This window comes from Entelurus aequoreus, linkage group LG19 (assembly GCF_033978785.1).
Source record: "Entelurus aequoreus isolate RoL-2023_Sb linkage group LG19, RoL_Eaeq_v1.1, whole genome shotgun sequence".
NCBI classification, from domain to species: Eukaryota; Metazoa; Chordata; class Actinopteri; order Syngnathiformes; family Syngnathidae; genus Entelurus; species Entelurus aequoreus.
Genome location: NC_084749.1, coordinates 42,538,036 through 42,682,214, shown reverse-complemented (window position 1 = coordinate 42,682,214; position 144,179 = coordinate 42,538,036). Strand labels below are relative to the sequence as shown.

General features: G+C 39.8%; 1 protein-coding gene across 1 annotated transcript; it reads left to right on the top strand.

The window, feature by feature from the left end:
• Positions 1 to 68,944: 68,944 nt before the first annotated feature.
• On the top strand, positions 68,945 to 121,415 carry b3galt2 (UDP-Gal:betaGlcNAc beta 1,3-galactosyltransferase, polypeptide 2). Its single transcript, XM_062027593.1, has 2 exons — positions 68,945 to 69,505; positions 119,231 to 121,415. Exon 2 carries the CDS (start codon positions 119,494 to 119,496, stop codon positions 120,802 to 120,804), a length of 1,311 nt encoding a protein of 436 aa, XP_061883577.1. The 5' UTR covers positions 68,945 to 69,505; positions 119,231 to 119,493; the 3' UTR covers positions 120,805 to 121,415.
• The last annotated feature ends 22,764 nt before the right edge of the window (positions 121,416 to 144,179 follow it).

Sequence of the window (144,179 nt, the reverse complement as noted above, 5' to 3'; positions counted from 1 at the left end):
CCACGATAGTCAATGCAAGGTCTCAGACCACCATCCTTCTTGTCTACAAAGAAGAAGCCTGCCCCCAGAGGCGAGGACGACGGCCTGATGATGCCAGAGAGCAGGGACTCCGCAATGTAGTTGTGCATCGACTCCTTCTCTGGTAGGGAGATGTTGTAGAGATGCGACTTAGGATAGGGAGCCCCAGGCAGGAGATCAATGCCAATATCATAGGGCCGGTGCGGAGGAAGTGAGAGTGCTTTATCCTTACTGAATACCAAGGCAAGGTCATGATAAACAGGTGGAACACCAGTGATGTCGGGGGGAGAGGACATGGGTTTGGGTCTGCTTGAAGGGGACAGGGCGGAGCGCAGACAGGTTGCATGGCATGCGGTGCTCCAGCCCAAAATACGACCAGAGGCCCAGGAGATGTGAGGTTCATGCCTCTCCAACCAAGGTCTACCCAACACCAGGGGCGCTGTTGGGGCGTGTAGAACAAAAAAGCGGATGGTTTCAGAGTGATTTCCAGACAGAGTGAGTGTGAGGGGTTCTGTGGAAAAGGATATAGTTCCCATGGAGTGTCCGTCGATCGCTTGGGGAGACAGTGTGCGATCTAAAGGAACTAAAGGAATGCCCGCCTGGTGAGCCAAAGAGATGTCCATGAGGCACTCGTCTGCACCGGAGTCAATGAGGGCACTAACAGACAGTGTCTCTTCATTCCAGGTCAAGGTTGCAGGGAAAAGTCGGTTGGAATGATTCTTGGGCTGGGGAAGAGTTGTTTGGCTCACCAGTATAGCCCCTACCGGCGAGCTGGGTCTTTTGGGCGGATCGGGCAGACCTTGATGAAATGTCCTGGCTCACCACAGTAAAGACACAGCTGGTTGGTGAGCCTTTGTTCCCTCTCAGCTAGTGTCAGCCGGGACCGGCCGATCTCCATGGGCTCGGCAGGCCCGGGTGAAGAGGGAGCAGGGGGGAGCATAAGCTGTCGAGGTTGTGGAGTGGAGCGAGGAGATGGTGAAGTGCGGGTCACTGAAGCAGAGCGACTGGACCCAGGAGGAGGAGAGCTTCGTTGGGCTCGGTCCGCATGGCGCTCCTGAAGTCGTGTTCCCATCTTAAGGGCCAGGGATATGAGCTCATTAAGAGTCTGTGGGCTGTCACGGACCAAAAGATCTTTAATAGAATCACTCAGCCCCTTGCGGTAGACACTAAGAAGGGCGTGGTCGTTCCACTGGCTTTCAGCAGCAAGGATCCGGAACTCCAAAGTATACTGAGCCACAGAACGTGACCCTTGGCGAATAACTAGCAAACGGCTGGAAGCATCTTGTCCGTCAGTAGGGTGGTTAAACACAGCTTGAAACTCACTCTTAAACTGAGAGTAGTTAGTGGCAAAGACAGGGTTGTTCTCTACTGCTGCAATAGCCCAATTAAGAGCGTCGTCGACCAGGAGGGACATGATGAGAGCAATCTTCAAACCATCAGAAGTATATTTGGATGGCTGATGAGTAAAAAGTAACTCACACTGTGCCAGGAAGCCCCTGCAATGACCAAAATCACCATTAAATGGCCTAGGACTGACTAAGCCAGGCTCAGACTGAGGCTGCTGTGTGCTGGGGAGGACGGGGTTAACAGGCTGGTTTGAAGAACTTGAAGCAGAGTTAGATTCAGCTGAAACATGTGCTGTAAGGACCTCCAGGGTCTTCTGTATGCCGAGCAAGACTCCAGAAATGTCATTCACTTGGCCAGACAGAGCAGCCACATTACCAACAGTAGTTTGTGAAGTCTTCTCAAGCACAGCAATTTGGGATTGAACAGTGGGAAAAGCTTTGTTCAATTCTTCATGCAAAGTGGACAGTTGTGTGGCCTGGCCAAACACAAGCTCTCGTAATTCAGGGTTCTTCTGTCCCTCTGTCCCTGAGGACCCGGTTTGGTTCATTTTGGCTTGAACGTTCTGTTAGGCTCGACCAGAGCTGTTGAACCAAATGTACCAGGGACCCTCAAGGACAAAGACAACGGAGGCAGTAATTAAGTATAACAGAGTTTAATGAAACTTTACGGAGGAGCGGAGGGATCCCGGGGAGGCGGCGAGGCGTGGGAGACACTGGGTTTGTGGAGGAGGGAGCCTGGAATGAAGCAGAAAGCAGAATCAGCATGGAACAAACGAGCACCAAGTTCTCCTTTAACTAACTCACAGAATACTACTAGATAACTGTAATTCTAAATGCTGTCTATACTGACCACAGGAGTCAACGTTCAAGCGTCGGGCGCCGGCTCTCAGCGGTTTATGTAGGCTGCTCTCTGATGGCTGGGATGTGGAGCAGCTGGGCTGATTGGAACCAGCCACACCTGTGCTGGCTGCAGCAGGCTGAGAGAGACGCCCGGCCCTTGCCCTTAGATGGCGTGCAGGGGAGGGACCAGGAACGTGTGACACAACAGGTGTGTAGTGAAGCATGTTTAGCTATTCCTCGTCCTGCAGGGATGATACTTGTAATAAACTTACTTTATTTGTCGCCATGGAGACCAGGATTAGTGATTTAGAATTAGCTAAAACACTGCAGACTACGGCTGGACTTTAGCCGCTAGCTAGCTAGCCATGTCTTAAAGCACCTCTTCCTGAGGGCGTTTCAGAGTTATAACTTCACTGTGGAGGGGGGCGTGGCCTGCGGGCCTGCAGCGAAGCGGAGTGTGCCAGGACCGGCCTCGAAGTCAGCGACAGGTGCGTAGATGGCCCACCTGGGCCTTGTTATCTAATTGCTCTGTATAAGCAGCAAACCGGGAGGAGAGACGTTGTGGGAGCTGGAGCAAGAGCGCGAGCGAGAGAGACAAGAGACACCTTTTGCAAAATAAAACTGTGTTGTGAACCTGAACCGGGCTGTCATGTCGATGCTTGGTGGTCCAAAGAACCCCCTGGAGGGCAAACTCCACATTCACCTTTACCGTTAGTTTTCAAGCCAAAACGCGTCCGTTCTCCCTTTTCTGTCTACACACTGTGTCTGCTTGTAAGTACTCTGTGATTGTGCGCTGCCAAACATGCTCCTCTGCTCGTAAACCAGCAATGACACGGATGGGGCGCGGGGGGATGGTGGACCGGTATTTTTCAGAGGTGTCATAGTACCGAATATGATTCATTAGTATCACGGTACTATACTAATATATACCGTACAACAAGGCTATGTGTCAAGACGCCAGAAAAGTAGTTCCTCTGTGTTAGCTCCTACAATAACAATGTTGCTATAGCCTAGTTAACATGCAGGTAGTGCCGTGGAAATGGAGCCTTGTTGACAAGTTTTGATGGCGTTATAGGCGGAATAGATGATGTCCTTTTACTTGCCTTATTGGCCACCTCGTACTAGCAGTTGTTCACTAGTTAGAATTCACAGAAAAGGGAAAGACATGCATTCTCACACTAGAGATTGTGGACGATGTGTACAATTCCAAAATAAAAGTGCCGTTTTTCTTGAAAGAAATGTCCTTTATTTATCTGTATACCGTATTGTAGAGGTTGCCCTCTTGTGCAGGGGTGTCCAAACTTTTTCCACTGAGGGCCGCACACTGAAAAATCAAAGCAAGCGGGGGCCATTTTGATATTTTTTATTTCAAAAACCAATACAATATATGTATAAAAAATATACATTTAGGCATCCACTCAGATCCCGGGGACCCCAAAGGGATTTGGTCAAAAAAATATATAAAAAAATGTGTTATTATTTATTATTATTATTATTATTATTATTACTCAAGGTTTAAATCTCTAGATCAACATTAGGTCTATCTGTCAATATAACGTTGTTAAAGATTTAAGTTGTGTGCCCTTTTTGTCAAAGAAAATCCTGTTTTTTATGGGAAAAAACACAAAATATACAATATTTTCGCCCAATAAAGATTTTAAGTGGAATATTTGAGATTATATAATAATTGGAGCCTTAAAAAGGTCAATAAATCATAACAACATTGATTTTAACCTTTTTTTTTTTTTTTTTTGAGCAATGACACTTAAAAAAAAAATGTCCCACTAAAATGATTGGGGATCCAAAAGGGTCCTACTCATTAAAGTGTTCAAAAATATATTAGACTTTTTTATTTATTTTCAACACAAGAATCTCGAGATCAACTTCAGATCCATCAGTTAATTATAAGTTTTATTGTTGTTTATGTTTTTTGTTCGTTTTAGGCCCTTCTTTAAAATAAAAAAAAAAAAAAAAAGAAAAAAGCTTAGTTTTTTTTATATGACTAACACAAAATATGCAACATTTTCCCCAGAAATATCTCAAAGTGGAATATTTAATGTGACGTAATTGGAGCCTTAAATAGGTCAATATTTCATAATGACATTGATTTTGATTCATTATTATTTTTTAAAGAAAGCCTGCATGACAGCTTTGCGTTATTAGAGTCAACATTGCAACATGTTCTTGTTACATTTGCTCTTTTATAACACTTTTTGAGTATTCTATCATCTTTTTAGAATGTGTCGTGGGGCCGTTAAAAAATTACCTGCGGGCTGCAAATGGCCCCCGGGCCGCACTTTGGACACCCTGCTCTAGTGTGTTCTTCAGCCCACCACAGACTGCCAGGAATTCAGGATATAACACTGTTTTATTTGTATCCAATGGTGCAAAGAGTCTTTTGCTTTCAGCAGCACCTCCAACTACCATCCCTCGTTTCATCACGGCTGCTCCTAATAAAGGCGACAGGTGATTAGCTAACAAGGCCCACCTGTGCCATCTACGCACCTGTCGCTGACTTCGAGGCCGGTTCCTGACACACCCTGTTCCGCGGCAGGCCTGCAGGCCACGCCCCCCTCCACACGTACGTAGCATGGTTTGTGGATTTACTTTATGTCGAACATAAATACAACTACAACATGATACATCACAATTTCCAGTTTCTCTTTTTTTTTTATGAATGCATGAAAAAACGTAAGAGTAGGAGATTTGAAGGTTTTGTCCAAAGTAAATTGGTAACGATGAATCAGTTTCCATGTTTTCAACCGCCATTAACTTTACAGGCTAAGCCAGGGGTGTCCAAACTTTTTCCATTGAGGGCCGCACACGAAAAAAATTAAAGCATGCGGGGGCCATTTTGATATTTTTCATTTTCAAATCATAACAAAATATATAAATATAAAGGGTCTCAGTCATTAAAATGTTAAAAATAAGTCAAATTATTATTATTTTTATTTATTTAAACGCTTACAGTAAATCTCTATATCAACTTCAGGTTGATATAACGTTAAAAAAAAAAGGTTTTATGCCTTTTCTGTCAAAGACAACTTTGTTTTTTTAAAGTAAAACTGAATTATGCAGTATTTTCCCCACCGCCCAAAACATTCAGAAAGCAATGTTTGATGTGAAGTAATTGAAACCCTAAAAAGATCAATAATGCAGGACACCATTGATTTTAATTAATTATTATTTTTGATCAATCACGGTGAAAAAATAAATAAAATCTCATTAAATATATTTGGGATCCAAAAGGTCCCCTACTCATATGGTGATACATTGTTATCATATATTTGTTTTACTTTCAACACTTAAATTACGAGATCAACTTCAGATATATCCGTCCTGTTTGTTTTATGCTCTTATGTCAAAGAAAACATTGTTTTTATATGGCAACCACACAATATATGCAATATTTTCCACATAAAACATTTTAAAGCGAAATATTTGAGGTAATTGGAGTCTTGAATTGGTCAATAATTGATTATAACATTGAATTTAAATTTGTTTTGATTTTTTTTTGGAGCAAAAATAGTAAAAGAAAGAAAGACAAAAGAAAAACAAACAGCCTGCGTGGCAGCTTTGTGTCAACATTGCAACGTTTCCTCTTTAGATTTAACCTCATTCCACTTTTTTTAATGTTTATTTTTAATTTTTGCAATAGCATTTCCAGAATGTGTGGCGGGCCTGCTAAACAATTAGCTGCGGGTCGCAAATGGCCCCCGGGCCGCACTTTGGACACCCATGGACTAAGCAATTGGTAATTAATCCACACAGTTACGGATACAGTAAAAGTATTAAAGGCCTACTGAAAGCCACTACTACCGACCACGCAGTCTGATAGTTTATATATCAATGATGAAATCTTAACATTGCAACACATGCCAATACGGCCAGGTTAATTTATAAAGTGCAATTTTAAATTTCCCGCTAAACTTCCGGTTGAAAACGTCTTTGGATGATGACGTATGCGCGTGACGTAACCAGTGAAACAGAAGTATCGGTACCCCATTGAATACAATACAAAATAGCTCTGTTTTCATCGCAAAATTCCACAGTATTCTGGACATCTGTGTTGGTGAATCTTTTGCAATTTGTTTAATGAACAATGAAGACTGCAAAGAAGAAAGTTGTAGGTGGGATCGGTGTATTAGCTGCTGGCTGCAGCAACACAACCAGGAGGACTTTGACTCGGATAGCAGACGCACTATCCGACGCTAGCCACCGACTGCACAGATGATCGTGGTGAAGTCCATCGTCCTTCCGTCGATCGCTGGAACGCAGGTGAGCACGGGTGTTGATGAGCAGATGAGGGCTGGCTGGCGTAGGTGGAGAGCTAATGTTTTTAGCATAGCTCTGTGAGGTCCGGTTGCTAAGTTAGCTTCAATGGCGTCGTTAGCAACAGCATTTTTAAGCTTCGCCAAGCTGGAAAGCATTAACCGTGTATTTACATGTCTCTGGTTTAATAGTATTGTTGATCTTCTGTCTATCCTTCCAGTCAGGGATTTATTTATTTTGTTTCTATATGTAGTTAAGCACGATGCTATCACGTTAGCTCTGTAGCCAAGTTAGCTTCAATGGCGTCGTTAGCAACAGCATTTTTAAGCTTCGCCAGGCTGGAAAGCATTAACCGTGTATTTACATGTCCCTGGTTTAATAGTATTGTTGGTCTTCTGTTTATCCTTCCAGTCAGGGTTTTTTTTTTTTGTTTATATCTGCATTTGAGCACGATGCTATCACGTTAGCTCCGTAGCTAAAGTGTTTCGTCGATATATTGTCGTGGAGATAAAAGTCACTGTGAATGTCCATTTCGCGTTCTCGACTCTCATTTTCAAGAGGATATAGTATCCGAGGTGGTTTAAAATACAAATACGTGATCCACAATAGAAAAAGGAGAGAGTGTGGAATCCAATGAGCCAGCTTGTACCTAAGTTACGGTCAGAGCGAAAAAGATATGTCTTGCACTGCATTCCAGTCCTTTACTCTAACATTCCTCATCCACAAATCTTTCATCCTCGCTCAAATAAATGGGGTAATCGTCGCTTTCTCGGTCCGAATCGCTCTAGCTACATTGAAAACAATAGGAAAATATGAGGAGGCTATCAACTGACTACGTCATGCTACTTCCGGTAGGGGCAAGGCTTTTTTTGTATCAAATACCAAAAGTTGCGATCTTTATCGTCGATGTTCTCTACTAAATCCTTTCAGCAAAAATATGGCAATATCGCAAAATGATCAAGTATGACACATAGAATGGATCCGCTATCCCCGTTTGAATAAAACATTTTCATTTCAGTAGGCCTTTAAGAGGTGGATTGTGTACAGTGTATGGTGATTTGAAATGAAGACCAACCGACTTCCAATTGTTTCTAATATTAAAACTTGTACTTGGAATATAAACAAATAATTTGCATCTATAACAGCTTTATTGTTTGTCCAGTGAAGTAGCATTCTGTTGGGTATCATTTTGACCGAAAAGGTAGGTCTGATTTAAATTGAAAAACAGAAGTATCGGTGAAGCGACGACAAAAAGCACGGTGGAATATATAAAGTAAACAACAACAAAAAACTGCAGACGGCATGATGTGGCATACAGAGCAATAAGGCAGGAAGTAAAAAAAACCCGAAATGAAGCAAGCAAAGAATTACCAGCTGGCAAAGTAGAAGCAACGGAGAAAAAAAACCCAGCAGGACTGTGTAAACTGTGGCTGGCTGGCAATCATGTCGGGGAGAAGCCAAGCCAGGACTCGACGCAATTGCGCAGAGTGGAACAATCTGGCATTTTCTTGGCCAGAATGCAGAGCTGATATCAGTAATGAGTGGTTGTGGTTAATACAGAAAGAACTTACTATAAACAGATTGGGGTTAGTAGTAGTACTACTGTTGTATTTAATAATAATGTACTCTTAAAGGCCTACTGAAATGACATTTTTTTATTTAAACGGGGATAGCAGATCCATTCTATGTGTCATACTTGATCATTTCGCGATATTGCCATATTTTTGCTGAAAGGATTTAGTAGAGAACAACGACAATAAAGTTCGCAACTTTTGGTCACTGATAAAAAAAAAGCCTTGCCTATACCGGAAGTAGCGTGACGTCACAGGAGGTAGGATTCCTCACAATTCCCCGTTGTTTACAATGGAGCGAGAGAGATTCGGACCGAGAAAGCGACGATTACCCCAGTAATTTGAGCGAGAATGAAAGATTTGTGGATGAGGAACGTTAGAGTGAAGAACGAGAGGCAGTGCAGGGCGTATTTTTTTTCGCTCTCACCGTAACTTAGGTACAAGGTCTCTTTGGATTCCATACACTCTCCTTTTTCTATTCTGGATTACGGATTTGTATTTTAAACCACCTCGGATACTATATCCTCTTCAAAATGAGAGTCGAGAACGCGAAATGGACATTTACAGTGACTTTTATCTCCACGACAATACATCAGCAAAGCTCTTTAGCTACTGAGCTAACGTGATAGCATCTGTCTCCAATGCAGATAGAAACAAAATAAATAAACCCCTGACTGGAAGGATAGACAGAAGATCAACAATACTATTAAACCATGTACATGTAACTACACGGTTAATAATTCTCGAAGCAATTCTATTTGGTACATGGTGTCATGATAAGTGTGACCAGTAGATGGCAGTCAAACATAAGAGATAAGTGTAGGCAGCACCGTTTGATGTGCTTCAACATACGAGTGTGAGGTACATTTGAGGTTATTGCGTTGCCTCCCCTGACCGCACATTCTTGGTCAAAAACTATTCAAAATTAGCCGAGATACAGTTAATTACCGTATTTTATATATATATATATATATATATATATATATATATATATATATATATATATATATATATATATATATATATTTATATATATATATATATATATATATATATATATATATATATATATATATATATATATATATATATATATATAAATGAGGCGCACTTAAAATCATTTTTTTCCCCTCAAAACTTGACAGTGCGCCTAATGTAAGGAATAAGTTTGGTTGCGCTTAACCACCTCAAAGCTATTTTATTTGGTACATGTTGTAATGATAAGTGTGACCGGTAGATGGCAGTCACACATAAGAGATGTCATGACTGGGTTCTTGGGTCTTGTTTCTCCAGAAGGCAACGGAAAGTTGGCGCGAGCCAGACGTGAGTTTAAATACATTATTTATTTATTTTTTAACACTAATAAACTACAAACAAAAAGGAAGCAAACAAATGGCGCGCACAAAGGCGGAAATACAAACTTGACTAAGAAACAAAAGACATGCACGTGGGCACAAAAACTATGAACAATAAAACAGAAACACTAACTGTGGCATAAATGAACAAAACTTACTTGGTAAAGAACTGTGACACGACATGAAGCAGAGTGACGAAATAGTGTGAATGACGCCAGGACGAACAACAGAAACAGACAGATTTAAATAGTGACGTGATCAGTGAAAACAGGTGCGTGACAAGACAGGTGAACAGGTGCGTGACATGACAGGTGAAAACTAATGGGTGACCATGGAAACCAAACCAAACAAGGAAGTGCAACCAGGAACTAAAAAGAGTCCAAAAAACAAACACATGGCCAAAACAAAAACATGAACAGACATGACGCATGACCAAAACAAAAACATGAACAGACATGACAAGAGATAAATGTAGGCTGCACTGTGATGGCAATATGACTCAAGTAAACAACACCAACATGTTATATATTCCATTGAAAATATAGAACATTACACACGGCGCTCAAAAATCTATCAAAATGTTTTAGTACGACTATGGTAAGCTATGAAGCCGCACCGTTTGAAGGATTGTACTGTGCTTCAACATACGAGTATTATTATGGTGTGTGTATAAGGTAAGACATATTATCTGGCATTTTGTTTTGCAATAATATGCAAAAGCAACTTTGCTTACCTTCTGGTACCTGCTGATCTGTATTTGGGATCCGCATAAATCCTGAAAAATTGCGCGCTTCCGCCTTTGTAATTTTCTCTACCTTCTTGTTATGTGACATTCATCCTCCGCTGTTGCCATTTCGAATATAAAGTCGTGTAAAGTTCTTACATATATCAGTCTGTAAATTCGCCGTCGGGCCGCGAGGACCCGCCGTCGTTCACGGAGCCCGCTGTGCCACACGCGCCAAGGGGCGGGCCGAAACCCGCCCCAAAGCCCTGAGACTTCCATCTTCCCGGTAATGATCCTTCCGCAGGTTCACCTACGGAAACCTTGTTACAACTTTTACTTCCTCTAGATCAGTGGTCCCCAACCTTTTTGTAGCTGCGGACCGGTCAACGCTTGAAAATTTGTCCCACGGACCGGGGGTGTAGGGGGGGGGGGGTGTATATATATATATATATATATATATATATATATATATATATATATATATATATATATATATATATATATATATATATATATATATATATATATATATATATATATATATATATATTTTTTTTTTTTAATTTAATTTAATTTTTTTTAATTTTATAAAGCAATACAATTATGTGTGCTTACGGACTATATCCCTGCAGACTGTATTGATCTATATTGATATATAATGTATATATTATGTTTTTTATGTTGATTTAATTTTTTTTTTTTTTTTTTTTTTTTTTTTTTCTATTTCTTGTGTGGCCCGGTACCAATCGGTCCGCGGACCGGTACCGGGACCGGTTGGGGACCACTGCTCTAGATAGTCAAGTTTGACCGTCTTCTCAGCCTCCACCAGAGCCTGAGTAGACCCCCCGCGGGGCCGATCCAAGGACCTCACTGAACCACGTCATCAACAATAATATCATCTGAGAAACGGACATTGAAACAGTGTAGGTCTGACTTCGTAGGATATGTACAGCGAGCAGTGAACTGCAAAGATGACTGCAAAGGTTGTAAAATAGGGTGGAGCGGCTGGAACTACCATGTTTTGCAAGGTTGATCATTGCCAAATATGAGTCACAGAGCTGATCACCGCTTCTGTCTCAGCCCTCTGGCTGGACACATACTGTATACACACCCTGATGACAGTCTGTCAGAGACAAATAGGATGATGTCGGGAGGATGAGCAGTACGAGCTAAGGAGACTTCTGCCTGCAGCCTTTAAGTATGTGTCATCATTCTGACTGCGTAAGTCGGAGTGGGGAAAATGACCATTAACTATGCACTTGTCAGTCAAGATAGCTCACACAATATAGCACCGTAGTGTTGTACTGATACCAATATTTTAGTGCCGGTCCCAAAATGGATTTCAATAACTTTTCGGTACTTTTCTAAATAAGGGGGACCACAAAAAATGGCATTATTGGCTTTAGTTTAACAAAAAATTGTACGGTACATTAAACATATGTTTATTATTGCAATCGAATGACAATTTTGTCCTTAAATATGTCACGATTGGGTAGCATCTTACTGCTGGGTTTGTTCCCCCGGGATGCAGACGGACCACTCCGGACAGGACGTGCAGGTAGGAACATGATTTATTTGTCGAAATCAAACAAGTACCAAAAAAACGGAAAACAAGCCAGAGGAAAAACGTGCCGATCGCACTGGATGCTAAAGCTAACACTTGGCATCGACTAGAGATAAGGAATACTCGCGTAACTGTGGCAGGAAGCAAACAATGAAGCCAGACTGAGCGTGGCGAGCAAGGTGAATAAATAGCTCTCTGATTAGTGGTTGACAGCAGCTGAGCGTGCCGACCACTATCCAGAGGCAGGTGAACCCAATTAATCTCCATGGAAACTAAAAAAAAACCCAGAGGTGCACAAACAGGAACTCAAGGAGTCCAAAACTAACAGAACATAACAAAACATGCGGATCATGACCAAATAAAATAGTGAACAAACTAGACAACTTGTCTTTTAGTAGTAAGTAAACAAACAAAGGCTCCTAATTTTTCTACTGACATAAGCAGTAACATATTGTGTTATTTCTCATTCTATTTTGTCAAAATTATGAGGGACAAGCTGTAAAAATTGATTATTAATCCACTTTCATTTATTTTAATATCTGGCTCCTTTCTCTTTTAATATGTAACATTATACACTTCTGTTAAAATTTAATAATCACTTATTCTTTTGTTGTTTGGATGCTTTACATTAGTTTTGGATCTCTCTCAGTCGTTCTCAGACGAGCTTCCATCGGAGTCTCCAATCATTCCGGTTCTCCATATCTAACCAAAAAGTTGAGTTATGATAACTTAATGTTGGGTCATTCCCAACCAAACTATTGGGTTGAATTATTTAACCCAAAAGTTGAGTTATTCTAACTCAATGTTGGTTTATTCCAAATTCAACTATTGGGTTGAATTTATTTAACACAACAATGTTGGGTTATTCCCAACCCAACTATTATGTTGCGCAATGTAGCGCTCCTTGACCCAATAGTTGGTTAAAAATGTTACATTTTACTGCTGGTTTGTCCTACTCCTTCCCAACTACTGATCAAAATTATTTTTATTCCATTAAATGTACTCAAAAGCATTTTTATTTTTACAAGAATTGCCGTGTATGGTCATAGTAGTTCTATACAGCATGCTCAAATATTTTCGTGTCCATAAGATATGTGATTGTAAATAATTTTAATGAGATTAATCCTTGATAAAATTCCCTTCAAGTAAAAAGTACCTTTTTATAAAAAAAAGCCCTTTACCCAAAAATGCGTTACTCATTGAAAAACAACCCAAAAATGGTTCACAGTTATGAAAACTCAGAAATTGAGTTAAAATAATACCCTTACAACCCAAAAAAAAATGGATTGCTCTTCATAAAAATCCATGCATTTTCTACCGCTTAAAATAACTCACAAAATTGAACCCAACACTCGCAACTCATAATTTTGGTTATCAAAATAACCCAGCATTTTTTAGTGTGTACGATGAAAGTTTCATCTAAAATGTCCAATTAAGACACGGGTGTCAAAGTCCCAATTGGGCCGGACAAAAATCATGGCATGATAACTTAAAGATAAAGACAACTCCGGGTTGTGTTATTTGTTTTACTTAGGCCAAAAATAGAACAAGCACATTCTGAAAAGGTACAAACCACAAATAATCCTCTGGACAAAACACTTCAAGTTTGTTGAAAATTCTGAGGAAGTTGGTGCGGCTTCAAAAACACAATGGGCCCCATTCAGCAACTGTTCTCAAAAACAAATGTTGTTCTTAGGTACACTTACGAAGTTTTTAAGGTGATTTTTGTATTCTCCAATGTTTTCTTAGCTGGGATTTGTTCGTAGGTAAGAACAAAATCTACAAGTGCTCCAGAGCACTCTTAGGGTGGCCTATTTGTTCTTAAGTGTGACAAGTTCCCTTACTTCTATTGTCTAATGTTACATTGATATCATAGATAGATAGATAGATAGATAGATAGATAGATAGATAGATAGATAGATAGATAGATAGATAGATAGATAGATAGATAGATAGATAGATAGATAGATAGATAGATAGATAGATAGATATAGATAAGACAGACAGACATATAGCAAAATGATCAATATATATATCGTGCCCTGGGGAGGGAGCGCATATTTCACGACCATGTAGACCTATTTGCCCGAAGTGACGAATATTTATTTGAACGCTTTAGGCTACCTAAGCTGTCCCCCCTTTCTTAAACTTAAGTTTTGACATTATGTATTCCCCCCGCGGGATAATACGAATTTCTCTTCTGTAATCTGTTTGTGTTTTCTCCGTGTGTTTGATGTTCGGCCTTTTCGCCGGAATTGTGCCCTTATATGGGGAATAAAGGGCGTTTACCTATGCAAATTACGGAATTAAGGGTATTTACATATGCATATTGGGAAAATAAGGGCGTGTTTATATGCAAATTATGATAGACACGCACGTACTAACCATTTGGCATTCAGCAACTTAAGAACAGCAGGTGGGAACAGTTTGGCCGTTTAAAAACAAGGGAAGTTCTGTGGGGAGTGCTCAGAGAGTATGGGGTAACGGACTGTCTGATTGTGGCGGTCCGCTCCCTGTATGATCAGTGTCAGAGTTTGGTCCGCATAGCCGGCGGTAAGTCGGACCCGTTTCCAGTGAGGGTTGGACTCCGCCAAGGCTGCCCTTTGTCACCGGTTCTGTTCATAACTTTTATGGACAGAATTTCTAGGCGCAGTCAGGGCGTTGAGGGGATCCTGTTTGGTGGCTGCAGGATTAGGTCTCTGCTTTTTGCAGATGATGTGGTCCTGATGGCTTCATCTGGCCAGGATCTTCAGCTCTCACTGGATCGGTTCGCAGCCGAGTGTGAAGCGACTGGGATGGGAATCAGCACCTCCGAGTCCGAGTCCATGGTTCTCGCCCGGAAAAGGGTGGAGTGCCTTCTCCGGGTTGGGGAGGAGACCCTGCCCCAAGTGGAGGAGTTCAAGTACCTCGGAGTCTTCTTCACGAGTGAGGGAAGAGTGGATGGTGAGATCGACAGGTCGGTGCGGCGTCTTCAGTAATGCGGACGCTGTATCGAACCGTTGTGGTGAAGAAGGAGCTGAGCCGGAAGGCAAAGCTCTCAATTTACCGGTCGATCTACGTTCCTATCCTTACCTATGGTCATGAGCTTTGGGTTATGACTGAAAGGACAAGATCACGGGTACAAGCGGCCGAAATGAGCGGGGCTCTCCCTTAGCGATAGGGTGAGAAGCTCTGTCATCCGGGAGGAGCTCAAACTACAGCCACTGCTCCTCCACATGGAGAGGAGCCAGATGAGGTGGTTTGGGCATCTGGTCAGGATGCCACCCGAACGCCTCCCTAGGGAGGTGTTTAGGGCACATCTGACCGGTAGGAGGCCACGGGGAAGACCCAGGACACGTTGGGAAGAATATCTCTCCTGGTTGGCCTGGGATTGCCTCGGGATCCTCTGGGAAGAGCTGGACGAAGTGGCTGGGGAGAGGGAAGTATGGGCTTCCCTGCTTACGCTGCTGCCCCCGCAACCCGATATCGGATAAGTGGAAAAAGATGGATGGATGGATGGATGGATGGAAGAACACGTCATGAATTTGAATGGACTCTTCTTGGGAAATCACTTAGGAAGAAAGATAAGAGGAAAAGTTAGGAACTTTCTGCTGAATGGGGCCCAATGAGCTTAGACTTGGTCTCAGTATATCTACAAAGCCAGGATTAAACTTTAAGTCACAGTCATTGTGGGATTGCCTTGTCCACTTATCAATGCAGTGCTAACTCAACGAACCGTAAGAAACGGATTTAAAAAGTATTCAAAAGGGTTAAGTTCACTTTTCTGGTGTTTGACAGATACATTTTGGGGGAGTAAGGGTGCCAAATGTCGATGTGTTCGAAGCAGAAGACATAAAACTGCAGGTTTTAAGTTTCAGGGTCGAGGAGGAGGGGCCACAATCACCCTTTACCTCTTGCCTGGCCCTGGTATAAACCGTTTGCTTGCCTAACAGAATTGCTATTGTGACATCCAGTGGACACATTTAGAACAGCAGTTTCTTTCGTTAAAATAAAAAATTTTGGAAAATCAGCTCATTTTAATACTTGGCAAACTCGTACATTTGACACACCTGAATTAAGACATGTATCTCGTTCAAATTTGAACTTAATCGGTCTTGATTCATTACAAAGGCATATGTGCACTTGCAAAATGGTTCCCACTTTTTTTGATGTCTTTCCCACATTTTTATTAGTCAGTACATAAAAGAAAAAGAACATTCCCCCACGGGATAACAGCGTGAAGATGACTGAACCGATCTGCGGAGGAGCTCATTTTAAGAATAGATATCTGCCAGCGGTAGGGTTGAGTGACACTAAGATTTGAGTTTAAGGCTGTTCTTTGATTGCCTTGAAAATGCTCCAGTGACCCGATAAAGCGTGCTATATTTCCGTCTAAAGATTGGAAACATTTGAAGGCCGACCACTTTCCACACCAGCGTTCGTCGGCTGTGTTCAAATTTCAGAAGTCAGCGGTGCGAGAAAATATTCAATTGGCCTTGTATTTAATATCTCCTGCTAAGTCAGTAATACTCGCAGGAATTTGAGCTGAAAAGCCGCACTGCTTTTTAACAGTGAAACCGTTGAGGATGTACTCCATGATTCTGCACATTGTCGCCCGGTGATAAGAATGAGGCCAAGTACTCCTTCTTTTTTTAAGCATCATTTCCTTCCTGATGTGTTTTCCGGAATAAAAGACTATGCAAGCACTTCGATGTCATTGAGAGGAAATGTGAGCAGAAAACCTAATATGATTTTAAGCATGTGTGGCTAGATTCGCTCTTTAACTCTGTGATTTGTTTTTGAAAAGGAGCCACAACACTCTAGCAGTAAGTGTTATGAGTGAATTAAAGTTTTAGAGTTATATTTCATGCTGACTTTGAGGGATACATCAAAAGCCATTTAATATGCTGCATGTCAACAACATGACAACCATATGATGCCATAGATGTGGAGCTAAATAAGTGTCTCCATGGTGACAGATGGCTTACACCAGGGGTGTCCAAACTTTTTCCACTGAGGGCCGCACACGGAAAAATTAAAGCATGTGGGGGCCATTTTGATATTTGTCATTTTCAAACCATAACAAAATATATGGATTTTTTTATTTATTTTACCTTTAGGGGTGCCGGGGACCATAAAGGGTCTCAGTCATTAAAATGTTAAAAATAAGTCAGATTATTATTTTTTTTAAATTATTTAACGCTTACAGTAAATCTATATATCAACTTCAAGTTGATATAAAGTAATACAAATTAAAAAAAATGTTTTATGGCTTTTCTGTCAAAAACAACTTAGTTTTTTTATAGTAAAACTGAAATATGCAGTATTTAGTAATTAGAGCCCTAAAAGATCAATAATGCAGGACACCATTGATTTTAATTATTTCATATTTTTGAGTAATCACAGTGAAAAGAGAAATAAAAAATCACTAAATATATTTGGGATCCAAAAGGTGCCCCACTCATAAAGTGATACAGTTGTATTAGTTTTTTCTTTTACTTTCAACACTTAACACTGTCGATTTTATGCTGGAACAATTATTTTGTTTGTTTTATGCGCTTTTGTCAAAGAAAACTTTGATGTTTTGATATGGCACTACACAATATATGCAATATTTACCACATAAAACATTTTAAAGTGAAATATTTGAAGTAATTGGAGCCCTGAAAATAATTCATTATAACATGGATTTTTTGTCTTTTTTTTTTTTTTGAGCAATGGCAAAAAAAGAAAAAATAAAGAAACACAAAAGAAAACATGGCAGCTTTTGTGTCAACATTGCAACTTTTTCTCGTTAGATTTCACCTCATTCCACTTTTTTTAATGTTCTTTTTTATTTTTACGATAGTATTTCCAGAATGTGTGGCGGGCCGGTAAACAATTAGCTGCGGGCCGCAAATGGCCCCCGGGCCGCACTTTGGACACCCCTGGCTTACACAAAAACCTCATTTTAATAGGGCAGTCTGCACCACTTTTGCACTTGTTATTAATTGCACACGCAGTCTTAGTAGATCACCCGCAACACGCCCACTAATAGGATGCACAAAAACTTTATTTAAATGGTAAATAAAAACAGAATACAATGATTTGCAAATCCTTTTCAACTTATATTCAATTGAATAGACTGCAAAGACAAGATACTTAAAGTTCAAACTGCAAAACTTTGTTATTTTTTGCAAATATTAGCTCATTTGGAATTTCATGCCTGCGACATGTTTCAAAAAAGCTGGCACAAGTGACAAAAAAGACTGAGAACGTTGAGGAATGTTCATCAAACACTTACTTGGAACATCCCACAGGTGAACAGGCTAATTGGGAACAGGTGGGTGCCATGATTGGGTATAAAAGCAGCTTCCATGAAATGCTCAGTGATTCACAAACAAGGATGGGGCGAGGGTCACCACTTTGTCAACAAATGCGTGAGAAAATTGTCGGAACAGTTTAAGAACGACATTACTCAACAAGCTATTGCAAGAAATTTAGGGATTTCACCATCTTAGGTCTGTAATATCATCAAAAGGTTCAGAGAATCTGGAAAAATCACTGCACGTAAGCGATGATATTACGGACCTTCGATGCATCAGGCGGTACTGCGTCAAAAAGCGACATCAGTGTGTAAAGGATATCACCACATGGGCTCAGGAACACTTCAGAAAACCACTGTCAGTAACTACAGTTTGTTGCTACATCTGTAAGTGCAAGTTAAAACTCTACTATGCAAAGCGAAAGCCATTTATCAACAACACCCAGAAACGCCGTCGGCTTCGCTGGGCCCGAGCTCATCTAAGATGGACTGATGCAAAGTGGAAAAGTGTTCTGTGGTCTGACGAGTCCACATTTCAATTTTTTTTTGAAAACTGTGGATGTCGTGTCCTCCGGAACAAAGAGGAAAAGAACCATCCGGATTTTTAAAGGCGCAACGTTGAAAAGCCAGCATGTGTGATGGTATGGGGGTGTATTAGTGCCCAAGACATGGATAACTTACACATCTGTGAAGGCACCATTAATGCTGAAAGGTACATACAGGTTTTGGAGCAACATATGTCGCCATCCAAGCAACATTATCATGGACGCCCCTGCTTATTTCAGCAAGACGATGCCAAGCCACGTGTTACAACAGCGTGGCTTCGTAGTAAAAGAGTGCGGGTACTAGACTGGCCTGCCTGTAGTCCAGACCTGTCCCCCATTGAAAATGTGTGGTGCATTATGAAGCCTAAAATACCACAACGGAGACCCCCGGACTGCTGAACAACTTAAGCTGTACATCAAGCAAGAATGGGAAAGAATTCCACCTGAAAAGCTTCAAAAATGTGTCTCCTCAGTTCCCAAATGTTTACTGAGTGTTGTTAAAAGGAAAGGCCATGTAACACAGTGGTAAAAATGCCCCTGTGCCAACTTTTTTGCAATGTGTTGCTGCCATTAAATTCCAAGTTAATGATTATTTGCAAAACAAAATTAAGTTTCTCAGTTCGAACATTAAATATATTGTCTTTGCAGTCTATTCAATTGAATACAAGTTGAAAAGGATTTGCAAGTCATTGCATTCTGTTTTTATTTACGATTTACACAACGTGGCAACTTCACTGGTTTTGGGTTTTGTACGTGCAGGTGTGTGAGTCTTTGCAATGGGGGCTTGTTGAACGAGGTTATTAGGACATAATAACTTTAAACACACAATCCCTCAGGTGGATGGCGGCAGAAACTGGAAAAGTCAATAAAAAAGGCAGACAACAAACGCGAGGCTAAACTATCCTGGAGTGCCTTTAAAAACAACTCTTAAACATGTTCAACACCATGTTCGGTCTTCAAAAGAAATTCACAAAAAGCTTGCCAAGAGAAGACTTAGTACGATTAAAAGTTCTCCCCTAACAGCCTTGTTGGGAGCCCAGTGTTTTTGTGTGAGTCTAAGACGGGGGATCAGCCACCCGCGGCTCTAGAGCCACATGCGGCTCTTTGGTTGCTACATGGAGCTTTTTCAAAAATGTATGGAAATAGAAAATAAAATGGGGTGGAAAAATATGTTTGTTGTTGTACTATGTTTTCTGCAGAACCTTTCTAATTGTTAGAAAGCCCACTGTTGAATATGTTTATGCTTCTCTGATGAGAGTATTTGTCCTACTAATTTCAGCGGCCCTTGAACTCACCATTGTGTAGACTGTGACTTAGCCGTTTGTTTACATGTACAACTTTCTCCGACGCTGCCACAGAAAAGTGTGGTTTTTTGCCACTCCTTCTTTGTCTAATTTCAATCAATCAGTCAATGTTTATTTATATAGCCCTAAATCACAAGTGTCTCAAAGGGCTGCACAAGCCACAATGTCATCCTCGGTTCAGAGCCCACATAAGGGCAAGGAAAAACTCACAACCCAGTGGGATGTCAATATGAATGACAATGAGAAACCTTAGAGAGGACCGCAGATGTGGGTGACCCCCCTACCCCTCTAGGGAAGACCGGATGCAATGGACGTCGAGTGGGTTTAGTATAATATTGTGAAAGTCCAGTCCATAGTGGATCTAACATAATAGTGAGAGTCCAGTCCATAGAGGATCTAACATTATAGTGAGAGTCCAGTCCATAGTGGGGCCAGCATGAGACCATCTCGAGCGGAGATGGGTCAGCAGTGCAGAGATGTCCCCAACCGATGCACAGGTGAGCGGTCCACCCCGGGTCCCGACTCTGGACAGCCAGCACTTCATCCATGGCCACCGGACCTGTGCCCCCCCTCCCCCTTCTACAAGGGAGAGGGGGGCAGAAAAGAAAAGAAACGGCAGATCAACTACCGTAATTTCCGGACTATAAGTCGCTACTTTTCCCCTCATTCTGGTCCCTGCGGCTTATACAAGGGTGCGGCTTATTTACGGCCTGTTCTTCTCCGACACCGACGAAGAGGATTTCGGTGGTTTTAGTACGCAAGGAGGAAGAGGATGACACAATGATTAAAGCCTGGCTTTTCATATACTGGTAGGCTGGTTATTTTGATAACGTACAGGCGAGCACTTTGTATTACTTTGCACCGTTGTATTATTTGTACTCTGCACGAATGCTGTTCGCCATGTCAAAGATGTGAAAGTTTGATTGAATGATTGAAAGATGTATTGTTAATAAATGGGACACTTTGCGTTCCCTAACAGTCATCTGTGTCCCGACAATGGCCTCCGTGGTAGCAGGAACCCCTATATACTACGGTAATTACACATCAAAACCCTGCGGCTTATAGTCGGGTGCAGCTTATATATGGAGCAATCTGTATTTTCCCCTAAATTTAGCTGGTGCGGCTTATAGTCAGGTGCGGTTTACAGTCCGGAAATTACGGTAGTCTAAAAAGGGGGTCTATTTAAAGGCTAGAGTATACAAATGAGTTTTAAGATGGGACTTAAATGCTTCATTTTGTCCACCAAACATTGTATGCTGTGCGTGAATGCACAAAAGGTGAGCTTTGTTGATGTTATTGACTTGTTGGAGTGCTAATCAGGCATATGTTGGTCACTGCATGACTGCAAGCTCATCGATGCTAACATGCTATTTACATATTGCATCATTATGCCTCATTTGGAGGTATATTTGAGCTCATTTAATTTCCTTTACTTATGTCCTCTGTGTATTTAATTTGCATGTATCATGACACATGCATTGCTGTTTGTGTGCCATGTTGTTCCAGACCACAGCAAACGTTACCCAGCTTGCAAAGATTGCAATAAATCTATTAGAAGAAGACAGCCTGCGGTTTCCTTTAACTTGGACACACACATCTATACCTTTGGCCATTCTAAATCAGTCATTTCCAGGAGTTATCTCACTGATATGCACGCCAAAGTACACAAGCGTACAGATTTGACAACAGGTTTAATGTTTTTCAACACAACCATTAGATACTATGTTTTCTTCCAGGACTTTCCAGTCTCTCTCCAAACTTCCTCTCCCTCCTGCACCCGGCCGCTCACTCTTAAAGACAACAGATGATTAGATTAACACGTACCACCTGTGAAATCGAATCACCTGCCAGCTGTGTCTCGCCGTCAGCACATGCCCCGCCCCTGCCCGATGGCGCTCGTCCTCAGCACCACGGACAGCGGCGGTGACTTTTACTCCTACAGACAGCGCTGGCTACACCTCCCCCCACACTCACCCTCTGAGAAGTTTTACTAATGTTTTCCAATGTTGTAAAAATGTGTAGAATAAATATTACATTTCAACATTTCTGTCAACAAAGATTTGCGTCAGCCTGCGACACATAGTCGTTTTGATAGTAGGCTAATATAGCTAATATAGACACTTACGTCATGTGTTGTCTTCATTATAACACTTATATAAGACTTTTAACCCTGTAAGACCCCTTGTTGTAAAATTACAACGTTACCTTTAAAGGCCTACTGAAATGAATGGTTTTTATTTAAACAGGGACAGCAGATCCATTCTATGTGTCATACTTGATCATTTCGCGATATTGCCATATTTTTGATAAAAGGATTTAGTAGAGAACAACGACGATAAAGGTCGCAACTTTTGGTCGCTGATAAAAAAAAAGCCTTGCCTGTACCGGAAGTAGCGTGACGTCACCAGAGGAAGGACTCCTCATATTCTACCATTGTTTTCAATGGAGCGAGAAAGATTCGGACCGAGAAAGTGACGATTACCCCATTAATTTGAGCGAGGATGAAAGATTTGTGGATGAGGAAAGTGAGAGTGAAGGACTAGAGAGGCAGTGCACGACGTATCTTTTTTCGCTCTGACCGTAACTTAGGTACAAGGGTTCATTGGATTCCACACTTTCTCCTTTTTCTATTGTGGATCACGGATTTGTATTTTAAACCACCTCGGATACTATATCCTCTTGAAAATGAGAGTCGAGAACGCAAAATGGACATTCACAGTGACTTTTATCTCCACGAAAATACATCGGCGAAGCTCTTTAGCTACTGAGCTAACGTGATAGCATCTGGCTCAAATGCAGATAGAAACAAAATAAATAAATCCCTGACTGGAAGGATAGACAGAAGATCAACAATACTATTAAACCATGGACATGTAACTACACGGTTAATAATTCTCAGCCTGGTGAAGCTTAACAATGCTGTTGCTAACGACGCCATTGAAGCTAACTTAGCAACGGGACCTCACAGAGTTATGCTAAAAACATTAGCTATCCACCTACACCAGCCAGCCTTCATCTGCTCATCAACACCCGTGCTCACCTGCGTTCCAGCGATCGACGGAGCGACGAAGGACTTCACCCGATCATCCGTGCGGTTGGCGGCTAGCGTCGGCTAGCGTCAGCTAGCGTCGGCTTGCGCGTCTGCTATCCAAGTAAGTCCTCCTGGTTGTGTTGCTACAGCCAGCCGCTAATACACCGATCCCACCTACAACTTTCTTCTTTGCAGTCTCCATTGTTCATTAAACAAATTGCAAAAGATTCACCAACACAGATGTCCAGAATACTGTGGAATTTTGAAATGAAAACAGAGATTTTTTGTACTGGATTCAATGGGGTACCAATACTTCCGTTTATCTAGTGACGTCACGCGCATACGTCATCATATATAGACGTTTTCAACCGGAAGTTTCGCGGGAAATTTAAAATTGCACTTTATAAGTTAACCCGGCCGTATTGGCATGTGTTGCAATGTTAAGATTTCATCATTGATATGTAAACTATCAGACTGCGTGGTCGTAGTAGTGGGTTTCAGTAGGCCTTTAACCATCCTAAAAAACAATCTGTTATATGTATTTATTTATTTTACCACATTTATATAGTATTGGGTCCTATTGTTCAGTCTCACAAGGCTATTGGATTGTACATTTGTTTATAAGTCACGCCTTCTGGCCATGAACTCACACAACCTCTCAAGGTTTCCTTCGAACAACATCTATTTGTTTCATTGGACTGGATTCATCAGATTCAAGTAAGTAAAATGTCTTTTATTTTATTTTTTGGTTGTTATACAATGTCTAGAGCAGGGGTCACCAACGCGGTGCCCGCGGGCACCAGGTAGCCCGTAAGGACCAGATGAGTAGCCCGCTGGCCTGTTCTAAAAATAGCTCAAATAGCAGCACTTACCAGTGAGCTGCCTCTATTTTTTAAATTGTATTTATTTACTAGCAAGCTGGTCTCGCTTTGCCCGACATTTTTAATTCCAAGAGAGACAAAACTCAAATAGAATTGGAAAATCCAAGAAAATATTTTAAAGACTTGGTCTTCACTTGTTTAAATAGATTCATTATTTTTTTTACTTTGCTTCTTATAACTTTCAGAAAAACAATTTTAGAGAAAAAATACAACCTTAAAAATTATTTTAGGATTTTTAAACACATATACCTTTTAAATTCCTTCCTCTTCTTTCCTGACAATTTAAATCAATGTTCAAGTAAATTATTTTTTTTTATTGTAAAGAATAATAAATACATTTTAATTTAATTCTTCATTTAAGCTTCTGTTTTTTCGACGAAGAATATTTGTGAAATATTTCTTCAAACTTATCATGGTTAAAATTCAAAAAAATTATTCTGGCAAATCTAGAAAATCTGTAGAATCAAATTGAAATCTTATTTCAAAGTCTTTTGAATTTCTTTTAAAATTTTTGTTCTGGAAAATCTAGAAGAAATAATGATTTGTCTTTGTGGACGGTATAGCTCGGTTGGTAGAGCGGCCGTGCCATCAACTTGAGGGTTGCAGGTTCGATCCCCGCTTCCGCCATCCTAGTCACTGCCGTTGTGTCCTTGGGCAAGACACTTTACCCACCTGCTCCCAGTGCCACCCACACTGGTTTAAATGTAACTTAGATATTGGGTTTCACAATGTAAAGCGCTTTGAGTCACTTGAGAAAAAGCGCTATATAAATATAATTCACTTCACTTCACTTCACTTTGTTAGAAATATAGCTTGGTCCAATTTGTTATATATTCTAACAAAGTGCAGATTGGATTTTAACCTATTTAAAACATGTCATCAAAATTCTAAAATTAATCTTAATCAGGAAAAATTGCTAATGATGTTCCGCAAATTCTTTTTTTAATTTTTTCAAAAAGATTCAAATTAGCTAGTTTTGCTCTTCTTTTTTTCGGTTGAATTTTGAATTTTAAAGAGTCGAAATTGAAGATAAACTATGTTTCAAAATTTAATTGTCATTTTTTTTCGTGTTTTCTCCTATTTTAAACCGTTCAATTAAGTGTAAATATCATTAATTATTAATAATAACATAGAGTTAAAGATAACTTGAGCAAATTGGCTATTTCTGGCAATTTATTTAAGTGTGTATCAAACTGGTAGCCCTTCGCATTAATCAGTACCCTAGAAGTAGCTCTTGGTTTCAAAAAGGTTGGTGACCCCTGGTCTAGAGCATGTACATATGTACTTATTGTGGAACAGATGCATCAAATTTCATTTAGAGCTTGTTATATAATTGTTGCAATTATACAACACTGGGTGAATGTGGTAGTCAAAATAGCTGGCTTGATAAAGTGGACTCAAACAGGTTGTATTCCCTCCACTACATCACTGGCTGAAGTATTTTCTCTATACATGGATAGTATACATTCTACCCTTGTGTTGTGTTCTGGTGACTGATTTAAAAGTTGTATCTCTAAAAAATGTAGTTAATTGATCAGCCTGACCTAAACTTCCATGACTTTGTCCACGAAGAGGATGTCAACAGACAATTCAGTTCTGGGGAAAGGAATGTTCCTGAATGTGTGGATGTAATGGGGGTATGCATGTTTTCCTTTTAGTATGATAATTACAGCCATTAATCCATTTGGAATTTGGACACTTTTGTCCAAAGTGACTTACCAGGCAGACACTATTGTCTACCCTGAGCACTTGGTCCACCAACTGTTGCTGATGTGATGCCACGCAACAGATTCCAATCCCTGTTGACGTCATTACATTTTGTAAACAACATGACAGTATCTGAGAGGGAAAAGAAAGACAAACTATGGAAACTCAGACTCTGGCTTGATTCATTCAGAGAGAAATGCCTGCAGGTGTACCAGAAGAGCACAACTCTGTGGATGAGGTGATGATGCTGCAGACACTGCAATACAGGATACACCAACACACAATGCAGAAAGTGTGATGTTCAGGGACTGTTTTTAGGACTTTCACCACCAATGAAAGTCTTCATGACCAATGTCATGAAAAGAAAAAAAGAGGGTGGAAAAGCGTTTAAGAGTTTTATCTTGTTTCATATTTTTTATATTTGTAATAGATGACTTCATACAAATATAACTAATGTGTGATTATTATTAATGGTATATACCGTTATGGGGATAAGTAAGCAATCAACCCTGCAAATGAACCCTTAGTTGTTCAGACAACGTGAGTACAAATACAGAAATTCTGCTCCCATCAAAGCCTATTGTTGCAATATTACAACATTTGTCTAAAAACATACATACAACTCTTCAATTTCTGCATCAAATGCCTCCTACAACAACATCCGAATACATTCTAACAAAATGATTTTACAATAATAATAATATATGTGTGAATGTCTCTTGGTGTGGCCGACTGATCTTCGGGAGCCCGGGATACAGGTTTGAGCAAGACTTTTATTTTCATAAATACAAGGCGCAGGACTTGTCAGCCAGCCGTGTGCGTGCTTTCGTTCTCGGTCTCCTCGTGTGCTTCTGCTCCCAGCCGCCCTCCTCCTCATGGCCTCGGCCCCTGCTGATAAAGGCGACAGGTGATTAGATAACCAGCCCCAGCTGGGCAATCTACTCACCTGCCAGCTGGGCTTCGAAGCCGGGCCATACACACTCCCTTCCCGCAGGAGGCGCGCCGACCACGCCCCCCTCCACAATATGTTTCTGATATAAATTGTCAATAAAAGCAATTGCTCTTTTGGTGGCCCACTCGCGGCACAACAACGGGCACATGTTATGGTTCATACTCCTGCCATCTCTCATTCTGCTGTGCGCTCTGCCGAGCGTCCAAAGTCCAAAGAGGGAAAGGCAGGCTCGGAAGTCCAAAGGCAGTCTTTTAAGTCCAAAGACAGGCGGAAGGTCACGGGCTGGAGCAAGGCATCGTGGTCAGTGGGCAGGCGTGAGGTCGAAATCCAGAGAGGCAAGAGGAAGTCCAGAGGGGATCCGGGAAGACGAGACAAACAACTCGACAACGAGGAAGGACGATGGGAAGCTGGATAACGAAGCGACACGGGACACAATGAACGCGACGGGGAGGGAACACAGAGAGAGGATATGCACATGCGAGAAGGTTAGAGACGTAATGGGCTTACTGTACGTGTACGAGTAGCTACGTTCTGGCACTGGATCTTAGGACGCGCAGGCTTATGAAGCAGGTCGAGCGTACCGCGGGCCACGCCCACGGGCGTTCCCTCACGCAGTCAGTAATCAACACACCTGACCGTGATGAGTGACCTGCCTTCATAAGCCAATGCGTCCTGAGATCCAGTGCCAGAACGTAGCTACTCGTACAGGTACAGTGAGCCTGTATGTCTCCAGCCTTCTCACATGTGCATATCCTCTCTCTGTGTTCCCTCCCCGTCGTCTTCATTGTGTCCCGTGTTGTTTCGTTATCCAGCTTCCGGTCGTCCTTCCACATTGTCGAGCTGTGTGTCTCGTCTTCCCGGATCCCCTCTGGACTAGGGTTGTATGGTATACCGGTATTAGTATCATACCACGATACTAATGAACCATTTTTGGTACGACACCGTCTCTGAAAAGTACCCAAATTCGTGGTATCATCCAAAACTAATGTAAAGTATCAAACAACAGAAGAATAAGTGATTATTACATTTTAACAGAAGTGTAGATAGAACATGTTAAAAGAGAAAGTAAGCAGATATTAACAGTAAATGAACAAGTAGATTAATAATTAATTTTCTACCACTTGTCCTTAATAATGTTGACAAAATAATAGAAATATAAATGACACAATATGTTACTGCATATGTCAGCAGACTAATTAGGAGTCTTTGTTTGTTTACTTACTACTAAAAGACAAGTTGTCTTGTATGTTCACTATTTTATTTAAGGACTTAACGGCAATAATAAACATATGTTTAATGTACCCTAAGATTTGTTGTTAAAATAAAGCCAATAATACCATTTTTTTGTGGTGCCCTTTATTTAGAAAAGTACCGAAATAATTTTAGTACCGGTACCGGTACCAAAATATTGGTATCGTTACAACACTACTCTTGCCTTTCATAGTCTCCTTCTCCCGCTGTACCGTCACAGCACCGATGCGAAAGAAACAATGTCGCACAAAGAGCATGATTTCACATGAGCATCATCAGTCCTTCCACCTTAAAGGCCTACTGAAAGCCACTACTACCGATCACGCAGTCTGATAGTTTATATATCAATGATGAAATCTTAACATTGCAACACATGCCAATACGGCCGGGTTAACTTATAAAGTGACTTTTAAAACTTCCCGGGAAATATCCGGCTGAAACATCGCGGTATGATGACGTATGCGCGTGACGAAGTCCGAGTAACGGAAGTTATGGTACCCCGTAGAATCCTATACAAAAAGCTCTGTTTTCATTTCATAATTCCACAGTATTCTGGAAAATATTTTGCAATTTTTTTAATGAACAATGAAGGCTGCAAAGAAGACAGTTGTAGGTGGGATCAGTGTATTAGCAGCGGACTACAGCAACACAACCAGGAGGACTTTGTTGGAGCGCTAGCCGCGCTAGCCGCCGACCTCACCTTGACTTCCTACGTCTCCGGGCCGCCAAACGCATCGGGTGAAGTCCTTCGTCCTTCTGCCGATCGCTGGAACGCAGGTGAGCACGGGTGTTGATGAGCAAATGAGGGCTGGCTGGCGTAGGTGGAGAGCTAATGTTTTTAGCATAGCTCTGTGCAGTCCGGTTGCTAAGTTAGCTTCAATGGCGTCGTTAGCACAGCATTGTTAACCTTCGCCAGCCTGGAAAGCATTAACCGTGTATTTACATGTCCACGGTTTAATAGTATTGTTGATTTTCTATCTATCCTTTCAGTCAGGGGTTTATTTCTTTTGTTTCTATATGCAGTTAAAGCAAGATGCTATCACGTTAGCTCGTAGCTAAAGCATTTCGCCGATGTATTGTTGTGGAGATAAAAGGCACTGAATGTCCATTTCGCGTTCTCGACTCTCATTTTCAAGAGGATATAGTATCCGAGGTGGTTTAAAATACAAATCTGTGATCTACAATAGAAAAAGGAGAGTGTGGAATCCAATGAGCCAGCTTGTACCTAAGTTACGGTCAGAGCGAAAAAAGATACGTCCATCACTGCCTCTCAAGTCATTCACTGTAACGTTCCTCATCTACGAATCTTTCATCCTCGCTCAAATTAATGGGGTAATCATCACTTTCTCGGTCCGAATCTCTCTCGCTCCATTGTAAACAACGGGGAATTGTGAGGAATACTAGCTCCTGTGACGTCACGCTACTTCCGGTACAGGCAAGGCTTTTTTTTATCAGCGAGCAAAAGTTGCGAACTTTATCGTCGATTTTCTCTACTAAATCCTTTCAGCAAAAATATGGCAATATCGCAAAATGATCAAGTATGACACATAGAATGGATCTGCTATTCCCGTTTAAATTAAAAAAAATCATTTCAGTAGGCCTTTAAGGTGATGGACCAAACTTTCCCAGGAATTTATCAGGAGTGATAAATAAGACAACAAGGAAATTAAAATAAGGTTCAACAATTTATTTTCTAATGTCAAGCACTGTTATTGTCTTTGTGGAGCCTCAAGTGTTTAACATGTTGTATTGAAAGTAAACAGGGATGGCTAATTCTACATTTCAAATGCAAAGCCTGCCTACAGGGTAGTTTGGCAAGATTGCGTGTAAAGAAAAGGATACGACCATGCTTGTTTGTTCCGCAGAGAGAAGCCAACACACGTACATGCCAAACTGACAGCTTCTTTTAAGACATTGATCCATTCTACAATGAGCACAATGTAGTTTGTGATAATATGATATATTGCCAGTGGCGGATGCTGGTCTCTCAAGGAGCTCCTCATAAAATGTGTTGGTTTATTTATAAGTAAATTCTACCACTGTGTTACATGGCCTTTCCTTTTAACAACACTCAGTAAACGTTTGGGAACTGAGGAGACACATTTTTGAAGCTTCTCAGGTGGAATTATTTCCCATTCTTGCTTGATGTACAGCTTAAGTTGTTCAACAGTCCGGGGGTCTCCGTTGTGGTATTTGAGGCTTCATAATGCGCCACGCATTTTCAATGGGAGACAGGTGTGGACTACAGAAAGGCCAGTCTAGTACCCGCACTCTTGCTGAAATAAGAAGGGGCGTCCATGGTAACGTTGTTTGGATGGCAACATATGTTGCTCCAAAACCTGTATGTACCTTTCAGCATTAATGGTGCCTTCACAGATGTGTAAGTTACCCATGCCTAGGGCGCTAATACACCCCCATACCATCACAGATGCTGGCTTTTGAACTTTGCGCATTTAACAATCCGGATGGTTCTTTTCCTCTTTGGTCGGGAGGACACGACGTCCACAGTTTCCAAAAACAATTTGAAATGTGGACTCGTCAGACCACAGAACACTTTTCCACTTTGCATCAGTCCATCTTAGATGAGCTCGGGCCCAGCGAAGCCGGCGGCGTTTCTGGGTGTTGTTGATAAATGGCTTTCGCTTTGCATGGTACAGTTTTAACTTGCACTTACAGATGTAGCGACCAACTGTAGTTACTGACAGTGTTTTTTTAAAGTGATCCTGAGTCCATGTGGTGATATCCTTTACACACTGATGTCGCTTTTTGTACCGCCTGAGGGATCCAAGGTCACGGGCATTCAATGTTGGTTTTCGGCATTGCAGGGCTTTCTCCAGTGATTTAGAAGAAGCTAAAACATTGCAGACGGCGGATGGACGTTAGCCGCTAGCTAGCTAGCCATGTCTTAAAGCACCTCTTCCTGAGGGCGTTTCAGTGTTATAACTTCACCTTTATCTTTAGTTTTTAAGCCAAAATGCGTCGTTGCCTCCTAGCAGTTCCACCGTAGACACGGCACAGGAGCCAAGCGTGCAGTTTTAACAAAGTTTTAATGTGCGTAGATTTTTGTCAAAGTCTTTCTCCAGCAGAACGAGACTTTTCAGTCACGTCCGTATCCTCTCCCCCCTCCTGCTCTCGGCCGCCTACTGTTAAAGACAACAGATGATTAGATTAACACGTACCACCTGGGAAATCTAATCACCTGTCAGCTGTGTCTCGCCGTCAGCACATGCCCCGCCCCCATCCAATGGTGCTGGTCCTCAGCACCACAGACAGAGGCGGTGACCTTTGCTTCTGCCGGCGCGCTGGCCACACCTCCCTCCACATACTAATACCGGTATACCGTACAACCCTAGTCTGGACAGGGCCTAAGTCTTTCTGCAGATTTAAAGCTTCAGCCACAATCTGTCTGATTGCCTATTCATGATATGTAACAAGCTTTTTTATCAACTTGAAATTCAGGGTAGCCATTGACGTGATTTGAAAGGGGTTCCATAAATGAGAGTACCGATGTGAAAATGCAGCTCTGACCCTGAACACAACTCAGGTACATCTTAAAAAAAACGTCCATAAACAAGACCGGAGGGCAAAAGATGCTTATAGGGGCACTAAGTGTAGTTGAAGGAAAGTGCCGCTGTTGGCGGTGGAGGCAGCCTTCCATTTAGGAGAAAACCAGGCTTTATGTTGATTCATTACTCTATTAGGCTCTGTGACAGAGATAAGGACCAGCATGCTTCAAAGTGATGGCTGACCTGTGCGGTTTTTTACCCATCCTGCATGCAACACACCAACACCAGCCCTGTTTGTCAAATGCATGCTGAAATAAACAGTTGTATTCACGCTTTGTATCTAATATGTGCTCATGTACAAGATGGCTACATGGCTCTAGTCTTACATTAAACATTAAGACAACGGCTTGGTTGGGGGCGTGGTTATTTACAGCTAGAATTCACCAACTCGAGTATTTCATATATATTTCATATATATATATATATATATATATATATATATATATATATATATATATATATACACTACCGTTCAAAAGTTTGGGGCCACCCAAACAATTTTGTGGAATAGCATTCATTTCTAAGAACAAGAATAGACTGTCGAGTTTCAGATGAAAGTTCTCTTTTTCTGGCCATTTTGAGCGTTTAATTGACCCCACAAATGTGATGCTCCAGAAACTCAATCTGCTCAAAGGAAGGTCAGTTTTGTAGCTTCTGTAACGAGCTAAACTGTTTTCAGATGTGTAAACATGATTGCACAAGGGTTTTCTAATCATCAATTAGCCTTCTGAGCCAATGAGCAAACACATTGTACCATTAGAACACTGGAGTGATAGTTTCTGGAAATGGGCCTCTATACACCTATGTAGATATTGCACCAAAAACCATACATTTGCAGCTAGAATAGTCATTTACCACATTAGCAATGTATAGAGTGTATTTCTTTAAAGTTAAGACTAGTTTAAAGTTATCTTCATTGAAAAGTACAGTGCTTTTCCTTCAAAAATAAGGACATTTCAATGTGACCCAAACTTTTGAACGGTAGTGTATATATATATATATATATATATATATATATATATATATATATATATATATATATATATATATATATATATATATATATATATATATATATATATATATGTATGAAATACTTGACTTTCAGTGAATTCTAGCTCTATATATATATATATATATATATATATATATATATATATATATATATATATATATATATATATATATATATATATATGTATATACATTTATTTTATTTACATAAAAGAAATACTTGAATTTCAGTGTTCCGGTGGCTATCCATTAGATGGCAGTATTGTCCTGTTTAACTTCTCCGTTCATGATGAGTATATCATTTCGGCCACCGTGTTCAATGGAGAAGTATGTTCTACATATTTACAGGCAACATACACCTTCCCCTTCAAACTGTCCTGGATGAACTGAAATTCTTGTTTCCATTCGTTTTGGAACTTGCAAGCGTATTTCTTCATCTTGCTCATCGACGGCGTCACCATGTCTGTAATTTCCTCGTTCTTCTGCTTCGTCTCCTTGTTGTGTGCGCAGTTGTGCACTCTACTCTCTAAAAGCCCTAGATGTTATGACGTCATTGGGCAGGCAAGCTGTTTATATTGTGGGAAAGCGGACGTGAGAACAGGCTGTCCCCACTCAGTCTCAGGTCCGCATTGAGCTGGAGGGGGCGTGGCCTCCAGCTCCGGCTGAATACCGGGAGTTTGTCGGGAGAAAATCTCTGCCGGGAGGTTGTCGGGAGAGGCGCTGAATACCGGGATTCTACCGCTAAAAACGGGAGGGTTGGCAAGTATGCTGATGACAGTATTTGGCCAACGTCGTTTTGTCCTACAAATTTTGGCGGTCCTTGAACTCACCATAGTTGGTTTACCTGTACAACTTTCTCCGTCGCTGCCACAAAAAGACGTGTTTTATGCCACTCCTTCTTTGTCTCATTTTGTCCACCAAACGTTTTACGCTGTGCGTGAATGCACAAAGGTGAGTTTTGTTGATGTAATTGACTTGCGTGGAGTGCTAAAAATCCATGCTAACATGCTATTTAGGCTAGCTGTGTGTGCATATTGCATCATTACGCCTCGTTTGTAGGTATATTTGAGTTCATTTAATGTCCTTTACTGATGTCCTCTGTGTATTTCATTTTTATTTGTGTGTCTCATGACACAATATCTGTATGTAATATTGGCTGCATTTCTGATTGTGTGCCATGTTGTTCCAGACCACAGCAAACGTTACCATGTTGTTCCAGACCACAGCAAACATTACCCAGCTTGCAAAGATTGTAATAAATCCATTAGAAGAAGACAGCCTGTTCTTTCCTTTAACTTGGGCACACACATCTATACCTTCTGCAGTTTTAAGCCAGTAATTTCCAGGAGGTATGTAACCCTCTGAGACACTAACTTAATGTGTTGCCTTCAATATAACACTTACATAAGGCTTTTAACTTTTTGCGGCTCCAGACAGATTTGTTTTTTGTATTTTTGGTCACTTATGACTCTTTCAACATGTTGGGTTGCCGACCCCTGTTCTAGATGAGCTCGGGCCCAGCGAAGCCGGCGGCGCTTCTGGGTGTTGTTGATAAATGGCTTTCGCTCTGCATAGTAGAGTTTTAACTTGCACTTACAGATGTAGCGACAAACTGTAGTTACTGACAGTGGTTTTCTGAAATGTTCCTGAGTCCATGTGGTGATATCCTTTACACACTGGTGTCGCTTTTTGATGCAGTACCGCCTGAGGGATCGAATTTCCGTAATATCATCGCTTACGTGCAGATATTTTCCCAGATTGTCTGAAACTTTTGATGGTATTACGGACCGTAGATGGTGCAATAGCTCGTTGAGATATGTTGTTTTTAAACTGTTCGACAATTTGCTCACGCATTTGTTGACAAAGTGGTGACCCTCGCCCCATCCTTGTTTGTGAATGACTGAGCATTTTATGGAAGCGACTTTTATACCCAATCATGGCACCCACCTGTTCCCAATTAGCCTGTTCACCTGTGGGATGTTCCAAATAAGTGTTTGATGAGCATTCCTCAACTTTCTCCGTCTTTTTTGCCACTTGTGCCAACTTTTTTGGAAATATTTGCAAAAAATAACAAAGTTTTCCAGTTTGAATGTTAAGTATCTTGTCTTTGCAGTTTATTCAATATAATATAAGTTAAAAAGGATTTGCAAATCATTGTATTCTGTTTTTATTTACCATTTACACAACGTGCCGACTTCACCGGTTTTGGGTTTTGTACTTTTGCCCAAATTCTGGTCTTATCAGACATAATTCAGTGTCCTTGTGCACCAAACTTTGCACACACTTTCTTGGTTTACACCAGTCATACGTCACTGTCACGCCAAGTCACACAACAGGTGCCTTCACTGACCTTCCAAATATAGAAACGGAGACATAAATAACATGACTGACTCATAACTGTCAATAGGAACCGAAACTTAGTCTGTACCTTCATTCTTGCAATGTCTCTGTTAAAATGATGTTTTTTTTTGCAAAGGGGCATAAACCTCAATTTGTTGTTCATCTGCTTTTGTAATTAGCAGCTAAATAAAACTGCTATTTATTTCAAGACTTGCGACTTTTTTTTTTCTAATAGGCTCAGCATATGGAAAAAGTATGTCATCCCATGTATCTGATATGTGTGTCAAAATCATTCATTATATATTAAATCAACTTTAACCTAAATAAAATCACATCAAATTTCAATTGTAATGTCGGTCTAACATACACTATATTGCCAAAAGTATTTGGCCACCCATCCGAATGATGAGAATCAGGTGTCCTAATCACTTGGCCCGGCCACAGGTGTATAAAATCAAGCACTTAGGCATGGAGAATGTTTCTACAAACATTTGTGAAAGAATGGGCCGCTCTCAGTGATTTCCAGCGTGGAACTGTCATAGGATGCCACCTGTGCAACAAATCCAGTCCTGAAATGTCCTCGCTCCTAAATATTCCAAAGTCAACTTTATTATAAGAAAAGTGAAGAGTTTGGGAACAACAGCAACTCAGCCACTAAGTGGTAGGCCACCTAAACTGACAGAGAGGGGTCAGCAAACGCTGAAGCGCATAGTGCAAAGACTTTCTGCACAGTCAGTTGCGACAGAGCTCCAAACTTCATGTGACCTTCCGATTAGCCCACGTACGGTACGCAGAGAGCTTCATGGAATGGGTTTCCATGGCCGAGCAGCTGCATCTAAACCAGGGGTCACCAACCTTTTTGAAACCAAGAGCTACTTCTTGGGTACTGATTAATGCGAAGGGCTACCAGTTTGATACACACTTAAATAAATTGCCAGAAATAGCCAATTTGCTCAATTTACCTTTAACTCTATGTTATTATTAATAATTAATGATATTTACACTTAATTGAACGGTTTAAAAGAGGAGAAAACACGAAAAAAAATGACAATTAAATTTTGAAACATAGTTTATCTTCAGTTTCGACTCTTTCAAATTCAAAATTCAACCGAAAAAAAGAAGAGAAAAACTAGCTAATTCGAATCTTTTTGAAAAAATTAAAAAAATAATTAATGGAACATCATTAGTAATTTTTCCTGATTAAGATTAATTTTAGAATTTTGATGACATGTTTTAAATAGGTTAAAATCCAATCTACACTTTGTTAGAATATATAACAAATTGGACCAAGCTATATTTCTAACAAAGACAAATCATTATTTCTTCTAGAAATTCCAGAACAAAAATTTTAAAATAAATTCAAAAGACTTTGAAATAAGATTTAAATTTGATTCTACAGATTTTCTAGATTTGCCAGAATATTTTTTTTAATTTTAATCATAATAAGTTTGAAGAAATATTTCACAAATATTCTTCGTCGAAAAAACAGAAGCTAAAATGAAGAATTAAATTACAATTTATTTATTATTCTTTACAATAAAAAAAATAAATTTACTTGAACATTGATTTAAATTGTCAGGAAAGAAGAGGAAGGAATTTAAAAGGTAAAAAGGTATAATGTGTTTAAAAATCCTAAAATCATTTTTAAGGTTGTATTTTTTCTCTAAAATTGTCTTTCTGAAAGTTATAAGAAGCAGAGTAAAAAAAAAAAAAGAATTTATTTAAACAAGTGAAGACCAAGTCTTTAAAATATTTTCTTGGATTTTCAAATTCTATTTGAGTTTTGTCTCTCTTAGAATTAAAAATGTCGGGCAAAGCGAGACCAGCTTGCTAGTAAATAAAAAAAATTTATAAAATAGAGGCTGCTATTTGAGCTATTTTTAGAACAGGCCAGCGGGCTACTCATCTGGTCCTTACGGGCTACTTGGTGCCCGCGGGCACCGCGTTGGTGACACCTGATCTAAACCATACATCACCAAGTCCAATGCAAAGTGTCGGATGCAGTGGTGTAAAGCAGTGGTCCCCAACCACCGGTCCGGGGACCGGTACCGGTCCGTGACGCATTTGCTACCGGGTCGCAGAGAAACATAAAATAATTTATAAATGATTTAACTTTGGCCCGTCCCACTTGACACACCAATAAGCTTGTTTATAGATCTATAATACAACTCCTTATAGGGAGTTGCTATTTGTTATATTTGTTATAACTCTGTGACATGATATAATGCACATTAATGAACATTTAAAATATACATGTGACAGATTGTAGCCAAAGGCTGATTTCCATCTGCATCTCATTGCAAAGAAACAACCCACTAAGTCAACGTTATAGTGACTTGTATTTTTCATGCACTTATTTTTGCTGCATTTATCTGGCAGGAGTGGAAAGCTGAAAATAATGCCTACATGAAACCGGTCCGTGGTGCAAAAAAGGTTGCCACTGGACTCTAGAGCAGTGGAGACGTGTTCTCTTGAGTGATGAATCAAGCTTTTCCATCTGGCAATCTAAAGGACGAGTCTGGGTTTGGAGGTTGCCAGGAAAACGCTACATTTCGGACTGCATTGTGCCGAGTGTGAAATTTGGCGGAGGAGGAATTATGGTGTGGGGTTGTTTTTCAGGAATTGGGCTTGGCCCCTTAGTTCCAGTGAAAGGAACTTTGAATCCTCTAGGATACCAAAACATTTTGGACAATTCCATGCTCCCAACCTTGTGGGAACAGTTTGGAGCGGGCCACTTTCCTCTTCCAACATGACTGTGCACCAGTGCACAAAGCAAAGTCCATAAAGACATGCATGACAGAGTCTGGTGTGGATGAACTTGACTGGCCTGCACAGAGTCCTGACCTGAACCCGATAGAACACCTTTGGGATGAATTAGAACGGAGACTGAGAGCCAGGCCTTCTCAACCAACATCTGATCGAAAATTCCTATAAATACACTCCGCAACCTTGTGGACAGCCTTCCCAGAAGAGTTGAAGCTGTAATAGCTGCAAAATGTGGACCGACATCATATTGAACCCTATGGGTTAGGAATGGGATGGCACTTCAAGTTCATACGTGAGTCAAGGCAGGTGGCCAAATACTTTTGGCAATATAATGTAGTTCACTATATTTAGATAATAATTTGGCCTCAATTTAATTATATTGCAAAGCAGTACACTCAATACTTAGAGCCTAATATGCTAAGATCCAATTACCACACGCTAAACAGCGGGTGCAATGTATAAAATAGCTTGCACCATTAGTGGGCTGTTGTGTGCGATCTGCAAAGACTGCTTGTGCAATTGAAAAGTGGTGCAGACCGCGTGGATTATGCATGTACTATACGGGGCATCACCATGGAGACGCTGATTTACTGCACATTCATGTTATCACGTTGAATGTTAAATGGGTTAGTGCGCTGCGTATAGCGCTTTTCCTTATGGTTCTTTTCCTCCGAACCAAAGAGGAAAAGAACCATCCGGACTGTTATAGGCGCAAAGTTGAAAAGCCAGCGTCTGTGATGGTATGGGGGTGTATTAGTGCCCAAGGCATGGGTAACTTACACATCTGTGAAGGCACCATTAATGCTGAAAGGTACATACAGCTTTTGGAGCAACATAAGTTGCCATCCAAGCAACGTTATCATGGACGCCCCTGCTTATTTCAGCAAGACAATGCCAAGCCACGTGTTGCATCAACGTGGCTTCGTATTAAAAGAGTGCGGGTACTAGACTGGCCTGCCTGTAGTCCAGACCTGTCTCCCATTGAAAAGGTGTGACGCAATAGGAAGCCTAAAATACCACAACGGAGACCCCCGGACTGTTGAACAACTTAAGCTGTACATCAAGCAAGAATGGGAAAGAATTCCACCTGAAAAGCTTAAAAAATTGTTCTCCTCAGTTCCCAAACATTTACTAAGTGTTGTTAAAAGGAAAGGCCATACTTTTTTGCAATGTGTTGCTGTCATTAAATTCTAAGTTAATGATTATTTGCAAACAAAATAAGTTTCGCAGTTCGAACATTAAATATCTTGTTTTTGCAGTCTATTCAATTGAATATAAGTTGAAAAGGATTTGCAAATCATTGTATTCTGTTTTTATTTACCATTTACACAACTTGCCAAATTCACTGGTTTGGGGTATTGTATATTTATCAGTAATATACATGGAGAAGGGATAAAATTAGATACGCTGTGCCTGTTTCGACATTTTTCACACATGAATTGTGCAAATGTAACACTGTGATGTTCATTAAAGTAACTTCTTCATCACGCCTGAAACAAATAAACCATACCATACTGTGGAGGGGGGTGTGGTCTGCGGGCCTGCCGCGGAGCGGGGGTGTGTAAGGAACCGGCCTCGAAGTCAGCGGCAGGTGAGTAGATTGCCCCGCTGGGGCTTGTTATCTAATCACCTGTCGCCCTCATTAGCAGCAGCCGGAACGAGACACGTTGTTGGGAGTTGGAGAGAGAGAGACAAACGCACAGGGCGACACTGAAAAGTCCTCAAATTATATACTGCTGAAAAGCAAACAAGATGTGTGCATGTCAATAAAAGACTGTCTCAAATCGGACTCAGCAGAGAGACCTTCACACATACCAATCCTGCATGGGCTCAGACCAGTCTATAGTTGGCATGTACTCTTTGGGTCTTGTCTGAATTCTCCTACCAGATACATTTGTATTATAATCCTACAAATAATCTACAGTGTTTTAGTTTTATCATTCACATATCTACTTGCTAGTTTGTCAATATGTCCATTCATCCCTTTTCTACGGCTTAAGCCTTTCCCAAGTCTGCTGAAGTCCGTCTCAGCTGACTGTGCTGGAGGATATTGTGGAGTGACTTGGAAAAAAAACGGGTCACGTTTCCCTTGTGACCATACTTCTTAAAAATAGATAGCGCATGTTATTCTGAAATTAATTTAGTTGCACAGACAATTACTTGCAGTGTCAGTGTTTATTTTCCCCCAAAAAATACCAATATGGGAAACTGATTGAAAGCATAGAAATGAGAAATGATTCAAATGTGAAAGGGCTTCTTTAGTTGATGTTTTGCAGAAAAGGTGAGTTTCAATGTGTGACTGTATTCTCATATTACTTACATTAATACAGCAATATGATCACTTCAAAATATGTGTATCATTTCTTCACTCACTTTTTTTAGTCTACTATACCCATCCATATTTTCACTCACAACATCTCTTTACGTATATTTTGCTAGTGAAAATTAATCTGGCAGTCATTTCCCATAATATAAATTAGTTTTTGAGTAATGGGTAGCTCTGAGCTTGGAACCAGGGGCGCAGCTAGGGATTTTGGGCCCCATGAAAAGAATCTTTACAAGGCCCCATTTTTTTATGCTATTTTATGCATTTTAATGGGGCCCCCTCCATCATGGGCCCCTAGAATCCGTCTCCTTTACCCCCCCTTTTCGGCGCCCCTGCTTGGAACACCCCCTTTCCATCACCAGACTCGATATGCCGGTGTGACGTCATCTATCAATCAATCATTCAATCAATCAATCAATGTTTACTTATATAGCCCTAAATCACGAGTGTCTCAAAGGGCTGCACAACAAAATAAACACTGACACTACAAGATCCCACATCAGGGCAAGGAAAAACTCAACCCAATGGGATGACAATGAGAAACCTTGGAGGGTGGAGAAGGCCTGGCTCTCAGTCTCCGTTCTAATTCATCCCAAAGGTGTTCTACCGGGTTCAGGTCAGGACTCTGTGCAGGCCAGTCAAGTTCATCCACACCAGACTCTGTCATCCATGTCTTTATGGACCTTGCTTTGTGCACTAAGGGGCCAAGCCCAACTCCTGAAAAAACAACCCCACGCCATAATTCCTCCTCCACCCAATTTCACACTCGGCACAATGCAGTCTGAAATGTAGCGTTTTCCTGGCAACCTCCAAACCCAGGCTGGTCCATCAGATTGTCGGATAGAAAAACCTGATTTATCACTCCAGAGAAGGCGTCTAGAGTCCAGTGTTGACGTGCTTTACACCACTGCATCCGACACGTTGCATTGGACTTAGTGATGTATGGCTTAGATGCAGCTGCTCGGCCATGGAAACCCATTCCATGAAGCTCTCTGCGTACTGTGCGTGGGCTAATTGGAAGGTCACATGAAGTTTGGAGCTCTGCAGCAACTGACTGTGCAGAAAGTCGGCGACCTCTTTGCACTATGCGCTTCAGCATCCGCTGACCCCTCTCTGTCAGTTTACGTGGCCTACCACTTGGTGGCTGAGTTGCTGTTGTTCCCAAACTCTTCACTTTTCTTATAATAAAGTTGACTTTGGAAAATTTAGGAGCGAGGAAATTTCACGACTGGATTTGTCGCACAGGTGGCATCCTATGACAGTCCCACGCTGGAAATCACTGAGAGCGGCCCATTCTTTCACACATGTTTGCAGAAACAGTCTCCATGCCTAAGTGCTTGATTTTATACACCTGTGGCCGGGCCAAGTGATTAGGACACCTGATTTTGATCATTTGGAGGGGTGGCCAAATACTTTTGGCAATATAGTGTATGTTTAATATGAGTATTTGGTGAACATCGTTTTATCCTACTAATTTCGGTGGTTCTTGAACTCACCATAGTGTGGACTATGATGCAACAGTTTGTTTACATGTAAAATCTTCCACTTCTTCTATGTATTATTTTGTCCGCCAAAAGTTTTATGCTGTGCGTGAATGCACAAAGGTGCGCTTTGTTGATGTTATTGACTTTTTGGAGCGCTAATCAGGCTATTTAGGCTAGCTGTATGTACATGTCGCATCATTATGCCTCATTTGTAGGTATATTTGAGCTCAATTAATATCCTTTACTTGTGTCCTCTTTGTATGTAATTGAGTTTTGCATGTCTCATGACACATTATCTGTGTGTAATATTGGCTGCATTTCAGATTTCAGTTGTTTGTGTGCCATGTTGTTCCAGACCACAGCAAACATTGCCTAGCTTGCCAAAGATTGTAATAAATCTATTAAAAGAAGACAGCCTGCCGTTTCCTTTAACTTGAACACACACATCTATACGTTTGGCCATTAAAAGCCAGTAATTTCCAGGAGTTATCTCACCTTCTAAGTAGCCTCTGATTTACTAATGTTGTAAAAATGTGTAGAATAAATATTACATTTCAACATTTCTGTCAACAAAGATTCGCTTCAGCCTGTGACACATAGTCATTTTGATAGTAGGCTATAATAACTAATATAGACACTTACATCATGTGTTGCCTTCATTATAAGACTTTTATATGGATTTTTATTTTTTGCAGCTCCAGACAGATTTTTTATTTTGTATTTTTGGTCCAATATGGCTTTTTCAACGTTTTGGGTTGCCGACCCCTAAACTAAAGTCCAGAGCCTGCAGAAATGTGCGTACGGCAGCTATGGAATTGCCGTGAGTCAACGTCAGTTTTGATACATCTCACCTTTGCCATGAAAAAGAGCGCAAATCAGGTTTTTGTGCATATACAAGCTTTGTTCAAGAGGCCCAGGTCTGCTTATTATGCGCCCACAGCTTCTGAATTAGTATTTCTACCCTCGAGGGGTGCACCTCATTTTTGGCTTTAGTCTTTTACATTTTTTTCATCCAAACTCTGACCAAAATCCTTCTTTTTTAAAGTCAGTATCGCTAAAATGATGGCTGCAGATTACACAACTCTTGCTTGGTCCCTCCCATTTTCAAGTCCATACTTTGTGCATTTTCCCATCATTTGGAAATGTATGCAGGCTGACCCCTTCTTTGTTTGTATTGCTTCAACCTGCAACAATGCATTTGGCAATATTTGCTGATTGTGTTCAATTCTGCATGAAAATGACATAATTCGGGATGAAGATGCTACTAAAACACATACTATACATCAGGGGTCACCAACCTTTTTGAAACCAAGAGCTACTTTTTGGGTACTGATTAATGCGAAGGGCTACCAGTTTGATACACACTTAAATAAATTGCCAGAAATAGCCAATTTGCTCAATTTACCTTTAACTCTATGTTATTATTAATAATTAATGATATTTACACTTAATTGAACGGTTTAAAAGAGGAGAAAACACGAAAAAAATGACAATTAAATTTTGAAACATAGTTTATCTTCAATTTCGACTCTTTAAAATTCAAAATTCAACCGAAAACAAGAAGAGAAAAACTTAAAAAAAAGAATTTATGGAACATCATTAGTAATTTTTCCTGATTAAGATTAATTTTAGAATTTTGATGACATGTTTTAAATAGTTTAAAATCCAATCTACACTTTATATATAAAGTGTAGATTGGATTTTATATATAACAAATTGGACCAAGCTATATTTCTAACAAAGACAAATCATTATTTCTTCTAGAATTTCCAGAACAAAATTTTTAAAAGAAATTCAAAAGACTTTGAAATTAGATTTAAATTTGATTCTACAGATTTTCTAGATTTGACAGAATCATTTTTTTGAATTTTAATCATAATAAGGTTGAAGAAATATTTCACAAATATTCTTTGTCGAAAAAACAGAAGCTAAAATAAAGAATTAAATTAAAATGTATTTATTATTCTTTACAAAAAAACAGGAAAGAAGAGGAAGGAATTTAAAAGGTAAAAAGGTAAATGTGTTTAAAAATCCTAAAATAATTTTTAAGGTTGTATTTTTTCTCTAAAATCGTCTTTCTGAAAGTTATAAGAAGCAAAGTAAAAAAATGTATGAATTTATTTAAACAAGTTGAAGACCAAGTCTTTAAAATATTTTCTTGGATTTTCAAATTCTATTTGAGTTTTGTCTCTCTTAGAATTAAAAATGTCGGGCAAAGCGAGACCAGCTTGTTAGTAAATAAATAAAATTTAAAAAATAGAGGCAGCTCACTGGTAAGTGCTGCTATTTGAGCTATTTTTAGAACAGGCTGGCGGGCTACTCATCTGGTCCTTACGGGCTACCTGGTGCCCGCGGGCAGCGCGTTGCTGACCCCTGCTATACATGTTAAAATAGCCTCAGTCTTCAGTAGGTGCAGGCCTGCGCACATTTTTGAGCTAAAAGTGGATGTTCTAAAATGTGCCTAAACTTATTAGAAAACATGCCTAAAATAACTACTTCGAGATCAGCGACAGGTGCGTAGATGGCCCACCTGGGCCTGGTTATCTAATCACCTGTCGCTCTGTTAAAAGGCAGCAGCTGGGGAGGAGAGAGAGGTGGAGCTGGAGCGAGAGAGAGACAGAGACGAACGAACATGTTCGGCGCCAAATTGTGGAGGTTTCTCTTCTCCGGGTTCCTCGGACCACCAAGCACTGACATGACAATTCAGATTCAGGTTTACACCACTGTTTTATTCTGTCTTCGATGCAGTTTGTGTTGCTTTTCAGCAAGTGTCCGTTCGTCTCTGTCTCTCTCTCGCTTTCGCTCCAGCTCCACCTCTCTCTCCTCCCCAGCTGCTGCCTTTTAACAGAGCGACAGGTGATTAGATCACCAGGTGGGCCATCTACGCACCTGTCGCTGATCTCGAAGCCGGTCCTGGCACACCCCGCTTCGCTGCAGGTCCGCAGGCCACGGCCCCCTCCACAATGATCTATATACACTTCTGTTAAAATGTAAACATCATAAGCAAGCATAAGTAAGCAAACAAAGACTCCTAATTTGTCTGCTGACATATTGTGTCATTTCTCATTCTATTAGTTTGTCAAAAATTATGAGGGACAATCTTAAAAATTGATGATTATCCCACTTGTTCGTTTACTGTTAATATCTGGTTATTTTCCGTTTCAACATGAACATGTAATAATCACTTATTCTTCTTCTGTTTGGATGTTTTACATTAGTTTTGGATGATACCACACATTTGGGTATCAATCCGATACCAAGTTGTTACAGGATCATACGTTGGTCATATTCAAAGTCCTCATGTGTGCAAGGACGTATTTCCTGAGTTTATAAACTTTTTTTCTTTTTTTAAACAAAAGAAGATGTTGTGATTAGGGTTGCAAAGGAGTGGAAAGTTTCCGGTAAATTTCCGGAAACTTTCCGGAAATTTACCACAGGAAGTTAAGGTCGGGAAATTTGGAAATATTGACCATTTTTTTATTATTCAAAGTTGGACACCATCCATGGTAATTAATGGGAACATATGGGAATTAATGGGGAATTACAATAATTATATATTATTTGGCACTTGTCTATATGCTGTTGCATCTTTGTGGCATTTTTGACGTAGCTCTTTACACAGTATTTGCAAATGTACACCGCCTTTCTGCCTACATTGGTTGGGGTGAAATGTCTCCACACATCAGATCAAATATATTTACCCCAGTAATACCATCAAAACTTAACCTGACTGGATGAAGTTCTTGGGCTCAAATACTAGTGTGGCCTCAATAGCCCTGCTGTAGCATGCTGGGAATTATCTGTGCACGTGATGGACGAATGCACTGCACGTGTGATGGAGGAATGCACAGTGAAGGGTTGAAATTCTACTGAATTTGCATAAAATATGATTGTTTTAGCCAGTAGTCATGCTGCAAGATCAAGCATGTTGCATTCAATGTTTATTCCCATTAATTTCCCATTGATTCTTGTTAATTCCCATATATTCCCGTTAATTCCCATGGAAGGTTTCCAACTTTGAATATTCCCGGAATTTTGCAACCCTAGTTGTGATGCCAAAAAATATCGACGTAATCATAGTAGTATCGACTGGATACGCTCCTTTATTTGGTATCATTACAGTGGTTGTTAGGTGTAGATCCACCTATGGCGTTTGTTTACATTTTGATGCCGGTGAGCTACGGTGTGTTTAGCATGTTTAGCTATTCCTCGTCCTGCAGGGATGATACTTGTAAGAAACATACTTTATTTTGTTAGAATAATCATGTATATATATTATCACACAACTTTATGCTTAAGGGCCATTGCAATAGTTATTATCTGTATTTTTGTATCTGCGCAAAGCTGGCAAACCAAAAGATTGCCAGCCGTCTCTATCAGTGTTGTGTCCAGACTCGGCCTGCTGACTGTCAAGGCCGAACATCGGGTACCAGGACGCAGACAAAGCAGAGACAAGGCGATAGCACCAGCGTCAACACATTTGCATTTTTGCATAATCATGCATTGTGTCTAACTGGAGTTGTTGTTGTCCCTCAGCGACAGCTTCAGTGACGTAACCAGGGACCTTCCAAATAAATAGAGGAAGCACGCGGGCTGGACTTTTAGAACGTAGTTTGGATCTGTAACTCGAATACAGCCCAAAACACGTGTCTCCTCATTGAGCCAAATTGAACTCTGTCTCTGCATGATTCCTTGCTTCTCGTCTGTTTAATAGATGTCATCAGTGTTTGAACCTTACATATTTGTCGCCATGGAGGCGAGGATTAGTGATTTAGAAGTAGCTAAAACACTGCAGACTTCGGGTGGACTAGCCATGTCTTAAAGCACCTCTCCCTGAGGGCGTTTCAGTGTTATAACTTCACCTTTATCTTTAGTTTTTAAGCCAAAATGCGTCTGTTCACCCTTTTCTGTCTACACACTGTGTCTGCTCTTAAGTACTCTGTGATTGTGTGCTGCCGAACATGCTCCTCTGCTCGTGAACCAGCAATGACATGACGTGATGACGACTGGGGGGCAAGGGTATGGGGGCCGGTACTTTTTAGAGGCGGTATCGTACCAAATATGATTCATTAGTATCGCAGTACTATACTAATACCGGTAGACCGTACAACTCTACCATAGACAAGTGTCCTGGGCATGACGTTAAAGTGCATCCGGCAGTGGAGGCTCCTCTATGGGGTCTTGGGGCACTAGGAGGTTAACCCCTTTACTACTGTTACCCCAGGTGGCCCTTGGCAAAGGCCTAGTACCTGACTGCCCCCTAGCCAGGGATACGGTGAAGACCTCAACGGCGGAGCAGGCGGAGGACGGTAGATTTAAGAACTACCACAACGGCTGCGATGGCGGAAGAAGGCTGCAGCAGAAAAGGGTCCCCAGTCGTCTTGGACTCCATGCCACTGGACCCTGACCCGATTCTTTCAAGGATCATTGCATTCAATGTTTATTCCCATTAGTTTCCCATTAATTCCCACTACTTCCCGTTATTTCCCACGGAACGTTTCCAACTTTGAATAATATTTGAATATTAAACAAAGTCACGCACAGGCATCCTCCATAAAGGGATACACCCCTACCAGGAGGATCGTCATACTCGTTCGAGTGATGACTATAGACACATTTTTATGTCCAGAACTATGAAATAACTGTCACTAGTGTCAGCATGTACATGTAGGTCAGGGGTGTCCAAAGTGCGGCCCGGGGGCCATTTGCGGCCCGCAGGTCATTTTTTAACGGCCCCACGGCACATTTTAGAAATATGATTGAAAAAATGTAAAAACATAAAAAGTGGTATAAAAGAGCAAACAGGTGAAATGTAACAAGAAAATGTTGCAATGCTTACTCTAATAACACAAAGCTGCCATGCAGGCTGTTTATTTCTTTAAAAAATAATAATGAATCATAATCAATGTCATTATGAATTATTGACCTATTCAAGGCTCCAATTACGTCACATTAGATAATCCACTTTGAGATATTTTTTGGGGGAAATGTTGCATATTTTGTGTACGCCATATAAAAAACTGAGCTATTTTTTTAAAGAAGGGCTTCAAACGAACAAACAAAAAACATAAACAACAATAAAACTTATAATTGACGGATAGATCTGAAGTTGATCTCGAGATTATTGTGGTCAAAGTAAACAGTAAAAAAAATATATAATTTATGTTTTAAGACTTTAATGAGTAGGACCCTTTTGGATCCCCAATAATTTTAGTGTGATTTGTTTTTAAGTGTCATTGTTTAAAAAATAATAATGACTTAAAATCAACGGTGTTATGAGTTATTGACCTTTTTAAGGCTCCAATTATTATATAATCCCAAATATTCCACTTTGGAATTTTATGGGGTGAAAATATTGCATATTTTGTATTTTTTCCATTAAAAAAAATGGGTTTTCTTTGACAAAAAGAGCATACAACTTTAATCTTTAAAAACGTTATATTGACAGATAGACCTAATGTTGATCTAGAGATTTAAAACTTGAATAATAATAAAAATAATAATACTGAATAGAGACACATTTATAATATTTTTTTGACCAAAACCCTGTGGGGTCCCCGGGATCAAGCTTGAGTGGAGGCCTGAATGTATATTTTTTATACATACACTACCGTTCAAAAGTTTGGGGTCACATTGAAATGTCCTTATTTTTGAAGGAAAAGCACTGTACTTGTCAATGAAGATAACTTTAAACTAGTCTTAACTTTAAAGAAATACACTCTATACATTGCTAATGTGGTAAATGACTATTCTAGCTGCAAATGTCTGGATTTTGGTGCAATATCTACATAGGTGTATAGAGGCCCATTTCCAGCAACTATCACTCCAGTGTTCTAATGGTACAATGTGTTTGCTCATTGGCTCAGAAGGCTAATTGAGGATTAGAAAACCCTTGTGCAATCATGTTCACACATCTGAAAACAGTTTAGCTCGTTACAGAAGCTACAAAACTGACCTTCCTCTGAGCAGATTGAGTTTCTGGAGCATCACATTTGTGGGGTCAATTAAACGCTCAAAATGGCCAGAAAAAGAGAACTTTCATCTGAAACTCGACAGTCTATTCTTGTTCTTAGAAATGAAGGCTATTCCACAAAATTGTTTGGGTGACCCCAAACTTTTGAACGGTAGTGTACATTGTATTGGTTTTTGAAATAAAAAATATCAAAATGGCCCCCGCTTGCTTTCATTTTTCAGTGTGCGGCCCACAGTGGAAAAAGTTTGGACACCCCATGATGTAGGTAATATTTTGTGAGCTAGAAGACAATTGCATCCTATTCTGCTTCTGAAAAATTAAGAAAAATGAAGGTTTTTTTTTTTTTTGTTTCCATTAAGTTGGCCGGTGTTTGAACACACGCAGTTACTCAGTGGGCGTGCTCAGAATATTGGGCTTGTCAGAAACACCGTCGAGCAGAAATCTCGAGATACTCCCCCCAGCGCCGGTAATTAATGATGACAATTTCAATTTCGATACAAAGTCGTTTGCAGGGGCAGAACAGGCTTGACAAGTTGAGGAAGTCACCTAATAGATGTCACGTGATATTAATGAACGGGGCCCCACTGCCTTTAACCTGGCAGCCACAGGAAATCCATCACGACCATGATATTACTTTCTTCTGACAAATATGTTCTCACTGGCCGGGTAGCTCGGCTAATGGCCTCAAAAGTATTTCTGTCAAAGACATGGTTCCTATTAATTATTCAGTCACCTGTGCTCCTATGATACCTTGCAATATCATCAGTGCTGCTAAAGGCCCTTGACCATTAACATGAGCCGGCAGTTTGGGATGCGAGCTGCTTACTTTATAGGCAGCGACCTCCCGAGATGCATGTATTTAAACACAACCAAAAAATAACAATGGGACTTTTGTTACAATCGAGATCAAAAGTTGACATACACTTGTAAAGAACATAATGCAGGGGTGTCCAAACTTTTTCCACTGAGGGCCGCACACGGAAAAATTCAAGCATGTGGGGGCCATTTTGATATTTTTCATTTTCAAACTATAACAAAATATATGGCTTTTTTTAAAATTGATTTTACCTTTAGGGGTCCCCGGGACCATAAAGGGTCTCAGTTATTAAAATAAATAAAATATTATATTTTTTATTAATGCTTGCAGTAAATCTCTAGACCAGGGGTCACCAACCTTTTTGAAACCAAGAGCTACTTCTTGGGTACTGATTAATGCGAAGGGCTACCAGTTTGATACACACTTAAATAAATTGCCAGAAATAGCCAATTTGCTCGATTTACCTTTAACGTTATTATTAATAATTAGTGATATTTACACTTAATTGAACGGTTTAAAAGAGGAGAAAACACGAAAAAAATGACAATTAAATTTTGAAACATAGTTTATCTTCAATTTCGACTCTTTAAAATTCAAAATTCAACCGAAAAAAAGAAGAGAAAAACTTTTAAAAAGAATTTATGGAACATCATTAGTAATTTTTCCTGATTAAGATTAATTTTAGAATTTTGATGACATGTTTTAAATAGGTTAAAATCCAATCTACACTTTGTTAGAATATATAACAAATTGGACCAAGCTATATTTCTAACAAAGACAAATCATTATTTCTTCTAGAATTTCCAGAACAAAAATGTTGAAATTAATTCAAAAGACTTTGAAATAAGATGTAAATTTGATTGTACAGATTTTCTAGATTTGACAGAATATTTTTTTTTAATTTTAATCATAATAAGTTTGAAGAAATATTTCACAAATATTCTTTGTCGAAAAAACAGAAGCTAAAATGAAGAATTAAATTAAAATGTATTTATTATTCTTTACAATAATAAAAAAAAAAAATACTTGAACATTGATTTAAATTGTCAGGAAAGAAGAGGAAAAAATTCAAAAGGTAAAAAGGTATATGTGTTTAAAAATCCTAAAATCATTTTTAAAGTTGTATTTTTTCTCTAAAATTGTCTTTCTGAAAGTTATAAGAAGCAAAGTAAAATAATTAATGAATGTATTTAAACAAGTGATATTTTCTTGGATTTTCAAATTCTATTTGAGTTTTGTCTCTCTTAGAATTAAAAATGTCAAGCAAAGCGAGACCAGCTTGCTAGTAAATAAATACAATTTAAAAAATAGAGGCAGCTCACTGGTAAGTGCTGCTATTTGAGCTATTTTTAGAACAGGCCAGCGGGCTACTCATCTGGTCCTTACGGGCTACCTGGTGCCCGCGGGCACCGCGTTGGTGACCCCTGCTCTATATCAACTTAAAAAAACTTATGGCTTTTCTGTGAAAAACAGAACTGAAATATGCACTATTTAGTAATTAGAGTCCTAAAAGATCAATAATGCAGGACACCATTGATTTGAATGATTTGATATTTTTGAGTCATCACAGGAAAAGATAAATAAAATACCACTAAAAAATGTTTATACTTTCAACACTTAAGTTACGAGATCAACTTCAGATATATCTGTCAATTTTACGTTATAACTATTATTTTGTTTGTTTTATGCTCTTTTGTCAAAGAAAACGTTGTTTATATATGGCAACTACACAATATATGCAATATTTACCACATAAAACATTTTAAAGTGAAATATTTGAACTAATTGGAGCTTTGAAAATAATTCATCATAACATGGATTTTTTGGCATATTTTTTTTTTTGAGCAATGGCAAAAAAAGAAAAAGAAAGAAAGACAAAAGAAAATAAAACATTGCAACTTTCTCTCGTTAGATTCCACCTCATTCTATATTTTTTAATGTTCTTTTTTATTTTTTGCAATAGCATTTCCAGAATGTGTGGCGGGCCGGTAAACAATTAGCTGCGGGCCGCACTTTGGACACCCCTGACATAATGTCATGGCTGTCTTGAGTTTCCAATACTTTCTACAACTCTTATTTTTTTTGGTGATAGAGTGATTGGAGCACATACTTGTTGGTCACAAAAAAACATTCATGAAGTTTGCTTCTTTTATGAATTTATTATGGGTCTACTGAAAATGTGAGCAAATCTGCTGGGTCAAAAGTATACATACAGTAAAAAGTTAAAGTTAAAGTACCAATGATTGTCACACACACACTAGGTGTGGTGAAATGTGTCCTCTGCATTCGACCCATCCCCTTGATCACCCCCTGGGAGGTGAGGGGAGCAGTGAGCAGCAGCGGTGCCACGCCCGGGAATCATTTTTGGTGATTTAACCCCAAATTCCAACCCTTGATGCTGAGTGCCAAGCAGGGAGGTAATGGCTCCTATTTTTAAAGTCTTTGGTTTGACTCAGCCGGGGTTTGAACTCACAACCTACCCATCTCAGGGCGGACACTCTAACCACTAGATCACTAACAGCAATGGTGATATTTGGTTACATGTCCCTTGGCAAGTTTCACTGCAATAAGGCGCTTTTGGTAGCCATCCACAAGCTTCTGCTTGAATTGTTGACCACTCCTCTTGACAAAATTGGTGCAGTTCAGCTAAATGTGTTGGTTTTCTGACATGGACTTGTTTCTTCAGCATTGTCCACACGTTTAAGTCAGGACTTTGGGAAGGCCATTCTAAAACCTTCATTCTAGCCTGATTTAGCCATTCCTTTACCACTTTTGACGTGTGTTTGGGGTCATTGTCCTGTTGGAACACCCAACTGCGCCCGAGACCCAACCTCCGGGCTGATGATTTTAGGTTGTCCTGAAGAATTTGGAGGTAATTCTCCTTTTTCATTGTCCCATTTACTCTCTGTAAAGCACCAGTTCCATTGGCAGCAAAACAGGCCCAGAGCATAATACTACCACCATCATGCTTGACGGTCGGCATGGTGTTCCTGGGATTAAAGGCCTCACCTTCTCTCCTCCAAACTTATTGCTGGGTATTGTGGCCAAACAGCTCAATTTTTGTTTCATCTGACATCACATGGACAAAGATAAGACCTTCTGGAGGAAAGTTCTGTGGTCAGACGAAACAAAAATTGAGCTGTTTGGCCACAATACCCAGCAATATGTTTGGTGGAGAAAAGGTGAGGCCTTTAATCCCAGGAACACCATGCCTAAAATTAAGGTTTTAGAATGGCCTTCCCAAAGTCCTGATTTGAACGTGTGGACAATGCTGAAGAAACAAGTCCATGTCAGAAAACCAACAAATTTAGCTGAACTGCACCAATTTTGTCAAGAGGAGTGGTCAAAAATTCAACCAGAAAAGTTAAAGTACCAATGATTGTCACACACACTAGGTGTGGCGAAATTATTCTCCGCATTTGACCCATCACCCTTGATCACCCCCTGGGAGGTGAGGGGAGGTGAGGGGAGCAGTGGGCAGCAGCGGTGGCCGTGCCAGGGAATCATTTTTGGTGATTTAACCCCCAACTCCAACCTTTGATGCTGAGTGCCAAGCAGGGAGGTAATGGGTCCCATTTTTATAGTTTTTGGTATGACTCAGCCGGTCTTTGAACTCGCAACCAACCGATCTCAGGGTGGAAACTCAAACCACAAGGCCACTAAAAGCAATGTTAATATTTGCTTACATGTCCCTTGGCAAGTTTCACTGCAATAAGGCACTTTTGGTAGCCATCCACAAGCTTCTGCTTGAATTTTTGACCACTCCTTTTGACAAAATTGGTGCTGTTCAGCTAAATGTGGTGATTTTCTAACATGGACTTGTTTCTTCAGCATTGTCCACACGTTTAAGTCAGGACTTTGGGAAGGCCATTATAAAACCTTCATTCTAGCCTGATTTAGCCATTCCTTTACCACTTTTTGACGTGTGTTTGGGGTCATCCTCCTGTTGGAACACCCAACCGTGCCCAAGACCCAACCTCCGGGCTGATGATTTTAGCTTGTCCTGAAGAATTTGGAGGTAATCCTCCTTTTTCATTGTCCCATTTAAAGCACCAGTTCCATTGGCAGCAAAACAGGCCCATAGCATAATACTACCACCACCATGCTTGACGGTAGGTTTGGTGTTCCTGGGATTAAAGGCCTCACCTTTTCTCCTCCAAACATATTGCTGGGTATTGTGGCCAAACAGCTCCATTTTTGCTTCATCTGACATCACATGGACAAAGATAAAACCTTCTGGAGGAAAGTTCTGTGGTCAGATGAAACAGAAATTGAGATTTATGTATACTTTTGACCCAGCAGATTTGCTCACATTTTCAGTAGACCCATAATAAATTCATAAAAGAACCAAACCTCATGAATGTTTTTTGTGACCAACAAGTATGTGCTCCAATCACTCTATCACAGAAAAAAATAGGGGTTATAGAAATGATTGGAAACTCAAGACAGCCATGACATTATGTTCTTTACAAGTGTACGTAAACTTTTGACCGCGACTGTATATTTCCAAATGAGCAATGCCTGGGTTAATCATTGCAAGGAGTTCCTTGCAGACGGCTGACATGACACAGTAATGTAGCACATGGTGATCACGCATTGTTTGTTCATCCATTTTTTTAATTGCTCAGTTGTCTAAACAGCGCCAGCACACGGCTATAAAAACAAAAGGCCACAAATCCGGCTGTTGCCAGACAACCACTGGCCACCATGCTTCCAGAGTTAAATCCCCTTTTTTTTTCAGTCCGCGGTGGATGTTCGGGGCCAAAAGACGAGGAGGGAATGGTCGGGGGATGGTGTTGTGCGGCGGGTAGAGCGGCCGTGCCAAGTCACTACCACTGTGTCCTTAGGCAAGACACTTCAGCCTTCCTCCCGGTGAATAAATGTTCGGTGGCGGTCAGAGGGGCCGTAGGCGCAAATTAGCAGCCGCCTTTCCGTCAGTCCACCCCAGGGCGGCTGTGGCTACAAATGTAGCTTACCACCATTGTGGAGTGAATGGATGATGGGTTCTCACTTCTCTGTGAAGCACTTTGAGTGTCTGGAAAAGTGCTTTATAAATGTAATCCATTAACGTGGATGGAATTGCTGCGTTCACTTGCACATGGAAAAACAAACATTAATGAACTTCCAATGAAAGTAGTCAATTTCCACTACCGAAAAAGGGGCAACATAACTAAATAATAGAGATGTCCGATAATGGCTTTTTTGCCGATATCCGATATTCCGATATTGTCCAACTCTTAATTACTGATTCCGATATCAACCGATACAGTCGTGGAATTAACACATTATTATGCCTCATTTTGTTCTGATGCCCCCCGCTGGATGCATTAAACAATGTAACAAGGTTTTCCAAAAGAAATCAACTCAAGTTATGGGGGAAAAAAATGCCAACATGGCACTGCCATATTTATTATTGAAGTCACAAAGTGCATTATTTTTTTCGGAAATTTACCACAGGAAGTTAAGCTCGGGAAGTTTGGAAATATTGACCATTTTTTGATTATTCAAAGTTGGACACCGTCCATGGGAATTAATGGGAATTAATGGGAAATTACAATAATTATCATCAAAACTTACCTGTCTGGATGAAGTCCTTGGGCTCAAATACTAGTGTGGCCTCAATAGCCCTGCTGTAGTGTGTAGCATGCTGGGAATTATCCGTGCACGGGATGGAAGAATGCACTGCACATGTGATGGAGGAATGCACAGTGCAGGGTTGAAATTCTACTGAATTTGCATAAAATAGGATTGTTTTAGCTAGTAGTCATGCTGCAAGATCTAGCATGTTGCATTCATGTTTATTCCCATTAATTTCCCATTGATTCCCGTTAATTCCCGTTAATTCCCATTAGAGATGTCCGATAATGGCTTTTTTGCTGATATCCGATATTCCGAAATTGTCCAACTCTTAATTACCGATTCCGATATCAACCGATACCGATATATACAGTCGTGGAATTAACACATTATTATGCCTAATTTTGTTGTGATGCCCCCCGCTGGATGCATTAAACAATGTAACAAGGTTTTCCAAAAGAAATCAACTCAAGTTATGGGGGGAAAAAATGCCAACATGGCACTGCCATATTTATTATTGAAGTCACAAAGTGCATTATTTTTTTTTGGAAATTTACCACAGGAAGTTAAGCTCGGGAAGTTTGGAAATATTGACCATTTTTTGATTATTCAAAGTTGGACACCGTCCATGGGAATTAATGGGAAATTACAATACCATACCATACCATACCATACCAACTTTATTTATAAAGCCCTTTAAAAACAACCACAGTTGAAAAACAAAGGGCTGTACACCACAAAGAAATAAAGGCAAAGGACAGACTAAAAAATAAAATTTAAAACAGAAGTAAAATACACATTAAAAAGCAAATAAAAAATTACCCTAAGAACAATTTTGTTAGATAAAAAGCAGTTAAAAAAGTTAAAAGTTAAAAACAGTTTAAAGTCTCATGCTGGGTTAAAAGCCAGTGAATAAAAATGGGTTTTAAGAAGGGTCTTAAAAATAGCCAAAGAAGGGGCCTGTCTCACATGAAGTGGAAGATCATTCCAGAGTTTGGGGCCCGCAACAGAGAAGGCTCTGTCCCCCCTGAGCTTACGCTTGGATTTGGGTACCTCCAGGATCAGCTGATCAGCTGACCTGAGGGACCGGGTGGGGGCATAGAGGTGGAGCAGCTCAGAGAGGTAAGGTGGGGCAAGACCATGTAAGGATTTAAAAACAAGTAAGATAATTTTAAAATGGACTCTAAAAGACACAGGCAGCCAGTGGAGGGAGGCTAAAACAGGAGTAATGTGCTCTCTTTTTCTTGTGTTTGTTAAAAGTCAATAATTATATATTATCGGGTAATATCATCAAAACTTACCTGTCTGGATGAAGTCCTTGGGCTCAAATACTAGTGTGGCCTCAATAGCCCTGCTGTAGTGTGTAGCATGCTGGGAATTATCCGTGCACGGGATGGAAGAATGCACTGCACATGTGATGGAGGAATGCACAGTGCAGGGTTGAAATTCTACTGAATTTGCATAAAATAGGATTGTTTTAGCTAGTAGTCATGCTGCAAGATCTAGCATGTTGCATTCATGTTTATTCCCATTAATTTCCCATTGATTCCCGTTAATTCCCGTTAATTCCCATTAGAGATGTCCGATAATGGCTTTTTTGCCGATATCCGATATTCAGATATTGTCCAACTCTTAATTACCGATTCCGATATCAACCGATACCGATATATACAGTCGTGGAATTAACACATTATTATGCCTAATTTTTTTGTTGTGATGCCCCGCTGGATGCATTAAACAATGTAACAAGGTTTTCCAAAATAAATCAACTCAAGTTATGGAAAAAAAATGCCAACATGGCACTGCCATATTTATTATTGAAGTCACAAAGTGCTTTTTTTTTTTTAACATGCCTCTATTGTAGCATCCCGGAAGAGTTAGTGCTGCAAGGGGTTCTGGGTATTTGTTCTGTTGTGTTTAAAGTTAAAGTTAAAGTACCAATGATTGTCACACACACACACCAGGTGTGGCGAAATTATCCTCTGCATTTGACCCATCACCCTTGATCACCCCCTGGGAGGTGAGGGGAGCAGTGGGCAGCAGCGGTGGCCGCGCCCGGGAATCATTTTGGTGATTTAACCCCCAATTCCAACCCTTGATGCTGAGCGCCAAGCAGGGAGGTAATGGCTCCCATTTTTATAGTCATTGGTATGACTCGGCCGGGGTTTGAACTCACGACCTGCCGATCTCAGGGCGGACACTCTAACCACTAGGCCACTGAGTTGTGTTACGGTGCGGATGTTCTCCCGAAATGTGTTTTGTCATTCTTGTTTGGTGTGGGTTCACAGTGTGGCGCATATTTGTAACAGTGTTAAAGTTCTTTATACGGCCACCCTCAGTGTGACCTGTATGGCTGTTGACCAAGTATGCATTGCATTCACTTGTGTGTGTGAAAAGCCGTAGATATTATGTGATTGGGCCGGCACTTTAAGGTTTATTGGCGCTCTGTACTTCTCCCTACGTCCGTGTACCACTACGTTTTAAAAAGTCCTAAATTTTACTTTTTGAAACCGATAATTTCCGATATTACATTTTAAAGCATTTATCGGCCGATAATTTCAGTAGTCCGATACTATCGGACATCTCCACTAAATAACAAACACATCACGATAATTAATACATTTATATAGATCTTTGAGGGCAGCACGGTGGCACAGATGTTAGTGCATGGGCCTCACAATACGAAGGGCCTGAGTTCGATCCCGGGTTCGGGGTTTGCATGTTCTCCCCGTGACTGCGTGGGTTCCCTCCGGGTACTCCGGCTCCCTCCCACCCCCAAAGACATGCACCTGGGGATAGATTGATTGGTAACACTAAAATTGGCCCTAGTGTGTGAATGTGAGTGTGAATGTTGTCTGTCTATCTGTGTTGGTCATGTGATGAGGTGGCGACTTGTCCAGGGTGTACACTGCCTTCCGCCTGAATACAGCTAAGATAGGCTCCAGCACCCCCCGCAACCCCGGAAGGGAGAAGCAGTAGAAAGTGGAGGGATGGAAGAACTAATGCAGACAATCTATTTATAGTGGTGCCGTGATCACAGAGAGCTAACTAGCTTTTGCTGCTACATTGAAATCATTATTTAAATTTGTTTTAACTATTAAATTGTCACGGCGCAGACTCGAACCCGCTTTATTCTTGCAACTGAGTGTCACAGTTCCTCCTCTGGCTGCCCGCCCAGACACACCCCCGCTCACGCTGAGCGCAGCACGCCCACGCAGCGACAAGCCTGCAGACAATCGGCAATCTACGCACCTGGGACTGATCTGGGCGAGCTGGATAAAGGACCAGTGGACCCAAGGATCCTGTTGGGAGCTTAGTTTACCTCTTTGGATACCTTCGCTTGGTGTACCTTCCTTCCCGAGTCTTAACCATTGTGCTCCCTTGTAATTTGGACCGCCTTCTTCGATCCTCGACCCCCACTTTGGACTCGGACCTCTTGACGCCTCTCTCGCACCCTGGATCATCTGCCTGCCCCTCGGACTGTCTTCCTGCCTTGTTCCCTCTCCTTGTTTCAACATCATGGTAACACACAACAATTAATTACTCACGTAGTCTTACACCAAACACTCTTGTATTTTGGTCACACATTCCATTCTATAGTTTAGTAGTAGTGTTTGTTATTATTATATATATGTATATGTATTGACTATATATATATATATATATATATATATATATATATATATATATATATATATATATATATATATATATATATATATATATAATACATCATTGTAAATAAGCCCCCTGGTGTCTGTTGCCGTCATCTCCCCTTAGTCAAACATAACATAAATGAACCTAATGACTTATTCTATCTTTGTGGAAAATATTGGACACAGTGTGTGGTCAAACTTATGAGATGTGATGCAAGTGTAAGCCACTGTGACACTATTGTTAATTGTTTTTTTTTAATGTTTTTATTTTTTGTAAATAGCTGTAATGATAATGTCAATGAGGGATTTCTAATCACTGCTATGTTGGAATTCTTATTAATATTGATACTGTTGTTGATGTTATTCATTTTTGTTTGACTACTTTTGGATTATTTTGTGTCATGTTTGTGTGTCCTCACAATTGCTCCGTTGACTGCTATTCTGAATGTTGCTGGGCCGGGTTTGGTTTTGGAATTGGAATTGTATTATTATGGTATTATTGTGTATTATTTTGTTGGATTGATTAATAAAACAAATTTATTAAAAAAAAAAGCCCTGTCTGAATTCGACTTTTTTTTTTTACTCATCCCCCACCTCACAGCATTCACCCTTTTCCACCTTTTAAGGGTCGCCGTAATTGGCACCCCCACCGGCGTTTCCGGTCTGTCTCCCGGTACAATGTGTGTCTAATCTTGAACGGAACTGTGCTGAAAACCTGAATTTCTCCCAGTGGTTAATAAAGTATCTATCTATCTATCTATCTATATATCTATCTATCTATCTATATATCTATCTACAAACCCCGTTTCCATATGAGTTGGGAAATTGTGTTAGATGTAAATATAAACGGAATACAGTGATTTGCAAATCATTTTCAACCCATATTCAGTTGAATATGCTACAAAGACAACATATTTGATGTTCAAACTGATAAACTTTTTTTTTTTTTGCAAATAATCATTAACTTTAGAATTTGATGCCAGCAACACGTGACAAAGAAGTTGGGAAAGGTGGCAATAAATACTGATAAAGTTGAGGAATGCTCATCAAACACTTATTTGGAACATCCCACAGGTGAAAAGGCAAATTGGGAACAGGTGGGTGCCATGATTGGGTATAAAAGTAGATTCCATGAAATGCTCAGTTATTCACAAACAAGGATGGGGCGAGGGTCACCACTTTGTCAACAAATGCGTGAGCAAATTGTTGAACAGTTTAAGAAAAACCTTTCTCAACCAGCTATTGCAAGGAATTTAGGGATTTCACCATCTACGCTCCGTAATATCATCAAAGGGTTCAGAGAATCTGGAGAAATCACTGCACGTAAGCAGCTAAGCCCGTGACCTTCCATCCCTCAGGCTGTACTGCATCAACAAGCGACATCAATGTGTAAAGGATATCACAACATGGGCTCAGGAACACTTCAGAAACCCACTGTCAGTAACTACAGTTGGTCGCTACATCTGTAAGTGCAAGTTAAAACTCTCTTATGCAAGGCGAAAACCGTTTATCAACAACACCCAGAAACGCCGTCGGCTTCGCTGGGCCTGAGCTCATCTAAGATGGACTGATACAAAGTGGAAAAGTGTTCTGTGGTCTGACGAGTCCACATTTCAAATTGTTTTTGGAAACTGTGTACGTCGTGTCCTCCGGACCAAAGAGGAAAAGAACCATCCGGATTGTTATAGGCGCAAAGTGTAAAAGCCAGCATGTGTGATGGTATGGGGGTGTATTAGTGCCCAAGACATGGGTAACTTACACATCTGTGAGGGCGCCATTAATGCTGAAAGGTACATACAGGTTTTGGAGCAACATATGTTGCCATCCAAGCAACGTTACCATGAACGCCCCTGCTTATTTCAGCAAGACAATGCCAAGCCACGTGTTACATCAACGTGGCTTCATAGTAAAAGAGTGCGGGTACTAGACTGGCCTGCCTGTAGTCCAGACCTGTCTCCCATTGAAAATGTGTGTCGCATTATGAAGCCTAAAATACCACAACGGAGACCCCCGGACTGTTGAACAACTTAAGCTGTACATCAAGCAAGAATGGGAAATAATTCCACCTGAAAAGCATCAAAAATGTGTCTCCTCAGTTCCCAAACATTTACTGAGTGTTGTTAAAAGGAAAGGCCATGTAACACAGTGGTGAACATGCCCTTTTCCAACTACTTTGGCACGTGTTGCAGCCATGAAATTCTAAGTTAATTATTATTTGCAAAAAAAAAAAAAAGTTTGAGTTTGAACATCAAATATGTTGTCTTTGTAGTGCATCCAACTGAATATGGGTTGAAAAGGATTTGCAAATCATTGTATTCCGTTTATATTTACATCTGACACAATTTCCCAACTCATACGGAAACAGGGTTTGTATCTATCTATCTAGTTAAATAAAGGAAAATGAATTAGATGGTTCCACTGCCCTTTTTACTTTGCAAAGATTATGAGTCATTCTTCATCTATCAGATAATCCAAATATAACTTAAAGGCCTACTGAAAGCCACTACTACCGACCACGCAGTCTGATAGTTTATATATCAATGATGAAATCTTAACATTGCAACACATGCCAATACGGCCGGGTTAACTTATAAAGTGCAATTTTAAATTTCCCGGGGAACTTCCGGTTCAAAACGCCTTTGGAGGATGACGTATGCGCGTGACGTCGCGAGTTCCACGGAAGTGTTTGGACACAATACACAGAGCTCTGTTTTCTTCGACAAAATTCCACAGTATTCTGGACATCTGTGTTGGTGAATCTTTTGCAATTTGTTTAATGAACAATGAAGACTGCAAAGAAGAACGTTGTAGGTGGGATCGGTGTATTAGCGGCTGGCTGTAGCAACACAACAAGGACTACTTACCCTGATAGCAGACGCCTAGCCGATGCTAGCCGCCAAACCCACGGATGAAGTCCTTCGTCGCGCCGTCGATCGCTGGAACGCAGGTGAGCACGGCTGTTGAGGAGCAGATGAGGGCTGGCTGGCGTAGGTGGAGCGCTAATGTTTTATCATAGCTCTGTGAGGTCCGGTGCTAAGTTGCTAATTTAGCCTTAGCGTCGTAGCAACAGCATTGTTAAGCTTTACCAGGCTGAGAGTTATTAACCGTGTAGTTACATGTCCATGGTTTAATAGTATTGTTGATCTTCTGTCTATCCTTCTAGTCAGGGATTTATGTATTTTGTTTCTATCTGCAGTTTGAGAACGATGCTATCGCGTTAGCTCAGTAGCTAAGTGTGTCACCGATGTATTGTCGTGAAGATAAAAGTCACTGTGAATGTCCATTTTGCGTGCTCGACTCTCATTTTCAGAGGATATAGTATCCGAGGTGGTTTAAAATACAAATCCGTGATCCACAATAGAAAAAGGAGAGAGTGTGGAATCCAATGAGCCAGCTTGTACCTAAGTTACGGTCAGAGCGAAAAAAGATATGTCCTGCACTGCCTCTAGTTCTTCACTCTAACGTTCCTCATCCACAAATCTTTCATCCTCGCTCAAATTAATGGGGTAATCGTCGCTTTGTCGCTCCGAATCTCTCTCGCTCCATTGTAAACAAAGGAAAATTGTGAGGAATATTACCTCCTGTGACGTCACGCTACTTCCAGGTACCAGGCAAGGCTTTTTTTTTATCAGCGAGCAAAAGTAGCGAAATTTATCGTCGATTTTCTCTACTAAATCCTTTCAGCAAAAATATGGCAATATCGCAAAATGATCAAGTATGACACATAGAATGGATCTGCTATTCTCGTTTAAATAAAAAAAAAATCATTCGAGTAGGCCTTTAATATGTCAACATTGTGTATGTGCTGAAAGCTTCATTTATGACTGTTGTCCTTTGGTAAAAGCTTCTAGGTTTTGCTCACTTTGGGGGGAGAGTGTGACCAGCGCGCCTGCAGGAGCAAAGGTCACCGCCGCTGTGGAGCACCATCGGATAGAGGCGGGGCATGTGCTGACGGCGAGACACAGCTGGCAGGTGATTAGATTTCACAGGTGTTACGTGGTAATCTACTCATCTGTTGTCTTTAACAGTGAGCAGCCGGGAGCAGAGAGGGAGAGAGGATACGGACTTATCAAAAAGACTTGATAAAAACATATGTGGATTAAAACTTTGTTAAAACGGCACGCTTGGCTCCTGTGAAGTGTCTGTCTCTTAATTAGACTCGCTGTGTTGGTGCTTTTTGAAACACTCGTGGCAAACGTGTGTTTAAGAAATACAAATAATACATAAATGGGTAATAATAAATGTTGAAAGTATTACAAATGAACATTTAACGAAGTGATCACAGCATTCCCATGCATTCTTTCGACTCTGCTCCCTTTGGACTGAGTGTGAGCTGCAAGCTTTTCCTCGTCGTCGTTTCGTAAAATCTAGCACTCCTTCCGCCCTTTTTGATGAACTCTCGAGGGACTCTGAAGGAACGTTTATTCTTTTGGCTCTTTGAATGATTCGTATAGCCCGGGTGTCAGCAACCCGCGGCTCTCGTATGTATATTTAGCACCAGCCCTAGTGGCTCCCTGGAGCTTTTTCAAAAATGGAAAAGGATGGGGGGGAAAAATATTTGTTGTTTTAATAATGTTTCTGTAGGAGGACAAACCTTCCTAAATGTCGGAAAGCCCACTGTCTATATGTCTGTGTTTATGCTTCACTGATGACAGTATTTGGTCAGCGCAGTTTTGTCCTACTAATTTTGGTGGTCCTTGAACTCAATGTAGTTTGTTTACATCAGGGGTGTCCAAAGTGCAGCCCGGGGGCCGTTTGCGGCCCGCAGCTCGGTTTTTATTGGCCCCGCGACACATTCTGTAGACCAGTGGTGTCCAAACTTTTTCCACTGAGGGCCGCAAACGAAAAAACTAAAGCATGTGGGGGCCATTTTGATATTTTTCATTTTCAAACCATAACAAAATATATGGGATTTTAATTTTTTTTATTTTACCTTTAGGGGTCCCGGGACCATAAAGGGTCTCAGTTATAAAATGTTAAAAATAAGTCTAATTTGTATTATTATTTTTTAGTTAATGCTTACAGTAAATCTCTATATCAACTTATATTAAAAAAAAAGGTTTTATGGCTTTTCTGTCAAAAACAACTTTGTTTTTTATATTAAAAATGAAATATGCAGTATTTAGTAATTAGAGCCCTAAAATATCAATAATGCAGGACACCATTGATTTTAATTATTTAATATTTTTGAGTCATCACAGTGAAAAGATAAATAAAATACCACTAAATATATTTGGGATCCAAAAGGTGCCCACTCATAAAGTGATACATTTTTTATTTTTTTTTATTTTTTTTTTACTTTCAACACTTAAGTTACGAGATCAACTTCAGATATATCTGTCGATTTTACGTTTGAACTATTATGTTGTTTGTTTTATGCTCTTTTGTCAAAGAAAACATTTTTATATGGCAACTACACAATATATGCAATATTTACCACATAAAACATTTTAACGTGAAATATTTGAAGTAATTGGAGCCTTGAAAATAATTCATTATGACATGGATTTTTTGACTTTTTTTTTTTTGAGCAATGGCAAAAAAAATAAAAAATAAAGAATGACAAAAGAAAAAAAAAAACAGCCTGCATGACAGCTTTGTGTCAACATTGCAACTTTTTCTCGTAAGATTTCACCTCATTCCACTTTTTTTAATGTTATTTTTTATTTTTTGCAATAGCATTTCCAGAATGAGGTGGCGGGCCGGTAAACAATTAGCTGCGGGCCGCAAATGGCCTCGCGGCCGCACTTTGGACACCCCTGCTGTAGACAAACTAAACAGGTCCCAAATTACAACAAAAACTATGAAAAATTAAACGGGACCAAATCCCCCAAAAATAGGACCTGAAAACCAAAATGGTCGACAACCTGAGGTATTTGATGATTTCGGTGTGTCCTGTCATGATGAAAAAGTGTACACATTTCTTGTGAGACATGATATGGTTTTGATTACACTAAAGCTCTCAAAAGTGTTTCAGTTAACGGTATAATAGCAATAAATGTAAATACAAGCAAATAAAATTATTATTAAAATAATCATGAATTATTTTATTGCTTTGTTATCTATAACAGTGGTCCTCAACCACCGGAACGCGGCCGGACCAATTGGTACCGAGGCCGCACGTTGAAATTAAAAAATATATATATACATATATATTTTTTTTTTTTCAACATAAATCAACATAAAAACACAATATATACATTATATATCAATGTACATCAATACAGTCTGTAGGGATACAGTCCGTAAGCACACATGATTGTATTTTCTTTATGGAAACCCCCCCCGCCCCCAATCATTTCTACAACTCTTATGTTTTGTGATAAAGTGATTGGAGCACATACTTGTTGGTCACAAAAAACATTTCATGAAGTTTGCTTCTTTATGAATTTATTATGGGTCTACTGAAAATGTGAGCAAATGTGCTGGGTCAAAAGTATACATACAGCAATGTTCATATTTAGTTACATGTCCCTTGGCAAGTTTCACTGCAATAAGGCGCTTTTGGTAGCCATCCACAAGCTTCCTGGCAAGCTTCTGGTTGAATTTTTGACCACTCCTCTTGACAAAATTGGTGATATTCTGCTAAATTTGCTGGTTTTCTGACATGGACTTATTTCTTCAGCATTGTCCACACGTTTAAGTTAGGACTTTGGGAAGGCCATTCTAAAACCTTCATTCTAGCCTGATTTAGCCATTCCTTTACCACTGTTGATGTGTGTTTGGGGTCATTGTCCTGTTGGAACACCCAACTGTGCCCAAGACCCAGGATTTTAGGTTTTCCTGAAGAATTTGGAGGTAATCCTCCTTTTTCATTGTCCCATTTACTTTCTGTAAAGCACCAGTTCCATTGGCAGCAAAACAGGCCCAGAGCATGATACTACCACCACCATGCTTGAGGGTAGGCCTGGTGTTCCTGGCATTAAAGGCCTCACCTTTTCTCCTCCAAACATATTGCTGGGTATTGTGGCCAAACAGCTTTAAATTATTGTTTCATCTGACATCACATGGACAAAGATAAGACCTTCTAGAGGAAAGTTCTGTGGTCAGATGAAACAAATTTTGCTGTTTGGCCAGGTTGGGTTTTGGCCACAGTTGGGGTGTTCTAACAGGACAATGACCCCAAACACATGTCAAAAGTGGTAAAGGAATGGCTAAATCAGGCTAGAATGAAGGTTTTAGAATGGCCTTCCCAAAGTCCTGACTTAAAAGTGTGGACAATGCCGAAGAAACAAGTCCATGTCAGAAAACCAACACATTTAGCTGAACTGTACCCAATTTTGTCCAGAGGAGTGGTCAAAAATTCAAGCAGAAGCTTGTGGATGGCTACCAAAAGCGCCTTATTGCAGTGAAACTTGCCAAGGGACATGTAAGCAAATATTAACATTGCTGTATGTATACTTTTGACCCAGCACATTTGCTCACATTTTCAGTAGACCCATAATAAATTCATAAAAGAACCAAACTTCATGAATGTTTTTTGTCACCAACAAGTATGTGCTCCAATCACTCTATCACAAAAAAATTTGAGTTGTAGAAATTATTGGAAACTCAAGACAGCCATGACATTATGTTCTTTACAAGTGTATGAATCCCCATAGTGACCAAAATAAACCCAGGAGTGCACAAAACAGGAAACTTAGGGAGTCCAAAACTAATAGAACATAACACAAAACATGATCCGGACCACGGATCATGACACAAAGGACACATTTCACCACACCCAGTGTGTGTGTGTTTAACTTTAACCATACTTGCCAACCCTCCCGAATTTTCCGGGAGACCCCCGAAATTCAGCGCCTCTCCCGAAAACCTCCCTGGACAAATATTCTCCCAAAAATCTCCCGATTTTCAGCCGGAGCTGGAGGCCACGCCCCCTCCAGCTCCATGCGGACCTGAGTGAGGACAGCCTTTTTTCACGTCCGCTTTCCCACGATATAAACTGCGTGCCTGCCCAATCACGTTATTCCATACGAGGCGTCCGGCATACCGTCGATGAGCATGGTGCAGATGGAGAAGATCTTCTCTGCGTCCGTGTTGGCGCACACGTTGCCAAAGCCGACGCTGGTCAGGCTGCTGAGGGTGAAGTAGAGGGCGGCGATGTACGAGCTGCACACCGACGGGCCGCCGACCGTGTTGTTGACGTAGGGCATCTCCAGGCGTTTGCCCAGCTCATGGAGCCATCCTTGGGGAAGAGACGGGAGGACAACAGGGTGACAAGAACTACATCATCCAGACTAGAGATACATTGGATTATTATGTTTATCTTACCTAAAAATAAATATATTTATTAATTTAAAAAAAAAAAAACTAAATGCATTTTTACTATATTTTGCTAAAAACATCAAAATTAATTGTATTTTTATTTGTATTTTTTCTGACTCCTTATTACATCCAGCCATAGAATTATACATTAAAATAAACACATTTGAAATAATTAATTTTAAATGATCATAATAATTAATTTAAAATGACCATATTTAATTATTTAAATACTTGCTTGTTTATCAACAACTTTAGCATTTTATTCATTACATTTTGAAGCTCTCAGAAGCCAAGTTATGTTATATTCCTTAAGATTCATTTATGCAAGTTTGAAGTACCAATTATCTAAACACAGTTTTGTTTGCATATTTTCAGGATGTAGATATATAACATACTTGCCAACCCTCCCGGTTTTACCGGGAGACTCCCGGAATTCAGCGCCTCTCCCGATAACCTCCCGGAAGAAATTTTCTCCCGATAAACTCCCGGAATTCAGCCGGAGCTGGAGGCTGAATTCGTGCCTGCCCAATCACGTTATAACTGTAGAATGATTGAGGGCGAGTTCTTGGTTTCTTATGTGGGTTTATTGTTAGGCAGTTTCATTAACGTCCTCCCAGCGCGGTAACAACACACAACAACAGCAGTCACGTTTTCGTCTACCGTAAAGCAGTTCGTCTGCCGTAAACAGCAATGTTGTGACACTCTTAAACAGGACAATACTGCCATCTACTGGATAGCCTCCGGAACACTGAAATTCAAGTATTTCTTTTATTTATGTGTATAATAAAATAAATATATATAGCCAGAATTCACTGAAAGTCAAGTATTTCATACATATATATATATATATACACTACCGTTCAAAAGTTTGGGGTCACCCAAACAATTTTGTGGAATAGCCTTCATTTCTAAGAACAATAATAAACTGTCGAGTTTCAGATGAAAGTTCTCTTTTTCTGGCCATTTTGAGCGTTTAATTGACTCCACAAATGTAATGCTCCAGAAACTCAATCTGCTCAAAGGAAGGTCAGTTTTGTAGCTTCTGTAACGAGCTAAACTGTTTTCAGATGTGTGAACATGATTGCACAAGGGTTTTCTAATCATCAATTAGCCTTCTGAGCCAATGAGCAAACACATTGTACCATTAGAACACTGGAGTGATAGTTTCTGGAAATGGGCCTCTATACACCTATGTAGATATTGCACCAAAAACCAGACATTTGCAGCTAGAATAGTCATTTACCACATTAGCAATGTATAGAGTGTATTTCTTTAAAGTCAAGACTAGTTTAAAGTTATCTTCATTAAAAAGTACAGTGCTTTTCCTTCAAAAATAAGGACATTTCAATGTGACCCCAAACTTTTGAACGGTAGTGTATATATATATATATATATATATATATATATATATATATATATATATATATATATATATATATATATGTATATATATATATATATATATATATATATATATATATATATATATATATATATATATATATATATATATATATATATATATATATATATATATATATATATATATATATATATATATATATATATATAATATATATATATATATATATATATATATATATATATATATATATATATATACAGTACATACCCCAGGGCAGCTGTGGCTATGAAAGTAGCTTACCACCACCAGGTGTGAATGAATGATGGGTTTTTAACATGTAAAGCGACTTTGGGTACTTAGAAAAGCGCTATATAAATCTCAGGTATTATTATTATTATATATATATATATATATACTGTATATATATATATATATACACATATGAAATATATATGAAATACTCGAGTTGGTGAATTCTAGCTGTAAATATACTCCTCCCCTCTTAACCACGCCCCCGCCACCAACCACACCCCCGCCACGCCCCCGACCACGCCCCACCCCACCTTCCGGAATCGGAGGTCTCAAGGTTGGCAAGTATGATATATATATATATATATATATATATATATATATATATATATATATATATATATATATATATATATATATATATATATATATATATTATATATATATATGACTTGGTGAATTCTAGCTGTAGATATACTCCTCCCCTCTTAACCACGCCCCAACCATGCCCCCCGCCCCCAACCACAACCCCGCCCCACTCCCGACCACGCCCCCCATGCCCAACCTTACGAAATCGGAGGTCTCAAGGTTGGCAAGTATGACTTTAACTTTAATTGTAAAGAAAAATGTTGCTCTCATTTGTTTACTAGCTAGAACGTATTGGAAACAAGAAACATGTACACGCGCTTGTCTTACACGCGGATTGTGAACGATAGGCATTTTTATTTTATTTTGTATTTTTTTTAAGTGCAGTTCCCCTTTAAACTGATGGCGCCTATTCGTGCAACGAACACCGCGTTTTCCTATAGCCCGTGAACGCAACGCGAGCGTCTAACTAGGTCACGTGAGACGCTCGGCTAAAAAGAATGCGGTGACGTGCGAGAGTTCCGTCAGTTCGCCCGGCGAGAGGCTTCCTTGCCCGCGTACGAAAAACCGGACGGCGGGGAGAGCGGTATCCAGGCAAAGAATGAAGCGGGAGATACTGTTTTTACCCCGAAACAAAGCATTGTAGGTGGCTATATTTAGTGGCCATTGTATTGTTTTTTCCCTCCATCGCCCTCACTGCGTGCGACTGTACACCCGCCAGCCGAGCATCGTCCCCCGGTTTCCCCTTCGAGCTGTGGTCGGGGTCCGCTGTGGCTGAGTTTTTTTTATTTTATTTTATTTTTCTTATTATAACGCAAAGCCCCTGGAAAGAGCAACTTGGATAAAAAAAAACAGGAAACAGTAAGGAAAGGAGCTCATTTATCAAGAAGCTGCGGTGTGTTACCGGGAGAGGGAGGAGCAGTTGCAGCAAAGGGGAGCACTAAAAAAAACAAAAAAAAAACCCGCAGGGTTGAAGAGCCGTGGGGAGGACCAGGACCAGGAAGGTGTGATTAGAGGAGACAACATAAAACGTTTTCGGTTACAGGATGGCGCGGTGATGTGGACTTAAAGGCAGCGGCAACACAAGACATAGGAGGTAAGGCACCACTGCATGTGCCCCTGGATCCTCCACATCCTCATTTACCATTTACACTTCCACACCCACTCCTGTCTCCTTCACACTTGCACCTTCCACTTGACAACTATCACTACCACATTGTGAACCTTTGGATCCTTCCATCAAACACTTAATGCTGCCCCTAAACTACTTAATGCAAGTGTTCAAGCACCATTGCAGTTTTGAGTGGTTGCCATTTCTTTTCAGTATTATTATTATTATTATTATTATTTAATTTATTTAAAGACAAACATAGTTTTTTATTCCATTTGATATGGCCTTTTATTAATATCTCGATATGTTTAGGCCATGTCACGATGCACGGTATACATCTCGATATTTTGCCTTAGCCTTGAATGAACACTTGATCAAGCTTAATCACAGCAGTATGATAATTCTATGTGTCTAACATTAAAACATTCTTCTTCATACTGCATTAATATACGCTCATTTTAAACTTTCATGCAAAGAGGGAACTCACAACTAAGTCAATTTGCCCAAACCGTATTTATTAAACAGTGGCACAAACATTCCAAAACAGAAAGTGCAAAGATTGTCAGAGACATTTTAAAGCAAGCTATGAGTGCACTTTAGTGCATGATGTCACTAAGGTGACATATCAAAACAACACTAAATTAAAGTGCACTTTTTGCACAGAACGCCACTGCAATAGTTTAAAGCGAATAAAGTGCACTTTTGTGCATGATGTCACACAAGATATTTCAATAAGTGTCGAATAAAAATGAGCTGCATAATAGGAAATCAAATAGTGTATGTCCTTCGCTATGTGGTAGGTTCCTGCGGACGTTATCTCCTGTTTTTGACTATTTTTTTCATACGGTGTTGATCTGGAAATTGGGTCAGTGCTGGTTGCTTCGGCATTTTGTTGGTGTGGCTCCGACCGAGATGTTGACATGCCTACTTTCAAGCACTCCTTATTCTCTAGCGGGTGACTTTTCAAATGATGCTACAAATTAGTAGTGCCGCTTCTTTTTGTACCAACGCTTTTGCCGCATACTTGACATATCACAGTTGTCTGTTCGACATCTTCCCGCTTGAAGCCAAACCACCCGCCAGACGATGGACCCCGTGCTGTTTTTCTTGGGAATTCATTAATCCTCCATTTGTTACCAGATCTGCACCTTCTTTCTCTCATATTACCACTTGCATCACTTGCCACAGCTAACTTTACCTCTCTGCTCCGCGAGGGCGTATGACGTTGCACGCGCGACAGTATGTGACGTATTGTGCGCTTGTTTTATGTCTCTGTGAGAAGGAGAGACAAGAAAGAGTGAGAAAAGCCTGTGGTCTAATGCCCGCAGCTAAAAGCAACTGCGTGAGAACGTACTGTATACTCGAATACTCACGATAGAGTCATTGTCTACATCGCACAGAGACAACCCCGCGATATCGCCCAGCCCTAATTCCATTATTGTTTCTTTTGTTAATATCAGAGTCCGTTCTGCAAAGCACACAGCTTATGGACAGGGACCCACAGTTAAAATATACATCATAATATAATATACAAAAGACTATACAATACATTTCAAAATCTACCCACCAAATTAGGGATGTCGATGAATGCTTTAAAATGTAATATCGGAAATTAGCGGTATCGTTTTTTTTATTATCGGTATCGTTTTTTTTTTTTATTGTTTTTTTTTTTAATTAAATCAACATAAAAAACACTAGATACACTTACAATTAGTGCACCAACCCAAAAAAAACTCCCTCCCCCATTTACACTCATTCACACTCTTTCACACAAAAGGGTTGTTTATTTCTGTTATTAATATTCTGGTTCCTACATTATATATCAATATATATCAATACAGTCTGCAAGGGATACAGTCCGTAAGCACACATGATTGTGCGTGCTGCTGGTCCACTAATAGTACTAACCTTCAACAGTTAATTTTACTCATTTTAATTAATTACTAGTTTCTATGTAACTGTTTTTATATTGTTTGACTTTCTTTTTTTATTCAAGAATTTTTTATTTATTTATTTGATCTTATTTTATTTTATTAATTTTTTAAAAAAGGACCTTATCTTCACCATACCTGGTTGTCTAAATTAGGCACAATAATGTGTTAATTCCACAACTGTATATATCGGTATTGGTTGATACCGGTATCGGTAATTAGAGTTGGACAATATCGGAATATCGTATATCGACAAAAAAGCCATTATCGGACATCCCTACACCAAATACCCATTTACAATTTCATTTATGAATAAAAAAGGAATCCTTAAATCCACCAAATCAGTCTCAATATCCTATTATTCAAATTTGATTAAAAGGTTGCATCTTGAAAATCTGCGATAATCTCATCATACAGAAGTCAAGACCAAAACAGAAAGTGCAAGATTGTCAGAGAGATTTTAAAACAAGCTATGAGTGCACTTTTGTGCATGATGTCACTAAGATGACATTTCAAAACAACACTAAATTAAAGTGCACTTTTTGTACAGAACGCCACTACAATAATTTAAAACTAATAAAGTGCACTTTTGTGCATGATGTCACACAAGATATATCTAAAAGTGTCAAATAAAAATTGGCTGCATAATAGGAAATCAAATAGTGTATGTGGTTGGTTCCTGCGGACGTTATTTCCTGTTTTTGACTTTTTTTTTTAAAAGGTGTTGATGTGGAAATGGAAGACGCCAGGTTCAATTGGGGTCAGTGCTTGTTGCCTAGGCATTTTGTTGGTGTGGCACCGACCGAGATGTTGACATGCGGAGTTTCAAGCACTCCTTATTCTCTAGTGGGTGACTTTTCAAATGATGCTACAAATTAGTAGTGCTGCTACTTTTTGTAGCAACACTTTTGCCGCATACTGTCAAACAGTTTAAGAACAACATTTCTCGACGAGCTATTGCAAGGAATTTAGGGATTTCACCATCTACGGTCTGTAATATCATCAAAAGGTTCAGAGGAACTAGAGAAATCACTGCACGTAAGCGATGATATTACGGACCTTCGATCCCTCAAGCGGTACTGCATCAAAAAGCGACTACAGTGTGTAAAGGATATCACCACATGGGCTCAGGAACACTGCAGAAAACCACTGTCAGTAACTACAGTTGGTCGCTACATCTGTAAGTGCAAGTTAAAACTCTACTATGCAAAGCGAAAGCCATTTATCAACAGCACCCAGAAACGCCGCCGGCTTCGCTGGGCCCAAACTCATCTAAGATGGACTGATGCAAAGTGAAAAAGTGTTTTGTGGTCTGACGAGTCCACATTTCAAATTGTTTTCGGAAACTGTGGACGTTGTGTCCTCCGGACCAAAGAGGAAAAGAACCATCCGGATTGTTAAAAGCGCAAAGTTCAAAAGCCAGCATTTAGTGCCCGAGGCATGGGTAACTTACACATCTGTGAAGGCGCCATTAATGCTGAAAGGTACATACAGGTTTTGGAGCAACATATGTTGCCATCCAAGCGACGTTACCATGGACGCCCCTGCTTATTTCAGCAAGACAATGCCAAGCCACGTGTTACAACAGCGTGACTTCATAGTAAAAGAGTGCGGGTACTAGACTGGCCTGCCTGTAGTCCAGACCTGTCTCCCATTGAACATGTGTGGCGCATTATGAAGCCTAAAATACCACAGAGGAGACCCCCGGACTGTTGAACAAATTAAGCTGCACATCAAGCAAGAATGGGAAAGAATTCCACCTGAGAAGCTTCAAAAATGTGTCTCCTCAGTTCCCAAACGTTTACTGAGTGTTGTTAAAAGGAAAGGCCATGTAACGCAGTGGTAAAAATGCCCCTGTGCCAACGTTTTTGCAATGTGTTGCTGCCATCAAATTCTAAGTTAATGATTATTTGCATTTGTTCGAACATTAAATATCTTGTCTTTGCAGTCTATTCAATTGAATATAAGTTGAAAAGAAATCATTGTATTCTGTTTTTATTTAAGAATTACACAACGTGCCAACTTCACTGGTTTTGGGTTTTGTAATATACAAATATATATTTTGATTCCGAAGAAATAGAGATTGAAGGACCGTAATTGACGCAGTGGCGCATTTGCTTACATGTGAGTTGACAAATAAAGCTGATGTTGATCCACGCCTCCTCTACGTAACAGCCATAAAAACATTAGAACACTCCCAAATATATTACATTCATATATTATATTAGTTTATTTTCACGTAAAAAAACCCCACTAATTTTTAAGGTGTATGGCGGCGACTTGTATTTTACTTTGTAGTAGTATTACTAGCGACTTCCTTGTTCATTTACAAAATTGGACATTTGTATTAAGGCTGGTTGAGATGGCTGAAAACTGTATCACAATATAAGTTTTTAATATTGGCCAAGCAATTTATTGACATTTTTTATGACCTATGACAAAATATGGACCAGGAGAAATAACATTAAATGTTAACATTTTTATTTAAAATGTAACCTTGGTCTGATTATAGTCCCCTCAGCTATCAAGGCAAAAAGGAAAGGAAATGTCAACACAACCATGGAGAACACTGAAACAATCAATGTTAACACATTTTTTAAATAAAAAATGAACACATAACGATAATCTTTTTAAATGAAGGTGCAAAAAAAAGAAATATGTAAGAAATGCTGAATAAAGTGTAACAAATTAGTGTGAAATTGTAAGAGTACAACTATTTTTTGCAGGTCTGCTGCCTGAAAATCACGTGGTTTGTGCAACATTTAGTTCAGTCTGTTATTGTTATTTATGTATAAAAATGAATTATGTTATGCAGTGATTATTATGTAACTATTATTGGACCAAATTGTTATTTTAAAGTAGCACATTTTGATATATTTGATTTTGTTATTACTGTCCATTTGAAAAAAAACGAGAGAAAAAAACGGCTATAGGTGACTTTTTGTGTTTTATCAACAATTTATTTGCTTTCTGCATCGCACGTTTTTAATATCCTTTCTCATACCATGCAGAGAATCACCAGCAAAACAGCAAGATGGCGCAAACTTAATAGTTAGTACTGTTACGCGATTGGTTGTTTCCCTCCCTTTGCATACTGATCAATTCCTGTTCCATGCTTCATTCTTTCCGGTTTCTATATTATATATACAGTGGGGCAAAAAAGTATTTAGTCAGCCACCCATTGACTGTCAATGGGTGGCTGACTAAATACTTTTTTGCCCCACTGTGTATATATATATATATATATATATATATATATATATATATATATATATATATATATATATATATATATATATATAGTAGGGTTGTATGGGGGCAGCTGTTTATAAATTAAGGAAATGTGTCCCTGGATACATCAGGACTTTGAATATGACCAACTACTTGGTATCGCATCGATACCTAAATTTGTGGTATCATCCAAAACGAATGTAAAGTATCAAACAACAGAAGAATAAGTGATTATTACATTTTCACAAAGGTGTGGACAGAACATGTTAAAAGAGAAAGTAAGCAGATATTAACAGTAAATGAACAAGTAGATTAATAATCCATTTTCTACCACTTGTCCTTTATAATGTTGACAAAATAATAGAATGATAAATGACACAATATGTTACTGCATATGTCAGCAGACTACTAAGGAGTCTTTGTTTGTTTAATTACTAATAAAAGACAAGTTGTCTTGTATGTTCACTATTTTATTTAAGGACTTAATTGCAATAAGAAACATATGTTTAATGTACTTTAAGATTTTTTGTTAAAATAAAGCCAATAATGCATTTTTTTTGTGGTCCCCTTTCTTTAGAAAAGTACGAAAAATATAGAAATTATATATATATATATATATATATATATATATATATATATATATATATATATATATATATATATATATATATATATATATATGTATATATATATATGTATATATATATATATATATATATATGTATATATATATATATATACACGTTCGGTCAGGAAAAAACACAGGGGCTATATCATCCCTAAAAGCCTGTTTCGCAGGTTTTAAAATCCCCTTTAAAGTCTCAAACGTTTTATCGAACACATTTTTTATTGAAAACGATTACGTGTCTATTCAGATCTGTATTGATATTGTTATATTTGCCCACTCCTATTTTTTACCATTCTTCAAACAGCTTGGAGTAACTTGGGTTTGCACATTCAGAAACATTATTCTTTTTAAGGGATCAGACTAGGGCTGCAACAACTAATCGATTAAATCGATTGAAATCGATTATTAAAATAGTTGCCGATTAATTTAGTCATCGATTCGTTGGATCTATGCTATGCGCATGCGCAGAGTTTTTTTTTTTTTATAAATAAAAAAAAAAATATATATATATATATATATATATATATTTTTTTTTTTTTTTTTTTTTAATTAACCTTTATTTATAAACTGCAACATTTACAAACAGCTGAGAAGCAATAATCAAAATAAGTAAGGTGCCAGTATGCTGTTTTTTTTCAATAAAATACTGGATAGCATAGAAATGTAGTTTGTCTCTTTTATCCGATTATTAATCGAAGTACTAATCGAGAGATTAATCGATTATCAAATTAATCGTTAGTTGCAGCCCTAGATTAGACATACCAAAACACCCATCAGTGTCTCCAAAAAAATAAATGGAGCTAGCAGTCAGGCAGATGGACGCGACTGTATATTTGTGTAGACATTTTGACGCCAAATGAAGTTCAGAACAAAAGCTATTTACTTGTTATCCCTGAGAAGTTTGTTTTAAAATCAGGCAGAGCTGGCTGGGAGGTCTTGAGGTTGCAATCATTATCCCCATATATCCTCTGTATTAATTTGCAAATGATCAAGTTCAGGGGGAAAAACACACAAAAGCTGTGCCAAGAGGAAAGGCCAAGGAGTTTCCCTGGGCTCTGTGAGATATTTGGCAGCGACGCATGCATAGGAATAGCTGCCAACAGCCGAGGTAGAAAAAAAGAGCGAGAGAACAAAAATACATGAAAAAAAAACACCGTGACTATATTAACTGTTTTTGTTGTCATCTCTGAACTGACATTTATTTTATTCTTTAAGTAAAGCCGTTATTAGAAGTCTTGGTAAAAGTTGACGGCAGCACAATGAAGAAAAAAAGGGGAACACTCCCTCTCAATGATTGGAAGGAAATAACAGCCGTATATTTACCAACCTTCAGCAAGCGTGACCTGAGCTGTCAGTTAATTTACAGCCTGCTGATCAATCCTTTGTGTAGAATCTGCAATTCATGGCAGCAAAGACAAAAACAAAAATTTGGTGTTTTAATTATGTTCAAATAGGTCTATTCAGGTGTACTGGAGAGGAGGCTACGCCGGATAGTCGAACCTCGGATTCAGGAGGAACAGTGTGGTTTTCGTCCTGGTCGTGGAACTGTGGACCAGCTCTCTACTCTCGGCAGGGTCCTGGAGGGTGCATGGGAGTTTGCCCAACCAGTCTACATGTGTTTTGTGGACTTGGAGAAGGCATTTGACCGTGTCCCTCGGGAAGTCCTGTGGGGAGTGCTCAGAGAGTATGGGGTATCGGACTGTCTGATTGTGGCGGTACGCTCCCTGTATGATCAGTGTCAGAGCTTGGTCCGCATTGCCGGCAGTAAGTCGGACCCGTTTCCAGTGAGGGTTGGACTCCGCCAAGGCTGCCCTTTGTCACCGATTCTGTTCATAACTTTTATGGACAGAATTTCTAGGCGCAGTCAGGGTGTTGAAGGGATCTGGTTTCGTGGCTGCAGGATTAGGTCTCTGCTTTTTGCAGATGATGTGGTCCTGATGGCTTCATCTGGCCAGGATCTTCAGCTCTCACTGGATCGGTTCGCAGCCGAGTGTGAAGCCAAGTCAGAGTCCATGGTTCTCGCCCGGAAAAGGGTGGAGTGCCATCTCCGGGTTGGGGAGGAGACCCTGCCCCAAGTGGAGGAGTTCAAGTACCTCGGAGTCTTGTTCACGAGTGAGGGAAGAGTGGATCGTGAGATCGACAGGCGGATCGGTGCAGACGCCGTATCGATCCGTTGTGGTGAAGAAGGAGCTGAGCCGGAAGGCAAAGCTCTCAATTTACCGGTCGATCTACGTTCCCATCCTCACCTATGGTCATGAGCTTTGGGTTATGACCGAAAGGACAAGATCACGGGTACAAGGGACCGAAATGAGTTTCCTCCACCGGGTGGCGGGGCTCTCCCGTAGAGATAGGGTGAGAAGCTCTGCCATCCGGGGGGAGCTCAAAGTAAAACCGCTGTTCCTCCACATCGAGAGGAGCCAGATGAGGTGGTTTGGGCATCTGGTGAGGATGCCACCCGAACGCCTCCCTCGGGAGGTGTTTAGGGCACGACCGACCGGTAGGAGGCCACGGGGAAGACCCAGGACACGTTGGGTAGACTATGTCTCCCGGCTGGCCTGGGAATGCCTCAGGATCCCTCGGGAATAGCTGGACGAAGTGGTTGGGGAGAGGAAAGTCTGGGCTTCTCTGCTTAGGCTGCTGCCCCCGCGACCCGACATCGGATAAGCGGAAGAAGATGGATGAATGGATGGTGGTTCAGACACGGCAGCAATAATTGGAATTTATGGTGTCAATTTTATGTGACTTTAAACTAAAATAAATATATGGCTTATTTGGATGTTTTGTGGAGTATTTAAATATATTCACAGTGACAGAACAAATTTGTATGACATAAATAAGTATATGACAAAAATCCAAACAAATGTGTATAATGAAGGCAATGTTTTGGTGTTAAATATAGCAGTCAGCATTTTACATTTGCTCAAGGTTATGTTTTGGTTACTAAGGTTGTTTACCAGAATCATTCGAGCTAATTTAAATAATATATTATACAAGCGTGGTGCATAACTCAAGGAATAACCAATTATATAGAATGCATCAAGGAATGTAGAGTCCACTTATATAGGTCCAAGTGGAACAGTGACACATCAGATCAAGCAGATGGTGCAGACAGTGAAATAAGCTTGCGTGTGTAGCACTTTGCACCCACTTTGTCATATGCATTCACTGCCACCTCCATGAGGCTACTACAACACTGCTGCCCGATGAGTCATGCTTTTGAAAGTCAGACAAATATGTTAAGGTTTATTTAGCCTTGGTCAAAGGTCTGTACTCTTCTCAGACCTATTTTATAACAATATTAAAATGTTGTTGAAATGATTTGTGTTAATTTTGCATTGTTAATGCATTTATTTCCTCCAATTGGTTTACATGTGTCAGGTTCAAACACTGATGACATCTATTAAACAAGACAAGGAGCAAATAATTCAACCGAGGCAGAATTAAATTTGGCTCAATTGAGGAGAGCGCATCTGGGCTGTACTCTTGCACAGTCTCCATCACGCTCTGACGAAAGATTGTACGTGTCCTCTTTTATTTGGACTTTCCCTGATTACATGGCAACAGCTGTTTCTAAGGGACGGGGGTCGTAAACAGCCATCGCCTTTGATTACAAAACACTTCAAAAGAAAAGGTCGTAAACAGTTCACAGAAAAGGTCGGAAAACAGTTCAAATAAGAGGTCGCTGTAGGGGAGTCAGGTCCTGCTTCCTCTTCACTTTGTAGTTCTCTGGTCAAAACAATATATTTCTGTTGAATACAATACATGAAAGAAACAGAACACCTTCATGTTGCTTCCCATCCTACACAGTGGAGTTTTACAAGCCTTCTTCTTGGTAGGTTCAAAGACAGCTTTTGTCCTCTCGCTGGGAACTCATTAAAACACAAAGTTTTGTGATAACTTAAATACAATTATTTTGACAACATTAATACATGTTTTATAAATTAACCGTAAATTATTTTAACGGTAATTTAAATTAATTCTCTTCATCATATAGGATTATTGTTCGCATTTTGGAAACAATAAAAGGCCAAGGCCAGTTCCACAGTGAAGATAAAACTACAAAATTCCTTCGGAAATGTTGATGGGCCTGCTATCTGTGCCCCGGACTTCTGGCCGGGGGTCGCCAGAAGTCGTCGTACTTTTAAGATGGTGCAGAGTGTCCGAATCTGTGAGTTTTAGGTGTAACCGTACAAAATGAGCTACAGAGCTAGCCTAAAACCTTAGGCTAGCTAACATTAAAATGCAAACACTTAGCAGGTTTGCTAATGTTGGCATGTTAACAGTTAGCATGTCTTACATACCAAGTAATATGGCTGTAAGGTGTATGCCTGTGGAAGTAGAGAAACTATTATTAAAATAAGCTGAGAAAGTTAGCATGCTAATATTAGCACGCTAAAGTTTGCATGCTAACCGTTTACAAGTGTCACATACCAAGTTACAGTGTATGACTGTGGGGTAAACAGTAGCAAAATTAGCCAACAAGAATGAGCATGCTAACGTTAGCATGCTGTCAGTTAGCATGTGTCACATACCAAGTTATATGACTGCAAGGTGTATGGCTGTGGACTGAGAGAAAATAGTGTACAATTAGCTAAAATAGTTAGCGTGCCATTGTTAGCATGCTAGAATGCTAAAGTTAGCATGCTAACATATAGCATGTGTCTAATACCAAGTTATGTGACTGTAAGGTGTATGGCTGTGGAATTAAAGACAAAAGCGTAAAATTAGAAAAAAATAGTTAGCCTGGGAACGTTAACACACTAGCGTGCTAACGTTAACATGCCAACAGGTGGCATGTGTCAAATACCAAGTTATATAACTCTAAGGTGTATGGCTGCGGAATTAGAGAAAACAAGTTTAAAATGAGCGGAAAAAGTTAGCATGCTAATGTTCTCACTAGCGCACATTAACTGTTAGCATACTTTTATGACAACAGCGCAAATAAAAAAAAAAACATGATTTTTCAAATGGAGCTTCAATGCTTAGGCTGCTGCCCCCGCGATCCAACCTGGGATAAGCAGAATATGGATGAATGGCTATGCTATCTGGCAATGTTGTGTACCTGAGGGGAGGGGCTTCACAGGGTAAAGACAGCATTTTATGTAGGCTTTGTTGAAGAACTTCATGCCGAACGAGTCGAGATATCGACTTTTCGTAAAGACCGTGAGCGCCTCAAGGCTTTGGGGAACGTTTCGGTGTTCTCAGGATTCCAATAAATGGAAAAATGGCCGAGTTTGAGTGAGTAGGAAAATGTGATTTTTTGTGTTTTTTAGAGCCGACATTTAACATTGGAGTCAATGAGAGAGTTAGCTGATTTTCTTGGCTTTGCGGGCCAACAGAAGCGAAATGAGACACATGACCTCCATAAAAGTGACATTTTCTGAGAGAGGACATGTGTGTCAACATTTACATCACAGTCACCTCTGACCTGGAAGTGTATCCGGCTTATAAACATTGAAGCTGTTAGACCAGCCCTATTGTAGTGAATCACACCTGAGCCATCATAAATGAATCAAATCATTAATGGACGTGTGAAAGTAAACAATGTGATAAGGAACATTTTACAACAATCAATCTAGGTGTTTCACTCTAAACGTCCCCCCCTGCAACATGTATTAATATGCTGGAGTATCAACGTAGCAATCATATTGTAACACTAGGGATCTCGATATCTGGTTTAGGACACTCCTCACTCTTTTGCCTCCACCTTCATTGTTCATTCTTGCAATCCTGGCTGTGCTTGGAGGCTGAAATTGGTGGTCGTACTCGAGGACCGCAACCACTGACTGTTCGTTTAGCAGCTCCTTCATGGCTACAAAACTAGACGTTGAGTAATCGCTCGACATACATGGCGGACAATAACTGATACAGTCTGCTTTGACCGTCCAAATGCGTCCGTTGTTTTCCGGAGTCTTGCCTTGTCGGCCAAGTAATACAAAGTGCACGCTACCTTTTTAATCACATCCACGGCAGCCCGCATTCCCGTTGTCTCCCCTTCGACAAATGGACAAAGTTTTTCGCTAAGTAGAATCAATCAATCAATCAATCAATGTTTATTTATATAGCCCTAACTCACAAGTGTCTCAAGGGGCTGCACAAGCCACAACGACATCCTCGGTTCAGAGCCCACATAACGGCAAGGAAAAACTCACAACCCAGTGGGATGTCAATCTGAATGACTATGAGAAACCTTGGAGAGGACCGCAGATGTGGGTGACCCCCCCTCCTCTAGGGGAGACCGGATGCAATGGACGTTGAGTGGGTCTAGCATAATATTGTGAAATTCCAGTCCATAGTGGATCTAACATAATAGTGAGAGTCCAGTCCATAGTGGATCTAACATAATAGTGAGAGTCCAGTCCATAGTGGGGCCAGCAGGAGACCATCCCGAGTGGAGACGGGTCAGCAGCGCAGAGATGTCCCCAACTGATGCACAGGCGAGCGGTCCACCCCGGGTACCGACTCTGGACAGCCGACACTTCATCCATGGCCACCGGACCTGTACCCCCCCCTTCCACAAGGGAGAGGGGGGCAGAGCAGAAAATAAAATAAACCGCAGATCAAATGGTCTAAAAAGGGGGTCTATTTAAAGGCTAGAGTATACAAATGAGTTGTAAGATGGGATTTAAATGCTTCTACTGAGGTAGCATCTCTAGCTGTTACCGGGAGGGCATTCCATAGTACTGGAGCCCGAATAGAAAAACGCTCTATAGCCCGCAGACTTTTTTTGGGCTCTGGGAATCACTAATGAGCCGAGTTCTTCGAACACAGATTTATTGCCGGGACATATGGTACAATACAATCAGCAAGATAGGATGGAGCTAGACCGTGTAGTATTTTATATGTAAGTAGTAAAACCTTAAAGTCACATCTTAAGTGTACAGGAAGCCAGTGCAGGTGAACCAGTATAGGCGTAATATGATCAAACTTTCTTGAATCACAGCTGACGTGCCACACTCGTTAACAAACTTATCCCACCAGGCTGCCGTTCTTCCAGGCCTTATCCAAAACCGTGGCTCAACAATGCTATGTTGCCGTCTGAGATGTGTTGTGTCCGAAATAACTGCAATCCCGCGTTTCCTTCTCTTAAAGTATTCATGTGGGATTTCTACAAGCGCCTGTACATGTTGAAGAAGGAGAAAGACGGGCATGTCTGGATGATTCGCCTCCATCTTTCAAGTGTTTACCTCTGAGTGGAAATCGGTTGTTATAAAGCTGGCTGTGTCGCATTCTTTCTGACGTCACTTCCTCTCCGAACTCCGTTTAAAAACGATCAATGAGTCCATACAGAGCTAAGAGCTGGAGATTCAAGAAATAGACGACGCACTTACCCGTGTAAAAAAATATCCAAGGAGAGGAACCTTAAACGATGGGTTAGTGTGGCTGACACGGGGTTTAGGCTAAATAATTATTCGTTTAAGCAGTCTGTTTAGCTAATTGTAGCTACCGCAGCTATTGGGTCCATGCGATGACTTCTGTTTGGTTTAATCAACCATTTTACTGCCGTGTTACGGACACCGTTTGGAAACAATTAAGGTATGTAAATAAACATTTACAAAATGTTTCTGTGTAAACAACTCTGTGAAAGTCTTTCTCTAGTGGGCTCTCCTGATGCAGACAGATCTTCACAATAGCCCGGATGTCTGGTGTTATAAATAGCTTTTATTGGCAGCGCACACACGCTAGGACAGCACACAACTTTTCAGTCTCTGCTCCGTGACTTTTCAGTCCTTCTGGTGCGTCATCTTTCTGGTCTTCTCTCTGGCAATGTTCAGTGTACGTCTGCTCACCAGCAAATCCAACTCCCTTCTAGTGTGTCGGTCCGGCTGCTGCTGATAAGCATGGCAGGTGATTGGATGATCAGCCCCAGCTGGGTAATTCAATCACCTGCCAGCTGTGCCTCGAGGCCGGTCCTTACACACCCCATTCCTGCAGGAGGCGCGCCGATCTCGCCCCCCTCCACAAACACATTTTACAAAGTATATGTCTGCGGCTTATAGTCCGGCCGTGCTAGTGTATGGACGATATTTTTTCTTCTAAAATGAATTGGTGCGGCTTATATACTTTATTCAAGGTACATAAATAGTCGATATTTAGACTTTTGTTCATTGGTTCAGGATCGTCCACGTTCTAATCCTAGGCTCGATTATTTTTCTCCCGTCTAGGTGTCACCCATTGTGTGAAGCACACCTCTTCAGCTTTTTTGTCTTTCAGAAGTTTTTTTTTTATGTTTCAGACTCATTTTAAGCCTTCTAAAAGTTTTTTTATGTCCAGTTGCAGAAGCTGCTTTGTAAATTTGGAGTACTTGGAGCTACTCTTTGCAATATAAGGGCTGCAACTAGGGCTGCTAAGATTAATCGATTAATTTGATTAGAAAAAGGCATCGATTTATTTTCTGCTGCTTCGGTTAATCGTTCAGTGAGTGTAACTAATAAAAACGGATACATTCCGGAGTTCATGGAGTGCCCGGAACTTCAATTAAGCGGACATAGTTTCCGATCAGCCGCTGCAATAGAGCGCACATGAGAGCGGTGATGTGCGGGTGCCCTGATCTGTGTGGTGGCTAAGATTTGTTTAGTATTTTTCATTTTTGAAAAAGCACACATGTTTAAAGTGCAATTTAAATGTCGATGCTGTGCATATATAGGAAAAAAAGAATGGAGGTTATGGCAAGCAGAACATTTTTGTTTATTTGAAGTATTTTCCCTAAAGTACGCATTGAGGGCTATAAAGTATGTTTTATCTAATAATTGATTAATTGAACAAACTAATTAGATTCACTTAGTAAAATTATCGTTAGCTGCAGCCCTATAGTGCTAACACATCTAAGTACTCACAAAAAAAATAATGTGACTTATTTTTTTTGAAAAAGGACAGACTTTCTTCCACTGACCTGTTTCTCTGCATTTGTCTGGTTTGCTACTGAGTTGATGCTGCTTTGCCAGACCATAATGGACAATGTATTGTATTTTCCATAGTTTCATTATACAGGTGAAACTCGTACAGTTTGAATATCGTGTAAAATCCATTCATGTTGGCAACTCAACTTGTGAATTTATTCAACTTATATTAACTCATGAAAAGTAAGATATACTGTATGTCAAGCCTTTATTATAATGTTGATGATCATGGCTTACAGTTTTTGAAGACACCATATTTTCTGAGATTTTTAGTTCAAGGTTTTCATAAGCTGTCAGCCGTAATCATCAATATTATTTGAAAAGAAGGCTTGAAATATATTGAGTTGCGTGTTATATATATGATAGTTTCACCTTGTAAATCTAAATCATTTTAACATTTTGAGTTTCACCGGTATATTTTCTCGGGAGATGACAAAATATTCTTACAAGTTTTAAAAATGTCAATGCAAATTTTGCATTCTACGTTTTATTTTGTTAAATTCTACAGAATAATATTTATTTATTATATTTATTTACTTAAGTTATTTTTTTATCTATGCTATGCTTAAAAGGGAACTGCAATTTTTTTTGTAATTTAGCCAATCCTTCACAATCATTATGAAATGCAAGAACACATATGTCTCTTTTTTAGGATTTTAAAGATGATAAAAACGCTTAGAAGATACGGCTAATGGGAGTCACCATTGTCGCCTTCAAAGCTCTCTAAAACAACTTCAAAACCCTCCAACGTTTTGTGTACACGCTGCAAGTATATGTATATAATATAGTAACAGACATGTTCATAACAATATGTAATATGTATAATATTAACCGTATTTTGGTCATTTTAAGCAGTTTTCCTCAGCACATTTATTTTTGTTACAAATGTGTGTTCCTACTTCCAGAAACAAACGCTCGTGTGTTCTAATCATGGCAGACCTGGTAACAGACAACGAAGATGACTATTTTTTGGACAAATGAGGATTCACAACCATATATTTTTGAAGCTGAATATACGGAAGATGAACAACTGCTACCAGAAGCAAACACGCAGGAAGGACGAAACGTTTGAGCAAACGGAAGCCGAGAGAGTGAGGTTGGCGTGACTTTGACGGTGTAAATGTGGAACTTGAAGCCAAGTTATTTCGACATAAATGGAATGCTTACCCAAAATAAACTGGGCAAAACGTCCCCGGCCAGCTGGACCAAACTCACAACTGTCCATCGAGTGAGTCACTCATCGTACATATTTCAATTCCTCATTTTTTTACCTCGTTAGGATCCCTGCATTAAGGTAAATATAAATGCCGACATGTATTTTAAAATTCAAAAGCAGAGCTTGATTCTTTGGCGATTGGGCTGCTTGACAGTTTTTAAACAACCCCAGACACACCTCCAGGGAGAAGGCAGACCGGGTGAGAGTGATTGAGTGACTTTTTCTCCAAATCAGAACCTAAGGTTGGCACTAGGGATGTGACAGTATGAACATTTCATATCATCATCGGCGGTCTCTCGAAGTGAGTATGACGATCCTCCTGGTAGGGAGGTATCCCTTTATGGAGGATGCCTGTGCGTGACTTTGTTTAACGTGGGGAGACTGGTGCACAGACAGTCACCACACGATCCTTGACAGATCCGGGTCAGGGTCCAGTGGCATGGAGTCCAAGACGACTGAGGACCCTTTTCTGCTGCAGCCTTCATCCGCCATCCCAGCCGTTGTGACGTTCCATAGGGTTAGCAATCATCCACCGTTGAGGTCTTGGGTTGTTATTTCCCCATAACTGGGCCCACATGGATGTGGGGGTGGCTTCTTCCGCCATCGCAGCCGTTGTGGTGGTTCATAAATCTACCGTCTTCCGCCTGCTCCGCCGTTGAAGTCTTCACCGTATCCCTGGCTAGGGGGCAGTCAGGTACTAGGCCTTTGCCCAGGGCCACCTGGGGTAACAGTAGTAAAGGGGTTAACCTCCTAGTGCCCCAAGACCCCATAGAGGAGCCTCCACTGCCGGATCCACTTTAACGTCATGCCCAGGACACAACATTTCATATCACGGTTATTGTCACAAAAATAATTACAGTTATTATTATCATGGTATTGTTGAATGGGCTCAAAATGTATTAATGCACACATATTAATAAGTTTGATTTAAACAATTTAAATACAGTAAATAAATTGCCAAACAGTATACATTCTTGGTGGAAGAAAGAAGGAATTTTGTCATTGCACAATTACAACGGAATTTTATTTTTAGCACAAACCCGTTCAAGAGAAGACACAGGTGGGAAAAAATTAATGCTTGGGGTAGACAGATAAGTGATAAAAAATTGGATCCTAGACTGGGCTCCCATGAGAGCTCAGGCTGGGCGCGGGAAAAAAAAAACCCTCAAGAGCCGATAAGCATATATACACACTACAAAATAGAAACCACAAGACTTGCAACAGTAGGGTACGATGGTGGGCCTCCGTTGCCGAAGCTGCAGCTCTTGTAGTTCTGCTCCAGCCGTCCATTCACCCCTAAGAAATATGCTATGTAGTAATAATGTTGTGGCGACTTAAGAGTAATATTATTTTTGTTTGAGCGTTTAAATATGTTTATCCTCTTCCGTTTTAATATAAGTGTTTTAGTGTTTTTTTAATGATGAAAAAAAATAGTGTGGTTTATGTGATGTCAATCAAATTCACTTCCTGTTGTCATATGCCTTCGAGGAGAGATTGATCTCTGAGTTAAGAGAGTGGGTTCAATGAATATTGAATATCTTAGTTCAGTGGTTCTTAACCTTGTTGGAGGTACCGAACCCCACCAGTTTCATATGCGCATTCACCGAACCCTTCTTTAGTGAAAAACAAAATGTTGTTTTTTTTTCAAATTCAAGACAAAGTTGTATGCTTTTGGTAACAATTTAGTATAGGGAACATATTCTAAGTAACAAAGACTTAATTTAGAGTTTTTTGGACACTAGGGGAACATATTCTAAGTAACAAAGACTTAATTTAGAGTTATTTGGTTAGGGTTAGAGTTAGAGGGTTAGGGCCAGGGTTAGAGGGTTAGGGTTATAATAAGGCCATGCCGAATAAGGTATTAATACGTACTTAATAATGACTAGTTAAGAGCCAATATGTTACTAATTTGCATGTTAATAAGCAACTAATTAATGGTGAATATGTTCCCCATACTAAAGTGTTACCATGTTTTATTACTGGTGCACAAAATGAACCGTGCATGAACATCACCTTGTTCAAAGAACAAAACCAACACAGTGCATAAACTCACAACAAATTACACACCTGCAAATCAGTCTGACTTCTGCTGTTGCCGTATCCGTAATACGCCGATAGGGAGAAGTTTTTATTTACACGATGAGTCGGGCGTGTTTTGACCTCCGCCGAACCCCTGAGCCCGACTCACCGAACCCCTAGGGTTCGATCGAACCCAGGTTAAGAACCACTGTCTTAGTTGCTCAGACAGTGATGTGTTTATACATGTTTGGATTGGGGAATGTCATTTCTTAATGAGGAATGAGGTTAATCTATTTTGTGTTCGTGTTAGCATTTAGGCTAGCTAGTGCTAGCTTACTTCTCCAGTAAGTGAGCAGCGTCACCAGTCCGTGAGTTTATCAACGTTTTATCAATCAGGGTTTTACGATAAGTTGAATTTGAAACAGTAACACTAACAGTGGGGAGTGTTACCATCATAATACCGTTTATCATTACATCCCTAGTGGGGACCGAGGAGGCTAAGAGTATTTCAGTAAAACATGCACAAAACGAATGAGGCAGTATTTCTTTTTGGTCTACTACATTGTGCATTTGTATTCTCACTTCAGTCCAATTTATCATTCAGCTGAACACCCAGACACTTATAGAATGTTATCATCTTCATGTCAGCACCCTGGACGTCTGCTGATGTTGGTAGGTTATAACTACGCCTTTGAAAATCCACCCCTGCTTCTTGGTTTTCAAAGTATTGATCCGGCGACAGTTTCAGTGGCACCAGTCCGCAAAATCCTGCATCAACTGTGTGTACTCTCGCTTGTCCATCACTGACAGAGGACCTGAGCTTAAAGGAGATACCGCCCAAGTGGGCCGAAGGACAATTTATATATGGACAGTATTAGAGATGTCCGATAATATCGGACCGATAAATGCTTTAAAATGCAATATCGGAAATTATCGGTTTCAAAAAGTAAAATGTATGACTTTTTAAAACGCCGCTGTACGGAGTGGTACAAGGACGTAGGGAGAAGTACAGAGCAGTTGCGTCTCCCAGTCATACTTGCCAACCCTCCCGATTTTCTCGGGAGACTCCCGAATTTCAGTGCCCTCTCTCCCAAATTTCTCCCGATTTCCACCCGGACAACAATATTGGGGCCGTGCCTTAAAGGCACTGCATTTGCGTGCCGGCCCAGTCAAATAATATCTACGGCTTTTCGCACACACAAGTGAATGCAAGGCATACTTGGTCAACAGCCATACAGATCACACTGAGGGTGACCGTATAAACAACTTTAACACTGTTACAAATATGCGCCACACTGTGAACCCACACCAAACAAGAATGACAAACACATTTTGGGAGAACATCCGCACCGTAACACAACATAAACACAACAGAACAAATACCCAGAACTCCTTGCAGCACTAACTCTTCCGGGACGCTACAATATACACCCACCGCTACCCCCTACCCCACCCCACCTCAATCCCAAATTTCAAGCTGCTGTTTTGAGGCATGTTAAAAAAACATAATGCACTTTGTGACTTCAATAATAAATATGGCAGTGCCATGTTGGCATTTTTTTTCATAACTTGAGTTGATTTATTTTGGAAAACCTTGTTACATTGTTTAATGCATCCAGCGGGGCATCACAACAAAATTAGGCATAATAATGTGTTAATTCCACGACTGTATATATCGGTATCGGTTGATATCGGAATCGGAAATTAAGAGTTGGACAATATCGGAATATCGGACATCGGCAAAAAAGCCATTATCGGACATCTCTACACATGATGTTAGTGCACCAGTCGAGGAAAATGAGCAAACTACAAAAATAACATCTTGTAATTTGATTTTGATATTCTTTTTTTATTTTTGATAGAATGAACATTAACACCAATGAGTAGACTGATGAACATGATCACATAATTTATTCAGAAAGTATAAATAACGACAAATAAAGACAGAATAATATTAACCGCAACATGTAAGTGTAAAAAAAACAAAAACAAAACATTAGGATTTGTATATTTTCAGAATGTGCTTGTTCTATTTTCAAACAAAGAAAACAATCTGAAGTTGTCTTTATTGTTAAGTTATCGTGCTGTGATTTTACCAGTCCGGCCCACTTGGGAGTAGATTTTTCTCTCTGTGGCCCCCGATCTAAAATTAGCTTGACACCACTGATTTAAGGCCTTAATTTTAGCAAAATTAATTTAATTACTTTTAATGCCCCGATAAAACCCTGTATTTGCATTGCTTTAAGATGTTTGTTTTTTTTAAACTTGTGCGCTGATGATAGGAACGTATGTCGCTGCAATGCCAACAAATTACCTCAGTTTTATCCAAAGTTCCATTGGAGTTGGCTCTCATCACTCATCTTTTCACCTTGTAGCAATAGGCGACAACTTTTGGGGTTACGTGATGTCAGAACAAATGGTGTGATTAATATTTGATTTATTTATGGTAATGCAATAAAAAAAAAAATTTGATCACATGCGTTAACGTTGACAGCCCTAATATATATATATATATATATCAATCAATCAATCAATCAATGTTTATTTATATAGCCCTAAATCACAAGTGTCTCTAAGGGCTGTACAAGCCACAACGACATCCTCGGTGTCGAGTGGGTCTGACATAATATTGTGAAAGTCCAACACATCAGCGAAAGTCCAGTCCATGGTGGGGCCAGCGGGAACCATCCCGAGCGGAGAGGGGTCAGCAGCGTAGAGATGTCCCCATCCGATGGACAGGCTAGCGGTCCACCCCGGAGCAGAGTAGAAAAGAAAAGAAAAGAAACGGCAGATCAACTGGTCTAAAAAGGGAGTCTATTTAAAGGCTAGAGTATACAAATGAGTTTTAAGATGAGACTTAAATGCTTCTACTTAGCGGGATTGTGCCGAAAATGTAATTTCAGTTCTTATGTGTCTTGTACATGTAAGAATGGACAATAAAGCTGATTGATTGATTGATTTTTTACTGAGGTAGCATCTCTAACTTTTACCGGGAGGGCATTCCACAGTATTGGAGCCCGAATAGAAAACGCTCTATAGCCCGCAGACTTTTTTTGGGCTCTGGGAATCACTAATAAGCCGGAGTTCTTTGAACGCAGATTTCTTGCCGGGACATATGGTACAATACAATCGGCAAGATAGGCTGGAGCTAAACCGTGTAGTATTTTATACGTAAGTAGTAAAACCTTAAAGTCGCATCTTAGGTGCACAGGAAGCCAGTGCAAGTGAGCCAGTATAGGCGTAATATGATCAAACTTTCTTGTTTTTGTCAAAAGTCTAGCAGCCGCATTTTGTACCATCTGTAATCTTTTAATGCTAGACATAGGGAGACCCGAAAATAAAACGTTACAGTAATCGAGACGAGATGTAACGAACGCATGAATAATGATCTCAGCATCGCTTGTGGACAAAATGGAACGAATTTTAGCGATATTACGGAGATGAAAGAAGGCCGTTTTAGTAACACTCTTAATGTGTGACTCAAACGAGAGAGTTGGGTGGAAGATAATACCCAGATTCTTTACCGAGTCGCCTTGTTTAATTGTTTGGTTGTCAAATGTTAAGGTGGTATTATTAAATAGATGTCGGTGTTGAGCAGGACCGATAATCAGCATTTCCGTTTTCTTAGCGTTGAGTTGCAAAAAGTTAGCGGACATCCATTGTTTAATTTCATTAAGACACGCCTCCAGCTGACTACAGTCCGGCGTGTTGGTCAGCTTTAGGGGCATGTAGAGTTGGGTGTCATCAGCATAACAGTGAAAGCTAACACCGTATTTGCGTATGATGTCACCTAGCGGCAGCATGTAAATACTAAAGAGTGCAGGGCCAAGAACCGAACCCTGGGGAACTCCGCACGTTACCTTAACATAGTCCGAGGTCACATTGTTATGGGAGACACACTGCATCCTGTCAGTAAGATAAGAGTTAAACCAAGACAAGGCTAAGTCTGACATCCCAATACGCGTTTTGATACGCTCTAATAAAATATTATGATCAACAGTATCGAAAGCGGCGCTAAGATCAAGAAGCAGCAACATAGATGACGCATCAGAATCCATCGTTAGCAATAGATCATTAGTCATTTTTGCGAGGGCTGTCTCTGTAGAGTGATTTGCCCTGAAACCGGATTGAAAAGGTTCACAGAGATATATATATATATATATATATATATATATATATATATATATATATATATATATATATATATATATATATATATATATATATATATATATATATATATATACATATATATATATATATATATATATATATATATATATATATATATATATATATATATATATATATATATGTATATATATATATATATATATATATATATATATATTTATTTATATTCTTACGATCTATTAGAACAGGCCATTCTTTGTTTTAGTGTTTGGGTGTTTTTCTCTTGTGTTTTTGGCTTCACTTTACGCTCTTATTTTGGTTCCACATCCTGTTTTGTTTGTATACTGTTTGCCTTACTCTCTTTCTGAGCGCTTCCCTCCTCACCTGCGGCTGGGTTGCGTTGGTCTCTCTTCTTTGCTGGGTGTTGAATCATTTTAAATGTTCGGCGTCTTGGTTTTTAGAGGAACTACAGTGGTTTGTGGCATTTTCTGACTTCCTGTTTTGCATTTCTTTCTTGTTAGCTCTCTTTAGTTTTAGTTTTGTGCATAATCCTGTTGCTCTCTACCTTGGTTTTTTGGACCAAAAATTCCCCCGAAAAGTGCAGTTGCCCTTTAAGTTACTGTGCATGAAAGAGGAAGAATAGTATGTTATGCTAGGTTCACACCAACGGCGCTTTGACGGCGCTTTAAAGCGGCATGCAAAGCCGCTTTAAAGAGAAATTGAAAAAATATATGAATATAAAAAATGTGTGGAAAACAGTATACTGAGTTTTTCTCATTTTTTTCTTATTTTTGTTGTAACAATGCACAACAGAGCTTGATAATCGTGTCAGAGCCTGATTTAAAGCGTCATGATCGCATCAAAGCATAATAAAGTTCAATAAAGCGTAATAAAACGTATCAAAGCGTGATTTAAAGCGCATCAAAGCGGGATCAAATAGTGAGGAACGGTAACAAAGCGGCAACTAATACGTATCAGAGAGTATCAGAGCGTATCAAAGCATAACATTACTTCGGAGATCGGGATATTCGTGGAAAAATTGACAAAAATGACGGCGCTTTGCTCGCCGTTGGTGTGAACCAGGCATTAGTAATTTCCTTTGAATATGTATGAGGTTTGTCAATTTGTCAAATGTCTGTGAGTGTGTGAGATAACTGTAAAATGAGAAAAGTTATAAGATTTATGAAAAACTGTTACAATTTTGGGGAAAATACTTGGTGTTGATAGAAGAGAAGGGGCCAGACCTTACCAATGTGTTTTTCAAACTGCAAAAAGTCAGTGTTAAAAAAACAAAGAAAAAAAATACTAAAATGAGGGGTATTTTACTTGAACTAAGCAAAATTATCTGCCTATAGAACAAGAAAATTTGGCTTGTCAAGACTTTCCAAAACAAGTAAAATTAGCTAACCTCAATGAACCCCAAAATACCTTAAAATAAGTATATTCTCACTAATAACAAGTGCACTTTTCTTGGTAGAAAAAACAAATATGAGACCTTTTTTCTCAATATGTTGAAAAATATTCTTAAATTAAGTAAATGCTAGTGCCATTATCTTGACATAATGATATGCGCTCGGCATTACATTTCTTGAAACCAGCAAACTTATACTAAAAACTAATTCATTTTTCTTAATGGAAAGGCAACAAGGCAACCACTTGTTACTCTCGGGGTCTCTTAGCTGCTCAGGCAAATCATATGGTCTAAAAATGCATTTTTTCTATCGATAACATGACATCGTCACGCCAAGTGCGTGCTCTTTCAGTCAATTAGTGCGCAAGGAAAATATATATATATATGTATATATATATATATATATATATATATATATATATATATATATATATATATATATATATATATATATATATGTATGTATATGTATATGTATATATACATATATATATATATGTATATGTATATATACATATATATATATATATATATGTATATATACATATATATATATATATATGTATATATATATATATATATATATATATATATATATATATATATATATATATATATATATATATATATATATATATATATATATATATATATACATATATATATTGGCCCTCTGCCAATTTGTTTTTGATTGTAATTTTGAAGAATTTATCTGAATGTGCATGAACTATTTCTGTTCAAAATTGTTTGAAATGTCAAATATTTAAATATTAACTGTCAGTTTACTGTACTGTGCCAACTGTACTACTATATGAGTACATCCTTTCTATCGTTTCATTGAAAATAAAACAGCAAAGTCCATTTGGCTGTCATCTGTTTTAATTATGAGACACAATTTTGTCAAAGTCATGATTTTTTATTTCATGCTTGAAATAAGAAATTGATCCTTTAAAAAAGCAGTTTTATACTTGTGAGTGTTGATGACACAGCTTTGCAACAGTTGATATTCTAGTTTCAAGCATGTTTTACTCAATATAGGTCATAACATCTCAGCAACAAGCTGTAATATCTTACTGAGATCATTTAGGACCAAAACCCTTAAAACAAGTAAAACACTCTAACATAAAATCTGCTTAGTGAGAAGAATTATCTTATCAGACAGAAAATAAGCAAATGTCACCCTTATTTGAGATATTTCATCTTACTTAGATTTCAGTTTTTGCAGTGAATATAGGCAACATAGCTTACTTTACTTTACTTTATTGGAAGTAATGCATTTAGTATTCATGGGACACTTAGCAGACTCAGTATTAGGCACACCTTCACACTCTACTGAAGTCCAACAAAAGACCACAATGTTCAAGTATTGATTTAACCGTGTTGATTATTGTAGTTGAAGCTTGCAAGTGTCTAGAACTGCACTATGCTGTCATATTCAGATGTTGGTAATACCGCGCCCCTAATCTCAATGAATAGAGCTTCGTAGAACAAGATTAAATGTTCATTTATTTTACTGTCAATCAAAACCGAAGCAATACCCTTTTTTAGGACCTGAATTTTTTATAGTAATATATTGGGTGTGAGTATACAGAGCTGTAGGTGCACAAGTATACTCCGGTCCTATGTTTGCTTCTTAAAAATGTTACTTTACAGAGTAGATGTCAACTGTAACTCAGCGATCTCTTTTAACCACAATTCCAACTAAGTGAACTACCAACCAACGTCTGGTAGAATTGGTTGAGCTGAGATAGATTAATTAAAAATAATAATAGTTGGCCTACATCTTGGTAACATCGCAACATAGAACAATACATGCTATCAGAGCTGTAAAGTAAAAGCTCAAAAGCGGTGCTACTGGCAAACCACGACCTAGAAGATGGAACTAAATGATGATGAGGATCTTTGTAAATACAGAGTTAAGAAATCACTATTGTTTTGGATCCTGATAGTTTGTGTTGTACCTAGGGGTGTAACGGTACGTGTATTTGTATTGAACCGTTTCGGTACGGGGGTTTCGGTTTGGTTCGGAGGTGTACCGAACGAGCTTCCACACAGACTGAAAGCCACTACTACCGACCACGCAGTCTGATAGTTTATATATCAATGCTGAAATCTTAACATTGCAACACATGCCAATACGGCCGGGTTAACTTATAAAGTGCAATTTTAAATTTCCCGCTAAACTTCCGGTTGGAAACGTCTATGTATGATGACGTATGCGCGTGACGTCAGTCGTTGAAACGGAAGTATTGGGACACATTGTATCCAATACAAAAAGCTCGGTTTTCATCTCAAAATTCCACAGTATTCTGGACATCTGTGTTGGTGAATCTTTTGCAATTTGTTTAATGAACAATGAAGACTGCAAAGAAGAAAGCTGTAGGTGGGATCGGTGTATTAGCGGCTGGCTGCAGCAACACAACCAGGAGGACTTTGACTTGGATAGCAGACGCGCTATCCAACGCTAGCCGCCGACCGCATCTATGATCGGGTGAAGTCCTTCGTCGCTCCGTCGATCGCTGGAATGCAGGTGAGCACGGGTGTTGATGAGCAGATGAGGGCTGCCTGGCGTAGGTGGATAGCTAATGTTTTTAGCATAGCTCTGTGAGGTCCCGTTGCTAAGTTAGCTTCAATGGCGTCGTTAGCAACAGCATTGTTAAGCTTCGCCAGGCTGTTCAGCATTAACCGTGTAGTTACAGGTCCATGGTTTAATGGTATTGTTGATTTTCTGTCTATCCTTCCAGTCAGGGGTTTATTTATTTTGTTTCTATCTGCAGTTAAGCCCGATGTTATCACGTTAGCTCCGTAGCTAAAGTGCTTCACCGATGTATTGTCGTGGAGATAAAAGTCACCCTGAATGTCCATTTTGCGTTCTCGACTCTCATTTTCAAGAGGATTTAGTATCCGAGGTGGTTTAAAATACAAATCCGTGATCCACAATAAAAAAAGGAGAGAGTGTGGAATCCAATGGGCCAGCTTGTACCTAAGTTACGGTCAGAGCGAAAAAAGATGCGTCCTGCACTGCACTCTAGTCCTTCACTCTCACGTTCCTCATCCACGAATCTTTCATCCTGGCTCAAATTAATGGGGTAATCGTCGCTTTCTCTGTCCGAATCGCTCTCGCTGCTGGTGTAAACAATGGGGAAATGTGAGGAGCCTTTCAACCTGTGACGTCACGCTACTTCCGGTACAGGCAAGGCTTTTTTATCAGAGACCAAAAGTTGCGAACTTTATCGTCGATGTTCTTAGTTTAGTCTTTATTTGAAGGGACAATGTACAGAAACATTAAGCTCAAAGACAGATATGTTCTGTACCAGATTATAGCTAAATAGCTAATTTCCATCTGCAGTCCCTGGCTACCTAAATTAAAGGGATACAAAAATCATGCAATAAAATTATGACAATAGAATCATACACAAGTATTAAGAAAAAAGTCATAAAATGCCCTTTCATGGACACATACTTAATATACAATACAACCACACCTCATTTACATCATCACACAAAGACAATACATACTTTTGTTCACATCTGTCATCATTTCTAAAAACAACCATGATTTTAACAGACACACCTCACAGTTTACAATAAAAAATGCTCTCATGGATAAATATAATACACATGACGTTGACATGTCAAACATAGTGTCCACCTTAGTGACCGTGTGAGCAGCTTTGATTGCTCCAAAGCCACTTTTTAACTTCAATTGTGAATGAAGAGTAATCTGTTAGACTTTTCAAGTTTGTTGTGAGGTCGTTCCATTCCTTTATGGCTTTGTATGAAAAGGCTGATTGTGCAAAAAAGGTTTTACATCTGGGTACGCTACACTGCCCCCTGGTGGAGGCTTGTGTGTTTCTAGTTGTCACAGCAGATGTAAACTGGACAAAGTGCTTAAGTGGCGCTGGTGCAGTGTTATTTAAGATTCGATGGGCCATTCGTATTGATGCTAATCTTTGAATGTTAGCTAAATTTAACAATCTATATTTTTGTAGAACTAAACAATGATGGTGGTGTTGTGGTTTTCGGTCAAGGATTTTGAGGGATTGTTTGTGCAAAATTGTCCAATGGCCTCAGTGTCATTTTGCTTGCCTGCGACCAACATGTTATACAATAATAAAAACGAGACATAATCATTGCATTAAAATAAGTTTGAGCTGCCTCCAGTGTTAATGAATTCCTGATACATTTGAACGTTTTTATGTTGTATTTAAGACTCTGGCACATCTGTTTGATATGTTTTTTAAAGCCAAGTGTTGGCTCTAAAATGACACCCAGGTAACGATATTCACTAACATTTTGTATTATTTCCTTATTAACCGTTATATTTGGAAAGGATGACATTTTATATTTGTTTACAAAATACATTGTTGCAGTTTTCTTAATGTTTAATGTAAGACAAGAGTCAAGTAGCCATCTTGCCACCTTCTCCATGGCTGCTGTAAGTTTTCTGGCAACCGTTTCAGCGTCCTTTCCCCAAGTATAAATAACCGTGTCATCTGCCTACATCTGGATATTCACATCCTCACATACAGATGGCAGGTCGTTTATATACATGGAGAAAAGAAGAGGGCCGATATTAAAGCCTTGTGGCAGGCCAATATCAGTAGCAGTGAGACTGGATGTTGTGTTATCAATACGGACACATTGGGTCCGACCAGATAGATATCACATAATCCAGGCCAGAGTATCTGTCGACAGTTTAAAAGTTGTTAATTTTGTAAGTAACGTGGGGTGACTGACTGTATCGAATGCCTTGCGGAGGTCTAAGAATATTGCTCCAACTACACCTCCATTATCAAGGTTTTGTTTGATTGTTTCTAATGGAAGGCAACATGCAGTTCCGGTCGAGTGATTTGCCCGAAACCCAAACTGCATGGGATGTAGGAGGTCTTCATAGTCCAAATGTTCTGTGAGTTGCTCAACGATCACTTTTTCTATTGCTTTGGATATAACGGGGAGAAGCCTAATTGGTCTGTAATTGTTGATGTCTTGTTTATTTCCTGCTTTATGGATTGGGATGATAGTGGCAGTTTTCAACGTGGTAGGGAAAGTGTTTTCTGTTATTGATTTATTTATTGATTGATTGATTGAGACTTTTATTAGTAGGTTGCACAGTGAAGTACATATTCCGTACAATTGACCACTAAATGGTAACACCCGAATAAGTTTTTCAACTTGTTTAAGTCGGGGTCCACTTAAATTGATTCATGATACAGATATATACTATCATATATACTATCATCATAATACAGTCATCACACAAGATAATCACATTGAATTATTTACATTATTTACAATCAGGGGTGTGGAGGGGGGGGGGGGATATGGACATCAAGTAGTGGACATAGAGAGAGAGAGAGAGAGAGAGAGAGAGAGAGAGAGAGAGAGAGAGAGAGAGAGAGAGATCAGAAGGCATAAGAAAAAGAAAAAGTATCTGCATTTGATTGTTTACATTTGATTATTAGCAATCCGGGGAGGGTGTTAGTTTAGGGTTGTAGCTGCCTGGAGGTGAACTTTTATTGCGGTTTTGAAGGAGGATAGAGATGCCCTTTCTTTTATACCTGTTGGGAGCGCATTCCACATTGATGTGGCATAGAATCAATGTTGTTATAGGAGAAGTAAGACTATCTTTATACGTTTTTAGGAAGAACGTGTCAAGACCGTATATATCTCTAGATCGTGAGTTTGATAATGCAAAGAGGATTTTGTTTACCTTTGTTTCATTTGTTAATTTTAAACTTAGTCCATCCTGAATAAATGGCAATTCTTTGCACTGATTTTGAGGGAATTTTTTATTCAGGGTTTGTACAGACTGGATGAAATGTTCATTAAAATGACTACTTATGTCCAGACTGTCTGTGACAGTAGTGCCATTGATATTTAATGTTTTAGTGTTGTTTCTTGTTTGCATTCTTCCAGTGAGTGTGTCAATGGTTTTCCATAACTGTCTAATGTTCCCTTTTGCAGCTTTGATTAATTCTAAGTGAACGTCAGCCCTAGACTTCCGCATAAGCATTGTAACTTTGTTCCTCAAACTTTTAAAAATCAAACGATCCGTATTTAGACCTGTTTTAATTGCTCTTTTGAGAGCTGAGTCCCGATTTTTCATAAGAATCCAAATTGTTTCATTAATCCAAGGTATTTTTATTTTAGCACTTTTCTTTCTGGGTTTTGTTTTAGTGTATATTTATTTGAGTTAAAAATGTTTGAAACATACACTATATTGCCAAAAGTATTTGGCCACCCATCCAAATGATGAGAATCAGGTGTCCTAATCACTTGGCCCGGCCACAGGTGTATACAATCAAGCATTTAGGCATGGAGACTGTTTTTACAAACATTTGTAAAAGAATGGGCCGTTCGTGAAATTCCCTCGCTCCTAAATATTCTAAAGTTATTATAGTTTATTATAAGAAAAAGGAAGAGTTTGGGAACAACAGCAACTCAGCCACCAAGTGGTAGGCCACGTAAACTGACAGTTTTGGCAATATAGTGTATGTCCATCAATTCAGCATTGTCCACGTTCTAATCGTGATGCATGGGCGAATCAATCATTTTCCCCACATTTAGTACCTCACCTCTCGCTAGGGCTGGGCAGTCACTCGAAAAATATTCAGAACCGACTTTGAGAGATTCTAACCGATGTGAAACTGCTGTGTCAAGTTATTTAACCCTTGTGTAATGTTCATATTGTTGTTACTCAGCCGGCGTTTGTGAGTCTGATGGACCCGTTGCATTTTGTGGCTTTTAATGCCTCACAATCAAACACTTGTATGTTAAAATACTGAACAGATGTTTATTGGGATAAGGTAAACATCTGTTCAGTATTTTAACATAAAAGTAATTGATTGTGAGGCATTAAAAGCCACAAAATGCAACGGGTCCATCAGACCCACTCGAAAAATATTCAGAACCGACTTTGAGAGATTCTAACCGATGTGAAACTGCTGTGTCAAGTTATTTAACCCTTGTGTAATGTTCATATTGTTGTTACTCAGCCGGCGTTTGTGGGTCAGAACAACAATATGAACGTTGCACGGAAAATTTCTCTGCCAGTTTCTGCATCCCACAGGGATTCTTCTTTTGTGTTTCTGCACCTGCGGTTCCCACACAAGGTTGCAACATTGTTTGTCAACACTGTCTGCTCTCATTCTCTCGCACATTTGACCCTCTGATGTTCTGTGTACCTACACTCTGTCCTCCTCCTGTCTAGGCCTGCTGTGTGTGTGTGTGTGCAGTGTTTCCCATAAACTGCCAAGATACCTGTGGCGGCGGGGGCGTGGCTATGGGCGTGGTCACCATGACATCATCGAGTAATTTGCATAATTTACTACAATGATATGATTTTCTCTAAAAAGGCTCAAAAAATGTATACTTACTAATTAATAATAACAGTTTTGTTTTAAACGTCCATCCATCCATCCTTCCATCCATCCAATATACTTACAACACTTAATGTACATATTTATATACAGATTTGAACAATAAGTTATTCACTGAAATATATTTATTAATTGTGGTTCTTACAAAAAATATAAAAGCTAAAAAGTCTCTTAAAGCTCTGCCCCTTTAATTAGTGCATACTAAATAATTTAACTTTAGCCTACTACTACAACCATATTATTTACCAGCAACATAAAGTGAAACAGAGGCAGAGGTGTCCTGCCACAGTCAGTAACAAATAAACAGAAAACAGTAGTGGTGGTAGATAGACACAAAGCTTCATCAAACATCTGATCCACTGAACAAAGAGCTCCAAAAATCTTGATCTTACACTTCTCTTTTGTAAAGTAAATCTGAACAGCCGATATGGGCATCTACATCAACTATATGATTTGCCTGAGAAGCTGGACAGAACAAAAAAAAAAAAAAACATTTTTTTTTTTTTTTTTTTTTTTTTGTGGCGGCCTTAATTCTTTCGTGGCGGGCCGCGACAAATAAATGAATGTGTGGGTAACACTGGTGTGTGTGCGTGTGTGTGTGGTACACAGAACATCAATTTCCACACTTATATTAGCACCGGGTCCAGTGAACCCGGACATCTTATATGTAATAGAAATGTGTAGGGGGGGTGTATGGTGTGTGGTCATTAAATATGTATTCTGATATGTGTTCTTCACAGAAAATGAGCCAAAGTCAGTGAGTCTCAGTTTGAAAAATGTATTAATTGTATCATTTTTCTTTCAATAAAAAATGAAAACGGGTCCCACAGACCCGAACACCACACAAGGGTTAAGCATCTAGTTTTGATTAGTACTAACGTAACTAATTGGTTTGAAATAAGACATTTACGTAGGTTGTGAAATGTAATTGAGATGAATATGCAGTAACAGTTTAATATGTACTAGCAAACAGTAAAGAGTGGATGTCTGGTATTCTCAAAAATGCAATTTAAAAAAATCTCTCACATCCACTGTTGACTGTGTGGGTGGTTGGATATGTGTTTGGGCCTCTGTTTGACGTCGGTATCAGCGTACGTGTGTTATTGTGAGTGTACCTTTCCGGATGTGCATACTCCTTCAAAGCTCAAGCAGCTAGATGTTCATTTAGCTGACAGCAGAAATATCTCAAGCCCCGAATGCTCTTTCTTACGTAATGTTTGCTAACCTTTACAACAAAGGCGGTCCTAACCCCTCTCATTCTTCTGTCATTTTATACACCGAGTGCACTCAGTCGCCTGGAAAGGTTGACTTTTTTTCCCTCGCAAGTTGTCGTGATAAATCCGCAAGCAGTGGAAAATTTAAAAATAAGGACGTTTAAGAAAAAAAAAGCTGGCTCCACACAGTCTAAAAGGAACACGAACAGGAAACATGTTTGCTGTCAACAAAATACCACACAATGTCATAATGTTGAGTCGTGTGTGTGCGTGTGTGTGTGTGTGTGTGTGTGTGTGTGTGTGTGTGTTCTTGTATTTCCACCCTTCTTGAGACATGAACAAGGAAAAGTACCTTCCATATGAGGAGGTGTGAACAAGTGATGACATAAATCATGGTCGCAATACAGACAACTATTGCATCTAACAGAGAATGTCTCATTTGCACCCCTGGTGGTGAAAGCTATCAAAATGAGGGTGGTACCAAAAAGGAGGGATTTTTCAAATTGACTCTTTCGGTTTTAAAAGTGCTCCCCTCCCTGGTCAACATATGAAATAACAAGTGTGTGTAAAAAAATTTGAAGTGCTCCCCCTCTGGCCAACATATGTAATAACGAGTGTGTGTCAGAAACTAAAAATGGGGAACAATTTCTAATATTATTTCCGTTTCTGTAACATTGCAATATTTTCTCGTAAAATTATTACTTTTTTATGTAAAATTATTACTTTTTATTGCAAAATAGTGACAACTTGTCTTATAAAATTCTGACTTTTATCACAATATTGCCAATTTGTTTCTGTTGTTCTTGTAAAATAGTGACATTTAATGAGTAAAATTCAGATTATTATTATAATATTGCCAAAATGTTTAAGTTTTCTTATGAAATTGGGACTTTTGTCGCGTAAAATTACGACTCTTCATAAAAGAAGATTAAAAAACAATTACAAACAAAAAATAAATAAATAATTACAAATAAAACCAGTCTTTTTCTCACAATGTGTCGACTTTTTTCCTATAAAATTGGGAACAATTTCTAATATTCTTTCTGTTTCTGTAATACTGCAATATTTTCTCGTAAAATGACTACTTTTTTATGTAAAATTATTACGTTTTAATGCAAAATGGTGACAACTTGTCATAAAATTCTGACTTTGATCACAATATTGCCAATTTTTTTGTTGTTCTTGTAAAATAGTGACATTTTATGAGTACAATTCCGATTATTATTATAATATTGCCAAAATGTTTAAGTTTTCTTATGACATTGGGACTTTTGTCGCGTAAAATTACGACTCTTCATAAAATTGCGAAAAATTTTAAGCTTTTCTTGTAAAATTGCGACTGTTATTGAGTAAAATTCCAACTTTTATCATAATATTGCACAAATGTTCAGTTTTTCTTGTAAAATGTTGACTTGCGCTGAGTAAAATGACGACTTTTATTGTAATACTGCCAAAATTTAAAGTTTTTTTCGAGAAACTGTGACCGTTTTCTTGTGAAATTCCAACTCATTTTTCACACCAAGCCTTTTTATATTTGTATAGTATGTATATATTATTAATGTTGTAAATACACATCTTTATATATATAGAAAGGGTGGTCTTAAAGAGGTAGGCATTTTTCTCAGGTCTCAAGAAGGTAACTAATACAAGAATGTGAGTGTGTGTGTGTGTGTATGTGTGTGTGTGTGTGTGTGTGTGTGTGTGTGTGTGTGTGTGTGTGTGTGTGTGTGTGTGCTTGTATTTCCACCCTTCTTGAGACATGAAGAAGGAAAAGTAGCTTCCATATGAGGAGGTGTGAACAAGTGATGACATAAATCATGGTCCCAATACGGAAAATCATTGCATCTAATAGAGAATGTCTCATTTGCACCCCTGGTGGTGAAATCTATCAAAACTAGGGTGGTCCCAAAAAGGAGGGATTTTTCAAATTGACTGTGTGTCGGTTTTAAAAGTGCTCCCCCTCTGGTCAACATATGAAATAACAAGTGTGTGTAAGACATTGAAATGCGCCTCCTTTGGCCAAAATTAATAAAGAAAATAAGATGTATATAGAGACACACGGTAATAATTTGAAGCAAATAAGGAAGATTAAAAAACAATTACAAACAAAAAATAAATACATATAAAACCAGTCTTTTTCTCACAATGTATCGACTTTTTTCTTATAAAATTGGGAACAATTCTAATATTTTTTTTGTAATATTGCAATATTTTCTCGTAAAATGATTACTTTTTTATGTAAAATTATTACTTTTTATTGCAAAATAGTGACAACTTGTCTTATAAAATTCTGACTTTGATCACAATATTGCCAATTTTTTTCTGTTGTTCTTGTAAAATAGTGACATTTTATGAGTAAAATTCCGATTATTATTATAATATTGCCAAAATGTTTAAGTTTTCTTATGACATTGGGACTTTTGTCGCGTAAAATTACGACTCTTCATAAAAGAAGATTAAAAAACAATTACAAACAAAAAATAAATAAATAATTACAAATAAAACCAGTCTTTTTCTCACAATGTGTCGACTTTTTTCCTATAAAATTGGGAACAATTTCTAATATTGTTTCTGTTTCTGTAATACTGCAATATTTTCTCGTAAAATGACTACTTTTTTATGTAAAATTATTACTTTTTAATGCAAAATGGTGACAACTTGTCATATAAAATTCTGACTTTGATCACAATATTGCCAATTTTTTTGTTGTTCTTGTAAAATAGTGACATTTTATGAGTACAATTCCGATTATTATTATAATATTGCCAAAATGTTTAAGTTTTCTTATGAAATTGGGACTTTTGTCGCGTAAAATTACGACTCTTTTCATAAAATTGCGAAAAATGTTAAGCTTTTCTTGTAAAATTGCGACTGTTATTGAGTAAAATTCCATTTTTTATCATAATATCGCACAAATGTTCAGTTTTTCTTGTAAAATGTTGACTTGCGCTGAGTAAAATGACGACTTTTATTGTAATCCTGCCAAAATGTAAAGTTTTTTTCGAGAAACTGTGACCGTTTTCTTGTGAAATTCCAACTCATTTTTCACACCAAGCCTTTTTATATTTGCATAGTATGTATATATTATTAATGTTGTAAATACACATCTTTATATATCTAGAAAGGGTGGTCTTAAAGAGGTAGGCATTTTTCTCAGGTCTCATGAAGGTAACTAATACAAGTGTGTGTGTGTGTGTGTGTGTGTGTGTGTGTGTGTGTGTGTGTGTGTGTGTGTGTGTGTGTGTGTGTGTGTGTGTGTTTGTGTGTGTGTGTGTGTGTGTGTGTGTTCTTGTATTTCCACCCTTCTTGAGACATGAAGAAGGAAAAGTAGCTTCCATATGAGGAGGTGTGAACAAGTGATGACATAAATCATGGTCCCAATACGGAAAATCATTGCATCTAATAGAGAATGTCTCATTTGCACCCCTGGTGGTGAAATCTATCAAAACTAGGGTGGTCCCAAAAAGGAGGGATTTTTCAAATTGACTGTGTGTCGGTTTTAAAAGTGCTCCCCCTCTGGTCAACATATGAAATAACAAGTGTGTGTAAGACATTGAAATGCGCCTCCTTTGGCCAAAATTAATTAAGAAAATAAGATGTATATAGAGACACACGGTAATAATTTGAAGCAAATAAGGAAGATTAAAAAACAATTACAAACAAAAAATAAATACAAATAAAACCAGTCTTTTTCTCACAATGTATCGACTTTTTTCTTATAAAATTGGGAACAATTTCTAATATTTTTTCTGTAATATTGGAATATTTTCTCGTAAAATTATTTTTTTATGTAAAATTATTACTTTTTATTGCAAAATAGTGACAACTTGTCTTATAAAATTCTGACTTTTATCACAATATTGCCAATTTTTTTCTGTTGTTCTTGTAAAATAGTGACATTTTATGAGTAAAATTCCGATTATTATTATAATATTGCCAAAATGTTTAAGTTTTCTTATGACATTGGGACTTTTGTCGCGTAAAATTACGACTCTTCATAAAAGAAGATTAAAAAACAATTACAAACAAAAAATCAATAAATAATTACAAATAAAATCAGTCTTTTTCTCACAATGTGTCGACTTTTTTCCTATAAAATTGGGAACAATTTCTAATATTCTTTCTGTTTCTGTAATACTGCAATATTTTCTCGTAAAATGACTACTTTTTTATGTAAAATTATTAATTTTTAATGCAAAATGGTGACAACTTGTCATATAAAATTCTGACTTTGATCACAATATTGCCAATTTTTTTGTTGTTCTTGTAAAATAGTGACATTTTATGAGTACAATTCCGATTATTATTATAATATTGCCAAAATGTTTAAGTTTTCTTATGAAATTGGGACTTTTGTCGTGTAAAATTACGACTCTTTTCATAAAATTGCGAACAATTTTAAGCTTTTCTTGTAAAATTGCGACTGTTATTGAGTAAAATTAAATTTTTTATCATAATATCGCACACATGTTTAGTTTTTCTTGTAAAATGTTGACTTGCGCTGAGTAAAATGACGACTTTTATTGTAATAGTGCCAAAATGTAAAGTTTTTTTCGAGAAACTGTGACCGTTTTCTTGTGAAATTCCAACTCATTTTTCACACCAAGCTTTTTTATATTTGCATAGTATGTATATATTATTAATGTTGTAAATACACATCTTTATATGTCTAGAAAGGGTGGTCTTAAAGAGGTAGGCATTTTTCTCAGGTCTCAAGAAGGTGACTAATAGAAGTGTGTGTGTGTGTGTGTGTGTGTGTGTGTGTGTGTGTGTGTGTGTGTGTGTGTGTGTGTGTGTGTGTGTGTGTGTGTGTGTGTGTGTGTGTATGTGTGTGTGTGTGTTCTTGTATTTCCACCCTTCTTGAGACATGAAGAAGGAAAAGTAGCTTCCATATGAGGAGGTGTGAACAAGTGATGACATAAATCATGGTCCCAATATGGAAAATCATTGCATCTAATAGAGAATGTCTCATTTGCACCCCTGGTGGTGAAATCTATCAGAACTAGGGTGGTCCCAAAAAGGAGGGATTTTTCAAATTGACTGTGTGTCGGTTTTAAAAGTGCTCCCCCTCTGGTCAACATATGAAATAACAAGTGTGTGTAAGACATTGAAATGCGCCTCCTTTGGCCAAAATTAATAAAGAAAATAAGATGTATATAGAGACACACGGTAATAATTTGAAGCAAATAAGGAAGATTAAAAAACAATTACAAACAAAAAATAAATACAAATAAAACCAGTCTTTTTCTCACAATGTATCGACTTTTTTCTTATAAAATTGGGAACAATTTCTAATATTTTTTCTGTAATATTGCAATATTTTCTCGTAAAATGATTACTTTTTTATGTAAAATTATTACTTTTTATTGCAAAATAGTGACAACTTGTCTTATAAAATTCTGACTTTTATCACAATATTGCCAATTTTTTTCCGTTGTTCTTGTAAAATAGTGACATTTTATGAGTACAATTCCGATTATTATTATAATATTGCCAAAATGTTTAAGTTTTCTTATGACATTGGGACTTTTGTCGTGTAAAATTACGACTCTTCATAAAAGAAGATTAAAAAAGAATTACAAACAAAAAATAAATAAATAATTACAAATAAAACCAGTCTTTTTCTCACAATGTGTCGACTTTTTTCCTATAAAATTGGGAACAATTTCTAATATTGTTTCTGTTTCTGTAATACTGCAATATTTTCTCGTAAAATGACTACTTTTTTATGTAAAATTATTACTTTTTAATGCAAAATGGTGACAACTTGTCATATAAAATTCTGACTTTGATCACAATATTGCCAATTTTTTTGTTGTTCTTGTAAAATAGTGACATTTTATGAGTACAATTCCGATTATTATTATAATATTGCCAAAATGTTTAAGTTTTCTTATGAAATTGGGACTTTTGTCGCGTAAAATTACGACTCTTTTCATAAAATTGCGAAAAAATTTAAGCTTTTCTTGTAAAATTGCGACTGTTATTGAGTAAAATTCCAACTTTTATCATAATATTGCACAGATGTTCAGTTTTTCTTGTAAAATGTTGACTTGCGTTGAGTAAAATGACGACTTTTATTATAATATTGCCAAAATTTAAAGTTTTTTTCGAGAAACTGTGACCGTTTTCTTGTGAAATTCCAACTCATTTTTCACACCAAGCCTTTTTATATTTGCATAGTATGTATATATTATTAATGTTGTAAATACACATCTTTATATATATAGAAAGGGTGGTCCTAAAGAGGTAGGCATTTTTCGGAGGTCTCAAGATGGTAACTAATACAAGAATGTGAGTGTGTGTGTGTGTGTGTGTGTGTGTGTGTGTGTGTGTGTGTGTGTGTGTGTGTGTGTGTGTGTGTGTGTGTGTGTGTGTGAGGATAAGACCGTAACACACCGCCGCTCCCTCTGCCACAAACATGCCACAAACATTCGCCAACGACAAGGCAAAGTGGGTTTTATTCTGATCAATTATTGTATCGTTATGGTTTTTAAATTTAACAGAGTGTCCGCAGGTCATTAAAAAGCATTAACAGTCATTAAATAGATGTTGCCAAAATAAGGCCTTAAAAGGCATCAACTTTGTCGTCCGGAGGCTCGCTGTGGAGTTTACAGCGAGAGAGAGCAAGAGAGAGAGAGAGAGCGAGGGAGGGAGGGAGAGAGGGAGGAAGAGCGCCATGCGGGTCTGGTGGAAAAGCAGCAAAACGTTTCTCTGCTTGCATCACGCAAGTGACGTCAATGTTCGGCCCTAGAGAGCCATATACCACACCATGATTGGTAGATTCCTTGTAGACCGGAAGAGTTAGGGCTACAAGGTATTCTGGGTATTTGTTCTGTTGTGTTTATGTTGTGTTACTGTGCGGATGTCCTCCCAAAATGTGTTTGTCATTCTTGTTTGGTGTGGTTTCACATTGTGGCGCATATTTGTAACATTGATAAAGTTTTTTTTTTATACGGCCACCCTCAGTGTGACACGTGTGGCTGTTGACTAAGTATGCATTGCAGTCGCTTACGTGTGTCTGTTGAAGCCGCATACAACATGTGACTGTGCAGGCACATTGTTTTTATGGAGAAAAAGTGGACGTTAAACCTCGTGCCCTCAATATTGTTGTCCTCAGTAATGTTGACGGGTGAAAATTGAGAGGGTTGGCAAGAATTCTTCAAATCCGCACACAACGCTGTCAAGCGCCATTCATATAAAACTCACGGGCCGCACTAATATTAAACGTTCATGTTGAGGTGCGGGCCGCGCAATAACGTCGGCCCGCATGTTTGAGACCCCTTTCTTAAAGCATCTCTTCCTGAGGGCGTTTCAGTGTTACAACGTCACCTTTATCGTTAGTTTTTAAGCCAAAATGCGTCCGTTCTCCCTTTTCCGTCTACACCAGGGGTGTCAAACGTACAACCCGCGGGCCGGATCAGGCCCACGAACAGGTTTTATGCGGCCCGCGGGATGAGGTTGCGAAATTTTGGAATGAAAGAAACTGCTCTTCTAAATGTGTCCACTAGATGTCGCAATAGCAATTCTTTATATAATTTTAGATGATGCTACATATGTAAAAAAAAAAACTAAAAAAAACACATGATCTTAGTGCACCAGTTGAGAAAAATGAGCAAACTACATAAATACCATCCTGTAATTTGATTTTGATATTTTTTTATCTTAATAGATTGAAAATTACACCTATGAGTTGACTGATGAACATTATCCCATCATTTATTCAGAAAGTATAAGTAACGACAAATAAAGATAGAATACTATTAACTGCAACATGTATGTGTAAAAAAAACCCATCAACATTATGATTTGTTCATTTTCAGAATGTGCTTGTTCTATTTTTAAACAAAAAAAAAAATCTGAAGTTGTCTTTATTTTTAAGTTATCGTGCCGTGATTTTACCAGTCCGGCCCACCTGGGAGTAGATTTTTCTCCATGCGGCCCCCGATCTAAAATGAGTTTGACACCCCTGGTCTACACACTGTCTGCTTGTAAGTACTCTGTGATTGTGCGCTGCCGGACATGCTCCTCTGCTCGTAAAACCAGCAATGTCACGACGGGGGTTTCAGAGACGGTATAGTACTGAAAATGATGCATTAGTATCGCGGAACTATACTAAAACCGGTATACCGTACAACCCTAGTACACACACAGGCGGGACCTACTTGCAATTCTCTTCCATGTTTTCCTGCGTGAGCATTCACAAGTCTTGTTGACTAGTTATTAGCTTCCTGAGAGAAAGAGAGAGAGAGAGCTTCCTGTGTGTAGCAGTGGTTGGAGTCAACAATGGCATCTGAAGTCACACCCGCTTTATTATGTTTGAGCTGGAACTAACCATTTTGACACAACGAAACCGTAGAAGATGTTCATGTAGGTCAGGGGTGTCCAAAGTGCGCCCCGGGGGCCATTTGCGGCCCGCAGCTAATCGTTTACCGGCCCCACACACATTCTGCAAAAATTGCAAAATTGATAGTATTGCAAAAATATAAAATAAACATTTTAAAAAAAGTGGAATGAGGTTACCGGTCGATCTACGTTCCCATCCTCACCTATGGTCATGAGCTTTGGGTTATGACCGAAAGGACAAGATCACGGGTACAAGCAGCCGGAATGAGTTTCCTCCGCCGGGTGGCGGGGCTCTCCCTTAGAGATAGGGTGAGAAGCTCTGTCATCCGGGAGGAGCTCAAAGTAAAGGAGCCAGATGAGGTGGTTCGGGCATCTTGTCAGGATGCCACCCGAACGCCTCCCTAGGGAGGTGTTTAGGGCACGTCTGACCCAGGGAAGACCCAGGACACGTTGGGAAGACTGTGTCTCCCGGCTGGCCTGGGAACGCCTCGGGATCCCCCGGGAGGAGCTGGACGAAGTGGCTGGGGAGAGGGAAGTCTGGGCTTCCCTGCTTAGGCTGCTGCCCCCGCGACCCGACCTCGGATAAGCGGAAGAAGATGGATGGATGGATGGATGGATGGAATGAGGTGAAATCTAACGAGAAAAAGTTGCAATGTTGACACAAAACTGCCATGCAGGCTGTTTTTTTTCTTCTTTTGTCTTTGTTTATTTGTATTTTTTTAGCCGTTGCTCGAAAAAAAAAAAGACAAAAAATCTATGTTACAATGAAATATTACTTAAAAAATGTCACTTTAAAATGTTTTATGTGGAGAAAATATTGCATGTATTGTGTGGTTGCCATATAAAAACATCAAAGTTTTATTTGACAAAAGAGCATAAAACAAACAAAATAATAGTTCAAACGTGAAATCGACAGATATATCTAAAGTCAGATCTCGTAATTTAAGTGTGAAAAGTTAAAAAAAAAAACTAATAAAAATGTATCACTTTATATATTTGGATCCCAAATATATTTAGTGGGATTTTATTTAACTTTTCACTGTGATTACTCAAAAATATTAAAGAATTAAAATCAATGGTGTCCTGCATTATTGATCTTTTAGGGCTCTAATTACTAAATACTGCATATTTCAGTTTTACTATAAAAACAAAGTTGTCTTTGACGGAAAAGCCATAAAACCTGTTTGTTTTTTTTACTTGATATCAACCTGAAGTTGATAAAGAGATATACTGTTAAAAATAATAATAATAATTTGACATATTTTTAGCATTTAAATGACTGAGACTCTTGACCCTTGACTGGTCCCCGGGAGCCCTAAAGGTTAAAAAAAAAAATCTATATATTTTGTTATGGTTTGCAAATGGAAAATATCAAAATGGCCTCTGTATAGTTAAATTTTTCCGTGTGTGGCCCTCAGTGGAAAAAGTTTGGACACCCCTGGTGTAGGTGGACTGATGGAAATGATGTTGTATCAAGCCGACCAATCAGCTATTTTTTTGCTAAACTTTATTTCAACAGCAATTCAAACAATCGGAACATAAAAGTGAACAGTGAGCGTGTCGTTGTACATAAAAAATGTACTTTTTGTCAGGTTCAAACACTGATGACATCTATTAAACAGACGAGAAGCAAGGAATCATGCAGAGACAGAGTTCAATTTGGCTCAATGAGGAGACACGTTATTTGGGCTGTATTCTAGTTACAGATCCAAACTACGTTCTAAAAGTCCAGCCCGCATGCTTCCTCTATTTATTTGGGAGGTCCCTGGTTACATCACTGAAGCTGTCGCTGAGGGAAGGGGGTAATCTCGACAACTCCAGTTAGACACAATATATGATTATACAAAAATGCAAATGTATTGACGCTGGTGCTATCGCCTTGTCTCTGCTCTGTCTGCATCACGGCGGTGTTCGGCCTTGGCAGACAGCAGGCCGTTCCTGGACATAAACACTGATACCAGACTGGCTTGCAACCTTTTGGGATTGCCAGCTTTGCACAGACAAAGAAAAATACCACTTCAGCACAATTGATAATAACTATAGCAACGGCCCTTAAGCATAAAGGTTGTGTGATAATATATACATAATTATTCTAACATTATTATTAAATTATTTTTTCTCTATAATTTTGAAACGGTGACTAAGAAATTTAAACAAATCTACCATTAGGAAACAAAAGAAACATGAAACATGCAAGGGATAACAATAGGAAAATAGAACAAAACAAATACATGTATCATAATGTAACTTTGTTTAAAGTTTTCGTGACTTGTTTGTTTTTCTTTGTCAACATCAGAGAACGCTGACGCGAAGCTTACAGTTGTGGTCAAAAGTTTACGTACACTTGTAAAGAACATAATGTCATGGCTGTCTTGAGTTTCCAATCATTTCTACAACTATTAATTTTTTGTGATAGAGTGATTGGAGCACATACTTGTTGGTCACAAAAAACATTCATGAAGTTTGGTTCTTTTATGAATTTATTATGGGTCTACTGAAAATGTGAGCAAATCTGCTGGGTCAAAAGTATACATACAGCAATGTTAATATTTGCTTACATGTCCCTTGGCAAGTTTCACTGCAATAAGACACTTTTGGTAGCCATCCACAAGCTTCTGCTTGTATTTTTCGACCACTCCTCTTGACAAAATTGGTGCAGTTCAGCTAAATTTGTTGGTTTTTCTGACATGGACTTGTTTCTTCAGCATTGTCCACACGTTTAAGTCAGGACTTTGGGAAGGGCATTCTAAAGTAGGATAGGATAGGACTTTATTGTCATTGCACAATTACAACGAAACTATGTTTTCAGCACAAACCCGTTCAAGATTAGACAAACAAACAGTGTACAGGGTTACAGAACAGGAACGCTGATGGGTCGCCAAAAGCGCCCCGTAAAAGATAAGAAAAAGGTCAAACGCTGGGGAAGAAGATGAGTAAAAAAAATACAATCTAGACTCGGCTCCTAAGGGGGCCTAGTCTGGAGTGGGGGGAAAAAAACCTCCATGCCATGCACACATAAACACGTTACATTTAATCACGACAACTCGCAACAGAGGGGCTGGGAGTTGGGGCCCTGGAGGTCGACTGCTGCTATGAAGCACTGCCAGCCTTAATTCTAGCCTGATTTAGCCATTCCTTTACCACTTTTGACGCGTGTTTGGGGGTCATTGTCCTGTTGGAACACCCAACTGCGCCCGAAGTCTAAGTCTAAGTCTAAGACCCAACCTCCGGGCTGATGATTTTAGGTTGTCCTAAAGAATTTGGAGGTAATCCTCCTTTTTCATTGTCCTATTTACTCTCTGTAAAGCACCAGTTCCATTGGCAGCAAAACAGGCCCAGAGCATAATACTACCACCACCATGTTTGACGGTAGGTGTGGTGTTCCTGGGATTAAAGGCCTCACCATTTTCCCCTCCTAACATATTGCTGGGTATTGTGGCCAAACAGCTCAATCTTTGGTCAGTGGTTAGCTCGGGGGTTACGAAACCGCTTTATTATGTGGCGCGTTATTTCTGACGTCACTTCCTGTGCGGGGCGCGGTCTTTCTGGCGTCACTTCCTCTCCGAACTCAAGTTTGTAAACGATCAATGAATCCATACAAAGCTAAGAGCCGGAGATTCAAGAAAAACACGGCGCACTTACCCGTGTACAAAATTGTCCGAGGAGCGGGACCTTAAACGATGGTTTAGTGTGGCTGAAACAGGGCTTAAGCTAAATAATTATTCCTTTAAGGGGTTATCCGGCTTAGTGTAGACATGGCCTCAGACTCGCAGTAAAGGGTGTAGTCCGTCCCCCTGGTCCTTAGCTTTCTCTTTCAACAATTAAGTTGAATAGGCCTGATTTACACATTGTAATTCTCTTGGTTTGAAGCCCCCCGGGGGATCATTTCTCATGTCACGCCAGCTGTGATGTGCACGGATGTCTGTTCTACTTTCCTGCTAGTGGTTGCAGATCAGGCAGCCTGGGTGGTCTCATTTTGGACAGGTAGGCAGTGTTGATAAGCCTAAGGTGACTGGCAGGTGAAGGTTGTTATCGCCGAAGGCTCCGGTGCCTGCTGGACCCTGAAAACTCATTTTGACAGATGCGGTCTCCTCCCTAGATGTTGCCGCTCGGCAGGGGGCTGATGACACTCGCTCAGCCGAGCAGCTCAGGATGGCATTAGCCTGCGTCACGTCGAGCAAACCTGCAATTTATACTCCTACCCCGGGAATTAAGCCGAATGACGACATGCAGGAGGCAACAGCCAACACAGATTATGTTAATACGCTGCCATAATGTTTAGATCAAGTCTTAAATGTAATTTTATGGCGATCAAATAATTGTAAATGCACTCGTGTTTTTTTTTTTACTCAGATGAATTTTTTCCAAAAATAAGTATCTCCATTACACTGTGACGTCACTTTCGTCACTTGATTGACATTCACGGCACCCGAGGGTCTTCTGAGATGACGCTGGCTGCTGCCGGCTCATTATTAAGAACAAATGACCGACAGGAAGGCGAGAAACACTTTTTATTTCAACAGACTTTGGCGCCGTACCTGTCGTCAAAACTCCAAAGACCGACTGCGCGGTTGCACAATAAAAGCTCTGCTTCATCCTGCCTGCGCTAACAAAATAAGAGTCTCAGAAAGCTGGCGTGCACAAGCTAGCAAGCTACGGAGTTTGCCGCCAATGTATTTCTTGTAAAGTGTATACAAATGAGTATGGAAGCTGGACAAATAAGATGCCAAAAACCAACCACTTTCATGTGGTATTGGACAGAAAGCAGGACTTTTTTTCTCCTCCATTTGAAAATGCGGACGTTATCAGCACCACTGTCTGATTCCAATCAAAGCAAGTCATCAGAATCAGGTAATACACCAACTTATATTCTTGTCTTCATGAAAGAAAGGAATCTATATGTGTTAAACATGCATGTATTATCATTAAACATCTTTAACTTGTTAACAATATTGACTATATGTGTTAAACATGCTTATATTATCTTTAAACACATTTAACTTGTTAACAATATTAACTATATGTGTTAAACATGCTTATATTATCTTTAAACACATTTAACTTGTTAACAATATTAACTATATGTGTTAAACATGCTTGTATTATCTTTAAACACATTTAACGTATTAACAATATTAACTATATGTGTTAAACATGCTTGTATTATCTTTAAACACCATTAACTTGTTAACAATATTAACTATATGTGTTAAACATGCTTGTATTATCATTAAAAACCTTTAACTTGTTAACAATATTAATTATATGTGTTAAACATGCTTGTATTATCATTAAACACCTTTAACTTGTTAACAATATTAACTATATGTGTTAAACATGCTTGTATTATCTTTAAACACCATTAACTTGTTAACAATATTAACTATATGTGTTAAACATGCTTGTATTATCATTAAAAACCTTTAACTTGTTAACAATATTAACTATATGTGTTAAGCATGCTTGTATTATCATTAAACACCTTTAACTTGTTAACAATATTAACTATATGTGTTAAACATGCGTGCATTATCTTTAAACACCTTTAATTTATTAACAATATTAACTATATGTGTTAAACATGCTTGTATTATCATTAAACACCTTTAACTTGTTAAAAAAAACATATATTTCATAAATAAGTAGATATAAATTATATATATGAATGAAGTAGATCCCCACGACTTGATCAATTGAAAAGTAGCTCGCCTGCAGAAAAAGTGTGAGCACCCCTGCCCTAAGCCATATCCCTCGAGTAGAGATGTCCGATAATGGCTTTTTTGCCGATATCCGATATTCCGATATTGTCCAACTCTTAATTACCGATTCCAATATCAACCGATACCGATCCATACAGTCGTGGAATTAACACATTATTATGCCTAATTTTGTTGACATGCCCGTCTGGATGCATTAAACAATGTAACCAGGTTTTCCAAAATAAATCAACTCAAGTTATGGAAAAAATGCCAACATGGCACTGCCATATTTATTATTGAAGTCACAAAGTGCATTATTTTTTTAACATGCCTCAAAACAGCAGCTTGGAATTTGGGACATGCTCTCTCTCAGAGAGCATGAGGAGGTTGAGGTGGGCAGGGTTGTGGGGGGGTGTTTGATGTTTGAGGTGGGGGGGAGTAGTGGGGGTAGCGGGGGTGTATATTGTAGCGTCCCGGAAGAGTTAGTGCTGCAAGGGGTTCTGGGTATTTGTTCTGTTGTGTTTATGTTGTGTTAGGGTGCGGATGTTCTCCCGAAATGTGTTTGTCATTCTTGTTTGGTGTGGGTTCACAGTGTGGCGCATATTTGTAACAGTGTTAAAGTTGTTTATACGGTCACCCTCAGTGTGACCTGTATGGCTGTTGACCAAGTATGCCTTGCATTCACTTGTGTGTGTGAAAAGCCGTAGTATGTGATTGGGCCGGCACGCAAATGCAGTGCCTTTAAGGCACGCCTCCAATATTGTTGTCTGGGTGGAAATTGGGAGAAATTCGGGAGAATGGTTGCCCCGGGAGGTTTTCGGGAGGGGCTCTGAAATTCGGGAGTCTCCCGGGAAAATCGGGAGGGTTAGCAAGTATGACTGGGAGACACAACTGCTCTGTACTTCTCCCTAAGTCCGTGTACCACTCCGTACAGCGGCATTTTAAAAAGTCATAAATTTTACTTTTTGAAACCGATACCGATCATTTCCGATATTACATTTTAAGCATTTATCGACATCTCTAATCTTTACAAATCAAATACCGTATTTTCCGGACTATAAGGCGCACTTAAAATATTTGTTTCCCCTCAAAACTCGACAGTGCGCCTTATAACCCGGTGCGCCTAATGTAAGGATTAATTTTGGTTGACCATACCCACCTCGAAGCTATTTTATTTGGTACATGGTGCAATGATAAGTGTGACCAGTAGATGGCAGTCAAACATAAGAGATACGTGTACACTGCAATATGATGGGTCTCAAGTAAACAACGCCAACATTTTAAGTTGTTCCATTGAAAATATAGAACATTACACATGGCGCTCAAAAATCTATCAAAATGTTTTAGTACGACTTTGGTAAGCTATGAAGCCGCACCGCTTGATGGATTGATCGGTGCATTAAACATACGAGTATTATTATGGTGTGTGTATAAGGTAAGACATATTATCTGGCGTTTTGTTTCACAATATTATGCAAAAGCAACTTTTCTTACCTTCTGGTACCTGCTGATCTGTATTTGGGATCTGCATATATCCTGAAAAAGCAGTCCGGCTCACTTGGGAGTAGATTGTTGTACACGTGGCCCCCGATCTAAAATGAGTTTGACACCCCTGATTTAGACCAAAAATATGTAAAACGTGCAAAAAAAAGTATACAATAATAGGTTGAGTTAAACGAGACACACGGAGGAACTGTGGTATCTTTTAAAAAATAGATACATTTTGAAAAACCTGGTCAGAGTGAAGCCTTAAAATTTGAAGTGACCCATCTTTGACCGTCAAACCATGATTGTAACAATCCAAATTTTGTGTTATTAATGCGCAAATGGGTTCATATATATATATATATATATATATATATATATATATATATATATATATATATATATATATATATATATATATATATATATATATATATATATATATATATATATATAGCCTGAGATTGTCACTGAAGGCATCAAAACTATGAATGAACACATGTGGAGTTATGTACTTAACGAAAAAAGGTGGAATAACTGAAAACATGTTTTATATTCTTCTTTCTTCAAAATAGCCACCCTTTGCTCTGATTACTGTTTTGCACACTCTTGGCATTCCCTCGATGAGCTTCAAGAGGTAGTCACCTGGAAGGGTTTTCACTTCACAGGTGTCATAGTTTTGATGCCTTCAGTGGCAATCTACAATGTAAATAGTCATGAAAATAAAGAAAACGCATTGAAATGAGTGTATAATATATATATATATATATATATATATATATATATATATATATATATATATATATATATATATATATATATATATATATATATATATATATATATATATATATATATATATATATATATATATATACTACCGTTCAAAAGTTTGGGGTCACTTTGAAATGTCCTTATTTTTGAAGGAAAAGCACTGTACTTTTCAATGAAGATAACGTTAAACTAGTCTTAACTTTAAAGAAATACACTCTATACATTGCTAATGTGGTAAATGACTATTCTAGCTGCAAATGTCTGGTTTTTGGTGCAATATCTACATAGGTGTATAGAGGCCCATTTCCAACAACTATCACTGCAGTGTTCTAATGGTACAATGTGTTTGCTCATTGGCTCAGAAGGCTAATTGATGATTAGAAAACCCTTGTGCAATCATGTTCACACATCTGAAAACAGTTTAGCTCGTTACAGAAGCTACAAAACTGACCTTCCTTTGAGCAGATTGAGTTTCTGGAGCATCACATTTGTGGGGTCAATTAAACGCTCAAAATGGCCAGAAAAAGAGAACTTTCATCTGAAACTCGACAGTTTATTCTTGTTCTTAGAAATGAAGGCTGTTCCACAAAATTGTTTGGGTGACCCCAAACTTTTGAACGATAGTGTATATACATATGTATATGTATGTATATATTTATAAATATATGTATGTATATATGTATATGTGTATGTATTATATATATATATATATATATATATATATATATATATATATATATATATATATATATATATATATATATATATATATATATATATATATATATATATATATATATATATTAGGGCTGCAACAACTAATCGATTAAATCGATTAAAATTGATTATTAAAATAGTTGCCGATTAATTTAGTCATCGATTCGTTGGATTTATGCTATGCGCATGCGCAGTTGTTTTTTTTTGTTTTGTTTTTTTTAATAAAACATTTTTTGTTTTGTTTTTTAAATAAACCTTTATTTATAAACTGCAACATTTATAAACAGCTGAGAAACAATAATCAAAATAAGTATGGTGCCAGTATGCTGTTTTTTTTTCAATAAAATACTGGATAGGATAGAAATGTAGTTTGTCTCTTTTATCCGATTATGAATCGATTAATCGAAGTAATAATCGACAGATTAGTCGATTATCAAATTAATCGTTAGTTGCAGCCCTAATATATATATGTCGAAGGACGATCATCATCATCATCATCATTATATATATATATACACAACTGTATGTAAAAAAAATTGTGAACACAAAATAAAATGCAGAGAAGGAGACAGTAGTAGTTAAGACTTTCGAACTAATGCCAACCTTGTTTCTTTTTTTTCCAGAATAGAGAAGTCGACCCTGATGATGTCCTAAAGACAGAACCGAACCATCTGCACATCGACAGTTCCAAAGAGAATTCTCCATGATGGTCTCACTGGCTCCTCCTCCGTGTCACTCGGATCGCGTTTAACCGCCACAGAGTGGCTCTAAAGTTTCAAAGACTCCACAAGGACTCCGATATCCCTCCATTCGTTGGCCACCACATGTTTGAGGCGACCGTGTTTGACCGCCGCCGCCGCCGCCGCCTACAACACCAACCTGCGCCATGCAGTGGAGACGGCGACATTGCTGTCCCATCAAGATGACGTGGACCGTCAAGCGCTCGCTATTTCGGACCCACGTGGCAGGCCTCCTCTCGCTGGCGCTGCTCTTTACCCTCTTCTTATTTTTCAGCCACCAGGACTGGCTGCCCGGGCGCAGCGGGCCGCGGGAACACCCGCTCGCCTACACCGTCAGGGGTTTCCGAAGTCCCAAGGGGGACGCCAACCAAAGCAGCTCCCTCAGGAGCCTGTGGAGGGAGACGGGTTACATCGCACCAAAGCCTTTACTCAACCTTAGCGCTCAACAGGCGGAGGGCGGCGGCGGCGGCGGGGAGGGCGCGGTCCGAGTGGTCGCGATGGGACTCGGCGACTCCATGAGCGCCAACAACAGTTTACAGAAGGAGATGGGCGTGGGAGGGAGGCTCAGTGCGCAGCCCTACCCCTACATCCTGAACGAGCCTTTCAAGTGCAGCGACGGCGCGCCGTTCCTCGTCGTCCTCATCGCCGTGGAACCCGGCCAGGCCGACGCCCGTAACGCCATCCGGCAGACGTGGGGCAACAGCAGCGTGGCCATGGGCCTGGGCTTTGTCCGTCTCTTCCTGCTGGGCACGGGGACCACCCCCGACTCCTTCCTTCAGAGCAGCATCGAGGAGGAGAGCCGCGTTTACCACGACATCATCCAGCAGGAATATCAGGACACTTACTATAACTTGACAGTCAAAACCTTAATGGGCATGAACTGGGTGGCGACGTATTGCCCCCGCGCCGCTTACGTAATGAAGACGGACAGCGACATGTTTGTCAACACTGAGTATCTCATTCAGAAGCTGCTCAAGCCCGAGCTGCCGCCCAAGCAGCGGTACTTCACCGGCTACCTGATGAGAGGCTACGCACCAAACCGAAACAAGGACAGTAAGTGGTACATGCCACCGGAGCTGTACCCGAGCGAGCGCTACCCCATATTCTGCTCCGGCACGGGGTACGTGTTCTCGGGCGACATGGCGGAGCTGATCTACCAAGCGTCCCTCGGCATACGCCGGCTGCACCTGGAGGACGTTTACGTGGGGATATGCCTGGCCAAGTTGCGCATCGACCCGGCGCCGCCCCCCAACGAGTTCCTCTTCAACCACTGGAGGGTGTCTTACTCCAGCTGCAAGTACAGCCACCTCATCACGTCCCACCAGTTCCACCCCAACGAGCTGGTCAAGTACTGGAACCACTTGCAGAGCAACAAGCACAACGCCTGCGCCAACACGGCGAAGGAAAAGAACGGCAGGTACAGACACCGGAGGTTCCACGGAGAGCGAACTCCTTGATTTTGCGGGTGCGGGTGCGGGTGCGGGTGCGGGTGCGGGACTTCTTTGACCTCAGCACAATTCACTATATAGAAAAAGCACATTGTTTTTGGGTATCGTGTACAGTCGACGATTGAAGCTATTTTTTTATTTTGGGAGAAATGTCAAGTATCGTACACATATTCAGCCACCTGAAAGGTGCAATGGAAGGCATATCCGGGGGCGATACGGGGCACGGACCCTGATGCTGCACGTTTTGAAAAAAGGGGGGTTAAGATTATTACGGTATTGCACACGGGGACAAATCTATGAAGTTGAAACAAACAAAAAAACCCACCAATGTGTTTACACAGACAAAGGGAAATGTAAATGTATTATGTCGAAAGTTATACTACCTAAATATGAATGAAAATATCACCGACAAGTTATTCTGACCTGTCTCTCAGTGTTTACTTTCCAGCTTCATCAAACACCACAGAGTTTGACTGCCATATCCTGTGTTTTATTTTTCAATAATAAACATGAAGGCACTCCAAATCACGGCGATGACGACTGAGATTGTATTTTTCAAAGCTTTACGCCTTTGAGCATACGTGCAATGAAGCAGTTAATAATTAAATGTACCAAATTCCCTTTTTCTTGTAATTGTGTGTTCTGTCGCACTCACCTGGAATGGTGTAACACAGCTGCTAATATTAGTGTTCATCAACAGTCTGACATGTTGTTATTTCAGAAAGCAGTGAGCTTTCAAGTGGTTTATTTTAATATGATTATATAAATATTTGCCTATGTTTTTTGTAGTGATGGATCACAGTGAACCTAAGGGCTGTTGTGCAACGTCTTTTAAAATGTACGACAAATGACTTAGCTTTTTAGCGTAATTCATATTGTTAAGACTATGACCTATAGATTCTATATATGTAAGCATATAATCGACTTTACTCCTATCTAGGGATGAGCTCAACAAACGACAAGCTTAGCACATTCAAATTAAGAGCAAAAACTGCTTCCTGACTACGGCAACTTACATAGAACAAACTGAAATAAATAAAGTATTTGGCAATTGTGGCGTCTGACCAGTATTCCCTCTCAGGGAATTAAAGTCACTGGTCAATCCCAAATTCTTTCAGATGACATATATGCTGAGTAAGAAGGACCATCAAGACAGAATAGGAATATTAACAAGTTTTACTGAAGCTTCAGGAGACCAGCTCAACATGGTCCAACATTCAAACGGAAGAGACAACTTCTTGCATCCGAAGAAAGCCCCCACCTCTCCAGAAAGGAATACAGCCTCATTGTTCTACTACAGATAAGATATAAGGGAGTACTCCAACTCCTACAGTGCAAGCCTTCAAGGTAACACACACAGTTTACTTGCGGACATAAAATGAAAAAATAGAAAGAGTACACATGGAAAAACACTGGCTGCTTTAAACATGACTATGAATAAAGAAATAACTCTTAAACATACATGCATTCTCCACACCACCCATCCAAATGATCAGAATCAGGTGTCCTAATCACTTGGCCCGGCCACAGGTGTATAAAATCAAGCACTTAGGCATGGAGACTGTTTCTACAAACATTTGTGAAAGAATGGGCCGCTCTCAGTGATTTCCAGCGTGGAACTGTCATAGGATGCCACCTGTGCGACAAATCCAGTCGTGAAATTTCCTCGCTCCTAAATATTCCAAAGTCAACTGTCGGCTTTATTATAAAGAAAATGGAAGAGTTTGGGAACAACAGCAACTCAGCCACCTAGTGGTAGGCCACGTAAACTGACAGAGAGGGGTCAGCGGATGCTGAAGCGCATAGTGCAAAGAGGTCGCTGACAGTCAGTTGCTACAGAACTCCAAACTTCATGTGACCTTCCAATTAGCCCACGTACAGTACGCAGAGAGCTTCATGGAATGGGTTTTCCATGGCCGAGCTGCTTTATCTAAGCCATACACCACCAAGTCCAATGAGATGCAGTGGTTTAAAGCACGTCACCACTGGACTCAAGAGCAGTCTGGCAATCTAATGGACGAGTCTGGGTTTGGAGGTTGCCAGGAGAACGCTACATTTCGGACTGCATTGTGCCGAGTGTGAAATTTGGTGGAGGAGGAATTATGGTGTGGGGTTGTTTTTCAGGAGTTGGGCTTGGCCCCTTAGTTCCAGTGAAAGGAACTTTGAATTCTCCAGGATACCAAAACATTTTGGACGATTCCATGCTCCCAACCTTGTGGGAACAGTTTTTGGAGCGGGCCCCTTCCTCTTCCAACATGACTGTGCACCAGTGCACAAAGCAAGGTCCATAAAGACATGGATGACAAAGCCTAGTGTGGATGAACTTGACTGGCCTGCTCAGCGTCCTAACCTGAATTCGACAGAACACCTTTGGGACTAATTAGAACGGGGACTGAGAGCCAGGCCTTCTCGACCAACATCAGTGTGTGACCTCACCAATGCGCTTTTAGAAAAAATTCCTATAAACACACCCCGCAACCTTGTGGACAGCCTTCCCAGTAGAGTTGAAGCTGTAATAGCTGCAAAAGGTGGACCGACATCATATTGAACCCTATGGGTTAGGAATGGGATGGCACTTCAAGTTCATATGTGAGTCAAGGCAGGTGGCCAAATACTTTTGGCAATATAGTATTTATTATACTTTGTTATCACTGATTAAAAAAAGCAATATTTTGTTAAACCACCACATTATAACTGCATGTACATTATATATATTATTATTTGATACTTAGGCACTAACAAATAAATATACAACACATCCAGGATGAGAGGAATGCTTATAGATTGTAATAGATTGCCAAGACATAGAAGACAGAGTATGGGTGTGGATGAACTAGACTGGCCTGCTCAGAGTCCTGACCTGAATCCGGCAGAACTAGAATTAGAACGGAGACTGAGAGCCAGGCCTTCTCGACCAACATCAGTGTGTGACCTCACCAATGCACTTTTGTGGAAGAATGGTGGAAAATTCCTATAAACACACTCTGCAACCTTGTGGACAGCCTTTCCCAGAAGAGTTGAAGCTGTAATAGCTGCAAAAGGTGGACCCACATCATATTGAACCCTATGGGTTAGGAATGGGATGGCACTTCAAGTTCATATGTGAGTCAAGGAAGGTGTCCAAATACTTTTAGCAATATGGTGTATTTGAATATCATCTTTGCAGGGATGCTTGATGTTTTTTACGTCGCACCAATTTGCTTGGTTCTCTCGGTACTCTAATTTCGGTAATCAGTTAAGAAATGTAACTTTGATACAGATGTCTTAACGTTATCAAACGTAACCAATAATTGTTCATTCCAAAGTAGTTTTATGGTTAACAGGAAAATGTACAAAACCCCAAAATAGTCCAAGTTCCGGTGAAGTCTGCACACTGTGGAGACAAGTAATCTCAAGGCTGAGTAATGAGCAATGAATTAAACATTAAGGTCAATGTCTCCAGGGCATAAACAATATTCTGTAAAAAAAAAAAGAAACATACCTTCTGACTCTAATTAAGAAAGACTGGCAGTGTTACTTTATTCGGAACAGAGAGCACAGCCTGTGTCAGAGTATATTATGACAGGTTGTGTCGGAATAAAAATAGCAGCGGTGGTGACAACATGGCTTATTCACCAGAGTTTGGGTATTTAGTACTGGACTTGACTATGTGAAATATAACATTTAGTGTACGACCCCCGGCAAAAATGACGTCGTCCCCAGACCTGGAGGATGTTTGGAGTTGTTTAACCCTTGTGTGGTGTTCGGGTCTGTGGGACCCGTTTTCATTTTTTATTCAAAGAAAAATTATACAATTAATTAATTTTGTCAAACTGACACTCACGGATTTTGGCTCATTTTCTGTGAAGAACATATATCAGAATACATATTTAATGACCACACACCATACACCCCCCTACACATTTCTATTACATATAAGATGTCCGGGTCCACTGGACCCGGGGCTAATAGAAGTGTGGAAATCGATGTTATGTGTACCACACACACACACACACAGCAGGCCTAGACAGGAGGAGGACAGAGTGTAGGTCCACAGAATATCAGAGGGTCAAATGTGCGAGAAAATGAGAGCAGACAGTGTTGACAAACAATGTTGCAACCTTGTGTGGGAACCGCAGGTGCAGAAACACAAAAGAAGAATCCCTGTGGGATGCAGAAACTGGCAGAGAAATTTTTGAGCAGATGTTTATTGGGATAAGGTAAACATCTGTTCAGTATTTTAACATAAAAGTGTTTGATTGTGAGGCATTAAAAGCCACAAAATGCAACGGGTCCATCAGACCCACAAACGCTGGCTGAGTAACAACAATATGAACGTTGCACAAGGGTTAACTTTGTAGACAGAAATGAGTGTTCACATCTTGGAGAGCTGTTGCACCAGGTGGATTGACATGAATCATGGCTCCGACACGAGAGATGTCAATTGGAACAAAGGAGAGGACGATCATGTTATGATTTTGTCACGCCAGGTCTTGTTCTGTGGTTGTGTTAAGTATTAGTTTAGGCCCCGTTTACACTAAGTCTGGCTAATGTTATCCAGGGTGAATCCCACCTAACCTTATCCGTGTCCACACAGAACAATGCCACCATTTAAGACCCCCTCCCCGCAACGCGACCTAATACGCATGTGCGGAAAATGCGCACGGCATAGTTGTCAGGTTCAAACACTGATGACATCTATTAAACGAGACAAGAAGCAAGGAATTAAACACAGACAGAATTGAATTTGGTTCAATTGAGGAGAAACGTGTCGACCTGTAACTTCTTACAGTGTCACCCACACTCTAACGGAATAAGGTTCACGTCTCCTCTTTTATTTGGATATTCCCTGTTTACATAACAACAGCTGTTTCTAAAGGAATGGGGGGGTATGTAAACAGCCATTGTTTTCGGTCACATTAACACAAAAGAAAAAGGTCCCTCGGGCTTGGACTTGTCCTGGATCGAGCTTGGGCAATTCTTGGATCACAATAGATAACCCCTTATGTCTCCTCCCATCGTACACAGCGGAATTTTCCAAGCCTTTGGCTTGGTGCAACAAAGACAGCTTTCGTATGTTCATACAATTTTTCTGACAATAGTCACCTCCAGTGTTGCTTTGTGTGCCAGTTCTTAAATTTAACTTATCTGAACAATATTCAGTTTTGTGGTATTTCAATGAACTGGAATCCAGTGCGCTGTGGGGCCCTATTGTAGTGAATCACACCTGAGACATCATAAATTAATCAAATCTTTATTAGACACGTAAACAAAGTGATAAAGAACATTTTACAACAATCAATCTAGGAATTTAGATATCTGGTCAGGACACTCCTCACTCTTTTGCCTTCACCTTCATTGTCCATTCCTTTTTGGTGACTTTATATACTCTGGACCTAGACGTTGAGTCCGCGACATACATGGCGGACAATAACTGATACAGTCCAAAATCATTCGCCGTTTTCCGTAGTTAGTCTTCCCTCGACGGCCGGGTAATACAAAGCACACGCTACCTTTTTTATCACATCCACAGGATTCCGCATTCTCGTTGACTCTCCTTCGACGAATGGACCAAGTTTTTCGGTAAGTACAATCACAGATGACCCGGACATTGGAAAGTTATCTTGCCCTCCGAGAAGTGTTGTATCCCAAATAGCTGCAATCGCTTTTTCTTAAGGTATTGATGTGTGATTTCCACAAGTGTCTGTACATGTAGAAGAAGTAGAAACACGGGCATGTCTGGATGACTCGCCTCCATATTTCCAGTGGTTAGCTCCGAGTTCCGAAATCGCTTGATTATGAAGCTGGCTGTGGTGCGTTCTTTCTGACGTAACTTCCTGTGTGAGCGCGGTCTTACTGGCGTCACTTCCTCTCCGAACTCAGTTTATTAAACGATCAATGAGTCCATACAAAGCTAAGAGCTGTAGATTCAAAAAATACACGGTGCACCTACCCGTGTAAGAAATGTGTCCGAGGAGGGAGACCTTAAACGATAGTTTAGTGAGGCTGAAACGGGGCTTAGGCTAAATAATTATTCATTTAAGGGGTGAAACGACTTAGTGTAGACATGGCCTCAGTCTTCTGTTATACTCTCAATGCTGTTTTTGTCCCTTTTTTACGTTTTCTTGTTGCTAGGTGGCTGATTAGCCGCACCTGCTTTCGGTTTATTGATTATGGTCTTCCCCTTTATATTCTGGCATCTCCCAGTCTTAGTTGCTGGCGATTGCTCGCTGTCAGTTTAGTTCTTTTTATTCCACGCTACCTATGTTTATGCTTATCTCCATGCTACGCTTAGCCAGCACCCAAGTTGTGGGTTTTCGCCCTGCGTGTCGAAGAAAAGATTCATCTTACCTGCGAGCTGCCTGAGGTCCTCCGCACCATTTGGAATCGCAGACTCTTCAAAACATGGCAGCATACGACAGATCGAAAGTCTTCAAGAAGATAACTAAAGGCGAGCATACTGGTAGAACAAGGAAAACATCAAAGCCCGCAGACACAAAACCTGGAGCAATATTTCTCGAAAACAGAAAATGCACAGCAGAACAAATAAACAACAAATGCGCGGAAACTTGAGTCTCTGTTTCTGACTGAACTTGTCACGGCGCATGTGCAGTCCCGCACGGCTGCAGGCGATCAGCAATCTGCGCACCTGGGACTGATGAAGGCGAGCAGTAGAAAGACCAACGGATCCGAAGATCCGGCGCCGGAACGTAATCATCTGTTCCCGTAGTACAGTGGTCACCAACCTTTTTGAAAGCAAGAGCTACTTCTTGGGTACTGATTAATGCGAAGGGCTACCAGTTTGATATACATTTAAATAAATTGCCAGAAATAGCCAATTTGCTCAATTTACCTTTAACTCTATGTTATTATTAATAATTAATGATATTTAGACTTAATTCAACGGTTTAAAACAGGAGAAAACACGAAAAAAAAATGACAATTAAATTTTGAAACATAGTTTATCTTCAATTTCGACTCTTTAAAATTCAAAATTCAACCGAAAAAACGAAGAGAGAAACTAGCTAATTTGAATCTTTTTGAAAAAATTAAAAAAATAATTTATGGAACATCATTAGTAATTTTTCCTGATTAAGATTAATTTTAGAATTTTGATGACATGTTTTAAATAGGTTAAAATCCAATCTGCACTTTGTTAGAATATATAACAAATTGGACCAAGCTATATTTCTAACAAAGACAAATCATTATTTCTTCTAGATTTTCCAGAACAAAATTTTTAAAAGAAATTCAAAAGACTTTGAAATAAGATTTAAATTTGATTCTACAGATTTTCTAGCTTTGCCAGAATAATTTTTTTGAATTTTAATCATAATAAGTTTGAAGAAATATTTCACAAATATTCTTCGTCAAAAAAACAGAAGCTAAAATGAAGAATTAAATTAAAATGTATTTATTATTCTTTACAATAAAAAAAATAAATGTACTTGAACATTGATTTAAATTGTCAGGAAAGAAGAGGAAGGAATTTAAAAGGTAAAAAGGTATATGTGTTTAAAAATCCTAAAATCATTTTTAAGGTTGTATTTTTTCTCTAAAATTGTCTTTCTGAAAGTTATAAGAAGCAAAGTAAAAACATTTATGAATGTATTTAAACAAGTGAAGACCAAGTCTTTAAAATATTTTCTTGGATTTTCAAATTCTATTTGAGTTTTGTCTCTCTTAGAATTAAAAATGTCGGGCAAAGTGAGACCAGCTTGCTAGTAAATAAATACAATTTAAAAAATAGAGGCAGCTCACTGGTAAGTGCTGCTATTTGAGCTATTTTTAGAACAGGCCAGCGGGCTACTCATCTGGTCCTTACGGGCTACCTGGTGCCCGCGGGCACCGCGTTGGTGACCCCTGCCGTAGTAAGCATCCCATCTCTGGCTTCCCTCCCTCGTACTTGCTCTCTCTCTGTGTCTTCCTAGTTCCTGTGTCTTATGTCCCTTGTGTTTCCCGCAGTACTTCCTGTGTCTCCCACGATCGAGTTGTGTGCTTCGACTTCCCTCTGGACTTTGGACTGCCTCCCTCGATCCTCGACCCCTGCTTGGACAAGAACCCTTTTGACGCCTCGCTTTAACCCCCCCCCCCGACAACCTGCCTGTCTCACGGACCATTTCCGGTGTTGTTGTTTCCAGATAAGGAGATGCTGCTCCGTTATTGATTGAAGTAAAGTCTGAATGTCATTAAAACAGACCGCCCGCAAGACGGCGCATCCGGAAGCGACTGTCAGAAAGCGGCTTGAAGATGATCTGTAAAACATAATCTATGCAACATTTTGACCAAAGAACCACCATTACATGTTATGTAGACCACAAGGAAGTCTTTTACATTTAGAAAAATGTAAAAATAGACCATTCATCGGCAGTGCTCCTATGGTCCGGAAAATACGGTAAGGAAAAAATTGTCACAATTTGTCGACCATGAAAGTCCATGCTCTGAAATTGACCCCTTCCAAGTCAATGGACAATTGCAGCTGCCCATATTGAAAACCGAAAAAGTTTTATGGCCAGATGCTTGTTGATGGCTACAAAAGGCGCCTGATCGATGTGAAACGTGCTATAAGAACAGTTAATACTGTCCAATCCAATCCCCCTTTTTTCTTATAGCATTATTAACAACAGAACTGTTTCCAGGGTGCTGCACATAAAAATAAACAATAAAAAGTAATTACATTAAAAACATCACACAATAAAACAAGTGAAAGCAAATCAATGAAACAGAATACAACAATAAAAGACACAGAGGAGCACAAGACTCACGCCGATTTAAAAGCCAGAGAATAAAAATAGATTTTAAGTTAAGACTTGAAACCTTCAACATTCTGACATGAGGGGGCTGAATATTCCATAGTTTAGGGCCTTGTCTCCCACCATGCTAAGTCTTGTCTTAGGCCTCGCAAGTTAATACTAGTAGGGGTTAGGGTTGGATGGTATACTGTTATTAGTATAGTACCGTGATACTAATGAATCCTAATCGGTACTATACCGCCTCTGAAAAGTACCGGTCCACTGACCCCAACCCCCCCCCCCCCCCCCCCCAACCCAACCCCCACCCCACCCCCCCCCCACCCCCCCCACCCCGGCCCCTGTCGTCATCACGTTGTGTCATAATAATAATAATAATAGATTTTATTTGTAAAAAGCACTTTACATTGAGTAAACAACCTCAAAGTGCTACAGTGTATTAAAAAAATAGAAAGATAATAAAAAATAAATACAAATAAAAACTAGAACAGCCAAATAGCTAAAACTAGTATGCATATATCTAAAAAAAAAAAGCATTTTTAAAAGCATCCACAGTCTATGGTGCCCTCAGGTGGTCAGGGAGAGCGTTCCACAGACTGGGAGCGGCGGAGCATTGTTCGTAGCTTTGTCCTCGGAGGTTGGAGTTCCTCGGATTGCTGGTTTTACGAGCAAAAGAGCATGTTCGGCAGCGCACAATCACGGAGTACTTACAAGCAGACACAGTGTGTAGACAGAAAAGGGAGAACGGACGCATTTTGGCTTAAAAACTAAAGATAAAGGTGAAGTTATAACACTCAAATGCCCTCAGGAAGAGGTGCTTTAAGACATGGCTAGCTAGCTAGGGTCTAACATCCAGACGCCGTCGGCAGTGTTTTAGCTATTTTTAAATCTTAAGTCTTGTCTTAGGCCTCGCAAGTTAAAGGGAAACTTCGGTTTTTTTCAACCTGGGCCCTGTTTTCATAATTTTTTCTGTATATATGAGTGCTGGATAAAACATTTTTTGAGGTCGCGCCAGTATTGAGCAGGGCAGGCAGCCTCCAGCCCAGCTAACGCTCGTACACAGGGCAACTGGCTCTCGTCAAAATTCGGCCTATAAACATGCATTTTTTTCACACTGACAGGCTCAGATAGTTACAATGAGTGTCCGACAACATACTAGAAAGGAGAAATTAACGTATGTCTCTACCTTTAGCTGGAGATCGCTGTGTGTTGTGAGCTGTGTCCAAATCTCACCACGCTACAAATCTCGTTCCGAAATCTCGCGATAACTCGCGACAAAACACCGGTGGAAAAACAGTTACCTGACTGAGGTGAAGAGAGATGACTGAAGTGATTTTCTGCCTCCACTATAAAACTAAAATAACAGTCTTCGGTAATCCAACAGAAAATCACTTCAGTCATCTCTCTTCACCTCAGTCAGGTAACTGTTTTTCCACCGGTGTTTTGTCGCGAGATTTCGGAACGAGATTTGTAGCGTGGTGAGATTTGGACACAGCTCACAACACACAGCGATCTCCAGCTAAAGGTAGAGACATACGTTAATTTCTCCTTTCTAGTATGTTGTCGGACACTCATTGTAACTATCTGAGCCTGTCAGTGTGAAAAAAATGCATGTTTATAGGCCGAATTTTGACGAGAGCCAGTTGCCCTGTGTACGAGCGTTAGCTGGGCTGGAGGCTGCCTGCCCTGCTCAATACTGGCGCGACCTCAAAAAATGTTTTATCCAGCACTCATATATACAGAAAAAATTATGAAAACAGGGCCCAGGTTGAAAAAAACCGAAGTTTCCCTTTATACTAGTAGGGGTTAGGGTGGGATGGTATACTGTTATTAGTATAGTACCGTGATACTAATGAATCCTAATACTGCCTCTGAAAAGTACCGGTCCACCCCCCCCACCCCCGGGCCCCTGTCGTCATCACGTCGTGTCATAATAATAATAGTAATAATAGATTTTATTTGTAAAAAGCACTTTACGTTGAGTAAACAACCTCAAAGTGCTACAGTGTATTAAAAAAAAAGATAATTGAAAAAAATAAAAACTAGAACAGCCAAATAGCTAAAACTAGTATGCACATATCTAAAAAAAAAAATGATTTTTTTAAAAAGAAGGGTTTTCAAGCCTATTTTAAAAGCATTCACAGTCTGTGGTGCCCCTAGGTGGTCAGGGAGAGCGTTCCACAGACTGGGAGCGGCGTAGCAGAAAGCCCGGTCTCCCATTGTTCGTAGCTTTGTCAAGGGAGGTTGGAGGTCCTCGGATTGCTGGTTTTTACGAGCAGAGGAGCATGTTCGGCAGCGCACAATCACTGAGTACTTACAAGCAGACACAGTGTGTGGACAGAAAAGGGAGAACAGACGCATTTTGGCTTAAAAACTAACGATAAAGGTGAAGTTATAACACTGAAATGCCCTCAGGAAGAGGTGCTTTAAGACATGGCTAGCTAGCTAGCGGCTAAAGTCCATCCGCAGTCGGCAGTGTTTTAGCTACTTCTAAATCACTAATCCTGGTCTCCATGGCGACAAATAAAGTAAGTTTCTTACAAGTATCAACCCTGCAGGACGAGGAATAGCTAAACATGCTTCACTACACACCGTAGCTCGCTGGCGTCAAAATGTAAACAAACGCCATTGGTGGATCTACACCTAACATCCACTGTAATGATATCAAGTACAGGAGCGTATCTAGTCGATGCTACTATGATTGCATGGATATTTGTTGGCATCACATCCTCTTCCGTTTTTAAAAAATGTATATTATGTTTATAAAGTCAGGAAATATGTCCCTGGACACATGAGGACTTTGAATATGACCAATGTATGATCCTGTAACTACTTGGTATCGGATTGATACCCAAATTTGTGGTATCATCCAAAACTAATGTAAAGTATCCAAACAACAGAAGATTAAGTGATTATTACATTTTAACAGAAGTGTAGACGGAACATGTTAAGAGAGAAAGTAAGCAGATCTTAACAGTAAATGAACAAGTAGATTAATAATTCATTTTCTACCACTTGTCCTTTATAAAGTTGACAAAATAATAGAATGATAAATGACACAATATGTTACTGCATATGTCAGCAGCTAAATTAGGAGTCTTTGTTCGGACAAAGCTACGAACAATGGGAGACCGGGCTTTCTGCTCCGCCGCTCCCAGTCTGTGGAACGCTCTCCCTGACCACCTGAGGGCACCACAGACTGTGGATGCTTTTAAAAAAGGCTAAAAAAAACCTTCTTTTTGAAAAAGCCTTTTTTTTAGATATTTGCATACTAGTTTGAGCTATTTGGCTGTTCTAGTTTTAATTATTTTTCATTTGTTATCTTTTTATTTTTATTCTTTTTAATACACTGTAGCACTTTGAGGTTGTTTACTCCATGTAAAGTGCTTTTTACAAATAAAATCTATTAGTATTATTATTATTACTGACTACATAAAGACAAATTGTCTTGTATGTTCACTATTTTATTTAAGGACAAACTTGCAATAAGAAACACATGTTTGATGTACCCTAAGATTTTTTGTTGTAATAAAGCCAATAATGCAATTTTTTGTGGTCCCCTTTATTTAGAAAAGTATCGAGAAGAATAGAAATAATTTTGGTACCGGTACCAAAATATTGGTATCGGGACAACACTAGTAGGGGTCCTAGGGGTCTACTCCATCCCTCCCTCCACTGGAAGTTTCCTCCACAACCCAATTAGTTCAAGCTCGTTTTACCATCAGTATCTTTCTATAACTTAGCTCTCTCTTCACATAGAAGAGGTGCTCATTAAATAAATTCCCGGACAGACGTTCCATGAACTGAACTGATTCAAAGTGGCTGAGATGGTTCCGGGTTTTTTACCGGGTGGTATGTGGCCGACAACGATTCTATGCGCTACTTGGTTGTCCTGACCAACCGACCGTGCGATGAGTCATGCATCTGTCACATGCACCTGCAGGCAGCGGCAAATGTAGTGCTCTGAAACAACACGCTGCTGGGAAGACACGGTATACCTCTTCTTCCGTCGGAGCCTCCTGTGGTGTGCGTCGGAGAGTAATGCGATAATGCTGCCGGACGACCACGAGATGTGGACTCCCCCCTCGCGTCTACTCTGCTTCCCTCGTGGCACACAAAGACCTCTGCAGCTTAACGAGTAGGTAGACCAGTTGATCTGCCGTTTCTTTTCTGCTCTGCCCCCCTCTCCCTTGTGGGGGAAGGGGTGGGGGGGCACAGGTTCGGTGGCCACGGATGAAGTGCTGGCTGTCCAAAGTTGGGACTGCTCACCTGTGCATCGGTTGGGGACGTCTCTGCGCTGCTGACCTGTCTCCGCTCGGGATGGTCTCCTGCTGGCCCCACTATGGACTGGACTCTCACTATTATGTTAGATCCACTATGGACTGGACTCTCACTATTATGTTAGATCCACTATGGACTGGACTCTCACTATTATGTTAGATCCACTATGGACTGGACTCTCACAATTATGTTATATCCCACTATGGACTGAACTCTCACTATTATGTTAGATCCACTATGGACTGGACTCTCACTATTATGTTAGATCCACTATGGACTGGACTCTCACTATTACATTAGATCCACTATGGACTGGACTCTCACTATTATGTTAGATCCACTATGGACTGGACTGTCACTATTATGTTGGATCCACTATGGACTGGACTCTCACAATATTATGCTAGATCCACTATGGACTGGACTCTCACTATTATGTTAGAATCCACTATGGACTGGACTCTCCCAATATTATGCTAGATCCACTATGGACTGGACTCTCACTATTATTTTAGATCCACTATGGACTGGACTCTCACTATTATGTTAGATCCACTATGGACTGGACTCTCACTATTATGTTAGATCCACTAATGGACTAGACTCTCACTATTATGTTGGATCCACTATGGACTAGACTCTCACTATTATGTTGGATCCACTATGGACTGGACTCTCACTATTATGCTAGATCCACTATGGACTGGACTCTCACTATTATGTTGGATCCACTATGGACTGGACTCTCACTATTACGTTAGATCCACTATGGACTGGACTCTCACAATATTATGCTAGATCCACTATGGACTGGACTCTCACTATTATGTTAGATCCACTATGGACTGGACTCTCAGTATTATGTTAGATCCACTATGGACTAGACTCTCACTATTATGTTGGATCCACTATGGACTGGACTCTCACAATATTGTGCTAGATCCACTCGACGTCCCATTACACCAGTCGCCGGGGGGGGGGGGGGGGGGGGGTACCCACATCTGCGGTCCTCTCCAAGGTTTCTCATTGTCCCATTGGGGTGAGTTTTTCCTTGCCCTGATGTGGGATCTGAACCGAGGATGTGGTTGTGGCTTGTGCAGCCCTTTGAGACACTTGTGATTTAGGGCTATATAAATAAACATTGATTGATTGATTGATTAAGTGAAGCATCCAGTGCACAGTGCGAGTTAACTCTGCATACCTGGCTGACGGGGACTACCGGAGAACGACGGAGAAGTTCCGACTCTCTGCTGAGATCGCCCTCCTAAATTTACCCTATTTTCCGGACCTATCCAATTCTCAAAAATCGACAGTGCGCCTTATGACCCGGTGCGCCTAATGTTACGTCATTAGGGTACCCACCCTCCAAGCTATTTTATTTTGGTACGTGGTGTAATGATAAGCAGTCACACATAAGAGATACGTGTGGACTGCAAGATGACGCCAGTAAACAACACCACAACTTTAAATGTTCCATTGAGAATATAGAACATTACACACGGCGCTCAAAAAATCTGTCAAAATGTTTTAGTATGACTTTGGTAAGCTATGAAGCCGCACCGCTTGGTGGATTGTCAGCATACGAGTATTATTATGGTGTGTGTTTGAGGACCGCAAAATGGCACCCGTTAGCAGACATAATAAACTGTCGTTTTGTTTTGTAATATTATGCAAAATATAGGGCGCACCGGATTATAAAGCGTGCTGCCGATGAATGGTCTATTTTAATCTTTTTTCATACATTAGGCGCACCGGATTATAGGGCGCATTAAAGGAGTCATATTTTTATTTTTTATTTTTTTCTAAATGGAAAAGATTTCCTTGTGGTCTACATAACATGTAATGGTGGTTCTTTGGTCAAAATGTTGCATAGATGATGTTTTACAGATCATCTTCCGGGCCAGAACGTAGTCTTCTGTTGTGTTCCGTAAGCGATCTCGTCATGCTCTATGCGCACCCTTGCTCCTCTGTGTTTCTTTCCTCGTGTTTGATTGGTCCCGTTGTCTCCCTTGTCAATCCTTCTGCAGACCTCCGTTCCCCCGCGTTGACGTTGCTGTGTGTTTCGTCATTCCTTGTCCCCCCCCTGCTTCCTTGCATCTCGACCTCCCGCTTGGACACGGACCTCCTACGCCCCACTAAGCCCCCGACTCACTGTCTGTCTCTTCTGTCTCTTGGATCACAAGCCGGCCTTGCCCTGTTGGACTTGCCTCTCGCCCAACACATCACGGTAATACACAACAATGAACTACACACATAGTCACACACACATACACCCTTTTGGATTTTGTCACACTCCATTTTTCCCTTAGTTATTATTATTGTTTGATTATTGTATATATTGTGTATATATATATAATAAATCATAGAGCAACACTGCCCCCTTGTGTCTGTGCCGTCACTCCTCCCTCCTGCAAACATAACAAGTGTCTTCTCATCCAGAAACAAAAACACCGTAAATGTGTCCCGTGAAAAAAACGTCCGACCGGAACTCTCTAATAACTAAAGTTCCTTGGGTGAATAATATACACTCACTACACCGGTATTGTTTTAGCGCTTTCATGGTGAGTTTACTGACAGATATAAGTAAGAACTTTACACTTTTTTATATTAGAAATGGCAACAGCGTAAGATGAATGTCCCATAACAAGAAGATAGAGAAAAAGAAGAAGCTTATCGACTATGGCGTTAACACGGACTACAAAGGATTTATGCAGATCCCAAATACAGATCGGCAGGTACCAGAAGGTAAGAAAGGTTGCTTTTGCATATGTGAAAGTTCCCCTGATCACGACAGATCCTCTTGTGAGCCCAGTAGTCAGGTTTGACAAATGTTTTTATTGGTGCACACGCCACGACAGCACACTGCTCTGCGACTTTTCAGTCCTTGGTTTGAGTCTCTTTCTCTCGGCATGTCTCTCTCTCGCTCCCAACTCCCATTCCAACTCCCATCACGTGTCTCGTTCCGGCTGCTGCTAATGAGGGCGACAGGTGATTAGATAACAAGGCCCAGCTGGGGCAATCTACTCACCTGCCGCTGTTTTCGAGGCCGGTCCTTGCACACCCGGCTCCGTGGCAGGCCCGCGGGCCATGCCCCCCCTCCACAGCATAATATTGCGAAACAAAATGCCAGATAATATGTCGTACCTTATACACACACCATAATAATACTCCTATGTTTAATGTATGTTGAAGCACATCAAGCGGTGCGGCTTCATAGCTTACCAAAAGTTGTACTAAAAACGTTTTGAACGTGTATAATGTTCAATTTTTTTTTAATGGAACATATAAAATGTTGGTGTTGTTTACTTGAGTCATATTGGCATCATAGTGCAGTCTACATGTATCTCGTATGTTTGACTGCCATCTACTGGTTACACTTATCATTGCACCATGTACCAAAAAAAAAAAAAAGGAAAGTGAATATAGGGAGAAAAAAAGACTGTTATAGGGAGGAAAGGCATATTTACCAGAAAGGGACAAGCAGGATAGATGAAAAACATCGGCTGAGGGAAGTGACGAATGAATGGTAAAGAGTTAGCCCATTAGCTGAACAGTAATTGGAAAACCTGTGCTGTTGTAAACGCCGACTAAAAGGCTAACAGTGGAAATGGATTGAGATGTCGGCCATGATGGAGTGGAGGCGGCGAGCAAACTTTTAACACTTCAGTGTTCCTCAGAAACCAGAGAGCATACACTTCTGAAGGAGACATATTTCCTGACCTTTCCATAACAGCTACATGTGTAACTCTTCTTGGGAGTAACAAAATATGAGAGGCAAAGAAAGTGACATAGGAAATGATACATTTTAACTCATGCAGCAGCCACTAGGATGCCACTGATAGACAATCTATACCAAAGCATGTTCAAAATAAACAACTATGTACTAAAACGTGTTGCGTGTACATGACGACGACTATTTGTAATCAGCTCTTATCCCATGTGTAACATCCTAATTAGTGCGCTGTCAGAAAGACATTAGCATATTTTCCGGACCATAGGGCGCAACGGATTATAAAGCGCACTGCCGATCATACGAAAGGCGCACCGGATTATAGTTAGTGTTTGGGGGCGTGGTTATTTACAGCTAGAATTCACCAACTCGAGTATTTCATATATATATATATATATATATATATATATATATATATATATATATATATATATATATATATATATATATATATATATGTATGAAATACTTGACTTTCAGTGAATTCTAGCTATATATATATATATATATATATATATATATATATATATATATATATATATATATATATATATATATATATATATATATATATATATATATATATATATATATATATATATATTTTATTTACATAAAAGAAATACTTGAATTTCAGTGTTCCGGTGGCTATCCATTAGATGGCAGTATTGTCCTGTTTAACTTCTCCGTTCATGATGAGTATATCATTTCGGCCACCGTGTTCAATGGAGAAGTCTGTTCTACATATTTACAGGTAACATACACCTTCCCCTTCGAACTGTCCTGGATGAACTGAAATTCTTGTTTCCATTCGTTTTGGAACTTGCAAGCGTATTTCTTCATCTTGCTCGTCGACGGCGTCGCCATGTCTGTAATTTCCTCGTTCTTCTGCTTCGTCTCCTTGTTGTGTGCGCAGTTGTCCACTCTACTCTCTAAAAGCCCTAGATGTTATGACGTCATTGGGCAGGCAAGCTGTTTATATTGTGGGAAAGCGGACGTGAGAACAGGCTGTCCCCACTCAGTCTCAGGTCGGCATTGAGCTGGGGGGGGCGTGGCCTCCAGCTCCGGCTGAATACCGGGAGTTTGTCGGGAGAAAATCTCTGCCGGGAGGTTGTCGGGAGAGGCGCTGAATACCGGGATTCTCCCGCCAAAAACGGGAGAGTTGGCAAGTATGGCTGTCTTTTGTTCAAAAAGATAAAAGTAAAACGGGGTGGCATGCCAAATTTTCTCAGCCTTCTTCGGAAGTACAGTCACTGTTGGGCTTTCTTTATTGTTTGTTGGGTGTTGTGATCCCAGGTGAGGTCCTCGCTGATGTGGGTCTCGAGGAATTTAAAGGTTTTCACCCTGTTCACCTCTGTCCCCCCTATGTACAGAGGTGTGTACTGTGCACTCCTTCTCCGTGGGTCAATAATCATCTCCTTGGTCTTGTCTGTGTTCAAGGAGAGATTATTATCCTGACACCAGGCCACCCGTTCCGCTACCTCCCTTCTGTACGCTGCCTCAGCTCCCCCGGTGATCAGTCCGACGACCGTAGTATCATCTGCAAACTTGATGATACTGGTGTTGTTCTGGGAGGCCACACAGTCGTGTGTGAAGAGGGTGTACAATAGGGGTCTCAGCACGCAGCCTTGGGGGGTTCCTGTGCTTAGAACCTTTGTGCCTGATGTCTGGTTGCCGACTCTGACTGACTGGGGCCGGTTTGTGAGAAAGTTCAGGACCCAGTCACAGAGAGCCGGTGTCAGACCAACAGTGAGGAGTTTAGCAGTAAGTTTTTGTGGGATGACCATGTTAAAAGCAGAGCTGTAGTCGATGAATAATAGCCTGGCATAGGTGGCCTTGCCCTCCAAGTGGGTGAGGGTGGTGTGGATGACGGTGTTGACTGCATCCTCAGTGGACCGGTTCTGCCGGTAGGCAAACTATAGAGGGTCCAGTGTGTCTTGGATGGTCTTCTTGATGTGTGACAGACTATCCTCTCGAAGCACTTCATCACTATTGGGGTGAGTGCAACAGGGCGATAGTCATTCAGACAGGTCACAGTGTTTTTCTTTGGCAGGGGCACGATGGTGGTGGTCTTGAAGCAGGTGGGCACAACAACTTGTGTTAGTGACAAGTTGTATATGTCAGCAAGTACGTCAGCCAGCTCTGATGAACAGACCCTGAGGGCCTGGCCAGGGATGTTGTCTGGGCCGGCTGCCTTCCGTGGGTTTGTTCTCCTCAGAACTGTAAGTACCTCTGCTGTTGTCACAGTGAGTGGAGGGTCCTGCGTGCACTCCGTGGTCAGAACCCCTCTCTGTTGGTTGGTGTTGAGGACCTCGAAGCGGGCGTAGAACTCATTCAGCTCATCTGGCAGTGAGCGTTGGCTGTTTGTGACCCCCCTGCTCCCCTGCTTGTACTCTGTGATGTGTTGCAGGCCTTGCCACATGCACCGGGAATCTGTGGTGGAGTAGAATCCCTCCAGCTTTAGTCTGTATTGTCCCTTTGCCTCGCTGATGGATTTACGCAGGTCATATCTGGCTTTCTTGTAGTCCTCAGCGTTGCCTGAGACAAATGTAGTGGAGCGGGCAAGTAGCTTGGACCGAACATCACAGTTAATCCAGGGTTTTTGTTTTGGGTATATCTTGTATTGTTTTGTGGGAACAATGTTTTCCACACATGTGCTGATGTAGCCAGTTACACTGGAAGCATATTCCTCTATGTCCACAGTACCGTCATCCCTCTGAGCAGCAGTTTTGAACATGTCTCAGTCTGTACTCCCAAAGCAGTCCTGAAGCACTAGTTCAGTGTCTTCATTCCACACTTTAACAGTTTTGCTCACTGGGGGGGCTTGCTTGAGGCGCTGTCTGTACGCTGGATATAGAAAAGCTGAGATGTGATCAGATAGTTCAAAATGTGGTCTGGGTACAGCCTTGTAGGCTCCCTTCACGTTGCAGTGTATCTGGTCCAGAGTGTTTTTTTCCCTCGTAGGAAAGTTTACATACTGATGGTATTTCGGGAGGACACTCTTTAGGTTGCAGTGGTTAAAATCCCCAGCTACCGTGAACGCAGCATCGGGGTGTGCGGTCTCTTGTTTACTGATGACGTCATGCAGCAGCTTCAGCGCTGTTGTGGAGTCCGCCCGTGGCGGGATGTAAACAGACAGTATAAACACTGCACTGAACTCCCTTGGCAGGTAAAAGGGTCTGCATTTCACCATCAAAAACTCAATTTTGTCCGAGCAGTGTCTTTCAACCACCTGTACATCCGAGCACCAGCTGTTACTCACGTAAACACAGACGCCGCCGCCTCTCGCCTTTCTTGAAGCCATTGTCCGGTCTCCACGGTAGACTGAGTGCGTTGCTAGCTGGATAGCAGAGTCTGGGATGTTGTCCGAAAGTCAGGTTTCCGTGAAAATAAGAGCACAGCATCCTCTCTTTTTACGCTGGGATGTAATCCTGGTTCTCAGCTCATCCAGCTTGTTGTCGAGCGAGCGCACGTTAGCTAGCAGCAGGCTAGCAGCAAGCTATCCATCCACTTGGGTAAAACAGAATCCATCCTGTTTGGGTCCCACATCAAACTTAAGAGAGTCAATCACTTCACCATAAAAGTAGGTGACAGTGTCATCACCAGGAAAGATGAGGTCACCTACCTAGGTTCCATTCTAGAGGCTAACCTTTCCTGTGATAAAATGGCAACCAAGGTAATCAAAAAGGTTAACCAACGAACGAGATTTCTCTACAGAATTTCCTCTCTGGTCAACAAAAGCACCTTGAGGATTCTGGCGGGAACTCTCGTTCAACCCTTTTTCGATTACGCATGCACCTCCTGGTACCCTAGCACCTCCAAAACCCTCAAATCTAAACTCCAAACATCTCAGAACAAGCTAGTCAGGTTACTTCTAGACCTCCACCCCGGATCCCACCTCACTCCTACCCACTTCTCTAAAGTGGGCTGGCTCAAGGTGGAGGACAGAGTTAAACAACTTGCACTGAGCCTAGTCTATAAAATCCGCTACACCTCCCTGATACCGAAGTACATGTCAAACTACTTCCTTAACGTAAATGACCGCCATAACCACAACACCAGGGGGTGCTCCACTAACCACGTTAAACCCAGATTCCGAACTAACAAAGGTCTTAACTCATTCTCTTTCTATGCCACATCAATGTGGAATGCGCTCCCAACAGGTATAAAAGAAAGGGCATCTCTATCCTCCTTCAAAACCGCAATAAAAGTTCACCTCCAGGCAGCTACAATCCTAAACTAACACCCTCCCCGGATTGCTAATAATCAAATGTAAACAATCAAATGCAGATTCTTTTTCTTATGCCTTCTGATCTCTTTCTCTCTCTCTCTCTGTCAGTCAGTCTCACTTGACTGACTACACTAGAGCAAGCCCGGTCACAGGCAATTACAATGTCTGTTAGTCCGGGTGAGGAGTCAGTTAAGCTAGAACTAGCCAGCGCCAGGCTGGATAATCCATGTACGCATAGCAATTCTCTTAGAATAATACACAATTCACATAATGTTTTTTCTGTTGTGTCTGTGTCAGGGGTGGACATGCATTCTACTGAGGTGGCAAATTTTGATATGTCCAGTCTATTGCAGCACCAAGCAAACAATCGGAAAATTCCCGTCATATCAATTCCTAGATATGGTCGAAACTATTTAAAGTGCACTACGCATAATAAACGCAACATTGTTAATATTGCCACTACGGATAATCTTAACAAAAACTCGTCAAAACAGCCCAATACCTATAATATGGGCTTTTTAAACATAAGATCATTGTCTCCCAAGGCGTTATTGGTTAATGAGGTCATTAGAGACAACAATCTTAACGTCATTGGTCTTAGCGAAACCTGGCTCAAACCGGACGAATTTTTTGCGCTCAATGAGGCATCTCCTCCTAACTATACGAATGCGCATGTTGCCCGCCCTCTTAAAAGGGGAGGGGGTGTCGCACTAATATACAATGAAAATTTCAACCTTACCCCTAACCTAAATAATAAATATAAATCGTTTGAGGTGCTTACTATGAGGTCTGTCACACCGCTACCTCTCGACCTGGCTGTTATCTACCGCCCCCCTGGGCCCTATTCGGACTTTATCAGTGAATTCTCAGAGTTCGTTGCTGATCTAGTGACGCACGCCGACAATATAATCATAATGGGGGACTTTAATATCCATATGAATACCCCATCGGACCCTCAGTGCGTGGCGCTCCAAACCATAATTGATAGCTGTGGTCTTACACAAATAATACATTAACCCACGCATCGCAACGGTAATACAATAGATCTAGTGCTTGTCAGGGGTGTCACCACCTCCAAAGTTATGATACTTCCATATACTAAAGTAATGTCCGATCATTACCTTATAAAATTTGAAGTTTTGACTCTTTGTCAACAAGCTAATAATAATAATAACTGCTATAGCGGCCGCAACATTAATGCTGCCACAACGATGACTCTTGCTGACCTACTGCCTTCGGTAATAGCACCATTCCCAAATTATGTCGGCTCTATTGATAAACTCACTAACAACTTTGACGATGCCTTGCGCGAAATTATTGATAGTATAGCACCGCTAAAGCAAAAAAGGGCCCCTAAAAGGCGCACCCCATGGTTTACAGAAGAAATTAGAGCTCATAAATTATCATGTAGAAAACTGGAACGCAAATGGCGCGCGACTAAACTTGAGGTTTTCCATCAAGCATGGAGTGATAGTTTAATAACGTATAAACGCATGCTTACCTTAGCTAAAGCTAAATACTACTCAAATCTCATCCGCCTCAACAAAAACGATCCTAAATTTCTGTTTAGTACAGTAGCATCGCTAACCCAACAAGGGACTCCTCCCAGTAGCTCCACCCACTCGGCAGATGATTTTATGAATTTCTTTAATAAGAAAATTGAACTCATTAGAAAGGAGATTAAAGACAACGCATCCCAGCTACAACTGGGCTCTATTAACACAAATTCGACTGTATATACGACGGACATTGCCCTCCAAAATAGTCTCTCTATTTTTGATGAAATAACATTAGAGGAATTATTACAGCGTGTAAGTGGGATAAAACAAACAACATGTTTACTTGACCCACTTCCTGGGAAACTTATCAAGGAACTGTTTGTATTATTAGGTCCATCAGTGTTAAATATTATAAACTTATCACTTTCCTCCGGCACTGTTCCCCTAGCATTCAAAAAAGCGGTTATTCATCCTCTGCTCAAAAGACCTAACCTCGATCCTGACCTCATGGTAAACTACCGACCGGTCTCCCACCTTCCGTTTATTTCCAAAATTCTCGAAAAAACTGTTGCACAGCAGCTAAATGAACACTTAGTGACTAACAATCTCTGTGAACCTTTTCAATCCGGTTTCAGGGCAAATCACTCTACGGAGACAGCCCTCGCAAAAATGACTAATGATCTATTGCTAACGATGGATTCTGATGCGTCATCTATGTTGCTGCTTCTTGATCTTAGCGCCGCTTTCGATACCGTCGATCATAATATTTTATTAGAGCGTATCAAAACACGTATTGGTATGTCAGACTTAGCCTTGTCTTGGTTTAACTCTTATCTTACTGACAGGATGCAGTGCGTCTCCCATAACAATGTGACCTCGGACTATGTCAAGGTAACGTGCGGAGTTCCCCAGGG

Bases quoted from the DNA above. Each gene is read 5' to 3' on its own strand.
- b3galt2 (XM_062027593.1), top strand. From the start codon at position 119,494: ATGCAGTGGAGACGGCGACATTGCTGTCCCATCAAGATGACGTGGACC.